This window comes from Elaeis guineensis, chromosome 12, assembly GCF_000442705.2.
Source record: "Elaeis guineensis isolate ETL-2024a chromosome 12, EG11, whole genome shotgun sequence".
Classification (NCBI taxonomy): Eukaryota; Viridiplantae; Streptophyta; class Magnoliopsida; order Arecales; family Arecaceae; genus Elaeis; species Elaeis guineensis.
In genome coordinates this window covers 45664998-45809176 of record NC_026004.2, presented here as the reverse complement: position 1 = coordinate 45809176, position 144179 = coordinate 45664998, and the positions used below count along the sequence as shown (strand labels likewise).

Below are 144179 nucleotides of genomic sequence, written 5' to 3'. Positions count from 1 at the left end.
CTTACTCGGAACCCTATTTAGAAGGTAACAAGCTGATTGGAGTGCATATCACCAGAGAGAGATCGGCAGACCAGCAAACCCCATCATGGATCGAACCATGTCCAACAAGGTCCGATTCCTCCTTTTAGACACACTATTATGCTGTGGTGTTCCAGGAGAAGTCCACTGAGAGAGAATCCCATTCTCCCCAAGATATGTCAGAAACTCATTGGAAAGATATTCACCTCCTCGATCAGATCGAAGAGTTTTAATACACTTTTCAGTTTATTTTTCTACCTCATTTCGAAATAGTTTGAACATTTCAAACGACTCTGACTTATGCTTCATTAAGTAGACATACCCATACCTCGATAGGTCATCTGTGAAGGTTATGAAGTAGAAATATCCACCTCTTGCACTTGAGCTAATGGGTCCACATACATCAGAATGTATCAAACCCAAGAGTTCACTGGCTCGCTCACCTTTTCTAGTAAAAGGTGATTTGGTCATCTTTCCAAGAAGACAGGACTCATAGGTTGGAAGTGATTCACAATCACCAACTTCAAGAATTTCTTCTTGAGCCAACCTGTTTATCCTGTTCTTATTGATATGACCTGGCCTACTGTACCAAAGGTAGACTTCTGACATATTATTCATTGTAGGGCGTTTACCGGAGGTTTGAACCATATTAACAGGTTGGATAGTAAGTAAATTCCATTATTTAGTTGTCCAATAAACATTGTAACACCATTCAAAATGATATTGCAAATATTTTCTTTTATTAAAAATTCATAACTGTACATGACCAAAAGGCCTACAGAAATAATATTTAATAAAAAACTTGGACAATAGTGATATTCACTCAGAATTATATTACGAGAGTTGATTACAAGGTTCATGATTTCTAAAGCTAGAACTGAAACTTTGCTTCCATCTCCAACGTTCAGGAACCTCTTGCCTTCATTAAATCTCCTACTGACCTGCAGACCCTGCATCGAATTACAGATATGATAAGGGCTTCTGATATCCAATACTCAAGCAGTAGTATCACAAATTGAAAAGTTGTAAGGTGTTATCATATAATTACCTTACTTCTTCTTCAGCCTGTTCGGGTCCAGAGAGGCAATGTATAGAGGACAGTTCCTCTTCCAGTGCCCCTGCTTCTTGCAAAAGAAGCACTCCGCCTGGCTCTGGTCAAGCTTGTGCTTCTTGGTCTGACCCTGTGCAAATGTCCCTGCATGCGACTGCACCTTCTTATTCTTCTTCTTTTTGTTCTTCTTCCCTTTCTTAAAGGGTCGACGACCAGAAGAAGACCTTCCCACAATATTCACCGACTCCTTATGGAGCCGGTGGTCCTTCTCAAAGTTCTGCAGCAACCCCAACAAGCCATGGTAGTTCACTGCAGGTTTTGTCATCCAAAAATGAGTAAGGGAAGGAAGGACTTGGGCAAAGAATTAAGGATCGCATCGTTATCGAGCTGCTCGTGTAAGGGAAAGCCTAGTTAGGTGCTTAATCATTTCGATCATGTATAGTACATGATCAGTGACTAAGGCCCCATCCCTCATCCGAGCATTGAAAATGGCACAACTAATTTTGTGCCTTTCAACATCGTCAGGCATGCTAAAGGAGTCATTCAATATTTGAAGCATCTCCTGCGGCTGGGCATTCTCGAACCTGTGGCTGAACTAATCATTCATTGCCGCCAGCATTATGCACCGAACGGTGGTGCGATCGTTGAGCCACTTCTGATAAGTGTCTCGGACCTTTCCTCTAGCGTTCGGGGCTGGCTCCTCAGGTGTCGGATCCGTTACTACATAAAGGATCCGTTCATGCTCAAGGACAATTTTCAATTTTTGATACCAGCTATCGAAATTAGGTCCCATAAGCTTGTCATTATCTAATAATGACCGGAACGACAGGGTAGTGGCCATAGCTACATAAAGAAAAATCAGACCTTTATTAGTACATAAATTATTAATACTAAAGACTTGGACTTTAGTCTAAAGTTTCTCCCAATATTTTTTTGAACTGGTAGTCTCAACCTCCAATTCGAGGAATTACTTTAATTTCTTAGTGGGTACTAGAATCCACATAGACTACACACGAGCCCAACTTTGGCTGGTCAATCCATGTGCATCTATGGGTAGGTTCATAACCAGTTGTTTCTCTAAACAACTTTTAGTAATTGATTTTTACCCCAGAATCTAATCAATAGGCTTTGGCCTCCACTGAAAAGATCTGGTTAGGTCCAACCATTAACATGACTTGATTTGGTGAATCTGACCAATAAATGATCAGGCCCGACTTTGGCCGGCCAACCTGACCACCATCAGAAAGACTCAACCAAATGATCATATTATGAATGATAATTCTATTAGTCAATAAGCACCAGGCCTTTGGGCCTCTAGTGATTATTAAACTAATGGACTCATTATCACTCACTTAATGGGAGGCTATGACTTAGTTATCACTATAACTTAATCATTTTTAGAGACCTAATAATTTTTGAGGATTTTATTAAAGGAAAGAAGAGAAAAAATTAACCAGCCAATTTCAATCCTCCCACTGACTTCACCAAGTCAGATTAAAAAGGATTTAATTAAAGCCGGTATTAGGGGCACCTAAATCAGTCACACTGATTTACCTAATGACATGGGTGAGTCCTAATCACCAAGTGATCTAATCAAAACCTAACTCACCAGGTTGGCCAGGTAAGTGAGATCAGTGGAAGGGATATGCCATTAACTCGTCAGAGATTGAATCAATGCGAGTAGCTCCCAGTTAAAAATCACTTGTCAGACTACCGAACTTACCTTAGACACCAACCAGTTCATTAGTTTTAATTTGATCAACTTAGTAAATAAGGTTCCACAGCATAGCCATGAATTAAGTCCATCTTGGTCTAGTTAAAGACATGGACCCATTCAACTACAACTATTGAAGTTGAGTCTAGAGTGTCTTCGACCTAATCTAATTCAACTTTTGATTAGATTTGACCAATTACTCTAATTTAGTCTATTTCTTTAAGCTAACCTTAGGTCTAACCCAATTATGGACCTAATCCATCTAACCCATTGACCCATAAGTTTATGCAATTATCTTAGGTTTTAATTCATAATTCTAGACCAACTAGACAACACTTAATTCTTTTAATTAAGTATTTGGGCTGATGGGTCAGGGTTTGGTATTTCAAAAATAATTTTCAAATTTGAAAGGTTTTATTTTTTGTTCACCAAATGTGTTGACTTATTTCACAAACTGATTAGTATATTTCATAAACAGCAATCCTATTGCTAATTACATAACAAAAAATAACTGAATCAAAATAAATTATGAATATTCTTTTCGATCTAATCTAACTCATTCATGATAAATTTTATAATTAAACTTTTATAATTAAGTCCTTTCGCTGCTTCATCTGTATGGGATATAATCGTCCGGCACCCCTATCACCATAGGAGAACCCCATCGAATGGGAGGAGAGGGCCTTTAAACCCTACTTTTCTCCTATAACCGGATGACCATGGCAACCAACCTAATTAGACTACTTGCTACTTGGATCAAGTATATCTAAATATACCAATTTCAAAATTTAAATTTCAAATTTTAAATTTCAAATTTCAAATTTTGAATTTCAAATTTCAAACTAATTTTAAATTTTAAATTTTAAATTTTTGAATTTCAAATTTTAAATTTTAAATTTTAAATTTTAAATTTGAAATTTTAAATAAATTTTAAATTTTAAATTTCAAATTTAAACTTTTAGATTACTACTTAATCTATGCATGCAAATATATATCATATTTTAGAACTGGCTCTAATACCATTTGAAGTGAATTTCAGTGCAGGGGTAAAACGATAATTTTAAAACTTTTTTAAAATTATAATTTTATAGAAAAAATTATTAATTAATCTAATTAATTAATATATATTAACCCTACACAAGGATCTAAATATGATATATATAGCATGTATTTAAATTTAAAATTTAAACTTCTACAGTAAATATTTTACTGTTATGTGTTCAGAACACATTACCTTCGTGCAGGTAGTCGATCGCTGCAGTCTGATCACTGTCGGAAAGGTCTGATTGTTACAATGCAGCCACACAGTATGTCTGGCCTCCACGGATCATCCACATGAAGCTTTCGATCTGATCGGCTCCTCACGAATGCTAGTTCATTACAGAACCCTTTCGACGGCCGATGCTGATCGAACTCATTCGATCGATGTCTGCCGACTTCTTGGATGCTTCAGATCATCAACAAAGATACTTGAGAGGTTGATGAAGCTCTCCCTGAAGTCTGGTGGGCTCATGACACTCATAGCTCACCTTCTCACTTTCCGAATCCTAGACAGAAATCCTAGGGTACTCACAAAAGACCCTGCGCCCTTTCTTTCTTCTTTTCTTTTCTTTTCTCACACAGAAGGCCTTTCTCATGCCACCCTTTCTTTCACAGATCAGATATATGCACACCCCCCACCTTCTCTTTCTTTTTAAAACGGTGCAAGACTGCGTCTTAACAGCATTTTCACCGCATGAGAGAATAAAGCTAGGTGGTTGCTCACTTGAACTCAAATCGAATTTGAATTCAAATGCCAACCAACCTATCCTTATCCACTCAAGGCATGAGAAGAGAAGGGGCGTGGGTTCTTTATGCATGGAGAATTTACACGAGAAACTTTTTCTCGTGTAGAGCAAGTGGCGCACAAGTGGATAAGGTGGCGCATGGGATTAGTTGCTCATTTAAATTCAAACATCATTTGAATTTGAATGGCCAACTAATCAATCTTTATCCACTCAAATGGTGCACAAGGGAGGAGCGTGGGAAGGCTTCTGTGTGGGAGAAAATTCATGAGAACTTATTTCTCATGAATTCAAATAGGCGCAGTTGGGTGAGGTGGCGCAGGGAGATAAGTCAAAGGTGGTTTGAAATTTTAAACCAATCTAATTGAACCAACTTTATCAAAATAGGTTAGGCACAATTAGACTAAGTTAAACCCAACACAATTAGGCTTAATTAAGCTCAATAAAATCTTAATCAAATCAGGAATTGACTAAGCCCAACCCTTGATCAGATCAGGGACCAAACCACCTCGACGATTAGGTCAACTCTTAACCTAATCGGGTCAAACCCAACTGAATCCAATTCAATTGGACTTGATCCAAAAATAATTACTCAATCAAATTGAGTTAATTAGCGATCAAATCACTAATTAAACCTCTCATAAATACTGAGTCCAAATTCGATGGACAATCAGGCATCAAAGTCTATCGATATGAAACCCTGATCGAAGAGTCTCAAACCAGTGGGACTCTTGACCCCGGTACCCAAAATGTGTGGAACTCATGATCAGAGAATCTTGATTCTCAATCACAGAGTTTCAGACAAGTAAGACTTAAAGTCCCCAAGCATTAGGACTCTTAGTCGAAGAGTCCCAGTTCAGTGGGACTCTTCACCAGCCATCAGATCAGATAGGAACCTCTAATGTGTGTGACCCCGCAGGTTCGAACCTAAGTCGGTAGCACAGGAACCAATTTCTATACTAATTGAAGTGACCATCTAGCAATGGTACCCGACATCCGGATAGGTCGAATAGTCGCAATCGCAACATTCATAACCTACATGAATATGGTTACTGTATAATTCATCCCTTTTGACCCCTGTGTATAGGACGACTTAGGGTTAAACTATCAACCCTGATCAGATCATCCGAATCATGCTCAACTCAAACAGTCCTGTGACTCCGCACTAGGACTACCCTGGCCAAAGTTTTGTTAAATTGAAACACGACCGTACATAGCTCCTTAAACTGGAGTGGTCAATCCCATCTTGACACACGCACCGATAAGTCAAGTACTTGACTACACCCAGCAGCCTTCCATCACTGAATTAGAAATTCAGATAGTCCAGTGCCTAAGTGCAGTGAGTTGCTTACAAGTCACTGTGGCAGTCTCAGGTCGGAGGGACAGTTATACCCATATCCCATCGGAGCAAATCTTGACAGCAGAAAAAGCTTCGGAGTCGGTCACGTTCAGTGCAGATGTACCCTTACATCTCACCTGTATGCCATACCAGTATCTCCACACTCTTTGGTTAAGAAGACAACCAACCCATATGGCACACAACGATTTATGCTTGATAAACGTTATTGTCCTTGGTAACAACGTATCATTTGGTCGTGAACAGGTTTAAGGACAAAACGACAAATCCTCCTTTGTCGAGTCTAAATAGTTCTAAGGATTTCACCACAACACAGGAGTTCATTAGAAGATGAAACAGTTTGTGATAAAAAATATCAAAATAACTTTTATTAATTTATAATTCATATACTAATACAAGAAAGAGCACAACCATCAACAGGCTGATGATTGGCTTTAGGACACTATTCCCAACAATCTCCCACTTGGCCTAAAGTCAATCATTGCAGTATCTAATACCCATCTTCGACTTGAAGTCATCGAACTCCTTTACCACAATGGCTTTAGTGAATGGGTCAGCCAGGTTCTCCTTCCCATCGATCTTCTGAAGGTCGACGTCACCTCTATCCATGATTTCTCAGATAAGATGGTAGCGGTACAGAATATATTTCGTCCGCTGGTGTGCCTTCGATTTCTTTGCCTGAGCAATGGCTCCAGAGCTGTCACAATAGAGCAGAACTAGACCAACAAGAGAGGGTGCTACTCCGAGCTCGATGATGAATTTCCTTAGCCACACTGCTTCTTTGGCAACATCTGATGCAGCGACATACTCTGCCTCGCAAACTGAATCTGCCACAGCGTGCTGCTTCGAACTCTTCCAGCAGACAGCCCCACCATTAAGGATAAAAATAAATTCCGACACACTCTTGCTGTCATTGTGATCAGACTAAAAACTGGAGTCTGTAAACCTTATAAGTCTCAAGTCCGATTCACCATAAACAAGCCACTGGTCCTTAGTATTTCTTAAATACTTCAGGATGGTTTTAACAACCTTCCAGTGATTTTTCTCTAGATCAGATTGATATCTACTCACTACCCCTAGTGAGTATGCCACATCTGATCGTGTACATGTCATGACGTACATGATAGATTCCACTGTCGAAGCATATGGAATTCTACCCATACGCTCTCTCTTTTGAGGTGTTGTCGGATAATTCCTCTTCGAGAGAGAAATTCCATGGCCTATCGGTAGATAGCCTTTCTTGAAATTCTCCATGCTGAACCTCTTCAACATAGTATCAATGTACATGGACTGGGATAAGCCAAGCAACCTTTTAGATCTATCCCTATAGATCCTCATCCCTAGGATGTAGGAAGCTTCTCCCAGATCCTTCATGGAGAACTGTGACGACAGTCAAATCTTTATTCCTTGTAATGCAGGGACATCATTTTCGATTAAGAGAATATCATCCACATACAATATAAGAAATATCACTACTGGACCATTAGCCCACTTATAAATGCAGGGCTCTTCTCTGTTCTTAACGATGCCATACGTCTTGATCATCCTATCAAAACGTATGTTCTAACTCCGGAATGCCTGCTTAAGTCCATAAATGGACCTCTGTAGCCTACACACCTTAGACTCATCTGTGGATGTGAACCCTTCAGGTTGTATCATATACACCTCTTTGTCCAGCTCTCCATTTAGGAAAGCTATCTTCACATCCATCTGCTAGATTTCATAGTCCAGATGGGCAGCTATCGCAAGCATAATTCGAATGGATTTGAGTATTGCCACAGGAGAAAACGTCTCGTCATAGTCTATACCATAACATTGATGATATCCCTTGACAATCAGATGGGCTTTATAGGTCTCCACCTTTTCGTTTGCGCCCCTCTTCCTCTTGAAGACCCACTTACACCCTATGGGTTTTACTCCTTCAGGTGGGTCAACCAATGTCCACACATCGTTGACTTTCATGGACTCCATTTCAGATTTCATGGCCTCTAGCAATTTCTCAAAGTCTGGTCTCTGCATTGCATCCATGTAGGTGATCGGATCCACATCGTTTTCATCAAGTTCGATAGAATCGCCATCTCGGACCAAGAAACCATAGTATCTGTCCGGTTGACGTGGTACTCTACCAGATCGCCTTAAGGGTGCAGGAACAATGGGCTCCGGATCTGATCTAACTAAATCTGGTTCAGGTTCAGCAACTTATGTTGATTTTTTCACCTGTCGAACTTCCTCAAGTTCAACCTTAGAGACAACAATCCCTTCACCAAGGAACTTCTTTTCCAAAAAGATTTCCTTAAGGCTGACAAACACCTTTTGCTCATCAGCTAGGTAGAAATAATACCCTTTGGTCTCTTTTGGGTATCCTATGAAATAACACTTGTCAAACCTAGGTCCAAGCTTATCCGTAATTAAACGTTTAACATAAGCCAGACACCCCCAAACCCTAAGGTGCGAGAGTACTGGCTTACGTCCTATCCATATCTCATAAGGCATTTTGGTTACAGACTTACTCGGAACCCTATTTAGAAGGTAATAAGTCGATTCGAGCACATATCTCCAGAGGAAGATCGACAGACCAGCAAACCCCATCATGGATCGAACCATATCCAACAAGGTCCGATTCCTCCTTTCAGACACACCATTATGCTGTGGTGTTCCAGGAGGAGTCCACTGAGAGAGAATCTCATTCTCTCTAAGATATGTCAGAAACTCATTGGAAAGATATTCACCTCCTCGATTTGAAGAGTTTTAATATACTTTTCAGTTTGTTTTTCTACCTCATTTCGGAATAGTTTGAACATTTCAAACGACTCTGACTTATACTTCATTAAGTAGACATACCCATACCTTGATAGGTCGTCTGTGAAGATTATGAAGTAGAAATATCCACCTCTTGCACTTGAGCTCATGGGTCCACATACATCAGAATGTATCAGACCCAAGAGTTCACTGGCTCGCTCACTTTTTTTAGTAAAAGGTGATTTGGTCATCTTCCCAAGAAGATAGGACTCACAGGTTAGAAGTGATTCACAATCACCAACTTCAAAAATTTTTTGAGCCAACTTGTTTATCCTATTCTTATTGATATGACCTAGCCTACAGTGCCAAAGGTAGACTTCTGACATATTATCCATTCTAGGATGTTTACCGGAGGTTTGAACCATATTAACAGGCTGTAATAGTAAGTAAATTTTATTATTTAGTTGTCCAACAAACATTGTAACACCATTCAAAATGATATTGCAAATATTTTTATTTATTAAAAATTCATAACTGTACATGGCCAAAAGGCCTACAGAAATAATATTTAATAAAAAACTTGGACAATAGTGACATTCACTCAGAATTACATTATGAGAGTTGATTACAAGGTTCATAATTTCTAAAGCTAGAACTAGAACTTTGCTTCCATCTTCAATATTCAGGAATCTCTCGCCTTCATCAAATCTCCTACTGACCTGCCGACCCTGCATCGAATTACAGATATGATAAGGGCTTTCGGTATCCAATACCCAGGCAGTAGTATCACAAATGAAAAAGTTGTAAAGTGTTATCATATAATTACCTTGCTTCTTCTTCAGCCTGTTCGGATCCAGGGAGGCAATGTATAGAGGATAGTTCCTCTTCCAGTGCCCCTACTTCTTGCAAAAGAAGCACTCCGTCTGGCTCTTGTCAAGCTTGCGCATCTTGGTCTGACCCTATGCAGATGTTCCTGCATGCGGCTGCACCTTCTTATTCTTCTTCTTCTTGTTCTTCTTCCCTTTCTTAAAGGGTCAATGACCAGAAGAAGACCCTCCCACAACATTCACCGACTCCTTATGGAGTTGGTGGTCCTTCTCAAAGTTCTATAGCAACCCCAACAAGTCATGGTAGTTCACTGCAGGTTTTGTCATCCAAAAATGAGTAAGGAAAGGGAGGAAGGACTTGGGCAAAGAATTAAGGATTGCATCCTTACCGAGCTACTCGTGCAAGAAAAAGCCCAGTTTACTTAGGCACTCAATCATTTCGATCATGTACAATACATGATCAGTGACTGAGGCCCCATCCCACATCCGAGCATTGAAAATGGCACAACTAGTTTTGTGCCTTTCAACATCGTCAGGCATGCCAAAGGAGTCATTCAATATTTGAAGCATCTCCTGCGGTTGGGCGTTCTCGAACCTGCGGCTGAACTCATCATTCATTGCCGCCAGCATTATGCACTGAATGGTGGTGCGATCGTTGAGCCACTTCTGATAAGTATCTCGGATCATCCCTCTAGCATTTGGGGCTGGCTCCTCAAGTGTCGGATCTGTTACTACATAAAGGATCCATTCATGCTCAAGGATGATTTTCAATTTTCGATACCAGCTATCGAAATTAGGTCCCATGAGCTTGTCATTATCTAATAATGATCGGAGCGACAGGGTAGTGGCCATAGCTACATAAAAAAAAATCAGACCTTTATTAGTACATAAATTATTAACACTAAAGACTTGGACTTTAGTCTAAAGTTTCTCCCAGTATTTTTACGAACTAGTAGCCTCAACCTCCAATTCGAGGAATTACTTTAATTTCTTAGTGGGTACTAGAATCCACATAGACTACACACGAGCCCAACTTTGGCTGGTAAACCCATGTGCATCTATGGGTAGGTTCATAACCAGTTGTTTCTCTAAACAACTTCTAGTAATTAATTTTTGTCCCAGAACCTAATCATTATTTTTTTTGAATTGATTAAGTTCTTCTTGCATTGCATTTATCCAATTATAATCTTTTTCAGCTTCATCTATGGTTTTAGGTTCAAAATTAGAAACAAATGCAAAATGATAATATGCATCTCTAAGTGCAGAACGAGTTCTTACTCTACGTGCAGGATTACCAATGATTAATTCTTTGGGATGATTGTGATCATACCTCCATTCTTCGGATAGATCATTTGTATCTTGAGGTTATTTTTGTTGTTCTTCACCTTCATCCTCTTGTTTGTTTTCATGTCTTCTTCATTTTGAATTGTTGAGTCTTTAGGGTGAGCTCCTTCATCCCTTCTATAAGAGGATCTGCATCATCAATACTTTCACTCTTCCTTGAAGGAAGATCATTAGTCTCATCAAAAATAACATGTATGGACTCCTCTACTACTAAAGTTCTTTTGTTGAAAACTCTAAAAGCTTTGCTAGAAGAGAAGTAACTAAGAAAAATAGCTTCATCAGATTTTGCATCAAATTTTTCTAATCTCTCTTTACCATTGTTCAAAATAAAATATCGATAACCAAAAACATGAAAGAATGTAATGTTTGAGTTTCTTCCTTTTCAAAGCTCATAGGATGTTTTTTTTAGAATTGGTCTAATTAAAGTATGGTTTGAAATGTAACATGTCATGTTAATTACTTCCGTCCAAAAGTATCTTGGAAGATTGCTTTCACATAGCATGGTACGAACTATTTCTTCAAGGATTCTATTTTTTCTTTCTACTATTCTATTTTGTTGGGGTATCCTAGGTGTTGAAAAATTATGATCAATATCTTTTTCATCATAAAATTTTTTAAAATCTTAATTTTCAAATTCGGTTCCATGATCACTTCGAATATTTTGAATTGAAAAACTTTTTTCATTAGTAACTCTTCGATAAAATTTTGAGAACACATGAAAAGTTCATCCTTATGTACCAAAAAGAAAATCCATGTAAAATGAGAGAAATCATCAATAATTACAAAGCCATATCGTTTTCCACCCAAACTAGTAGTTCTAGTGGGTCCAAATAAATCCATATGCAATAATTCTAATGGCTTAGAAGTTGAAATAATATTTTTAGATTTGAATAAGACTTTTGTTTGTTTACCTAGTTGGCATACATCACAAATTCTATCATTTTCAAAATTTAATTTAGGTAAATCAGTAACCAATACCATTTTAATAAGTTTTGAAAGTGAATGCATGCTAATATGTGCAAGCCTACGGTGCCAAAGTCAACTAGTCCCATTAATTTTGGCATCCAAAACTACTAGACATTGTATGTTTATCTTGGAAAGATCATTCAAATCTACCATATAAATATTATCATGTCTATGCCCAACAAATTTAATGCCTTCATCATTGGGACTAGTTACTATACATAATGAAGATTCAAAAATAATTTTATACCCTTTATCACAGAATTGACTAATGCTTAATAGATTATATTTCAAACTATCTACTAATAAAATATTTTTAATATACTTGAAGAGAGTGATATCAATGTTAGCTATATCGATGATCTTTCCTTTGCTATTATCTTCAAAGATGACCATCCCTCCATCTTTTGCGTCAAGTGTGATGAATTGAGATTCATACCGGTCATGTGTCTTGAGCACCCACTATCAAGATACCATTTTCGATTTGTTACTTAGGATGCAAGACACACCTACATACAAAAATCAAGTTTTGACTTTAGGTACCTAAATTTTCTTGGATCCTTTTTGCTTAGTCACAATGGTTCCTTTTGGAACCCATATTTTTTTCACATTAGAATTTTCAGATTTGTTGGAGAAATATGTATAGGATTTGTATCCTACTTTACCATATTTAAAGTAAATAATTTTTGAAAACTTGTTGCTTAATGAGTTCACATAGATATTTTTTAAAAATTTTTGTTTCTTTAAATGGTTGTAGCCAAGACTAGCTTTATCATAAACGGTCTTTTGATTATGAAGTATCATTTGAAGTTTATTGAAACTTAGAGTAAACTTTTCTACCATAAGTTTTAACTTAGCGATTTTATTTTTCAAGTTCAGATTTTCTTATGTCAAGACCAATTTTTCATTTGAAATAATCTCATTTTCTTTTAGTAAAGATGAATTCTTTGATTTCAATTCTTTGTTCTTTATCCCTAACTTCTTTAGGTCATCAACTAGATCATAAAATGCTTCTTAAAGTTCTTCAAAAAGTAAAGTCATTAGGAGTTTCAGTGTTTACCTCATTTTTATGTGCCATAAGGCACAAGTTGGCTTGTTCATGTGAATCTTCTTCTTCGGAGCTTGACTCATCTCTATCACTCTATGTTGCTACCATAGCCTTTTTCTTATACTTCTTGGGGCCCTTCTTAAGTTGTGGATATTCAGACCTAAAGTGCCCTGGCTTCTTACATTTATAACAAATAAGGGGCTACTCCTTATCCTTCTCCTTGCTATGCTTCCCTTTTGTAGGTGGCCTCTTTCTCATCCCTTATTTTTTTTCTTCAAAAATCTTTTAAACTTTCTAGTGATGAGGGCTATTTCTTCATTTTGCTCTTCATTTTCTATTTCATCGGATTCCTCATCAAGTTGAGCAGTAGATTTGAGGGTGATTGTCCTTTTCTTCTAGACATCTTCTTCTTGATGTTGTTTCATGCTTAGCTCGTGTGTCATTAGCGATCCTAGAAGCTCCTCCAAGAGTAAAATATTCAGATCTTTGGCTTCTTGGATTGCAGTCACTTTGGCCTCCCAAGTCCTTAGTAAAGACCTAAGAATCTTTCTCACAAGATCGCTGTTAGAATAAGACTTACTAAGACTTTTTAGATCATCAATAATATCCATAAAATGAGTAAACATTTCAGTTATTGATTCATCATGCTTCATTTTAAAGATTTCATATTTGTGCACAAGCATGTTAATTTTTATTTTCTTAACTTGATTAGTGCCTTCATGTATTACTTCTAATCTATCTCATATTTTCTTAACCGACATGCATGTTGAAATACGATTAAATTCATTAGCATCTAAAGCATAATATAAAACATTCATGGCTTTAGTATTGAGTTGAGCTATTTTCTTATCAACCTCATCCCATTCTCTTTCGGATTTGGTTGATTCTACACTATCAATTATCTTAGTAGATATGTGTGGTCTATTAACTATGATACTTTACATATCATAGTCAAGTCTTGAATAAAAATTTTTATCTGAGCTTTCCAATAGATGTAGTTTGACTCATTGAAAAGTGGAGGTCGATTTGTGGACTGCTCTTCGACTAGTGAAGCACCAACTTGAATTGCCATAGATCTTTAGCTCTTTGATGGTTAAATCAAAGTAGGACTAGAGCACTGAGCTCTGATACCACTTGTTGCCCAGCTATGCAACCCAAGAGGGAGGATGAATTAGATTTTTAAAATTTTAAAGTTAATTTAGAACCATAAGGATTAAGTAATAAAAGGCAAGTTATATGTAGTAAGTGATTTAAGCAAGGTGTAGAAATGAGATGCAAGAATACAAGAAGATAAAGAAGTTTAGAAAGAGAGTAAGTAAGTACAACATAAACAATCAAGATTTATAGTGGTTCCGTGCCAACCTTGCACCTACATCCACTCTCCAAGCTCCTATTTGAGAATTTAAATCCACTAAAATGTATTCAATAAGAATACAACATCGGTACCCCCGACTCTAGCTGTCCCAAGCTAGAACACTTGTTTCTCGGGTATAAGCCAATCCAATATAATCTGATTCAAGGTTCAGATCAATCTATCTAAGTTTTGGAATCCTTTCAAAACTAAAGATCAAGACAAAAATAGAGTATAAGAGTTAATGACAAAGAAATACAAGTTTAGCTCCTTTAATGAGCAAATAAAATCTTAAATACACTTTACACAATAAGGAAGAAGCTTTTCTGATTTTCCTCAAGGTTGTTGAAGACTTGAATGAGCTCTTGAGAAGTTGGTGAACTTGAAATGAAAGCTTCTTTTGCTTGAAGAGGGTCTTTTGCTTAGAGCTGAAATGAATGCTTGAATCTCTTCCTTTTTTCCTCCTTTAAGTGTCTTTATATCTTCAATGGATGGTGGAGAGAAATCTGAGCAGGTTTGGAGCCATTGGAGAATATTAAATAAATATTAAATACGAATAAAATGAGCTAAAAAATTAGCTATTACGAAGATTTTCTGTCACAAGGATCGACTCATAGGGTCGTCCCCTGCACAGGGGTCGACCCTATGAGTCGACCTCTGTGGCGCAAAACAGAAAGTGACTATTTTGTATCTTTGACTTATACAGACAATAGAGGTCGATTCAAGGATTGTCCCCTTTAGGTGTGCCAGCCAAAAATAGCATGCCGTTCAGCCCCTTTTGACAGGGATCGACCCTAGGGGTCGATCATTTTCTTTAAACTTGATTTTCTCTCAAAATATACATCCAAAAAATATGAAATTACCTTCAATAAGTCACAAATCTTCTGTTCTTGCTCTTGAAGCTTTCGAATCAGAACTTGATAAAATTATGATTTTATCTTTTAAATATAATAAATTTTTTTTCAAGTCAAAATCATTAGTAACTCCCTCAAATATTTTGTAATCATTAAAATTAATTTATGAAGCAACAAGCATGTACATAAATTGAAGGCCAAACAACTCCTAAACTAGTCGCATTACTAATAATTCTATAATAACTATATTTTTTTATTAGTGCATCGTCACACTCTATTAAAATCATAAACAATGCATGCCAAATTTCAAGTCCCGGTGGTACCCCATCTTCAACTGCTATTGGACACCACTAAAAAGAATCTCTTTTGCAATGTTAGGTCTCCTCTTAGGACTTAGTAAATAGACCCTACACCCATGCTATAATTTGAAACTTTTTTGTCATTATATTAAACTCATACAGGATACGACATTTTCAAAGATAAGAAAAAAATTGTATCTCGAGGATTATTTTGTTTTTCTTATTAAGCAGTTTTTTTCTCTACTTGTTCGACTGTTCCTACAAGTTTTTATATTTTATAATTTATAATTTTAATTAAAAATTAAAATTATATTATACAAGAGCTGATTATTTATTTTAATGAGTTAAATTAAATATTAAAAAAATTAGTTATCTGATTGAGTGGAGGCAAGTGGCTGTGTGATAAGATGGTATCTATCATTTAGACAACTCTTTATAAAGGCTAGCAGCATCACCAAGGCTTGAACTACAAAATTTAATAAAAAAATAAATTCTAAGAGCAATTAAACTAGGAAGTAATTATTGTGTTGTATTGTCTTATTCATATTCTCTTCTTTGATCAAGTGCATACATGTCCTAATTCCCTTTTCTTTTTTATAACTTCTAGCCTCGTTGTCAGTTCAGTAATAGGAGAATACAAGGATGCAATTTTCTGGCTTTCGAGGTTTTTTTTTTTCAATGTAGTCAATCATAAGGTACACTCTCTCAAAATTATTATTATCTTTTTTTTGTTAACTACTATGTCAAAATCTTTAAGTGCGGGATCAAATCTCAGTGTACTAAAATGATGCGTCTTATTAATGTTGTGTGCCTGCGATAATCTTGTATGCCTATGATAATTTTATATGCCTGTGATATCTAGTATTTCTTATCTTCGCATGAGAGATATTATGTATCGATGGTGAGTTTGTGCCTGTAGTATACACTCTCAACGGCCTTCTGAGGTCTGATTAATTATCCCTCACAAGTAACATTATGTGCCTGCGGCGATCTTATGCCTGCAGTATCTAGCACTCTCATCTTCGCATGAGAGGCATTATAAACCGACGGTTAGCTTGTGCCTGTGGCATGCACTCTCGATGACCTTCTAAGGGGCTGATAAATTATCCCATATGAGTGGCGTTATATGCCTGTGGTATCTCGCACTTCTCGTCTTCGCACGAGGGGCATTATGTGCTGGCGGTGAGCTTGTGCCTGTGGTATGCACTCTCGACGGTCTTCTAAGGGACTGATAAGTTATCCCTCACATTATTTGACCATCGTTATGTTTCAAGATCTCAAGTAGGAGGAGGAAGCAACCCCTTGAAAAACTCCGGCACCCATCATAAACTGGTGGCCTTGCAAATTTTATTTCCATAGAAAGCGTTATTACATCATTGGTAATACATGTAGAGATTTGTCGAATTTAAATTGGAGTTTCATCGGGCTGCTCTAGCTTCCTCAGCTATAGCCACCTAACGTTCTGGGGTGAGACTCCGCCTCTTCTATTTTTTCGGTCGACAAGTTGGATCTGCCTTTAGGTGATGGGATATCGCTTCAGCATTGATGCCGGACATGTTGATGGCAGTTCAAGCGAAAAGATCTACATTTTTCTGTAAAAGATAAATTAGTCGGTATTTCATTACCTCACATAGATGTGAGTCAAATTTCACCATCCAGCTCAAATTCTCCTTCTCAGTTGATTGGGGGCATCCTTTAATCAGGCCTTCTTTAAAATCTAGGCCCATCAGGGGCACCAGATGATCCCCCAATAATCATGTGGATTTTTTCTTGGATGGGTCGCTCTTCTTCCACCACCTGCTCCCCGACCTGATGCCGCTCTTGCCAAGCTGGCACTTGCTGCGGCTGAGGTAGATGGAGAGGCTGCTGGGGCATAAGGGGTGGTTGCAGAGCTCTTGGAGCTCGACGTTGAGGGGCCGCTCTTCGGACAAAATGATTCAGCTGCCCATCTAATGAGCCTCTCGATCTCATCGCGAAGCTGATGGCAGTTTTCAATATCATGGCCATGGTCATGATGACAAAAGAAATATTTAGTTGGATCCTGACGACATTCCAACCTCATTCTCATCAGCTGAGGTGCAGGTAACTCAAGCTCCACTTGTAAAAATACCTCACTTCGAGGGATAGTGAGGGGTGTGTAGCTATCATACTGCACAGGCGGTGATAGTCGTCGAACCCTTCTCAAGGGACTTTAAGATTGACGATCTCGACCCCCATTATTCCACTTTGACGGCAGAGATCAGTAGTACAGGTGACTTTTCTCTATTCGCCTCAGATGGCGCTCTTTGCTTTGTCTTGCCGTCGCTAAATCGACAGGAGTATCATCGACAAAGGCCTCTTCTATGCAGGCATACTTCTCCGCACGAACAAACATATCCAGGAGATCCCAGAGATAAATTTTTATTAACAACTTTTTCAAGTCATTCTTCAGCAGACCACTTATCATTGCGGCCATCGCGATCAATTGGTCCAAGCTTTGGACCTCTAAAGTCACCAAATTGAATCTATTCATGAAAGAGCGGATTGACTCACCCTCCTTTTGCTTGATGGTGTGGAGGTAGTCGATCGCTTCTACTATCGTCGGCTGTTGATAAAATGGCCAATGAAAGACCGACACAGATCTTCAAAGGAATGGATAGATGTTGGGAATAGTGTCCCAAAACCAATCGTCAGCCTGTTGACGGTTGTGCTCATTTTTGTATATATACATGAATTATGAATTAATAAAAATTATTTTGATATTTTTCATCATAAAATGTTTCATCTTCTAATGAACTCCTATGTTGTGGTGAAGTCCTTAGGACTATTTAGACTCGACAAAGAAAGATTTATCGTTTAGTCCTTAAATCTGCTCGCGACCAAATGATACATTGTTACCAAGGACGACAACGTTTATCAAGCATAGGTCGTTGTATGCCATATAGGTTGGTTGTCCTCTTAACCAATGAGTGTGGAGATACTGGTATGGCATACAGGTGAGATGTAAGCGTACATCTGCACTGAACGTGACCGACTCTCGAGCTATTTCTGCTGTCAAGATTTGCTCCGATGGAATATGGGTATAAATATCCCTCTGACCTGAGACCGCCACGGTGACTTGCAAGCAACTCACTGCACTTAGGAACTGGACTACCTGAATTTCTAATTCAGTGACAGAAGGCTGCTGGGTGTAGTCAAGTACTTGACTTGTCGGTGCGTGTGTCAAGATGAGATTGACCACTCCAGTTTAGGAGCTGTGTACAGTCATGTTTCAATTTAGCAAAACCTTGGCCAGGATAGTCTTTGTGAGGAGTCACAGGACTGTTTGAGTTGAGCACGATTCGGATGATCTAATCAGGGTTGACAGTTTAACACAGAGTCATCCTAAACACAGAGGTCAGAAGGATGAATTATACAGTAACCATATTCACATAGGTTCTGAGTGTTGCGATTGTGACCATTCGACCTATCCGATCGTCGGGTGCCATTGCTAGATGGTCACTTCGATTAGTACAGGAATTGGTTCCTATGCTACCAGCTTAGGTTCGAACCTGCGGGGTCACACACATTAGAGGTTTCTATTTGATCTGATAGCTGGTGAAAAGTCCTTCATGTCTAAGATTCTATGATCGAGAATCAGAATTCTTTTATCATGAATTCCACACATTTTGGGTACCAGGGTCAAGAGTCCCACTGGTTTAGGACTCTTCGATCAGGGTTACATATCGATGAATTCTGATGCCCGATTACCCATCAAATTTGGAATTAATATTTATGAGAGGTTTAATTAGTGATTTGATCGCTAATTAACTCAATTTGATTGAGTAATTAATTTTGGATCAAGTCCAATTGAATTGGATTCAGTTGGGTTTGACCCGATTAGGTTAAGAGTTGACCTAATCGTCGAGATGGTTTGGTCCCTGATATGATCAGGGGTTGGGCTTAATCAATTCCTAATTTGATTAAAATTTTATTGAGCCTAATTAAGCCTAATTAAATTGGATTTAAATTAGTCTAATTGGGCCTAACTTATTTGGTTCAATTAGGTTGGTTTAAATAATGAAACCACCTTGACCCATTCTCCCTGCGCCACCTCACTTCCACTACGCCCATTTGAATTCACGAGAAGGAAGTTCTCATGAATTTTTTCTCATGCAAAGCTCTCCTCACGCCCTACTTTAATGCACCATATGAGTGGATAAGGATGATTGGTTGGCCATTCAAATTCAAAACAAAGTTTGAATTTGAATGAGCAACCAATCATAGCGCCTTGACCTTATCCTCTTTTAACGCCCCATTTATTATACGAGAAAATGTTTCTCATGAAATCACTCACGCACAAATTAAGCCACGCCCTCCTCTTCTGATGTCTTTAGTGGATATAGATAAATTGATTTCCATTTGAATTCAAAATTTGATTTGAATTCAAATGTGCAATTACTCATCTTTATCCTCTCACGTGGATAAGATGTTTGATGTTGTTCTAAAAGGTGGAGAAGAGTGGGGCGTGTGCAAGAAAAATTTTGGAGAGAAAATCTAGGTGTGAGGAATCCTTGTGTACAAGGTGAAGGTCAATATCCTTCTGAGAGAAAAAGAAAGAAAAGAAAGAAAAAGTGTGCGCAGGGTTTCAATGAGTTCTTCAGGGTTTCAGCCTGGAGTTTGGGAAATGAGAAGGTGAGCTACGAGTGTCGTGAGCCCACCAAATTTTAGGAAGATCTTCAACATCCTCTCAAGCACATTTGCTAATGATCTGGAGCATCCAAAAGATCGACAGACATCGATTGAAGGAGTTCGATCAGCATCGACTGTCGAAAGGGCTCTACAACGAGCTAGAACTCGTGAGGAGTCAATCAGATCGAGAGCTTCATATGGACGATCCACAGAGGCTAGACACACTGTGTGGCTGCATCGCGATGATTAGACTCTTCCGACGGTGATTAGATTGCGATGATCTACTACCCACACAAGGGTATTGTGTTTTGAACACATTACAGTAAAGTGTTTACTGTTCGAATTCGAATTTCAAATTTAAATGCATGCATGCTATATATCATATTTAGATCCTAGTGTAGAGTAAATTCTTATTAATTAATTAGATTAATTAATAATTTCTACTGCAAAATAATAATTTTGAAAAGATTTTAAAATTACCATTTTACCCCTGTGCCATATGAGTGGATAAGGATGATTGGTTGGCCATTCAAATTCAAAATAAAGTTTGAATTTGAATGAGCAACCAATCTTAGTGCCTTGACCTTATCCTCTTTTAACGTCCTATTTATTACACAAGAAAATATTTCTCATGAAATCACTCATGCACAAATTAAGCCACGCCCTCCTCTTCTCACGCCCTTAGTGGATAGGGATAAATTGGTTTCCATTTGAATTCAAAATTTGATTTGAATTCAAATGTGCAATTACTCATCTTTATCCTCTCACATGGATAAGACGTTTGACGTTGTTTTAAAAGGCGGAGAAGAGTGGGGCGTGTGCAAGAAAAATTTTGGAGAGAAAATATGGGCGTGAGGAATCCTTGTGTGCAAGGTGAAGGTCAATATCCTTTCGGAAGAAAAAGAAAGGAAAGAAAGAAAAAGTGTGCGCAGGGTTTCAGTGAGTTCTTTAGGGTTTCAGCCTGGAGTTCAAAAAATGAGAAGGTGAGCTACGAGTGTCGTGAGCCCACCAAATTTTAGAGAGATCTTCAACATCCTCTCAAGTATATTTGCTGACAATCTAGAGCATCCAAAAAATCGACAGACATCGATCGAAGGAGTTCGATCAGCATCGACCGTCAAAAGGGCTCTACAATGAGCTAGCACTCGTGAGGAGTCAATCAGATCGGGAGCTTCGTGTGGATGATCTGCAGAGGCCAGACACACTGTGTGACTACATCATGATGATTAGACTCTTCCGACGGTGATCAGATTACGGCGATCTACTACCCGCACAAAGATATTGTGTTCTGAACACATTACAGTAAAGTGTTTACTATTCAAATTTGAATTTTAAATTTAAATGCATGCATGCTATATATCATATTTAGATCCTAGTATATAAATTTTTATTAATTAATTAGATTAATTAATAATTTTTGATACAAAATAATGATTTTGAAAAGTTTTAAAATTATTATTTTACCTCTGCACTATTTTTTTCCACAAATGGTATCAGAGCAGGTTCTTAGATATGATAGATATATTTGCATGCATAGATTAAGTTGTAATCTAAAAATTTATAATTTAAAATTTAAAATTCAAAATTCAAAATTTGAATTTTAAAAGTTGTTCAAAATTCAAAATTCAAAATTTTGAAATTTAAAATTTGAAATTTAAATTTTTTAATTTGAAATTCGAAATTCAAAATTCAAAAATTTAAAATTCAAAATTTGAAATTTAAAATTTGCTTGAAATTTCAAATTTGAAATTCAAAATTTAAAATTCAAAATTCAAAATTCAAAAATTTGAAATTTGAAATTTAAAATTTATTTAAAATTTGAAATTCAAAATTTAAAATTTGAAATTTGAAATTTAAATTTTAAAATTGGTATATTTAGATATACTTGATCCAAGTAGTAAGTAATCGAATTGGGTTGGTTGCCATGGCCGTCCGGTCATAGGAGAAAGGTAGGGTTTAAAGGTCCTCTCCTCCCATTCAATGGGGTCTCCTATGGCGGTAGGGGTACTACTGTAATTATTTTCCATGCAGATGAAGCAACGAAAAGAATTAATTGTAAAGGTTCAATTATAAAATTTATCATGAATATATTAGATTAGATCTAAAGGAATATTCATGATTTTTTTTTTGATTAAGTTATTTTCTGTTATGTAATTAGCAATAGGATTGCTATTTATGAAATATACTGATCTATTTATGAAATGAGTCAACATATTTGGTGAACAAAAAATAAAATCTTTCAAATTTGAAAATTATTTTCAAATTATCAAACCCTGACCTATCAGTCCAAATACTTAATTAAAAGAATTAAGTGTTGTCTAGTAGGTCTAGAATTATAAATTAAGACCTAAGACAATTGCATAAACTTGTGGGTCAATGGGTTAGATGGATTAGGTCCATAATTGGGTTAGACCTAAGGTTAGCTTAAAGAAATGGACTAAATTAGAGTAATTGATCAAATCTAATCAAAAATTAAATTAGATTAGGTCAAGGATACTCTAGATTCAACTCCAATAGTTGTAGTTGAATGGATCCATGTCTTTAACTAGACCAAGATGGACTTAATTCATGGCTATGCGGTGGAACCCTATTTACTAAGTTGATCAAATTAAAACTAATGAACCGATTGGTGTCTAAGGTAAGTTTGGCAGTTTGACCAGTGGTTTTTAAGCGGGAGCTACTCGCAGTGATTCGATCTCTGATGAGTTAATGGCTTATCCCCACCACTGATCTCACTTACCTGGCCAACCTGGTGAATTAGATTTTGATTAGATCACTTGATGATTAGGGCTCATCCACATCATTAGGTAAATCAGTTTGACTGATTTAGGTGCTCCTAATGTCAGCTTTAAGTAAATCCTTTTTAATCTGACTTGGTGAAGTCAGTGGGAGGATTGAAATTGGCTGGATATTTTCTTCTCATCTATTCTTTAATAAAATCCTCAAAAAAAAAAAATATTAGGTCCTAAAAATGATTAAGTTATACTGATAACTAAATCATAGCCTCCGATTAAGTGAGTGATAATGGTCCATTAGTTTAATAATCATTGGAGGCCCAAAGGCCTGGTGCTTATTGACTAATGGAATTATCATTCATAATATGATAATTTGGTTTGAGTCTTTCTGATAGTGGTCAGATTGGCTGGCCAAAGTCGGGCCTAATCATTTATTGGTCCGATTTACCAAATCAAATCATGTTAATGGTTGGACCTAACCAGATCTTTTCAGTGGAGGCCAAAGCCTACTGATTAGGTTCAGGGGCAAAATCAATTATTAGAAGTTGTTTAGAGAAACAACTGGTTATGAACCTACCCATAGATGCACAAGGGTTGACCAACCAAAGTTGGGCTCGTGTGTAGTCTGTGTGGATTCTAGTACCCACTAAGGAATTAAAGTAATTCCTCGAATTGAAGGTTGAGACTACCAATTCATAAAAATACAGAGAGAAACTTTAGACTAAAGTCCAAGTCTTTAGTATTAATAATTTATGTACTAATATAGGTCTGGTTTTCCTTTATGCAGCTATGGCCACTACCCTTTCGCTCCGATCATTATTAGATAATGACAAGCTCATGGGACCTAATTTTGATAGCTGGTATCGAAAATTAAAAATCATCCTTGAGCATGAGCAGATCCTTTATGTAGTAACGGATCTGGCACCTGAGGAGCCAGCCTCGAACGTTAGAGGGGTGGTCTGAGACACTTACCAGAAGTGGCTCAACGACTGCACCATCGTTCGGTGCATTATGCTGGCGGCAATGAATGATGAGTTCAGCCGTAGGTTCGAGAACGCCCAACCACAGGAGATGCTTCAAATGTTGAACGACTCCTTTGGCACGCCTGACGATGTTGAAAGGCACAAAACTAGTTGTGCCATTTTCAATGCTTGGATGAGGGATGGAGCCTCAGTCACTGATCATGTACTGTACATGATCGAAATGATTGAGCGCCTAAGTAAACTGGGCTTTCCCCTGCATGAGCAGCTCGGTAAGGATGCGATCCTTAATTCTCTGCCCAAGTCCTACCTTCCCTTCCTTACTCATTTTCGAATGATAAAGCCTGCAGTGAACTACCACGGCTTGTTGGGGTTGCTGCAGAACTTTGAGAAGGACCACCAGCTCCATAAGGAGTCGGTAAATATTGTGGGAGGGTCTTCTTCTGGTTGTCGACCCTTTAAGAAAGGGAAGAAGAACAAGAAGAAGAAGAATAAGAAGGTGCAGCTGCATGCTGGGATGTCTGTACAGGGTCAGACCAAGAAGTGCAAGCCCGACCAGAACCAGGCGGAGTGCTTCTTTTGCAAGAAGCAGGGGTACTGAAAGAGAAACTGTCCTCTATACATTGCCTCACTAGACCCGAACAGGCCGAAGAAGAAGCAAGGTACTTATATGATAACACCTTGCAACTTTTCCATTTGTGATACTACTGCCTGGATATTGGATACCGAAAGCCCTTATCATATTTGCAATTCGATGCAGGGTCTGCAGGTCAGTAGGATATTTGATGAAGGCGAGAGATTCCTGAATGTTGGAGATGGAAGCAAAGTTTCAGTTCTAGCATTAGGAATCATAAATTTTGTAATCAATTCTCGAAATATAATTCTGAGTGAATGTCACTATTGTCCAAGCTTTTTATTAAATATTATTTCTGTAGGCCTTTTGACCATGAACGATTATCAATTTTTAATAAAAAAAATATTTGCAATATCATTTTGAATGGTGTTACAATGTTTGTTGGACAACTTAATAATAAAATTTACTTTCTATCACAACCTGTTCAAACCTCCGGTAAACTTCCTAGAATAGATAATGTGTCAGAAGTCTATCTTTGGCACTGTAGGCTAGGTCATATCAATAAGAACAGGATAAACAGGTTGGCTCAAGAAGAAATTCTTGAAGTAGGTGATTATGAATCACTTTCAACCTATGAGTCCTGTCTTCTTGGTAAAATGATCAAGTCACCTTTTACTGAAAAAGGTGAGCGAGCCAGTGAACTCTTGGCTCTGGTACATTCTGATGTATGTGGACCCATGAGCTCAAGTGCAAGAGATGGATATTTCTACTTCATAACCTTCACAGATGACCTATCGAGGTATGGGTATGTCTATTTAATGAAGCATAAGTCGGAGTCGTTTGAAATGTTTAAACTATTTCGAAATGAGGTAGAAAAACAAACTGGAAAATGTATTAAAACTCTTCGATCTGATTGAGGAGGTGAATACCTTTCCAATGATTTTCTGACATATCTTGGGGAGAATGAAATTCTCTCTCAGTGGACACCTCCTGGAACACCACAGCATAATAGTGTATCTGAAAGGAGGAATCGGACCTTGTTGGACATGGTTCGATCCATGATGGGGTTTGCTGGTCTGCCGATCTTCCTTTGGGGATATGTGCTCGAATTGGCTTGTTACCTTCTAAATAGAGTTTCGAATAAGTCTGTAACCAAAACACCATATGAAATATGGATAGAACGTAAGCCAGTACTCTCGCACCTTAGGGTTTGGGGGTGCCCGACTTATGTTAAACGTTTAATTACGGACAAGCTTGGACCTAGATCTGACAAGTGTAATTTTATAGGGTACCCAAAAGAAACCAAAGGGTATTACTTCTACCTAGCTGATAGCAAAAAGTGTTTGTCAGCCTTAAGACAATCTTTTTGGAAAGGAAGTTCCTTGGTGAAGGGACTGTTGTCTCTAAGGTCGAACTTGACGAAATTCGACAGGTGAAAAATCTGACGCAAGTTGCTGAACCAGATTTGATTAGATCAGATCCAAAGCCCATTGATCAAGCACCCTTAAGGCGATCTGGTAGAGTACCACATCAACCGAACAGATACTATGGTTTCTTGGTTCGGGATGATGATCCTATCGAACTAGATGAAAACGATGAGGATCCGATCACCTACATGGATGCAATGCAGAGACCCGACTCTGAGAAATGGCTAGAGACTATGAAATCCGAAATGGAGTCCATAAAGGTCAACGATGTGTGGACATTGGTTGACCCACCCGAAGGAGTAAAATCCATAGGGTGTAAGTGGGTCTTCAAGAAGAAGAGGGGCGCAGGCGGAAAGGTGAAAACCTATAAAGCCCATCTGGTTGCCAAGGGATATCGTCAACATTATGGTATAGACTATGACGAGACATTTTCTCCTGTGGCAATGCTCAAATCCATTTGGATTATGCTTGCGATAGCTACCCATCTGGGCTATGAAATCTGGCAGATGGATGTGAAGACAGCTTTCCTAAATGGAGAGCTGGATGAAGAGGTGTATATGATATAACCTGAAGGATTCACATCCACTGATGAGTCTAAGGTGTGCAGACTATAGAGGTCCATTTATGGACTTAAGCAGGCATCCCAGAGTTGGAACATACGTTTTGATAGGATGATCAAGACATATGGCTTCGTTAAGAATGGAGAAGAGCCCAGCATTTATAAGTGGGCTAATAGTCCAGTAGTGGTATTTCTTGTATTGTATGTGGATGATATTCTCTTAATCGGGAATGATGTCCCTGCATTACAGGGAATAAAGATTTGGCTGTCATCATAGTTCTCCATGAAAGATTTGGGAGAAGCTTCCTACATCCTAGGGATGAGGATCTATAGGGATAGATCTAAAAGGTTGCTTGGTTTATCCCAGTCTACATACATAGATACTATGCTGAAGAGGTTCAGCATGGAGAATTCCAAGAAAGGCTATCTACTGATAGGCCATTGAATTTCTCTCTCGAAGAGGAATTATCCGACAACACCTCAAGAGAGAGAGCGTAAGGGTAGGATTTCATATGCTTCGGTAGTGGGATCTATCATGTACGCCATGACATGTACACGATCAGATGTGGCATATGTAGCGAAAATTTTGTGCAGGGGCAAAATGATAATTTTAAAACTTTTTCAAAATTATTATTTTACAGCAGAATTATTAATTAATCTCATTAATTAATACTAATTAACCCTACACTAGGATCTAAATATGATACAACAGCATGCATTTAAATTTGAAATTCAAATTTGAATCAGTAAACCTTTTACAGTACTGTGTTCAGAACACATCACCTTTTGTGGGTAGTCGATCACCGCAATCTGATCACCGTCGGGGGGCTCTGATCGTTACATCACAGCCACAAAAATATCTGGCCTCCGTGGATCGTCCACACGAAGCTCCCGTCTGATCAGCTCCTCATGAATGCTAGTTCGTGATTTCACCCTTTTGATGGCAGATATTGATCGAACTCCTTCGATCAATGTGTGCTGACTCCTCGGATACTCTGGATCATTTGCATGGTTGCTTGAGAGGCTGATGGATCTCTCTCTAAAATTTGGTGGACTCACGACACTCGTGGCACACCAATCTCACTTCTCAAACCATAGGTAGAAACCCTAGGGTACACACTAGAAACCCTGCGTTCAATTTTCTTTCTTTTCTTTCTTTTTTTCTCGGAAGGTTTTGGACCTTCACCTTACACACAAACTTTCCTCACACCCCAAAGTTTCTCTCTTAAAATTTCTACACACGTCCCACCTTTCTCCTCTTTTTAAAACAACATCGAACGTGTCTTATCCGCATGAGAGGATAAAGATAAGTGGTTGCACATTTGAATTCAAATCAAATTTGAATTCAAATGCAAAACCAACTCATCCCTATCCACTTGTGTGTGAGAAGAGAAGGGGCGTGAGTTGATTTGTGCATGGAGAGTTTACACAAGAAACATTTTCTCATGTAAAATATGGGGCGCACAAGATAAGACCATGGCGCATGGATTAGTTGGTTGCTCATTCAAATTCAAACTTTCTTTTGAATTTGAATGACCAACCAACTTATTTTTATCCAGATATTTGGTGCACAAGGGTGGGCATGGGATGGCTTCTGTGTGGAGAAAATTCATGAGAAGTTGCTTCTCGTGAATTTAAATATGCATAGAAGAAGTGAGGTGGCGCAGGGAGAAAAGTCAAGGTGGTTTGAACCTAATTGAGCCAACCTAATCTAAATAGGTTAAGCACAATTAGAATAAATTAAATCCAACTTAATTAGGCTTAATTAGGCTTAATAAAATCCTAATCAAATCAAGAATTAACTAAACCTAACCCCTGATCAAATCAGGGACTAAACCACCTTAGCGATTAGGTCAACATTTAACCTAATCGGGTCAATCCAAACTGAATCCAATTCAATTGGACTTGATCCAAAAATAATTACTCAATCAAATTGAGTTAATTAGCGATCAAATTACTAATTAAACCTCTCATAAATATTGAGTCCAAATCCGATGGGCAATCAGGCATCAGAGACCATCGATATGAAACCCTGATCAAAGAGTTCAAATTTCAAATTCAAAATTTTGACCTCGGTACCCAAAATGTGTGGAACTCATGATCAGAGAATCTTAATTCTCAATCATAGAGTCCCAGACACATAAGACTCATAATCAGCCATCTGATCAGAAAGGAACCACTAATGTGTGTGACCCCGCAGGTTCGAACCTAAGCCGGTAGCACAGGAACCAATTCCTGTACTAATCGAAGTGACCATCTAGCAATGATATCCGATGACCAGATAGGTCAAATAATCACAATCGTAACATTCAGAACCTACGTGAATATGGTTACCGTATAATTCATCCCTTTTGACCCCTGTGTTTAGGACGACTCAGGGTTAAACTGTCAACCCTGATGATATCATCCGAATCGTGCTCACTCAATTAGTCCTGTGACTCCTCACTAGGACTACCCTGGCCAAAGTTTTGCTAAATTAAAACATGACTGTACACAGCTCCTAAACTAGAGTGGTCAATCTCATCTTGACACACGCGCCGACAAGTCAAGTACTTGACTACACCCAGCAGCCTTCCGTCATTGAATTAGAAATTTAGGTAGTCCAGTGCCTAAGTGCAGTGAGTTGCTTGCAAGTCACCGTGGCGGTATCAGGTCGGAGGGATATTTATACCCATATCCCATCGAAGCAAATCTTGACAGCAGAAATAGCTCCGGAGTTGGTCACGTTCAGTGCAGATGTACCATTACATCTCACCTGTATGCCATAGGAGTGTCTCCACACTCTTTGGTTATGAGGACAACCAACCCATATGGCACATAATGACCTATGCTCGATAAACTTTGTCGTCCTTGGCAACAACGTATTATTTGGTCGCGAACATGTTTGAGGACTAAGCGACAAATCCTCCTTTGTCGAGTCTAAATAGTCCTAAGGACTTCACCACAACACAGGAGTTCATTAGAAGATGAAACATTTATGATGAAAAAATACCAAAATAACTTTTATTTATTTATAATTCATATACTAATACAAAAGGAGCACAACCGTCAACAGGCTGACGATTGGCTTTGGGACACTATTCCCAACAATCTCCCACTTGGCCTAAAGCCTATCGGTGCAGAATCTAATACCCATCTTCGACTTGTAGTCATTGAACTCCTTCACTGCAATGGCTTTGTGAATGGATCGGCCAGGTTCTCCTTTCCATCGATCTTCTGAAGGTCGACGTCACCTCGATCTACGATCTCCCGGATGAGATGGTAGCGGTGCATAATATGCTTCGTCCGCTGGTGTGCCTTTGGTTCCTTCACCTGAGCAATGGCTCCAGAGCTGTCGCAGTAGAGCAGAACTGGACCAACAAGGGAGGGTGCTACTCCGAGCTCGATGATAAATTTTCTCAGCCACACCGCTTCTTTGGCAGTATCTGATGCAGCAATATACTCCGCCTCGCATACTGAATCAGCCACAGTGTGCTGCTTGGAACTCTTCCAGCAGACAGCCCCACCATTAAGGGTAAAAATAAATCCTGACACACTCTTGCTATCATCGCGATCAGACTGGAAACTAGAGTCTGTAAACCCTATAAGTCTCAAGTCCGATTCACCATATATAAGCCACTAATCCTTAGTATTTCTTAAATACTTCAGGATGGTTTTAACAACCTTCCAGTGATTCTCTCCTGGATCAGATTGGTATCTACTCACTACCCCTAGTGAGTATGCCACATCTGGTCGTGTACATGTCATGGCGTACATGATAGATCCCACTGCCGAAGCATATGAAATCCTACCCATACGCTCTCTCTCTTGAGGTGTTGTCGGACAATCCCTCTTCGAGAGAGAATTTCCATGGCCTATTGGTAGATAGCCTTTCTTGAAATTTTCCATGCTGAACCTTTTCAGCATAGTATCAATGTACGTGGACTGGGATAAGCCAAGCAACTTTTTGGATCTATCCCTATAGATCCTCATCCCTAGGATGTAGGAAGCTTCTCCCAGATCCTTCATGGAGAACTGTGACGATAGCCAAATCTTTATTCCCTATAATGCAGGGACATCATTCTCGATTAAGAGAATGTCATCCACATACAATACAAGAAATACTACTACTGGACCATTAGCCCACTTATAAATGCAGGGCTCTTCTCCGTTCTTAACGAAGCCATACGTTTTAATCATCCTATCAAAACGTATGTTCCAACTTCGAGATGCCTGCTTAAGTCCATAAATGGACCTCTGTAGCTTGCACACCTTAGACTCATCTGTGGATGTGAACCCTTCAGGTTGTATCATATACACCTCTTTGTCCAAAAAAAATATCAAAATAACTTTTATTTATTTATAATTCATGTACTAATACAAAAGGAGCACAACCGTCAACAGGCTGACGATTGGCTTTGGGACACTATTCCCAACAGCATACTCACTAGGAGTCGTGAGTAGATACCAATCTGATCCAAGGAAGAATCACTGAAAAGTTGTTAAAACCATCCTGAAGTATTTAAGAAATACTAAGGATCAGTGGCTTGTTTATGGTGAATCAGACTTGAGACTTATAGGGTTTACAGACTCTAGTTTTTAGTCTGATCACGATGACAGCAAAAGTGTATCAGAATTTATTTTTACCCTTAATAGTGGGGTTATCTGCTGGAAGAGTTTCAAGCAACACACTGTGGCTGATTCAGTTTGCGAGGCAGAGTATGTCGCTGCATCAGATGTTGCCAAAGAAGCGGTGTGGCTGAGAAAGTTCATCATCGAGCTCGGAGTAGCACCCTCCCTTGTTGGTCCGGTTCTGCTCTACTGTGACAGCTCTGGAGCCATTGCTCAGGCAAAGGAACCGAAGGCACACCAGCGGATGAAGCATATTCTGCACCGCTACCATCTCATCCGAAAAATTATGGATCGAGGTGACGTCGACCTTCAGAAGATCGATGGGAAGGAGAACCTGGCCGACCCATTCACTAAAGCCATTACGGTGAAGGAGTTCGACGACTACAAGTCGAAGATGGATATTAGATACTGCACCGATTGGCTTTAGGCCATGTGGAAGATTGTTGGGAATAGTATCCCAAAGCCAATCATTAGCCTATAGACGGTTGTGCTCATTTTTGTATATGTACATGAATTATGAATTAATAAAAATTATTTTGATATTTTTTATCACAAAATTTTTCATCTTCTAATGAACTCCTATGTTGTGGTGAAGTCCTTAGGACTATTTAGACTCGACAAAGGAGGATTTATCGTTTAATCCTTAAATCTGTTCACGATCAAATGATACGTTGTTACCAAGGACGACAATGTTTATCAAGCATAGGTCGTTGTGTACCATATAGGTTGGTTGTCCTCTTAACCTATGAGTGTGGAGACACTGGTATGGCATACAGGTGAGATATAAGGGTACATCTACACTGAACATGATCGACTCTGGAGCTATTTCTGCTGTCAAGATTTACTCCGATGGAATATGGGTATAAATATCCCTCCGATCTGAGACCGTCATGGTGACTTGCAAGCAACTCACTGCACTTAGGTACTGGACTACCTAAATTTCTAATTCAGTGATGGAAGGCTGCTGGGTGTAGTTAAGTATTTGACTTGTCGGTGCGTGTGCCAAGATGGGATTGACCACTCTAGTTTAGGAGCTGGGTATAGTCGTGTTTCAATTTAGCAAAATCTTAGCCAGGGTAGTCTTTGTGAGGAGTCACAAGACTGTTTGAGTTGAGCACGATTCGGATGATCTAATCAGGGTTGACTGTTTAACCCTGAGTCATCCTAAATACAGAGGTCAAAAAGATAAATTATACAGTAACCATATTCACGTAAGTTTTGAGTGTTGCGATTATGACCATTCGACCTATCCGATCGTTGGGTACCATTGCTAGATGGTCACTTCGATTAGCACAGGAATTGGTTCCTGTGCTACCGGCTTAGGTTCGAACCTGCGGGGTCACACACATTAGAGGTTCCTATCTGATCTGATAGCTGGTGAAGAGTCCTTCATGTCTGAAATTCTGTGATCGAGAATTAGGATTCTCTTATCATGAATTCCACACATTTTGGGTATTGGGGTCAAGAGTCCCACTGGTTTAGGACTCTTCGATCAGGGTTACATATCGATGAATTCTGATGCCCGATTATCCATCGGATTTGGACTCAATATTTATGAGAGGTTTAATTAGTGATTTGATCACTAATTAACTCAATTTGATTGAGTAATTAATTTGGGATCAAGTCCAATTGAATTGGATTCAGTTGGGTTTGACCCGATTAGGTTAAGAGTTGACCTAATCATCGAGATGGTTTGGTCCCTGATATGATCAGGGGTTGGGCTTAATCAATTTCTGATTTGATTAAAATTTTATTGAGCCTAATTAAGTTAGATTTAAATTAGTCTAATTGGGCCTAACTTATTTGGTTCAATTAGGTTGGTTTAAATAATGAAACCACCTTGACCCATTCTCCCTGCGCCACCTCACTTCCACTACGCCCATTTGAATTCACGAGAAGGAAGTTCTCATGAAATTTTCCTCATGCAAAGCTCTCCTCATGCCCTACTTTAATGCGCCATATGAGTGGATAAGGATGATTGGTTGGCCATTCAAATTCAAAACAAAGTTTGAATTTGAATGAGCAACCAATCATAGCGCCTTGACCTTATCCTCTTTTAATGCCCCATTTATTATACGAAAAAATATTTCTCATGAAATCACTCACGCACAAATTAAGCCACGCCCTCCTCTTCTGATGTCTTTAGTGGATATAGATAAATTGACTTCCATTTGAATTCAAAATTTGATTTGAATTCAAATGTGCAATTACTCATCTTTATCCTCTCACGTGGATAAGATGTTTGATGTTGTTTTAAAAGGTGGAGAAGAGTGGGGCGTGTGCAAGAAAAATTTTGGAGAGAAAATCTGGGTGTGAGGAATCCTTGTGTGCAAGGTGAAGGTCAATATCCTTCTGAGAGAAAAAGAAAGAAAAGAAAGAAAAAGTGTGCGCAGGGTTTCAATGAGTTCTTCAGGGTTTCAGCCTAGAGTTCGGAAAATGAGAAGGTGAGCTACGAGTGTCGTGAGCCCACCAAATTTTAGGAAGATCTTCAACATCCTCTCAAGCACGTCTACTGATGATCTGGAGCATCCAAAAAATTGACAGACATCGATCGAAGGAGTTCGATCAGCATCGACCGTCGAAAGGGCTCTACAATGAGCTAGAACTCGTGAGGAGTCAATCAGACCGAGAGCTTCATGTGGACGATCCACAGAGGCTAGACACACTGTGTGGCTGCATCATGATAATTAGACTCTTCCGACAGTGATTAGATTGTGATGATCTACTACCCACACAAGGATATTGTGTTTTGAATACATTACAGTAAAGTGTTTACTGTTCAAATTCGAATTTCAAATTTAAATGCATGCATGCTATATATCATATTTAGATCCTAGTATAGAGTAAATTTTTATTAATTAATTAGATTAATTAATAATTTTTACTGCAAAATAGTGATTTTGAAAAGATTTTAAAATTACCATTTTACCCCTGCACTATTTTTCCCCACAATAGATGTGTTAGATATGTATCCTAGAAGCCAATCTTGGCTGACACATAGCTTTCTCTAAAGCATATTTTATACTTGATGGAAAGTCTTAATAATCAATCATGTCTTTTGTGTCCATAATTTATCTTAAAAATTAATAAAAATAATTTTGTATATTCTTAAGGTATTGAGAATTTGAGACATACATCATTAATGATTATTTTCTAAATACTTTCGATCGAAAGATCATCATGGAAGACAGTGATCAATCTATTTAAGATTGGTGTATGGATCACCTTCCTTTAGAATAGATGAGTCTCGAGTTTGCGGTGTAGAGACATTGGGGTGAGAGTGAAGGTGATTGTTAGAAAATAATTTGTACTGAGCGTGACCAACACGAGAAACCATTAGGATATTTACTCACTCGTCAATGATTTTTTCGATGCTGCAGTGGTGTGATTGGTCCTTTGACCAGTGGTGTGTTGGCTATTCGTAGTGAGGCTACAAAGTTTGACAGCACATTTTCTTGATCTCTAGCCATTCAGATCTTTCCTGTGTATGTTAGCTATTGTAGGTTCAGGTTCGCTGTTTGGAGTAGGATGCACCTAGAGAATCTATCGATCTTGTTAGAAAAGGAGAAGTCCTATGTGATTCGTAAGACTGAGATCAGAAAATCTCTGGTCAGAGTAAGAGTGAATACTGAAAAAGAGTTTTTATGAAATTCACAGATAAAGTCGAGTCGAGCCAATCTAGTGTATGACTGACGATGGAGTTTGATGAGTTCTCTATGACCTTCGTCAAGTCGGGACTCACAATAGAGGGATTGTATCACACGATAACTGCACATAGAGGTTTATCTTTTCTGTTCTGTTGGGTTGTAATTACATATTACTAGATATCACTGGTGGATTGTGAGAATTCACTAAGATTATTTTTGGATCAACGATCTTTATTGAGGTGAGTTGGAATCGTTTCAGTCCATCGAAAAGAATTTCGATGATACAATGATAGAAATCACGGTATGTCTCACTACCAGACAGAATAGAATCTGAGGAGTCACATACAAAAGGAGCATGTTCTGATCAATAGCTTAGATCATATTCAAATTATCAATTGGATTGATAGTTTGAATTTTAGAAACTACTAATTTATAATCATTACAGTTTTGACAGCCGTTAATTGTTAGCGCAGGAACTTAATTACAAATGTTATAATTTTTTTGGAGGCTGATTAAATTATGAATTAAGTTTTAATTAATTTAAATCAAATTTAATTTAATTTAATTTAATTTAATTTAATACTAATTAGGTTCAATTATTCAAATCAGATTTGAATTTCAAGTTTGATTGGATCAGGCTTGACAGCCTTTCGAATTTGACTCGTTTCGGACTCGATTTGAATCTGATTGAGATCAAATTTGAACCAGAAGAACCATAACTTAGAGAGCTCAAGTTTTTTGAAACTCTTTCTTTAGAAATCATGCCAAGAAGAAAAGAGAGGTATTATTCTTCTTGTGCTTCTTTTCTTGTGCGCGTGAAAGGAGAGGGGGTGCCAATAGTTGGCGCCCCACCTTATCTAGAATTTTTTTTCTTTCAAATTTTTTTTTATTTAAATTTGATTCAAAATAGGATAAGAATCTATCTGATTGGGGCATGGAAGAATTTTTTGTGTGACAAAAATAAAAAGAGAGTAGTGAGTTCTTGCATGAATAAGAAGTGCGACTTCTTTAGGACATCACAATCCTTCCTACGCCTCCTTCTTCCTTCTCCCCTTTGTCTCCATGCCAAGATTTGAAGGTGATCAAATATAAGAAGAGAAAAGGGAGAGAAGAAGAAGGGTTCCCACAGCAATCTCCTTCTTCGAGATCTGGAAGAAGAGATCTAGATCCAAGCATGAGGAGCGAGATCTGCAAGGTGCTAGTACACCGATGATCTCGATGCTCTGATTAGACGTCTTCATGTGGATACCAGTAGAGGCTGGGTATGTGTGCAGCTACGATCAGAACTCGAAACATCCGCATGATCCGAGGTATGAAGATCTGATCTTCAATTTGTTTCTTTCTAATTGCTTGTTTTCTTTTTCTAATTTCAGATCATAGTTAAATATTCATATCAAGATCCTAACTATGATTTTTAGATCAGATTTGGTACGTGGTTTAATTAAAAATATTTTAATTGATTTACTTTTGCTGCTTAGATGTTTTAAAAAAATTTTGAATTACACATACGAAACTGTAGTGGTTTTCTAATAAGATGCCGGCCTCAGACTCGAGTACCACTAACGAATGGTCCCCTTGAGGGTTGGAAGGAATGCTTGACAGAGGATTGCATCTGATGCCCCTTGAAAGAGCATTGCTACCTTGAAGGTCTCCACATGATCGACGGGGTCGGTGGTCCCATCGTAGACCTCTAGTTGAGGCAACTTAAAGTGCAGGGGGAGCGGTTCTTGCACAATCCTAGGGACGAAAAGCGGCTGACTGTTATACCCTTTGTAGGGCAGTACCGAAGAGCCATTATTGTTGAGGATTTTTTTTTATTTTTTGGCCTAACCACTGGTCGAGCTCTTGGAATCACCTTTTGAAGTCAGCTTCACGGACAGTACCAGCCTCGGAGAGTAAAGGAGATCGACGTCCGGGGGTTGAGTCATGGTTCGATTGTGGGCTTGGAGATCACTGTCGGACTGGTTGCTGGGCCTTAGGATGACTCTAATGAGTCAATCTCCTCTCCGAACTTCGAGGAGATGCCTACGGCTCTAGTTGAGGTGGTGGTTGTGGAGCCACAATTGAAGCAGGATTCTATGGAGACACCACTGTGGAAGGCACAGGTAGCACCATCAAGGGAACCTGGTGATGCACTATCGTGGGGGGTGTAAGGATAGCCTGTGGAGGCTGTGGCGCTGCTTGGAAGGGCATGAGAAATGTTTGGACCACCTGAATTGCGGTCGTCAGATATTGAACTTACTGAGAGAGCTAACCAAATTGGTCAGCCATGACTAGCGTCGGGAGGATCGATTGAACCAGTGGAGGGACTTTCAGTACCAGTGGTTGAACTTTATTATCGGCTTGACTGGCTGGCTGTCGGGAAGCGACGATATTGGAAAGCTGAGAAGATGTCTGTCTCGGAGCCATGAATGCAAATGTAGACCCTTCCTCTATCTATTGCTGCTTGAATTGGTCAAGATTGAAAGATGGACACATAAAAACTGTGAGCTGGGATGTCGGTGCTGGAGTAACCTACAAAATAAATTTCAAACTAGAGGTTGTGGCTCCGACAAGGACCCTCCGATGCTCAAGTCAGAAAAACAGAGAACAAGGAAGCAGCAATGAGTTCTCTGAGAGAAGTTCAAATTGACTTATCTGGATCCTCGGGGCTCTAGTGGTTTTATATAAAAAGATATCGGACAGCTGGTTGCATAGCTATGTGATCGTGCGATCCCAAGATTGTCGGGCCATTAAAATTGCCATAGTGGGCGAAATAATTCAACCCTTGATTACTCCCGTGAGATTAGGGGAGACTGTTACGTCGAATTATTATCTGTTCGAGATGGACAGCTGTCACACACACATAATGAAGGGATAAGTCGACTGAGACAGCTCATGCATAGATCGGACTTCACGGACGTCTCAGTTCAGCCGAGAAACTAACTCCTCAGCTCATACGATAATCAGCAGTTGTATTGACGACCTGAGAGTCTGAAATGCCTTGTGATGCAATGTCGATCCGAGGTGCTCATGATATCCCCATAACAGTGAACAAAGGGAGGATATGAGTATAATGTGAATCTGGGTGCCTTGACTTTCAAGTACTTCACCACGATCACATCACCTTTCAAAAGAGATGGATTTGGATCGGGATAATGATATATCCTAAGCTATGATAATAGAAATCTAAGTTAACATTGCTCCTAATTTAAAGAGTTACCAGTAAGAAAGATAACATAAAATACATTGATAAGTTGAATTATCGAAAAATTCTTTATAGAGTATAATTTTAATTATTTATACTAAATAGTAATTGCACACTTTTATTATTGCCACCCGATCTAGCTTTCATTTTTGGTGGATCTAATAACTGTTGTCAACTATCCTTCTATTATGTACGTTCATTAGTATAGTTACTATTTAGTAACAACTCCCATTGGCCCTTTCTTTATTCAGCCTAAAGTGTACCATTTTCAACACTTAGGAATATTGTGGAGATCAATTAGATCATCTCACTCTACAAATTCTACTGGATATCCGATTTCATATGCCCTGTATTGTGATTGACCATGAACAAGTGTTAAACTGTTGTCCCACTCCTCGATACCATGGCAGAATTTTCTCTTTTGTATGTACTTCCATAGGTGGGATTTATCACGGCCAAGCCTTATCCAACCCAACAAGGTCACATAATTTCTATTTGCCTTTACTTTATCAAACTTTGTCCATATAGTGCTTACCCATGACCTGCAACTAAGATGTTGAGATGGGATGTAAACAATGCCTCCCACATCTCATTGGCCGATGATCAAGAGGCTGATGGGATGATTGTCATTACCTTTGAATACCAATGGAGTAGAAATCTATGGTTATAGTCTCAATCTACTAACTGATTTATTTTGCTTCTTTTACCTAGGCATCACTTCCATCCTCGATAATTTGCTTATATCTTTTCTATTTTCTCTAAGCGTTATGCTTCTACCATATCTCTCTCCATGGAATACACTTGTATACCGAAATAGCCTGCATATTGCTTAAAGAGTCTTCCACATCCATATGGATCCATCTTTATCTTCTACTTTAATAAGGATTTTGATTTACCTTCTAGCAAGGTATGCTTGTTCGCTATAAATAGGCCCGATATATTTATATTTGGTGCTCATCCCTCTTCTTCCTCATGACCATCTTTATGCCTCCTTATGGTGAATGACACTAAATATTTGCCAAAATAATATATTTATTTTGATCAACTGACTTTTGACTAGATTGCTAAGTTGCAATACCATCATAAACTTGGATATCATAACAAATGGATTGCATTATCGAATTGGAATTCTATTACCACTGGCTTCCTATTTAGTTCAAAGCTTCAAATTTGCTAAGTCGATATCTTCTTGGTTGGTCTTTGACTAATGATGTGCTCTATTTTTCTCTTTCTTTTTTTTTTTTTTTGATTTGGTTCATGCAAACCCTTTGCACATTTTCACTCTTATCAACCATGTCCATACTTAAGTCCTAAGCTTGCCGCACTTATTCTGCTTTTATTTCAATCAATGATAATGTGCAGTGAGCAGAACATTGGATCATCATAAAGCTCCAGCAGGCCAAAGATGGTGAACGATTTATTAGCCTAAATCAAGAGGGATTGGAGCACCTTGAGAGCATTGGTCCAATTGACCTTGTATTCATATTTGGTTAAGGTAGGCCGAATGATCACGGAGAACATAAATGTGCAAGCCAAGCCATGCTAGGACATCGGATCTAAAACCAATCTAGTCCAGCGATGTGTGAGGATCAAACCTTTGGCTGAATGACAGCAGCTATGCAATATGAAGAAGTATGTGAGCGGTTGCTGGAATTGGAAACGTGGGACATCACTATAGGAACAACTGGACATACATCAAGGATAGACATGGATGGTTTTTGATACTAGGAGCTAATGCTTACCTGACTATCTAAAATGTATCATCTAAATATTAAAATATAAATATGAATGAAAGAACCCCTTGGCCAATCAAACACTTGCCATTTCATTTATCTTTAATTATCTTGCTTATTTAACTTGTTTTATCCTAGTTTATCTCTAGTCCATTGCTATTACTGTAGACTCATAGCTACAACTATAAGTCTTTCGAGTAGGTAGTATCTCAGTGATGAAAGTTTTTGACATCAATGGCATATTGTGCACTTGCATGAGCCGACCATGGATGCATGCACTACTCTGCCCAATGGAGAATGCATTGTCAACATCATGACAGGCCAAAGTAGAACCCTATTTCTATTTTGTGGTGCACTTAACCAAACTCCCGATCCGATTTCATTGAATTCATGCTTATTCATCCCCAACATAATTACATAAGAATCAAGCAGACCACATAGGTTGACTTTGATAAGGTTTGCTTTCAGTCCAAAACAAGTTGTAGCTACATCAAACATCATAAATTTCAGAATTTTTACAATTAAATGGGGTCAAGCAAGTTCGGTGTACGAAAACCTGTTAATGGCAAATGGATGAGAGAGCCAGAAGTGCTAGAAATGATCATAAATCCAGAGTTTACTAGAAGGCATGCTATATGCTATATGTTCTTAAAAAACTAAGTGTTTCATAGGTGGATTTGGACTTGGCTAGTAATAGGAAGTCGTTTCCATTTATGCAAGTGAAGCTCAATTGAACGGAAAGACATAACATAATTTTGTTAAAGAACTCCTGCACTGAATGATCAAAAAAGTTTAACTTGTTCATGCATGAGGGTATCCTTTATATAGGTAGAATTTTTTTTTGGTAGAAATCCTTTACATAGTCCCCAAGGACAATTTACATCACTCCATCAAAGTTCCTATAATAGAACTAAATAAACCACATACTTAAATCATCCTTTGTATTCACTTTTGCATATCACCCCATTTCTTTTCTTACATACTTGCAGTGTGAGCTGTGGAAGTAAGAAGGGACAATTAAATCATTACATGAACGCATGAGTTTTAGGGTTTCTTTGACATGGAACTCTCCTCATCGATTCCCATTAGCTGACATATTTGCGTACTTCCTGGACACTGATAGCTATTGCAATCATAGAGGGAAAGAACATACTTTTTAGAGTATTTGGGAGGATAAATGAGTGCTTGCATGTTTTACTCTTATTAATGGACGTCTATTTTAAAATGTGATATTTTGACACAGTATTCTTTTGTACAAGTATAATATTAACTTAATCAAAAGTATTCTCAAGTTTGGATTATCCAATGATTTATCCTTTTGAACTACATTCAAATATTAGGAGATTTTGTTGGATTTTTAGCGTCTCGAATTCGACCCACTGTAGCGAAGCCAAGACACGGAGAAGTCCACGGATGCAGGCTCAAGATGGATAAGGCTGATGGACGTGAAGGCTTGCAGCATGTGGCCCGCGAGCACACAGGCCCGTAAGCCTGGCCTATGGGCGCCCAGGCCCACCGCAGCATGCATGGCCCAACAGGGCCTGTAGCATGCACGGCCTAGGTGCACGGCTTGCAGCATGCGGGGCTTGTTGTGTGTGTGGTCTAGTTGAGGCCTGCTACACGCTGAGCCAGTGCAGGCGTGCAGACGCACACTGCCCAGGATGCGTGCGGGTGTGCACAGCCCAGGATGCGCACAGGCGCATGGTTTAGGCATGCGCCCCTGTGGTTCGTGATGCAGTCCACTGTGGATTGTGGAAGGAGACACGGTCCATGCGCTCCCCATGGACCGCCTCGGTCCAAACATGTTTTCACATGGCTCACATGCGTGCGGACAAGCGCGTGACATGCGGTGCATGCAAGAGGCCATGGTTCATGCAAGGCACAGTCCATGCACAGTCCAGAGGTAGTTTTGCATGATCTGAGGGTCAGGAGAGCTTGTAAGCGTGATCAGATGGCCATAGGAACTTGTAGGGGTTTCTTGAGTCCTAATATAACTCTAATTTCGATCCAGAATAGTTCTGAGGCCCTATAAATAGGGGTACACGGGCAAAGAGAAAGGTGTAGTGGCTGTGGAGCACAGAGAACGACCAGACAGTCCTTCTTGGGGTTTTTTGAGAGCATTGTAAAGTGTGAGTACTTTTTGTTGAAAGAGAGAGGTTTATGAGAGTTAAGAGTATGTGATCTCCTCTTATATTTATTTTCTTTCATTGTTGTTTGATTGTGTCCTTTTTTATATCCTTCTTTCTTTCTGTTGCAGTATCGACATCGTCATCTGGGTTAACGATCTTGGACAAGGGATCTGTATTCTGCACTCATAAGAAATTCTTTCCAATAAATGGTATTAGAGCGAGGTGGTATCAGTGCACGTGGTTGTCCAGGTTGTAGCGGTGTTGATCGAGGTTGAAGAAGATGGAGAAAACAGGCTCAATCAAGATAGAGATCAACCAATATGATGGGAAGAGCAATTTCTTCCTATGGTAAGCGAGGATGAAGGATGTACTCATCCAATAAGGATTGATTGATACTTTTTTGTATGAGAGAAGCTGACTATCATGGAGGAGAAGGATTGGAGGCAGCTACAAATATAGATGGTGAGTACAATCCACTTATACTTGACGGATGATATGGTAATCCATGTGCTTAGTGAAACTTCTCCGATGATGATGTGGATGAAGCTCGAGGAGATATACATGTAAAGTCACTCGCCAATGTTCTCTTCCTCTAGAAGCAGTTCTACCAGCTTCGGATGAGCGAAGGATAGAGCATGTAGGAGTATCTCAGCAACTTTCAGAAGATCTTTATCGATCTCCTCAGTATTGGTGAGAAGGTTGAGAAGAAGACCAAAGTATTGGTCTTGCTATCATTTTTTCCCCCTTCCTTTGGGTTCTTGATGACTACTTTTTTAGTAGAGAAGAGCACCATCAAGATGGACAAGGTTACTTCTACACTTCTCCAAAATAAGGTTCTCAGACGGGAGAACCAACCTTGAGTTCAGGTGGCGACTCAACTTTGGTGATGACTGAAGGTGGTAGTGGTAGAAAATGAAGTGGAAGAGGATTGCAAGGTGGGCGATCCAGGTCCAAGTCGAGGGACTATAGCAAGATCTGGTGCTATATGTGTGATGAGTTGGGGCATCGAGTTAGAGATTATCTACAGCTCAAAGATCGGATCAAGGCTATTGCGGCGATGGTAGTCCGAGATAGCGATACAGAAGAAAGTGATGATATTCTTCAGGTGACTGATAAGGTATCTATTTTTTTTTTATAGTAAATTTTAGATTCTGCATATTTGCATCATGTTTGTTGTAGAAAAGAGCTGTTTGACTTCCTGGAGAGTAGTGAGGGCATTATTCATTTGCTAGATGGATCGAGCTGTGTGATCAAGGGCATTGAGATGGTCAGCTTACAAAGTCATGATAGAATAGTGAAGAAACTGAGCAAGGTCCAATACATACCTAATTTTAGGAGAAATCTAATTTTATTGAGCAGACTGATTCGAGCAACTACAAGTGGAGAGATGAGGATGGGATCTTGAAGGTTCTACACGACAGTAGGATTGTGATGAAGGGGGCAAAGTATGGAGGATATTACCTCTTGGTAGGGACCTCAATGCGACGTGGAGCTTCAAATGCTAGTGAGAGCTCAGAGCAAGATGGAGCTTCAAATACAAGTGGATTGGATACTGTTGAAAATTATGTCTCAAAGTCAATCATCAGTCTATTGACGGTTGAGCTTATTATTATAATTATATATGAATTATTAAATTAATAAATATTATTTAATTTTCTCATCATTATGTACATCTTATTCTAAACTCCTGTTATGTGATGAAGTTCTTAGGACTATTTGATTCGATATAGGAGGATATATCGTTTAGTCCTTAAACCTTAAGTTTATGACCAAATGATATACTATTATTAGGACGATAGCTATATTAAGTATAGGTCATTGTGTGCCATGTACATTGGTTATCCTCTTAACCAAGAAGTGTGGAGACACTGACATGGCATGCAAGTTAGATGTAGGAGTATATCTCACTGAACATGACCAACTGTTGAGTACTCTGCTGTCTAAAGTAGCTCACGAAGGATATGGATATAAGTATCACTCTGACCTGAGATCACCACGATGACTTATAAGCAACTCACTGTGCTTTGGTATCAAACTATCTGAATTTTTAATTCAGTGATAAAAAAATTTTGAGCATAGTCAAGTACTTGAGAAGTCAGTGTGTGAGTCAAGATGGAATTGACCCCTCCAAATAAGTAGGAGTTAATGTATCAGTGTATTTCAATTTAGTAAAATCTCGATCGGAGTAATCCATGTGATGGATTTTAAAAATTAAAATACAATGTGGATGATCATATTAGGGTTGACAGTTAAATCCTAGATCATCTTGAGTATTTGGATCAAAGGGATAAATTATACAGTAACCATATGCCAATAGGTTCTTGAATGATGCTTCACAATCTTTCGACATATCCGGACATCGGGTATCATTGCTAGATGGTCACTTTGATTGGTATAGAAAGATTATCCTATACTATCGACTTAGGTTCGAACCTATGGGGTCATACTTAAAAAAAGTTTCTGACTGATCATATGGTTGATCGATGATTAAGAATCATTTTAGGATAAAACAGTCAATTACATTGATGATTAACCCTATGCAAAAGTTACAATAAATCAATTCACTAATTGTTGGTGAATTATAGGAGGATTGATTAGTAATTAAATTATTAATTAACTTAATTTAATTGAGCATTGAGATTTGGATCAAATCTAATTGAATTAGATTCAATTTAGTTTGATCCGATTAAGTTATGAGATGACCTAATCACTAAGGATGTTCGATTCCTGATTTGATCAGAAGTTGAGCTCGATTAATTTTTGATTTGATTAAAATTTAATCAAGGCTATTTACTATCTAATTAAATTAGGTTTAGTGATCTAATTGGATCTAACCTAATTTGGTTGGGTTAAGAATCCAATTGGATGAAAAAATAATTCGAATTCAAATCTCTTGCGCCTCCTTTCTCTGCGGCCTCTTATTCTTCACACAAAAAAAATTTTTACATAAATTTTTTTCATGCCCAGAAGCTTTTTCACATCTACATCTAATTTTTTTTAAATTAAAAATTGGTTGGTTTAAATTTGAGTTCAAATGGGTTTGAATTTGAATGACAACCTAGAGTCCAAATTGAGTTAGACTCTTCTCTTCACGCCATCACCTTTCTCCACACATAAAGTATTTTTGCATGAGATTTTTTGCACCAATCTGATGTTGGTCAACCCATCTCTAAGCTTATAAGATGAGGATAAAGTTTGGTTCAAAATTTAATTCAAATTTAATTTGAATTGGTGATAAGGATCAACCAACATTTAAAATTAAATTGAAACTACCTTTCTCTTATCTTTATCTTCTATGAGATGCCACCCTTAAGAAAGGATCAGTTTTGTGCGAGATTAGAAGTAATTTTTGGCCCTAAGAGTTGGGGTGTGAAAAGTTAAGAGTGGGTTGGACTTTCGTGCATAAGAAACAAAGAAAGTGTTCTTCTTCTCAGGCATGAGGTGTAAGGTCTAGGGTTTCAACTCTAGATTTTGTGAGAAAAAAAATATAAGAGTAAGTTTTGTTCAATCTCCCACACCACCACCTCCTTGTAAAACTTTATCTTCTAATTTGGAGGAGTTCAAGAGATCCAAAGAAAGGAGCTTGGATCTGCCATCTAGAGCCTTCGACGCGAACTAGCACTCCCGCGAAGGAAGATCTGATCAGGACTTTGAGTGGATGATCTGTAGAGGTTGGATGACCTGTGCAGTTGCTCGACATCAGCAAGAGCTTCATACCACATCTACCAGTAGCAGAGATCATTGACCCATAAAAAGATGATGAGTTTTGAACTCAACCGATATGATCTAATGGTTAGATCATATTCAAGGCATCAATGTGATCGATGTAGTTTTCTATTTTATATCAGATTTTATATATAAATTTTTTATATCATAGATCCTTAATTGATAGTTTAAATCTGATCCAAAGTATGTTTAAAAGATTAAAGTGTTTAATCTTTTATTTTTTACTATAAAATTTTAAAAATACATGCTTTGAATTATTTATTTTTCCTTTAGGTACCAGATAGGAGACTCGAGAAGATGACAAATGATGTCACAGGGTGAAATTTTTATTACTACAGGAGGCTATCCTAAGCAGGTCTTAGATTAGACAAATCACAACATATGATGAAAATAGAATCGAGTGGTCTAGCTCGACTTCCATATTTGCCTATCCATGAGCAGCTAAGAATTTGCCCCAGGACATGGGGGCGAGATCATATAGAATCTCTCAAAATTATGTAGAGGTCGAATGTTGAGTCGAACTAGAGATTGTTGGGTTTCTAGCATCTCAAATTCGACCCACTGTAGTGAAGCCCAGACGCTGAGAAGTCCATGGATGCAAGCCCAAGATGGATAAGGCTGGCAGACATTAAGGCCCACAGCGTGCGGCCCGTGGGTGCACAGGCTCGCAGGCCCAGTCTACAGGCACCTAGTTCCACTACAACGCATGCGGTCCAATAGGACCTGTAGTGCGCAGCCCAGGCAAGGCTTGCTGCGCACTGTGCCAACACGAGCGCACGAACACACGTGGCCCAGGACGTGCGTGAGTGCACATGGCCCAGTCGGGCACATGGTCCAAGATGCACACAGGCATGCGGTCCAAGCGCACGCTCATGTGGTCTTGATGCGGTCCATCATGGACCATAGGAGGAGACATAGTCATGGCGCTCCTCATGGACTGCCGCAGTCCAAACATGTTTTCAAGCAACTCACGTGTGCACGGCATGTGCAAAGAGGCCACGGTTCACGAAGGCATGGTCCACATGCAGTCTAGAGGTGTTTTTATGCGATTTGAGGGTCAGGAGAGCTTGCAAGCATGATTGGATAGACATGAGAGCTTGCAGGGGTTTCTTGAGTCATGATATAACTCTGATTTCGATCCAGAGTAGTTTTGAGGCCTTATAAAAAGGGCTACATGGGTCGAGTAAAAGGTGTAGTGGCTGTGGAGCACAGAGAGCAGTCAGAGAGTCCTTTTTAGGGTTCTTTGAGAGCATTGTAAGGGATGAGTATTTTTTCTTGAAAGAGAGAGATTTATGTGAGTTGAGAGTATGTGATCTTCTCTTGTATTTATTTTCTTTCATAGTGAAGCTTGTATGCCTCAGGAGGTAAGTCTTAGACTGATCTACGTATTTGATTATATCTTTTTTTATATCTCTTCTTTCTTTCTATTACGGTATCGACATCGTCACTTGGGTTAGCAATCTGAAATTAATTATAGATTTGATCATACAAACTGATATAAGGTTATCCTGCTATAAGGTTTACCTCTTACAGTACAAAGGTTATCCTAGTTTGTGTTGATCTTTATAAAATCTGATTTTAATTATTTAAATTAGATCTAAATAATTAATTTAGAATCTAAGTAGTATAGTAATCAGATTGGATAGATCCTCATAGCCATCCAATCATAGGAGAAATTAGTATTTCATAATTCTATTTACCCATTCGATGGAATTTCCTATGGCATGTAGGGGTGATGCACGATCTTTTTCATGATGATAAACAATGAAAAAAATTTTAATTTTTTTTTTAGATCTGAAATGATGTATATTAGATCTAAAATTAGTATTTTAATAATTAGATAATTGATTGTAAAAATATTTTATAAAATTAAAAACTATTTTCAAATATCGAATCCGAACCCATTGCAATCCAAAACTTAATTGAGAATTAAGTGATCTAGATTTGAGAATCAAAGATCTAAGGCATTAATTTCATAATTCATGGATTAGCTCGAGTCAAGTCTATTTAACTGGATTAGACCTAGGATTAGAAATCATTAATAATGGACTATGATAGTAATTGATCAAATCTAATTAAAAGTTAATTCTGTTTGGGTCAATTTTTTCTCTTGATCGATTTCAATAGTTGTAGTTGGTCAAGTCCATATCTTTGATTAGACCAATATGGACTTTGATTGTAGCTTCGTGGTTGAACTCAAGTCTATAAGTTGATCAAATTGAAAATGATTAACCAGTTGGTGTCTAAGGAAAGTATGGCAGCTTTGATCGGTGGTCATTAATTGGGAGCTATTCGCATAGATTGAATCTATATCAAGTTAATGGCATATCCCTCTCACCGATCTCACTTACCTGACTAATATGGTGAATCATACTTTGATTAGATCACTTAATGATTGGGGTTGACCCATGCTAACTAGAAAATCAGTATGATTGATTTAGATGCCCCTAGTTCAACTTATCATGAATCCTCTTTATGACTTGGTGAAGTCGGTGGGAGGATTCATGACTGATTGGCTGAAGCAGCTTATGCCTGATCTTCTTTAATCTGACTTGATGAAGTTAGTGGGAGAATTAAGATTAACTGCTCAAGTCTTCTCTCATCTCTCAATTTAACTAATTAAATCCTCTAAAATTATTAAATCTCTAAAATAAAATAGTTATGGTGATAACTAGATCATAGCCTCCCATTAAGTTGGATGATAATGAGTCCAACAATTTAGTTGATCATTGGAGGCGTCAAATGCCCGATGCTCATCTGACTGTCGGAATTATCATTCATAATATATTGATTTAGTTGTGTCTTTCTGATGATGGTCAGGTTGGCCAAGCCACACTCAGGCTTGGTCACTCATTTATCAGATGCACTAAATTCTGATATGTTAATGGTTGGACCTAATCAGAACTTTCAGTGGATGTGCCACACACCTGCTGAAGAGGTGTCTGGGGTAAAATTGAATGCTAAAAATTATTTGATGAAATAATTGGTTAAGAACCTACCCATGAGTGCACAGGGATTGGTCGAGCCCCACTTGGGCCCATGCGCAGTCTATGTGGATTCTAATATCCACTAAAAAATTAGTATAAATTCTTGAATTGGAGGTAGAGGCTACTAATTCGAATAAAATAGTGGAAGAACTTTTAGACTAAAATCTATGTCTTTAAGCTTAATCAATTTGTATACTAATTAAGTTTTAATTTTTTTTTGCAGTTATGGCCACCACCTTGTCGCTCCGATCACTATTAAATAGTGATAAATTGGTGGGACTAAATTTTGATAGCTGGTATCGAAAGCTCAAAATAGTCCTAGAGCACGAACGGATCTTGTATGTGTTGACAGATCCAACAAGATCCAATACCCGAAGAGCTAGCTCCGAACGTGTGTAGTATGGTCAGAGACACTTATCAGAAGTGGCTCAATGATCGAACTACAGTTCATTGTATTATACTGATGGTAATGAATGATGAGTTCAGCCATCGTTTCAAGAATGCTCAGCCACAGGACATGTTGCAAATGTTGAACGAGTTCTTTGACATACCCGACGATGTTGAGAGGCACAAGACTAATTGTGCCATCTTCAATGCTCGAATGAGGGAAGGAGCGTCAGTCACCAATCATGTACTGTATATGATCGAGATGATTGAGCACTTAAGCAAGCTCGACTTTTTTCTGTATGAGTAGCTGGGGATAGATGCCATTCTGAACTCTTTGCTCAAGTCCTACCTCCCTTTCCTTACTTATTTTTGAATGACAAAGCCTACGGTCAACTACCACGATTTATTAGGATTGCTGTAGAACTTTGAGAAGGATCACCAGCTCCATAAGGAGTCGGTGAATGTTGTGGGAAGGTCTTCTTTTGGATGTCGACCCTTTAAGAAAGAAAAGAAGAACAAGAAAAGAGTGCAAAATGCTAGGGCACCCAAGCCCAGTCAGACTAAAAAATCCAAGTCCGATCAGAGTCAAGCGAAATACTTCTACTGCAAGAAGCAGAGGCACTAGAAGAGAAATTATCCTCGGTACATTGCCTCTTTGAATTCGAACAGGCTGAGAAAAAAGTAAATTATTATTGGATAAGGTAATTATATGATAACATCTTGTAATTTTTTAATTTATGATTCTACTATCTGGGTATTGAATATCGAAAGTCCTTTTAATATTTATAATTCATTGCAGGATCTGCAGGTCAGTAGAAGATTTGAAGAAGATAAAAGGTTTCTTAATGTTGGAGATGAAAAATCAGTTTTGGTTCTAGTATTAGCAATTGTTAAGCTTGTATTCAAATCCAATGTAATTGTTCTTAGTGAATGTCATTTTTGTCCTTCATTTTTATTGAACATTATTTCTGTAGGCCTCTTGGCCATGTACGGTTATAAAATTTTAATAAAAAAAAATTTAATATCATTATGAATGGTGTTAATGTGATGAATGGATAGCTAAACAATAATATTTATATATTATCGTAATCTGTTAGTGTAATGTACACATCCAGCAAATATCCTAGAATTAGTAATGTCTCCGATATCTACCTTTGGCACTATAGGTTAGATCATGTTAACAAGAACAGAATAAATAGGTTGACACAAGAAGAAATCCTCGAAGTCAGTAATTGTGAATCACTTTCAATCTGTGAGTCCTGTCTTTTTGAAAAAGTGATCAAGTCATCTTTTACTGGAAAAGATGAGTGGGCCAGTGAAGTTCTAAGTCTGATATATACTGATATATGTGGATCGATGAATACCAGTGCCAGAGATGGATATTATTATTTCATTACGTTTACAGATGACCTATCAAGGTATGGACACATTTACTTAATGACACATAAGTTAGAATCATTTGAAATATTCAAATAATTTTGTAATGAAGTAAAAAAATAAACTGAAAAGAGTATTAAAACTTTTCGATCTGATCGAGGAGGAGAAACCTCTCTAGTGAGTTTCTGACATACTTAGAAGAGAATAGGATTCTCTCATAATGGACTTCTTCTGGAACATCACAGCATAACAATGCATCAAAAAAGAGGAATCGAACTCTGTTAGACATGGTTCAGTCCATGATGGGTTTGCAAGTCTGCCGATCTTCTTTTGGGGATATGCACTCGAGTCGGCTTGTTATATTTTAAATAAATTTTTGAGTAAGTCCGTAAGTAAAACACCATATGAGATGTGGACAGAACGTAATCCAGCAGTCTCGCATTTTAGGATTTGAGGATGTGTGGCTTATATCAAATATTTGAAAACTGATAAGCTTGAACCTAGATCTGACAAGTGTCTATTTATAGAATATTCAAAAGAGATCAAGGGATATTACTTCTACCTTGCTGATGAATAGAAGGTGTTCGTCAGTAATAAGACAGTTTTCTTAGAAAAAAAGTTCCTTGGGGAAGGAACTAATGCCTCAAAGATTGAACTTGATGAAATTCGATTGGTAGAAGAACCGACATATTCTAGTAAATCCATAAAGTTGGACTTAATTAGATCAAATTCAGAACCTATTGTAGAAACATCTTTAAGGAGATCCGGTAGAGTACCGCATCAACCGGATTAGATACTATAGTTTCTTGATCCGAGATGGTGATCCAGTTGAACTCGATGAGAACAATGAGGATCCGATCATCTATATGGATGCGATGCAGAGATCTGACTCCGATAAGTGGCTGAAAGCCATAAAATCTGAAATAGAGTCTATGAAAGTTATCAATGTACGGATATTGGTTGACCCACCTGAAGGGATAAAACTTATAGGGTATAAGTAGATCTTTAAAAAGAAAAAGGGTGCAGACTGAAAGGTGGAGATCTATAAAGTCCATCTAGTTGCCAAAGATTAGTATCAGCATTATGGTATTAACTATGATGAGATATTTTCTCTTATGGCAATGCTCAAGTCTATTCGGATCATGCTTGCGATAGCAGTACATCTGGACTATGAAATCTAGCAAATGGATATGAAAATACCCTTCTTAAATCGGGAGCTGGAAGAAGAGGTGTATATGATGCAACTTGAAAGTTTCATATCCATAGATGAGTCTAAGGTGTGCAAGCTTTAGAGGTCTATTTATAAACTTAAGCAGGCATCTTGGAGTTGGAATATGCATTTTGATAAAGTGATCAGAATATATGGCTTCATTAAGAATAGAGAGGAATCCTGCATATACAAGTGGGTTAATAACTCAGTGATAGTATTTTTTGTTTTGTATGTGGATGACATTCTCTTAATTAGAAATGACATCCCTGTGTTACAGAGAATAAAAGTTTGGTTGTCATCACAGTTTTCTATGAAGGACTTGGGAGAAGCATCCTTCATTCTTGGGATAAAGATTTATAGAGATAGATCTAAAAAGTTGCTTGGATTATCCCACTAGATGTATATTGATACTGTGCTAAAAAGTTCAGCATAGAGAATTTCAAGAAAGGCTATCTTCCGATAGACCAAAAAAATTTTCTCTCGAAGAGGATTGTCCGACAACTCCTCAAAAGAGAGAGCTTATGAGTAGAATTCTATATGATTCGACAGTATGATCTATTATGTACGCCATGATATGTACACGATCGGACATGGTATACTCACTAGGGTAGTGAGTAGATACCAGTCCGATCCAGGTGAGAACCACTGAAAGGTCATAAAGACCATCCTTAAGTATTTGAGAAATACTAAGAATCAATGACTTATCTATGGAGAATCTGATTTAAAACTTATAAAGTTTACAGACTTCAATTTTTAGTTGGATCATGACGACAGCAAGAGTGTATCGAGATATATTTATATCCTAAATGATAGAGCAATCAGCTGGAAGAGTTTCAAGCAGCACACTGTAGCCGACTCTACTTGCGAAGTAAAATATATCGCGGCATCCAATGCTGCGAAGGAAGCTGTGTGGTTACGAAAATTCATCAACAAACTTGGAGTGGCACCCTCTCTTGATGGCCCCATCTTGTTGTACTGCGACAGCACTGACACCATTGCGCAAGCGAAAGAAACGAAGTCACATCAGCAGATCAAGCACATTCTATGCTACTACCACCTAGTCCGGAAGATCGTAGATTGAGGTGACGTTGAGCTTCAGAAGATCGATAAAAAAGAAAACCTGACCGATCCATTTACTAAAGCCCTCGATGTCAAGAAGTTCGAAGACTATAAATCAAAGATGGGTATACAATACTGTATCGATTGACTTTAGTCCAAGTGAAAGTTATTAGAAATTGTATTCCAAAGTCAATCGTCAGTCTATTATCGGTTGAACTTATTATTATAATTATATATGAATTATTAAATTAATAAATATTAATTAATTTTTTCATCACTGTGTAGATCTTATTTTGAACTCCTGTTATGTGATAAAGTCCTTAGGACTATTTGATTCGATATAGGAGGATATATCGTTTAGTCTTTAAACCTTAAGTTCACGATCAAATAATATACTATTATTAGGACGATAGCTATATCAAATATAAATCATTGTGTGCCATGTACGTTGGTTATCCTCTTAACCAAAGAGTGTGGAGATATTGGCATGGCATACAAGTAAGATGTAGGAGTACATCTCACTGAATATGACCAACTACTAACCACTCTGCTGTCAAGAGTAGCTCATGAAGGATATGGGTATAAGTATCCCTTCGATCTAAAATCACCACGGTGACTTACAAGCAACTCACTGTGCTTTGATGTCGAACTATCTGAATTTCTAATTCAATGATGAAAAATTTTTGGGCACAGTCAAGTACTTGAAAAGTCGGTGCATGAGTCAAGATGGAATTGATCCCTCCGAATAAGTAGGAGTTAATGTATCAGCATATTTCAATTCAGTAAAACCTCAGTCAGGGTAATCCATGTGATGGATTTTAAAAATTGAAATACAATATAGATGACCATATCAAGATTGACAGTTAAATCCTAGGTCACTTTGAGCATTTGAGTTAAAGAGATGAATTATACGGTAACCATATGCCAATAGGTTCTTGAATGATGCTTCACAATCTTTCAACCTATCTGAACGTCGGGTATCATTGCTAGATGGTCACTTTGATTGGTATAGAAAGATTATTTCTATACTACTGACTTAGGTTCTAACCTATAGGGTCATACTCAAAAGAAGTTTCTGACTGATCATATGGCTGATCAATGATTAAGAATCGTTCTAGGATAAAACAGTCAATTCGATGGATGATTAATCTTGTGCAAAAGTTGCAATAAATCAATTCACTAATTGTTGATGAATTGTAGGAGGATTGATTAGTAATTAGATTGATAATTAGCTCAATTTGATTGAGCATTGAGGTTTGGATCAAATCTAATTGAATTGGATTCAATTTGGTTTGACTTATTTAGATTATGAGATGACCAAATCGCTGAAGGTATTCGATTTCTAATTTGATCAGAACTTGAGCTCGATTTAATTTTTGATTTGATTAAGATTTAATCGAAACTATTTACTACCTAATTAGATTAGGTTTAGTGATCTAATTGGATCTAACCTAATTTGGTTGGGTTAAGAATCTAATTGGATGAGAAAATAATTCGAATTCAAATCCCTTGCACCTCCTTTCTCTGCGCCCTCTTATTCTTCACGCGAAAAAAATTTTTATGTGAATTTTCTCATACCCAGAAGCTTTTTTATGTCCACATCTAATTTTTTTGAATTAAAAATTAGTTGTTTTAAATTTGAGTTTAAATAGGTTTGAATTTGAATGAAAACCTAGAGTCCAAATTGAGTTGGACTCTTCTCTTCACGCCATCATCTTTCTCCATGCATAAAGTATTTTTGCATGAGATTTTTTGCACCAATCTGATGTTGGTTGACCCCTCTCTGAGTTCATAAGATGAGAATAAAGTTTGATTCAAAATTTAATTCAAATTGATTTGAATTGGTGATAAGGATCAATCAATGTTTGAAATTGAACCGAAACTATCTTTTTCTTATCCTTATCTTCCATGGGACGCCATCCTTAAGAAGGGATCAGTTTTGTGTGAGATTAAAAGTAATTTTTGATGTAAGAAATCTGAGAGTTGGGGTGTGAAAAGTTGAGAGTGGGTTGGACTTCCGTGTGTGAGAAACAGAGGAAGTGTTCTTCCTCTTGGGCATGAGGTGTATGGTGTAGGTTTCAACTCTAGATTTTGTGAGAAGAAAAATACAAGAGAGTCTTATTCAATCTCTCACACCACCACCTCCTTATAAAGCTTTATCTTCTGATCCAGAGAAGTCTGGGAGATCCGAAGAAAGGAGCTTGGATCAGCCATCTAGAGCCTTCGATGAGAGCTAGCACTCCCGTGAAGGAAGATCCGATCAAGACTCGAGTGGATGATCTATAGAGGCCGGACGATCTATGCGGCTGCTCGACATCAGTGAGAGCTTCATACCATACCTATCAGGAGCAGAGATCATCAACCCATGAAAAGATGATGAGTTCCAAACTCAACCGATGTGATCTAATTGTTAGATCAAATTCAGGGCATCGATGTGATCAATGTAATTTTCTGTTTTATATCAGATTTTATATATAAATTTTTCATATCATAGATCCTTAATTGGTAGTTTAGATATCATCCAAGATATGTTTAGAAGATTAAAGTATTTAATCTTTTATTTTTCACTATAAAATTTTAAAAATACATGCTTTGAACTATCCATTTTTTCTTCAAGTATGAGACAGAAAACTCGAGAAGATGAGAGGCAATATCGCAGGATGAAATTTTTATTACTGCAGGAGGCTATCATAAGGTCAGACAAATCACAATATATGATGGACATGGAATCGAGTGGTCTGTCTCGACTCCCATGTTTGCCTATCCATAAGCAGCCAAAAATTTGCCCCATGACATGGGAGCGAGATCATACAGAATCTCTCAGAGTTATGTGGAGGTTGAATGTCGAGTCGAGCTGGAGATTGTTGGATTTTTAGCATCTCAAATTTGACCCACTACAGCGAAGCCCAGACACTGAGAAGTCCATGGATGCAGGCCCAAGACGAACAAGGCCGGCAGACATGAAGGCCCATAATGTGCGGCCTGTGGGTGCACGGGCTCGCAGGCCCGGTCTGCAGGCACCCAGGCCCACTACAACGCGTGCGGTCCAATAGGGCCTGCAATGCGTAGCCTAGGCAGGGCTTGCTGCGCACTGTGCCAATGCTAGCACGCGAACGCACGTGACCCAAGATGTGCGTGAGTGCACATGGCCCAATCGGGCACATGGTCCAAGACACACGCAGGCGTGCAATCCAGGCACACACCTGTGCGGTCTGTGATGTGATCCATCATGGACCACGGGAGGAGACACGGTCCATGCGCTCCTCATGGACTGTCATGGTCCAAACATGTTTTCAAGTAGCTCACGCGCGCACGGCGTGTGCAAAGAGGCCACGATTCATGCAAGGCACAGTCCATGTGCAGTCTAGAGGTGTTTTTACGTGATTTGAGGGTCAGGAGAGCTTGCAGGGGTTTCTTGAGTCATGATATAACTCTGATTTCGATCCAGAGTAGTTCTGAGGCTCTATAAAAAGAGGTACATGGGCCGAGTAAAAGGTGTAGTGGCTGTGGAGCACAGAGAGCGGTCAGAGAGTCCTTTTGGAGTTCTTTCAGAGCATTGTAAGGAGTGAGTGCTTCTTGTTGAAAGATAGAGGTTTATAAGAGTTAAGAGTGTGTGATCTTTTCTTATATTTATTTTCTTTCATAATAAAGCTTGTATGCCCCATGGAGATAAGTCTTGGGCTGATCTACGTATTTGATTATGTCTTTTTTTACATCTCTTCTTTCTTTCTATTGCGGTATCAACATCGTCACCTGAATTAGCGATCTTAGATGGAGGATTCATATTCCGCACTCGTGAGGGATCCTTGATAACAGATTTCTTTTCTAGAAGCTCAAGTCAGAACCATTCTTACCTAGATCATTCTTCATGTCAAGTGCTAGACTTTTAACAGTATTCAGTTTGATTTAAAATACTAATATTTGTTAGATAAGAGGTGGAAAACTAAGTTCATGATCAAGGTATTGAAGGTTATACTAGTTTAATTTTTGTTTGATTGGGCTAAATTGCTATGTAGCTTGGATGTCACCCCTCTTATTGCAAGTGCTAAGAAAAGGATCCTATGTTTAATCATAAAGAGTGGCATTCATATTGTGTTTTTGAAGGGAAAAAATTGATTTAAGCTTATTCCTAGATCGAAGTTAATAGGATCATAAATACAATGGACATTGTGTTGAGTCAGGTGGGTTCGGATCTGGTGAAATATAACATGTTGACCCATACCAGACCCAACCTAGCATCAGGTGAAGACCTCTTGAATCATACCCACCCACGAATTATTCTTTGGGTCAACCATGTGACTATAAATTCTATGCTAACCTAGGTCAAATCTAATTAAAAATTATTACTAAATTTCTAAAATGATTTAAGCAACTAGTATCAACAAAAACATTAATTACTTTAAAAAAATTCTTATCCAAAATCATAACTCAACCTAACCTAAAATATTGCAAATAGAACACTACCTTCGTGATGCAAATTGGGTCAAAGTTTTGAGATATAAACAATCCATTTAATGTTCAGGCTAGAAAATCTGACCCATACCTAATCCTAAATAAGATATTCTGAACCGAAATAGGGTCAAGATGGGCTGTTTTCTCAGGTTGGATTAATTTTGCCACTTCTGGTAATATGATTGGGTCATGTTGATGTGGAAGAATGGATGTTAATAGCTAGCCCAACATATCCTGCTTATATTATGTTAACATCTAGGGATTTTAAATCTTGGTGGAGTATACATTTTTCATCAAATTTTTAGCATATTGACAATTACTTTAACAATTGTAGCCAAAGAATGGAAGATGTTTTTGAGTTGATCATGGTAAAGCTAAGTCATTTGGATCAAACTATGATTGGTGGGTCACTTTTCCTTTGTGTAACGAGGGTTCAAAGCCCAGTTCTACACTACTCTATGGCAACCTATTTGTTTGTGTTAACTCCTAAAAGGTTGTACATGTGGAGAGGATTTGAGCACAGCCCTCCATCCTTTTTAGAGAACAGGAGGACCTCTATATCTTCAATATTGTCATGGTAAAATTTCGGGTGTAAGTTGGTTAAACAGGTTATGTTTTGATAGGTCAGGTTCTGGTCAGGACAGTACAAACAAGGATGGTTCACATAAGTTCAATAGCCTATTAGCCATGCTGGTTAGCAGAATCAATCAAGGGGCATGTTTGAGTCTAGGAGTCTTAGAATGAAGTTCGGTCGAGCAAGTTATGGATCTTGGTAAATGGAGTACCCCATAAAATTTAAACGAAATATGCATAATTACATGTTCTATGAACCTAGGCATGGAGTGGTGTACCGATGATATATAACTAGTGCATTTCAATTTCTTTTGTCACTTTCTAACTGTAGTTGGAAATTGTTTCAGATGATTGCTTTCTAGGACATGTTAAAATAATCGATCAAGTTTAATGATTAATTGTATTAACATTCTTTTTTTTTTTTTTTTTTGTGATGGATAACATAAGCCATGACTTTTAGGTTGATTCTTTCTAGTTACCTAGTTGAACTGAACATGTAGTTTTTCTCCTTCTGCCGACGACTCCTCTTTTTGCTTTAACTATGTTATACCTCTTAGTCCCCTGCAATTTATGATGCTTATCTATGAGATCTCCATTGTTTGGTATTGAAGTCCAAATTCAATCGATGATGACAAATTTTTTGGCCCAAATATGAAAAAGAGCATACGGTCCTAACTTTTCTTACTAGTTTATCTTTGTAGGTGAATCTTAGCACAATGTTAAGGATGCTCTATTGTAACCCGAATATCGTAACCTCGGAACACAAAAAGAATCTCTTTACATGTAAGATAAGACTACGTATATTTGATCCTTTATGGATCCCATGGTGGCGAGCACCTCGTGCACTAGGCCGCCTATTTCTTATTCCCTTTCAAATTATTCTCTTTGCTTTTCAAGGTTTTGTTTCATTAAATGGACAAGGTTGATTAAATGATATTAATTGATGTTGTAAGGTATGATAATTTAGTATGCTTACATATGAATTACATTTATAGTAGAATCATTGACATGGTAAGAATGATTGGATAATTGGGACAGCAGTGGTACCTCTACACAGGCTTACAAAATTTGAACCCTTTTTAGATTTTCCTTGATGAATTTTTCGTTCCTACCATCGTTGATATATGATTAAACTATCAGGTTACTTTTAAATATGATCAATAGCTTGTTTAAGCTTGAACTGCTTTTTAGATTTTCCTTGATGAATTTTTCGTTCCTACCATCATTGATATATGATTAAACTATCAGGTTACTTTTAAATATTATCAATAGCTTGTTTAAGCTTGCTTCTTTGTTCCCATGAATTTCAATTTTAGTTATCAGACAGCTAATATCTTTTTTTAAATTTTTCCTTCTTTTTTTTTCATGTGCGTGAGCTGTTGTAGAGACAGATATATCACAGCATATTATATGGTTAGAACTTGAAAGACTTTTTTCTTTCTTTTCTTTTTAACATTGAGCTATCATATTGATTACAATGTTTGTACAAAGTTTTTATTTACTTGAAACAAAATAAAATGCAAATAATTAAATATTCACAGATCAAATTGCATTATATGAATTTCCTCGAGATTGCAATAAGAAATCTAGCTCATTTTGAAGGAAATAGCAGATAGAAGCAAGAAAGGGATCAAGATGTATAGATTGAATAAAGGAATGAAAATAATTTGGAAAGTACGTCGCACAAGAAGGGTAAGCTTTGGTTTAAATAGGAAAAAAAAACAGAGGTATCGTTGCAAAAGAAAAGATATTGCAAAATCCAACAAGCAAAGTTAATTGAGAGATTTTTTGCAGTTCCATCATTGATCTTGGTAAAAGAAGTCTCGACAAGCGTAAATCTGTGAAATATATCATAACTGGAGTAAATATACAAATTGTAAATATTCAGGGATAACTACAAGGGTATATATGTAAGAACTGACATTTTACTATGATGGCCATTCGACCAAGTAATTATATAACATGTCTCAACATCCTACAATTATCTAAAGTTGTTCATCTATTTATTCCAAAAGCAGCAAGAGACAGGATACAGAATGTTGGCAATAACATATTGAGTTACAAGAATGGTAATAATACATTTGATACTGTATTATAATGGTGTTATATAGGATACATAAATAGAAAAATGGCCAAGATGACAACCTACACAACAGTAACGCCATCAGGTAGAGTTTGGTCATCAACATGATCTGGGGATAGAAATCTCCTGCATCCATGGAAGACTGCTGAGTGGAATCCTGATGGGTTATCAATGAAAACAAAGTGCCCTCCCTGCAATTAATTAATAAACACTTGGAAGTTACATCTTCATAATCCTCTATCAACAATATCTGGAAGTAAGAGGGTTTGCACACAGAGAGAGAGAGACCCGGGGAACTCTTATGATTTCACAAGGAACTTTCATGTGCTTGCGAGCTTCTTGTGCCCCTTGATAGTTCATCCAATCATCGTAACCATAAATGAAGGTAGTTGACACCTTCCACTCTGAGGCGCTGCATGCAGGCAACAAAGACATCATGTGATGCCAATGCAAGTTTGTGATGATATATTTTCCTGCTACTAAAACAATGAGAAAGGTAACAAAGGACTGATGTACCCAGTTATGTGAATCTAAAGATCTTAATAGCATAAAACCATCAAGGAAAACTTCTGCCCGAATGTGATACAGTTCAACTGCTCAGGTTTGACAGGGCACACTATTTGTTAGGCCAGAGCCCTATTAGAAGCAGGCCAAGAGAGAGAAGCCACATCCTACAGTGGATATAACCACGGAGTCAATGCAGCATTGCCAGACCTTTAACATACCTATATCAATTCTCAAGATTTGATTTCTAGGTCTCTCTTCTCCACAGTTTTCCTCTCATCCAATAGTTTTCATCTCATCGAGTTCCTAGTTTCAATAATTTTATCATGCTGCAATTCATTAGGAGAGGTTTACACTGTTGAGTAAATTTTCTAAATTCACCAATGTGACTAAAGAGTGACATGTCGCATGTGGCACCTCTTATATTCTCATATTATCCATAGTTTTCATTTTCATCAGTATCTCCAATTAGTTGTCTAAAGACACATGTTCTTGAAAGAGGACCATTATTGAACCTTCAAAGATACAGCTGTTCATGCAGCACGTGATTCGAAAGAAACAGAAAAAGGAGTAAACATAAGAAAACAGCCACCTCAGTGGCTAGAGATATTGACTGGGACCACAGGGCAAAGTTCGCAAGGATTCATATGAAGCAATAGCAACTTAATGTGCATAGCAAACTGCAGAAGTTAAACTCTTCCTGCATTAAGTTCCTGATGATCTAAGATGCCGAATGTAGTGCTTTTTTATTTGGCATATATTTGACATAGATATACTTCCTGAATCTTAAAATCCATTAAATATTGACAAATTTGTGCGTGTAAATTTCAAGTATGAATGTATTTGCATGAAAATACATGCATGTGTGAATACACACACATCTGCAGACATTTAAGACATGCAACACATAGTTAAATGTCATTACATAGATGATAAATAGGTGTGGATAATAAATAGGTGTGCTTGAGGGTGTCTTAATGCAATGGTAAGCCTGCTCCACTATGACATGGGCATCACAGGCTTGAAATATGGAAATAGCCTCTCTGCACGAGGGGGTATTGCAGCGTACATCTAATCCTCTTCAAACCCCACAATGGCTGGAGCCTCGTGCACTGGGCTGCCTTTATGAATAGGTGTGCTTGATGGGTAGGTTGCTATGCATCAAGAAGAGGCTAATACATGAAGCTACTTGAGGAAGTCACCTGAATAAAATGGCATCTCTCTATTCTTTCCTGTGATAAGTCAGCTAGCAAGTCTATTGCTAGATATTAGAGAAGATGAAATGATATAATAAAGCTGGAAAAATTAGGATGAAGATGTTTTTATTTATTCTGACAGCATAGAATGCAAATGTTGACACCAGATAAAAGATTTGGCATCCAAAACTCCTAGGGTTTGACAATATATATATGTGGAGAAGCTTACAGGTATTGCATGAACAAAAATGCAATAAAAAGGATAAAAACCATTTTAAGGTCTTTGAGTGTTGCTATTGTTGTTACTGCAAGGAGCTTTAGATAAATAAGAAAGTAATGTAGAGCTTTTATTTTCTTACTGTCTTCTTAGTTTCAACATGATGTCATGAGCTATTACGAGGTCTTCTGGGGCTATTTAATTGTTAATTATACACAATTAATTTTCATAAAACCTGACTTTTGTAAATACAAGAATTAACAATGTTGTACTTATTTAATTTGTTGTTAGTTAGGGAAATGGTTCTTAGGAGGTTTAAGAAGTCAAAGCATAATAATAGGATGGGAGGAGATGATAAAAATGAGGTGGCCATGGAAGGAGATGGTCTAAGAGAGGAACAATGCCCAACAGGGTTCGCTGTATCGGTACCGAATGATATTCCGGTGCTGGACTAGTACGGTACCGTACCAGTATCGTACCGTACCAACATACGATATGCCAAGACGTACCGGTCCGGTATCGGTACATAATTTTTTTTTTTGATTTTCAAATTTTTTTTGGAAAGTTTTTTTAGTTAATAATTGATAAATACAACCTCAAAATGGCATTATATTGCATATTATTGATATATTTGGGTTCAATTTGGAGTTAGGTTGCGGTATAAAGACTCTTGATCCAAAATTTCAAACATATATTTATTTACATTATATTTCAACTATGTCATCTTAAAATTAAAGAAAAATATATAAAATATGCATTAAAATATATCTAAATATTTAAGTACAAAGCACAATAACTGATATACGAACCTTAAGATATACTCTGCATTTAATTTCTTGTCGAGTGTCTGTGACGCTTGTAGATGTCTGGATCATCAACATAGTCTGGAGGGACATCAGTCCAATCCTCTAGCCAAGCTGCACCGTACTCTCGAATATTCATCATCCCATAAGGTATCCTCTCTGGATTGTAAGACATCTCAGACCTCTCATTAAAACTCTGGCTATGAGAAGTATCCTCGGAATGATGATACGATTGTGGAGGAGCCCATCCAAATATGCTAGTAGCAAAATTTGATCCGTAAAATGCTCCAGGCTGCATAGGGTAGTAACCATTAGAAGATGATGCCTCGATGCACCATATGCATATGGATCATAAGGTGGCTGTGGATAATAGGATCCATAATGCGAGGATGATCCAGATACATCCATGGATCCTACTTCACATGCAAGATCATCCGCAACTGCATCATATGCTGCACGACCTCTAGGAGCCCGTCGTCTATATGAAATCGACTCCCCACGGTCTCTACCGACTCGTCCACCATGATCCCTTTCCTGTGTGACATACGTAAACTGAGACTCACCGATGAATCAAATATCATCTTGTGGCTATGTCTCATAAACGATGGTCTCCTGTCCTCCAGTTTCTCTCTGATCATCAGATCCATAGCTACTACTACCAGTATCATCATCTCTCCCTGGTGTCCGTATCTGAACAAGATAGCTCCTATACTCTCGAGAGTGGTGTACGTACAACTGTCTTTTTCTTTTTCCCCTTGTGCCCCTCTGTGACTGAGTTTCCTATGATTGGGAGGATGAATGCCTTCTTACTGGCTGCCGGGAGGATCGTCTATACATCTCTTGCTCGAATCTCTGAGAAGATGTATCGGACAGCGAGTCATATGATGAATGAGTCCCTTGTGTCCCCTCAGACTGTGGCTGATCAGTTGAAACCCTATGTGGAATATTTTTTCTGTCCATTGTCCTGGATCCACCCTGACTCCCTCGCCACCACACTGGCTGGTCATGGAGGGGACCCTAGCTCATCAAGCTCTGGCTCCTGCTGCTGATCTGCAAGCCATCCGATGATCGGATCGTCATCCTCATCGGCATAATCATCCAGCATCGGATCAATGTACTTCAATTGAACTTCCTCTTGAATATATTTAGCCTCAATCTCAGATTATAGTAAACATATACAAGATCGTCGAGACATTTTTATGTCAGACGATTTTTCTGTTTGCTGTGGATAAGGACGAAAGTGGATCAATTACGCTCACAGCCACTAGCAGAGATCGTCTGAGAAAGAATACGAACAGCCATATGTCTCAAATTTTCTGCTGACATTCCAAAATAAATCCACTATTCAGCTACAAAAGCAAAATTACATATCAAATTTGATGATATTATTAAGCAAAATTACATATCAATCTATATTGCTCATTATTGATACGTAATTTATCTGGATTCTCTGCTTTTTGCTTATGACAGCTAATGGAACTCCAAAATTATCTGATCCCTCTCTAAACTATTTCGTCTGAAATAAAATATATTTATTATTTATAAATATATCAGATCGAATTCAATTGAATAATTATATCTATTTTAAACTAACATACCTCTTGCAGACACAACGACGCAATTTCTAGATCGGGCACCATCTTATATATGACATTACGAAGAGCAGCAAGAAGCTCGCTGTCCATATCTATCTTTGAAATAGTATACTGAAATCTCGGATTCAAGTAATAAGGTGCAGAAAAATTTCAAGACTGATTAAGCACACTTTTATTTTCATGCTTCGAAAAAATATTTTAAAATATTCTTGAATCCAAACTTACCAGCTAGATGCAAATCTCTGCCCATCTAATAGTTCCAATGGCGCTCAATGATGTTAATGAATTCTTGAGGATGCTTGGGATCATTCTCACTGATCTGTTTCTTTGCCCTCTCCATCATGTAATATAGGAAGCCCATCTGGGGATATCTCTCGCTGTCCACGGCGCGAAACACCTCATATAAAAGCTTGATAGCCTTCACTATCTTTTCAGCTCGCTGCCAAAATGACTGACTCATCACCAAGTTCTCCACATGACATCCATTAGTGCCGGCCCTCGCATATCTACTCTCCTGCCACTCGGCACTGACAAACATCTGACGTAAGACTGCTTTCTTCTGAAGAAGACTATTAAGTGCTATGTAGTTGGTAGCAAACCATATGATATCCGGTCGTAAGATCTCCCCCTCAGTATACGTCCGCATCAATGAAAGAACACATGTGTGGTTGTAGATGAATCTAGTAATGGTTTGGACAATCTTCACTACCTGCTGCACCTTGCGAATCTTCCCGATATCCATCAATATAAGATCAATGCAATGTGCAGCACATGGGGTCCAGTATATCTGCGGTCGCTGCTCCATCAGCAACTCTCCGGTAGCCTTATATTGTGGTCCGTTATCTGTGATGACCTGCACGACATGCTGCTCATCCACTAAATCAATCACCTCCTTCATCAGACCAAGGATATATGTGGCATCGTGCATCTTATCTGAAGCATCAATTGATTTGTCAAAAAATATTTTTTCATTATAGTATGTCAAAAAATTAATGATGCTCCGCCTAATAGGACTTGTCCAACCATCACACATCACTGTCAGACCATATGTAGGCCATTTATTTTTGTAAGAAGCAATCCATCTCTGCAGATCCTCCTTGTTGCTGTCAAGAAGCTGACCATAGATGTCCTTAGGTCCGGAGGATCTACACTCTGGCCGGCAGCCTCTATGGCTGAAATAACAGATCGGTAGTAAGGATTGACTATTGCATTTACTGGAATATGGCTTAAATGAAACTATGATCCAATAGCTCGCTACATATCCTTCTTATCTTTTTTCAGCATACTATCAATTCTCTGCTGCTTTGAATCCTTGCTGGGCAAAGCATGTGGATCCAAATCCTGAATGCTGACTTCTACTGAAACATCTCTAGAGAACCTCCTCTTACTGCCAAAAGTGCCCAGCAAAGAAGACATACTGCATCTGCTCCCTCTACCATCAGGCTCTCTGACTGAGGTAGTCCTCCTTAACTCGAATTCTTCTCCACCAGTCGCTGATCCAGATCCTAATTCGTAGCATGATGGTCCGAATCGCTCTGTATCGGGCCATCTCCTCCTGCCGGTACTGATCCGCCAAGCTCGTTTGAATGACAGCTTCAATCTGTGCCTCCTCATCATCTGGAGCAGAAGCCTCCTCTGACTCTCTAGAGTGATAAGAAGATGGCTCTGCAGCTCGACGGTCTACTTCGATCTTTTTCTGCTTTGTCCTTTCCTTCGCTGCTTTCGAATCAGAAAAGTACTTTTTCATCAATTATCGGACCTCTTGCGGATATTTTCGACACATGGACATATCAGGATAACCATCAGCCAGATGCTGCTTCAATCTAGTCACCCCTCTTCTCTTGAACTCTGTATTGCATCTCCAATGATGCCGAGCCGAGAGCATCTCGTATCACGCTCTGGATCTTTCTTACTCATTTCTGCAGGTATAACAAAATATTAATTATTTCGAATTAACTGTAATATAACATTAATTATATATATTTTTTGTTTGATAATATTTTTTACTATTTAAATATTTACAAAAAGAATTTCAAAAAAATCACAAGTTAGATTCAAATATTTCAATTATTTTGAATCATTCTAAACATTATTCTCAATTTTAAAACTAACTTTGATTTTTTATTTTTTATTTTTTTAATAATTTTTATATAAATAAATATATACTATAAAATAGCTGATTAATTAAAGTGAACGAACGTCATGTCCTAAATTTTTTTCTTATAAATATATGCAAGTATAACAAAACACGATAGTTTAATGATAATTAAAATAATTATATATAATTTTAAAATAATTTTAATAATTATTTTAAAACTTATAAATTCAAAATAAATATGTTATATGCTTCAAATAATATTTTTAAATTAACTAAAATATAACACTATTTTTATATATTTTTATTTTATAATTAAATTTTTTAATTTAAATAATTAAAAAATAATTTTTTAATTTTAAATATTTGAAAAAAAAAATTGAAATTAGATTTAAGTAGCTTGAATCATTCTAAACATGATTCCCAAACTCTGATTTTTTTCTTAAAATTTAATTTTTATTAATTTTTAAATAAATAAATATATAAAAATATTTAAAAACTATATAATTAGGGATGGCAATGGGTAGAGTTTGGGTCGGGTAGTATACTACCCATCCCCAAACCCGAACTTAATACCCTATACCCAAACCCTACCCGATATCCAATCGGATAAGAAAAGAGATACCCATCCCCATACCCAACGGATTCGGGGATACCCGTGGGTAACCCATTTCTCCATACCCAATCCATACCCGCCCCATACCCAACCCATACCCGTCCATTCTATACCCAAAAAAAAAGTAAAATAATTTTATGCATATTATCAATCAAAAATAGAATTACCAATTATATATATATACATACATACATACGCACATACACACTTCTAACACACACATACATACATACATACATATATATAATTATATATATAGAGAGAGAGAGAGAGAAAGAGAGAGAGATCATATATATGTGTGTGTGTATATGTGTGTGTGTGTATATATGTATATGTATGTATATATATATATCTATATATGTATATGTATATGTATATGTATATGTATATGTATATGTATATATGTATATATATATATATATTCGGATATGGGTTCGGGTATTATCCATACCCATAGGTTCGGGTCGGGTTCGGGTAGAAAATAGCACTACCTATACCCTACCCATACCCGTACTATAGTTTTCGGGTTTTACCCAAACCCGAACCCAAACCCAGTCAAACCCTATTTTTCGGGTTTGACCGGGTTTGGGTAGGGTGTATACCCATCGGGTCGGATTAATTTTGCCATCCCTATATATAATTAACAAAAATTAATAATTTTGGTGTCATCGTGTAGATCTTTCAAAGATCTATCACATATAATTAAATCATGCCAAAATCATAAGATTTTGACATGATTTTCTCTTATTTTCATTCTTTCTCATTCTTATCCTATTTTTAACAACAAAAATAAAAAAAAAATATTTACTAAAAAAATAACACATTATCTTACCTCCGACCAAAGATCAACCCTCCTTGAACCACTCTTGCAATTTGACAGAGTTTTTTTTTTTTTCTAATTTTTCAGAGGTCTCAACTGTTTCGTTGAGACCTTCATACGCTTCGGGAGTTCTCTAAGACTTCTCAGAGAACTCTAACGCCTCTCAGCCATTTAAAAATTTTCCAACCCCATCTCCCTCCTCCCTCCCCACTTTAAACTGTTGAGACCTTCTATGCTTCGGAAGTTCTCTAAGACTTCTCAGAGAACTCTAACGCCTCTCAGCCATTTAAAAACTCTCCGACCCCTCCCCCCTTCCAACTTTTTTCACGTGAAGGATGTCGGCACGGTTCGGTATCGGTTCGATACCGAACCGATCATACCGTCCGATTTTGGGCTGTATGGACGCGAACCGGACCGAACCGAGCGGTTCGGTGCAGTTCGATGGGATTTTTCGAAAAAAAGGTCCGAACCGGACTGGTAAGGTGCCGGTCCGGCTCGGTACGCCATGTATCGGGCAGTTCGGCCCGGTACGGCGAACCATTTGCCCAAGACTGGGGGTGAATGAGAGGGAAAGCAGGCTAGGAGAAGGAAAAAAGCACATTTGTTTGCATAGAACATTTGTTTTCTTACCTCATGTATTGGATCAATAAAACGTAACAAAATGAGGTTTTGTGGAATTTTGTATGTCTAAATCTATAAGAAGTCATAACTTATGCAAATTTTCCCTATCTTTTTTAGATTTCCATTTTCACACCAAAACTTGGTCTTTTTTTTTTAAAAGTACTAGACTAATTTTTCCAACAATTGGAAAGATAGATCACCGGTCTCCAAATGAGCAAATGAAATAAGTTGGGATTAAAAAAATAAGAAAGGTTCTAATAGGATAGCGCTGAATGTACCTCGGCATTTTTTTTTAAATTTCCTCATTTACCCTCTCTTCAGTGCTTAATTTCATTTTCCTTATTTTGATTTGCTTGTAGACTAATGTTTGCATGTGTCTGTGCATCGTATCTCCACACAAGCTGCTTTCTCTCTCTCTATCTCTCTCTCTCTCTCAATGGATTAGAGTTGTATTTAATGTTTCCCTTATTGTGGCATCAACAAAACTACTCAAAAAATGGAGCAGTTTCTGGATAAAGATTATCATTGGGCCATTATTTTATCAGTTGTAGATGTTTTATAACCCAAAAAAAAAAATCTGTTACTTAATATTTGCATCGTCATTGTTGACATAAAATAATGTTTTTAATTTGATACCAACTGGATAAAAAATCTCTGTTCAAATAAAAGGTAAAAAAGGAGAAGTATTGGGCTAATTTTGGACAAATAATAACATCATTTTCCTCCTATTGACCTTTTTGTTGGATATAATAAATATAACTATAATTATAGGCATGTTTAATATGAAATGATCTTAGTGTAGAAAGATTTAATAAACAGTGTTCGTTACAACCATTACAATTATCAACAATGGTTTCTAAAGGTGTGCATTATAATGAGATAATAGCATTGTCCAATCCTTGATATCCACCAAACATGGCTTTAGTTATTTTCCATCACATTTATCTGTTCATTTCAATTCAGAATGGGTTTTTCTAGGAGTAAACTTCTGATGTCGTGATTAGACCTTACACCATATTACAATGCAGAATGGAAAATGATGAATTTTTAATTTTTGTAAACACCGTTCACCAAATAAACAATACTTTAGATCGCCGGTTGCTGATTAGGATAATATGCTCATCCAACCATTGTTTTTTCTTCTTCTCTGCAATATTTAATAGAAGGTCATTACTATAGTCATTCTTCACTTTCATTGTAATGATGAACTAAGCAATATAAATTAATTACAATACCATTTTATATTTTATTCAAATTGGTGGCTTGCTTTAAATTGTTTAATATTGTTTTGGATAACTGATCAATTTTCCATGTTTATTTGCATTATTGCATATGAAATGAAAGATTAGTTTTGAAGTTTGTATCGATAAAAGCATGTTTAGTGCATACGTAGTGCATGTACAAAATAACTAGTTTGATAAGAAAACAGAACTCCATGCTCAGCTTTCTTCTTTCATTCACTTGTTAGTTTTGCTTTCTACATTCTTATCTATAAGGTATTACGTTTACAACTACTTTTAAACAAATATTCATTTGATGTCACAAATAACAGAAATAAAAGGTACCATATAAATAGTTGTTCTCTGAGAACAAACTATAGGACAAAAATGGACCAAGAAGGTTTGGTAACGTTTGCATTTTGTTATGTTAGGTACAGCTGCATATTTAGAATAAATAAGAAAATGTGCAAGTGCTAACCTTTGTAGAAGAGGCTTCCGTGCAAATGCCCCAAAAGAAAAGATATACTTCAAGCACAGTTCTCCACTAGCCTTGGCAGCTAAAGTATGGTATACATAATCTTCATTGAGGATAGGGAGAAAAGTAAAAGAATCATGTCTAAGAATTAGAATATTTGCTCTAATGTTAGACAACAGTAGTGTGTTTAAGTTACCTGTTAGCAATCTGGACTCCTCTTCATTCAATATGTCACCAGATGAATAAGAACCAAATCTAGCACTCGTATATCTGCGGACAAGGTCGGGGCCCCAAGGTCCTAGACCTCTGTTTGACAAAGCAGAAAACAAAGGGAAAATATATCTTATTATCCTTACCTCATAGAAAACATATTTGGATACAATGATTGATTACTTGGTGTGTGTGACTGGTAATGAGAAGGATGATACAACCTAGAATACATCAAGATACTGCAACAAATGCTTCGAAGTTAAAGAAGTTAAATAAAGTGCTGAGTTAAAATAGTCCTGTCCAGCTCCAAGAATCCAGGTCAGATACATACCCAAATCAGACACACTATACCCTTGAACATTTGTAGCACCTTTTGGTTGCAACTCCTTTTAGGTCGATGGTTTGTTGGACTATTCCATTAACGAGTTTTACCTACTATAATAACATCAGAAGTGAGCTTTTGTTCTATGTAGGGATTGGCCAAGGATTTTGCACATTACAATTAATGCTTCAAGTGCTGAGAGTCTGTGCTAACATGTATGCACCATGCCAGGTTACTATCCAGTACCTGGAATGGTTCTGCAAAACACTTATTAAACATTTTTAAAAAATATTCAACATTTTAAAAAAATATTCCTTTTAAAGTGTTATTAATCTTTTTTCTTTTTGTTCAGACACGGTGTCATATGTGTCAGCCTACCCCATGCCACCAGCACTAAATGCATGTTGTTTTTCTTGTATTATCAACCCAACCAGAAAATTTCAATGAAACCCACTTCCTCCCAATACCCACTACTACTTAAGAGCTGAGGATGCATTATATGAGCAAGAAATATCTATATAGATGTAATCAATGGAAATTATGGAATAAGCAATTTAGAAAAAAAAAACTTTTTAGAAGAAACTTAAATTATTATTAAGGTAGAAACATTACCGAATTATTTTTTGAGGAGTAAAGTTGGATTCCCATAGATGATTTGCTATCGTTCCCTTCCAAGTTGCTCTAAATTTTGTCAACCACTCTGACTTATGTTCTGACTCCGATGTAAAGCCAGCAGGACCAACCAAAATCAGGTGTTGGATGTGCTCAGGATGCTGCAAAGAAAGTAAACGACATAACAGACACAAGAAAAGGCACCTGTAGAAACTTTGTAAATAATTCATCTCAATAGTTATTACCTTCAGAGCATACTTTGCTGCAACATATCCTCCAAATGAATGCCCGAGCAAAATAAAATTAGTGAGATTTTTGGCCTTGCGCCATTCTTCGAAAGAATCAATGAACCATGCCTCAGTTTCTGCAATATTGAATTCATAAAAGATGAACAACAAAATTTGTGAATTGTCTACATAAAATATATGCTATCACAATTCTAAAAAAAGTCATATTCCAACATTAGCATCAGAAAGAAATACAAAAAAAGAGAAGAATCATTAGACTACATTATGATGTCAACTCTCATTTTTTTCAGTGGGAAGGGACTCTGGGGGCAGAAATGATCAAAGAACAGTGCTGTAAGCTTTGGAAAGCACGAATTTGTTAGCAGAATCATGCACTGATAGTCCAAACAACCAGCATTTACCAGAAAATAAAAATTATACTTCAAGTAAAACCAAGACCTGTCTGGTAACGTTTTCAATTTTTGTTTTTGTTTTAAAGAAGAAAGAACAAAAATTAGACTGAATGATATAATAGTGACACCCTTTTGTATTTCTATAACTGTTTCCATAGCTTCAGAGCTCTAGCTTAAAAAAGGTAAAACAAAAGAAAAAATAGCGGGATTTTGTGTGAATGGTATCATCAAAATCAATCTAGATGTCATAGTTCATAGGGTAAAACAAAAAGAAGAAAAGAAGAGCCAAACAAGCTCCATGATAATACCAAATTGGTTAAAGTATGATACAAGGCAGAAGTATCTATCAGGGTTGTAGAGAACAGCCCACACTGGAAATGATTTAGATATTCATATAGACATAAATGAAGCAGGTTAATTTCAACATGATAACAGAATATATATCCATTAATTCAAAATCATATATAAAATGAGCAGTAAACATAGTGCATACAGGCAGAAGTACAAAAAAAGTTGCATCAAACGGATGAAAAAAATTCAAAAAGAAAGAGAGAACAGAAAAATTATAGAAGTAGAAAAAGATACTTAAAAGTCAAACAAATGGAGAATAAGATGTTGCCAATGGTTGACACTCAACACCACAGTAACCAAAACCATAAAATCTTCACATATAGTTGGACACAAGCTTCATGTCAGATATCTGGAAGCATTCAGTTGGCATATGGTAACTTACAGGAGAGAATTTGTTTGAATAAAACTAAACATATTCATAATTAGTATGAATTATCATTGAAGCATAACACAAACTGTAACTTATAAAAGTCCATAATGACAAAAGCAGATTTTAAGTTGAATGTTCATGCCTTAAGCAGTAGATTAAAAATAACCAAAACAAATACAGTGAAGTTTTGACAGCATAATCTTTGCATTTATAGATGTTTTATTATTTTAAAATTGCTTTATTTCTTACCTTCAATCATGAAACCCCATACTAGTATCATGTTGGTATACCTAGTATGGGGTTCGATTCGGCATATCGGCACTTGTATGCCCCTTGTATTGAGTAATGGTTAAATATCAATATGGTACGGTTTACTTGGTATGAGGCACTATGCACTAATACTATGAAACCTTGCTCCAAAATCTTATACATGCTACATGCATCTGCATGTTTTTATGACCACGATCATGATTAGCAAGCTCCTCACCAACTCTATCAGGCAACAATGGCACTCCCTTGAGATTAATTTTTAAATAAGGCACATGTTCTCTTTTGTTTAAGCTTTCTCAAATCCTTCGTCACAACTTCCAATGTGTTTCTTCAGCCTTTCCTCCTCATTCACGTGGCTTTGATGCAGGTATATATCCATCACAACAAGCACATTTAGTATAACTCTTACACCTTCCCAAAATGCTTGTTCCTAATGTATCCTTTTCTCATGTTACCAAACACCCACTTAAACATTCTCATCTTTGAGGTATTCATCTTCAATGCATATTTTCTCACTTACCGCAAACTAGAGAAAGATCTTGAGTTCAAGTATTTCAATGGATCTAGCATAGTATACTGAGATAATATATTTCAATTACTAAGGCCGCTGACTTTGTGCTTGTTCGTTTGGTAGGATTATAGTTACAGCTTACCCTTTAAATTTTAGAATATAGATATTTAAAACAAATGTACTTTAGTTTAGACCACATAATGCACCAAAAATGCGATGAATAATGCTGATTGTAGAGATTGCAAGAATTTTTAATGATGAACATGTTTTAGATTTACTATCCATCTTATGTCATACATGAAGTCATATAATTAATTATACATATACAGCAAAGGTTAAATACACTCAAGGCACATTGGCAATTCTTGGCAATAAAACGACCAACATAGTTTTTGCTTTTAATTACATGGAATTGCACTTAAATCATAAGCTTCATCAATTTCCTCAAAGTCAACCAATTAAAATGTTCAATGAACTTAAATCTTTGATATTTTTCTGTTCCATGTGGTATTTCAATCCATGAACCTGATCCAAGCCATTTTTGCAGCTGGTCACAGGTCAACAATTTGACCATGAGTCAAGCACAACCAACCTAGCCCAACATAGGTCCTAATCCCTAGTTTGCCAATCCCTTCTTGCTTCCTGGTTGCCCCTACTCAGCCACCTAAGACCATGTCCAAGCCTTTACCAATCTCAATTTCAAAACCATCCTTCACCTCACCCCCCTCTTTGCCCTCTCGTCCCATATCAAATGTAATTGCCTCAAATCAAAGATAAGGATAAGAACGGACAAAGACAGGTGAAGTTCCTCTCATTTTCAACTCCTTGCTAACTTTAGAGTCCATCCATTGTCATCCAATCCAAAAGTAGTAGTGGAGTAGATCCTCTCCTTAATACATCTTCCCATGAGCCTCCAATCCCACCACTCTTTCCCTTCATAGCCCCAATTAGTCCTCCCATTAATGAACCTTCCCTCATCTACTGCTTTATGATGCTCCTTTTGCTCCTGGCTCTCAAAATCTCGATGGCTGCTCCATGTAGATGCTCTCCTCCAGATGCCCATGGAGGAACACCGTCTTGACATCCATCTGCTCCAGCTCCAGATCCTGAGCTACTACGATGCTCAGCAGCATCCTGATGGAAGTATGTCTGACGACGGAAGAGAAAATATCGCTGAAATCGATGTCTTCTTTTTGAGAGTATCCCTTGGCCACTAGGCTCGCCTTGAACCTGATACCTTCTTGCTCCGAAGGCCCCTCCTTGCGTTGGTAAACCCACTTGCAACCAATGAGTTTCTTTCCTTGTGGCAACTGCACCAATTGCCACGTCTCGTTCTTATGGAGAGACTGCATTTTCTCGGACATTGCTTGGACCCACCTCTCTCTATCCTAGCTCTCCATAGCCTCCTCTAGGTGTAGGGGTCCCCATGCGCTTGTCATCAAGGCATATGACAATGTCTCCTCGAAGCCATATCATTCCAGTTACATGACGTTTCTTTTGGGCTTGTGCAGTGCAACTCCGATGTCCATCCTAAGTCCAGTCTGCTTCTGCTGGACCTCCTGACTTCTTTCATCTGTCCGAGCTCTCTGCACCTATGGAGATATCTTTGGAAAGTGCTGCACCTGAATACCAAGTCCTCCCAATGCACCTGTAAGTGGCAAAATAGAATAGGATGTTAGTTGTCCAACACTGCCCTACTAGACCTCCTGCTGCTCCTCCATGCCATCTCACCTTTGGAGAACTAAATTTTCATCAACATCCCTACTGATGACGACCTTCTTCTCCAAGGGATCCCACAACCGGTATCCCTTAACTCCTTGCAGATATCCCAAGAACACCATCTTCCGTGACCTAGCGTCCAATTTGCTCCGCTCACCAGCATTGATGTGCACATATGCCATGCACCCAAATACCCTTAGATGGCTCAACTCAATCCTCCTTCCAGACCATCTCCTCTGGAACACCACCATCTAACTTTGTGTGAGATGACTAATTCACAAAATAACAGGCTGCATCCACTGTATCAACCCAAAACGTCTTAGGAAGGCCTGCTTGCAGCCTCATGCACCATGCCTTTTTCAGAAGGATTCTGTTGATCCTTTCGACCACTCCATTTTGTTAAAGAGTCCTCACCAAGAAGTGCCTTTTGATGCCGTACTCCTCATAAAAAACTTGAAACTCCCTACTGGTGTATTTTCCACCATTGTCTGATTGCAGACACTTCAAGCTCCAACCTGTCTTCTTCTCCACCTCGACTTTTCACACTTTGAATTTAGTGAAGATTTCTGATTTTTTCTTCATGAAGTAGACCCATACCTTCCTCGAAAAATTATCTATGAAGGTCAAGAAGTATCTCACCCCATTTTTGGCTGAAATCGGAGCCGATCCCCACACATCAGTGTGAACTAGTTCCAGTGGGACTGCACTGCGGGCTGAACTGCTGGCAAACTGTACTCTCCTCTATTTTTCTATCTGACATAGCTCACATACCTCTAAAATATCTCCATCCAGATCTGGAATCAGACATGCTTGCTCAGCTCCATCCCACAATCTTCTATGTAGCCTAGCTAGTAGTACCACAATCGATGAGCCCCATGCTGGTCCTGCGCTGCTACTGCTGCATCCGATTCTTCGATCACCATAGATCCTTCCATCCTGTAGAGGTTGTTCTCCATCCTCTTTTCTCTCGTCACCACCATGGCTCCTTTGGAGATATTTAAAACTCCACTTCTGACATGACTGCAAAAGCTGTAACCGTTTTACTCTAGGTAGCCCAATGACACCAGATTTTTCTTCAATCCTGAGACGTGCTTCACATTTGAGAGTTCGCACCATCCCATCAAACATCCTCATTCAAATGCTCCGAATACCAACGACCTTGCATAGGTGATCATCTCCAAGTGTCACGCTCCCCTCATCATTCTTGGTGTATGTCACGAACCAAGATCGATTTGGGGTGCAGTGACGCGAACAGACTGAATCTAGGGTACATACATCTGTGTATCGCCTGTGATCATTTGATACTACCAAAAGATTGTCCTCCACCTCCTGATCAGCCACCGTACTCAGCACATCAGATCCTTATCTCCCTTTTTGTTCTTCCACTGCAGGCAATCTCGTTTGAAGTATCCAATCACGTTGCACTTGTAGCACCTAGCTTCCTTCCTACTCCTGCTCTTCCGAAATTCGGACCATCCCCTTGAGTTGCCTCTTTTTTTCCTCTTTTTGATCTCTCCCCTACGGCTAAGCCTTCTTGGGGAGTACCTTGGTCAACTTCTCTCGTTATTCATTGGACCGCAACACTGAGACCATGTCTTCATACTCTAGGGTCTCCTTACCGTAGAGCAACGTCATCACCAATGGATCATAGGAAGGGGGCAGCGAGCATAACAGTAGCAACGACTTATCTTCCTCCTCCATCTTCACCCATATGTTGAGCAACTCATTGCACATCCGATCGAATTTCTGAATGTGACCCAAGACATCACTTTCCTGCATCCGAAGGCTGTACAATCTCTTCTTCAACATCAACTTGTTGTACATATTTTTTTTTATAAACATGATATGCAACTTCGACCACAAACCTCTCGGGGTCCTCTCTTCTAACACCGAATAAAACGTCGCATCCACCAAATATCCTCTAATCACGAAACAAGCCTTCTTCTCCAAGGACATCCACTAACTATCCGACGTTCCTTCAGACTTCTCCTCCAACATCAGATCCAAATCTACTTGAACTAGGAGATCTTCTATCCAAACTTTCCACATGAAAAAGTTTTCTTTCCCATCAAACTTCTCGAAATTAACCTTCATGTTGCTTCCCATGGCTGGATCCAAACCAGAACACAATAAAAACTTCAAGAAATTTGAGAAATATCCTAATAGAATCCTTATTGAAATTTCAGTTTTTGAAGATCTTCAACTTCTGGCTTCTCCTTCTCCTTCCATGCAACAAGGGCTCTAATACCAATTGTTATGACACGATCCCAGGCATGTGGAGATCCTCCTACACCAACCAACTGATGAAACATGTTGGAAGAGGCAGGAAACAAATTGGAGAACAAAAGCATGCAGCTGCTGGAACTTGTTGGTGACTAGAAGTCTTCAAACTTCTCCCAACTTCCTAAAACCTTCCTTGCCATCAAATCAAAAACACCACTTGCTGGAACCTTGATGAAGACCTGGAACAAGATTGGGACAGCAACTTAAAGGAGGAAACAAAGGGGGCCGGCAACAAAGGCTTGGCGCTAGGATTCCTATGGGCGCTAGGAATCCTAGGCGCTATCTACTTCCTTCCCCTCTTAGGAGATGGCAGCTAGGTCTTTCGATTTTCCCTGATAGGGAACAACAACCAGAGAGAAAGAGAGAGAGGAAGAGAGAGAATATTTAGGGAGAAAGTGATTTCTATTTCTTGATTCAAAATCAAATCCTAAATACAAAAGTATTTATACAAGATCAATGTGACCCAATCATAAAACTTCCTTGGCTAACTTGATGTGAGATTGTGTTAACCCAAACCCATATATACCCATGATTTGATCCAATCTCACCTACCTAGGATTCAAACCAAGCCCAATACAAGTCAGATCCTTAAGGCTCAAGTCTCCTGAATCTCAAGACCCGAAAAGCAGACAGTTTTTCACCTTAGGGCCCAAACTAGCCCTAAAACCCCGATGACTACCTCATGGACTTTGGACCTTAACCTTAGCCTTGATCTCCTGAGCTTTGGAAGCACCACATGAGGCCCCACATTTGGTTATCTGAATTTCCTAAGAAGTTATTTTACCTTGTTCATGCTGATGCTAGTGGCTGCATGATTGCTCAAATGTGGAAGTTTTCCTCCTACCAGAAAAAGGCTGCACGTCTTGAATACTTTTCCAAGCCATCATTGAATAGATTAAACACTTCGTCTCTTGCTAAAATTTCAATGCTATGCTATTTTCCCTTCTTGATAAAAATCTTAGCTACCATATGGTTGGTCCATCCTTACCAGCTCAAGCACTACACTAACTCTTGGTTGAATTCACCATGAGGGGGAGGTGAGGAAAAGAGGTGTGCTTTTAAGAGTCAGCGGTACCAAGCAATATGTTTATTTGTTCATTGACTTTATTCCCATGCAAAGGCCCTTATATAGATCACAATATGCACAGGCCACATGTAAGTTGTACATAGGCATTCTTCGGCATGGATCTTACTTGTCAATTGTTGTGGTTATATAGATAGTACTCAAGTGAAGTCATATTATTCACCAAACTATATAACAGAGACAATTTTCATGTTCCTCCAACTTGAGATAAATTAATTTTATTGTTAAAGAGAAATATGTTGTTTTTAACATGCATAACCATGGGTAAATCCATAGTGCACCCTTTTTCTATAACTAATTGCAGTTTAAGCTTTAAGAAAAGGTTGCCAAAAGAAAAATCATGACACCTGTTGTTAGCATGAATCCCCACAGCTACAATTCACTATAAGCCCTTTTCAACTAAAGAATAGTAGTTTAACATCTACTGGAAGCTTGTTACTAGTGACATCTCAGTAAAACCAATCAGATTCTTATAGAATTACATTTGGGGGATAATGTTGAAACTAGTTTTGACATTTGATTAACAGAAATAAATAAATTATGAAATTAAATATTATTGGACCACTAATTAGTTTCAAATAACCCAACGGTGCAAATAACATGATTTATTAGTTCAAAAGAAGTGGCCCACAAACCTTCTGTGCTTTTACATGTAAAGTCTGGTCGACTTGACCCACCCCAGCTGCAAAAAAAAAAAAATCATGTGTAAATGGTCACCACGAGAATGTATCCTAAAAGCACAAAATGTCCCAAATATGGTAATAAGTATCAAAACATCAGACTAAGCAAAGATATAACCAAAAAGTTAAGAACTTAAAAAACAATTTAATCAAAATGTCAAAGAAATGGAGAAAAATCTATTGGAGAGGAAAAGCAAATGGAGAGATGATTCAATAAGAAATCCAAAATAACTTCCAGGAGAGCAAGCTAAATGATGACTTGGAATTTCAGAAAAGGCACCCAAAGTCCAAAGATAAATTTGGAGAACTATTTAATAGATACATGTGATGCATTTTGAAATCAGGGTATAGAAAATCATAGAGGAAGGATATGAAGGAAAACATGACAAGGAAGCAAACAAGGATGGATGGATACAAAGGAAGGAAAAAGGAGGAGAGTAATCAGATCCTACTTTGTGATCTGGACTGGATCTGAATATTAAAATATGCAGAATAATACGAGAACAGAGAGAGAGAGAGACAAGGTGAAGAACAATAGAGAGAGAAGTGGGGTGAGAGAGGAAGATAAGTATAATCACACTTTCCTTGATGAAATTCATCAAAATGCAGAGTTGATTCTTGTTCCCTCACTCATTTACCCTAGCTTAGCAAACCTTAAAAAGTAACTCAGATAACCCTGTCTCACCTTTTGCACAATACCTAACAATCATCTAAAACTAAAACATCCTTCTAATCTAAATCCTTGTTAGATAAATGCTTCTCTCGTCTTGTGAGGACCATCATGAGCAGGCCTTGATTGGGGATTGGTCAAGCTGGATGCATCCAGTGACATAGCAAGGAGAAGGGGGGATCATCTCCACCGAGTGAATAGGAATCACCTTATTATGGCATGGTGTCAAGACGGGTGCCCGGTTGCAACACCACGCTATCGAGAGCACCTATCTACAGCCTCATCTCCTTGGGATGCTGTTACCTAACACTAAGGTGACTGGAAGGAGGGCAAGGCTGCCGCCTCCCCCTCTACTTTTTCCTCCTCTCTCCCGTTTGGGCCACTAAAAAGCCTTCTATCCCCTTCCTTCAACATCCTCCTATCGCGACCTTGCCATTGCCATCACCCCCTTCCCTCAGCCAGAGAATGTGATTGGTTGCCACATGCTGGACCCCCCCTCCTATTCTTGCTTCCTTGTCGCTTGGCAGCTTTTGCTACTACCAATACCATCCACCTTACCAATGAGCCTTGCCACCTCCCCTTGTCTCTCTATGACAGTAGCCACCAAGGCTGCCATCACTTCCCCCTTCATTGTTTCTCCAGTATCCTGCATTAGACCCGACGACTAAAAACACTACATGTCATCAAAGACCACAGCCACCCTGCTTGTGAGCTCCATACCCCTTCACCTTCCTCCTCACTTCCTCTCTCTCTCCCTCTCTCCTCTTGGGCATACAAGTTCGAGGCCCCTATTTTCTCTTTCTTTTTCTCATTCTCTCCTCTCCCTTCACTCTTTATCTCTCTCTCTATTCTTTCTATCTTTCTCTTTCTATCTCCTCTCTCTATTCTCTTTCCATGATTTGGATTGAACATAGCCTACACTCTCTCACCTTATGTTCAACAATCAAATGTCATTCTCCACCTTAACCTTAATCCAATCTTCAACCAAAATTCCTAACCCTTAGGACCAGGATCGCCACCCTGGACCCATGACCAAAGTCCCTAATCCTCTCTTTCAACTAGGATTATCCTCCTAATTAGGATGGATTTAATCATGTACAAGTGGATAGTAATCCAAATCCAGAAGGGTCTCTCTTTGACCCACCAGTTAAGGTAACTTCTAGACCTTAATCCAATCTTCAACCAAAATCCCTAACCCTTAGGACCAGGATCGCCACCCTGGACCCATAACCAAAGTCCCTAGTCCTCTCTTTCAACCAGGATTATCCTCCTAATTAGGATGGATTTGATCATGTACAGGTGGATAGTAATCCAAATCCAGAAGGGTCTCTCTTTGACCCACCAGTTAAGGTAACTTCTAGACCTTTATTTCTTTAATTTAACTACTATGATTGGGCTGTACAAACTGTAGGATTAGATTTAGGGTTAAGGTTGAAAAATCAGATTTGAAAAATTAGAAAAATTAAAAAATAATAATTAATTATTTAAATTAGTAAAGTTGATTTCTAAATTTTATTATGTCGGATATTAATTGTAGGTTAACCGAATGCATTAGGTGGATCTACGAACCAAATTATGATATTAAATTGGTTGCACTGCCAATAGAGGTAACAATCCCTAAACATGACCACCTGCATGATTATGGATATTTTGGACATACATATATCATATGCTAATGATAAAGATAAATAATTTGTATGGATCCCTTTCCATCATCACCAGTATGATGGTGGATATGTTATATATATTGGTATGTGTATCATGTGTAGATGATTTTGATGTTGCTTGGATCATGATATAACTTATTTTAACTTTGTATGAGATATATTAATTTACTCCTAATTATAGTAATCATGTTAGGTGTCAATAATTTAAAGAAAATCATAAGTTTGGCATAATTGTACGATGGGATATGGACTGGTCAATCATTCATGAAATCTGGTGTACATGGTGTTAGCCTTGGACTATGGGCCAGTATTGTATCTGGCTTGCCATAGCCTAGAGCATGGTTGTGGCTAGTCGAATGCCGAAAAATCAATTCAAGATAATAAATTATGCTTAACAATAATAGTGACTTACAAGTAAATTAGATTTTGCATAACTATAAGATCAAGTAAGAAAGGGGCATCTGCACTAGCTGACCACACATGAAACATGGTATATAAGGTGTGTGAACTATGGATAAAGGTGCCATATCGTGGATTTCAGTCATGAGAAGTAGGGAGGACAACTGATCGGGTATGGTCGAGTTGGCCCATGCCCATTCCCATCTCGTAAGTGAAAAACCCCATACCCATACCCACCCTGTAACCATCTCTGCTCGGGTCGGGTCAAATAGAGATACGGACCGGATCGAATTGGGTAGACAAGAGGGGTTGGTCAGATCAGGTACATGGAAATAATATAAAATCATTATAATTTTGCAAAGAGGATATATATTAAGTTATATTGGATTGAATTCGGATCAGAACATACCATTATCCGTACCCTATCCGAACTACTTCAGATATTTTTTCTAGAACCCATACCCATCCCAGGTTCCAATCGGATTGGATAAAACCCACCCCATTAGGGTCAGATCAGATCGAGTCAAGTACCTAGCAAGTCGGGTAAAATTGCCACCCCTAATAAGAGAAAGCATGGTGTGTTTTTGGCGTACCACAGACTAGAGCATGGTCATAACTAGTCAAATATTGAAAGGATAACGTTGTTAGATCGATGTGTTAATCAAATAAGGAGATAGAATCTAACTGAAATTACTATTCAATGGAACTGCTGACCTGGTGATATATGGAATGTATAACAAAGCAGCTATTTCAGTGATATGTCATATACATTGGATGCTGCTTTAATCGTAGTATATGATATGCTTATTGGCATTGATTTTGGTTTACATGTGAAATATATAAAACCATCAGTGATCAAATAAATATTTAATTACTAAACTGTTAGCATATGAATTTTATACTTGCCACATTTTAATGTTACCTTAGCAGTTATACATATTTGCTAAAATTATTTTCTCATTCATGGTGGTGTGCATGCGTGGAGGGTTCTTATTGAGTTTTTAGCTCATATTATTATTTGATCTCTTTTCAAAGCCTACAGGATGCCTAGCTTAGCGTGGTCGATTCAAAATTTTAGAGAAAGTATGTATTAGATTTTGTATCTGTATCAGATATATCTAAACCAAACTTTGCCATAGCAATCAGTACTATACCATACTAGGCATATTGGTACTTTAGAGAAAGTGTGTCAGATTTTGTATCTAATATCAGATATATCTAAACCAAACTTTGCCATAGCAGTCAATACTATACCATACTAGGTATATCATATCAATACCAAATTATTACACAGTCTTATACCATACTGACACTCAGTATACCTCACCATATTACACTATATCGCATACTGACACTGTAATAAGATGGTATCAGTATGGAATTTGGTACCGAGATAGCAGATCTTGATCTAGAGCCTATATTTTCGACATTTATTTATGAAATATCAAATTATCTTAATTTTGATATATCATTATTAGATAATAAGTTCAAATCTTTAGACCTTGAATATTCTCTAAGGTTATAGCCTAGGGAATATGCGGCCACATCACATGCCAGGCCCGAGAGGTGGGTTTGGGGCATGACATGCTTCTTTCATGGCTATCTTCTAGTTCGTGCAAGGAAGTGGTCATTACCTATCCAATTTTGTTTTACATGGGGTTATATCCTTGAAAGATAGAAGATACACTCCAATAATAAAATCTCTTCCCAAGGGTTATTATGGCATATCCTTGCATCAAGTTGAAAATTTTGGTGCTTGTGGAATCTAAACGCAATCAATTAGGATGAGTTACATAAAATTGTATACTCTTCCTAGATGCTTTCTTCAGCAATTTTTATGTTTACAAGTAAAAGCACTGGTATGGTGATGAAGCCAGTAGACATCAAGTTCAAGTAGAACATTGATATGCAGAGGTGCCTCCCAAAACAAATTTAGGGGAGAGAATGGCACTGTGCTATTAAAAAGATGAATGGATAAAAGAGATAAAAAAATCCCTAATATATTAGTTTCCTTTGATTATAATGGTCGCAAGATGGAAACAAGTAGAATTTTGTATTCAACAAATTTATACAAAGATAGCCAAGTATATGAAAGCACAGAGAACTTGTTTGTTGCAGCAAAACATCTCATTTGATTTAGTGATATGGTAATGGTATTTAGTGTCAAAGATCTAAACTATTTTCAAAGCCATAAAAAGTTCCAGTACAAAGTTGGCAGACTAAGGATCTGCTTGTTTCAGTTTAACTACAAGAAACAATGGAAGTGAGTTCCTTGGGATGAATCCCTAGGAATGAAGATCCATTTTCAAGGTTTTCAAACAGTAGAAATTTTCTGTTTCAACTTACACTTCAATAATTTGTTTTGCATTTTCTTTATTGGAGAGGTTGCCTGTACTATATAGGAAACTAAGGAAAGCATGATGGTTTTTATGCCATAAAGTGACTTCTGATTGGGAGGTCATTATTTTTTTCTTCCAAATAATATATTATATGGAAGTTATGGAAGTTAGTGAGATACATACGATGGCAGATTAATGGTTTAATGAACTCTTGAAAGTTGCTTCTTTCATGACTTCCCTGATTTTCAATTTCATCTACAAGGAAACAAACAGACCCTGAGGAAAGAAAGAAAGAGTTTCTCTTGAAGATAAAATCCGGGACTTTGTTTCCAGCTCCTAAATTAGAAGATGACTGGGTAAAAGGTTAGTGAAACTAGCATCTCTAAGTATAAACACTTGAGATTTCAAGGTGTCTTGACTAGTTTAAGGAGAAGAAGTACTGAAGTCTAGAAGTGCTCTCAACATCAATGGAAAGCACTGCAATATAGCAATTATAAAATTTAATCTTCCCGAAACAGATAAAGACGACCTTATTTTGTTAAATTTGTTTATCATGAAAGTTGCAACAAGGTGATAAATAGAATCTGTGTTCAAGAAATTTAAACAAGGGAATCCAAGTATATGAACTCAGAGCATTAATGTGTTATAGTAGAATATCCCAATTTCATTGGATGATGTTATGACAAGTTGACAAAAATAATGTTAGGATTTGACGCCTCAAGATTCAGCCCACATTGAGCCCACAGCGAGGTTCGCGGCGAAAAACGGAGTCCAACGAGACCAAGATCACCCGAAACGGAGCTCGGATGGACATACAAGCTTTTGAAGTTGGCACGAGATCCGAGACGGCGAAGGACCACCGGCGGTGGGCAGCAGCGGTGCGGCCGCAAGGGGCGGCCCAGCCGGGCGCGCGGCCTAGGCGGGCGCGCGGCCCAACCGGGCGTGCGGCCCAGCCCCGCACGGGCGCGGGCCGGCCAAGGCCCAGGCGGCCTGCTAGCCCTGTTCTCCGGTCCACCGTGGACCGGGCGGTCCACAGGTGGGTCTGTGGACCGCGTATGCATTTCCCACGCGTTTCACGTGGTCCACGGTACTATTTCATGGACCGGAGCGCGATCGGAGGGCCCAGAGACGTCCCGGTCTTGATCCGACGGTCCAAGAGGTTATCTGGCTTTGTTTAGGATTCCTAATCCATCTCTAATCAAGTTTTAAGCCCTTTAAATAGGGCTGATCGTTAACAGAGAGGGTTGGTGGATCGATTTTTTGCGCCGTACGAGCCGTACGGAACCCGAGAGAAGAGAGAGGCGAAAGCGCTGAGAGATAAGGAGCAGGAGGCTCCTGGACAGCGGTTGTCAGGCACTTCAGGGTTCAGGGGATCTTCCAAGAGAGAGAGAGCTTTTGTGAGAGAAACTTCTAGTGAGAGAGAATTGGGTGTACAAGGGTTGAGGGTGAGGTCTCCTCTTGTAAAATTTCTTTTTCATAGTGAAGTTTGCATGCCCCGTGGAGGCGAGCCCTTTCGTGGCTGATCCACGTATTTTGATTGTTTTTCTTTTTGTTTTGTTTCTTCTTTCTTCCTGCTGCATCGCGTGGTACTGAAAAGGTCTTGGAAGGTGGTGTCCAGGCCAGACATCCACCCAACAAGTGATATCAGAGCAAGACGGTACAAGGACGCAGATTGCAGTGGTGGTGAGCAAGACTGAAGATGGAGAAGACAGAAACAATCAAGATGGAGATCAACAAGTTCGATGGTAAGAGCAATTTCTCCTTGTGGCAGGCAAGGGTGAAGGACGTGCTCATTCAACAGGGATTGATCGATGCTCTCTTGTACGATGAGAAGCCGACCACCATGGAGGTGCGGGATTGAAAACGGCTACAGATGCAGGCGGTGAGTACCATCCGCATGTACCTGGCAGATGAGGTGGTGATCTATGTGCTGAGCGAGACTTTCCCGACGGTGCTGTGGTCGAAGCTCGAGGAGTTGTACATGACGAAGTCTCTCACCAACATACTTTTTCTCTGGAGGCAGTTTTACCAACTGCGGATGACTGAGGGACAGAGCGTGCAGAAGCATCTAAGCCACTTCCAGAAGATCCTCACCGACCTCCTCAGCGTTGACGAGAATGTTGAGGAGAAGACCACGGCACTGGTTTTGCTAGCATCGCTTCCCCCTTCGTACGAGTCCTTGGTGACTGCTCTTCTAGTGGAGAAGAGCACTATCAAGATGGACGAGGTCACCGCGGCGATACTCCAGAACGAGGTTCTCAGGAGGGAGAACCCAGCTTCAAACTCAGGTGGCGGTAGCTCAGCTTTAGTGGCTTCTGGAGGAGCAGGAAGCGGTAGACGGAGCGACAGGAAATCGCAACGAGGGCGGTCCAAGTCCAGGAGGGACTTGAGCAAAATCAGGTGTTACCGGTGTGAGGAGTTGGGACATCTAGCTAGAGATTGCCCTCAACTCAAAAATCGGACGGTGGCTGCTGTAGCGACGGCCGGCAGCGATTCAGATGGAGATGTCCTGAAGATATCTGACGAGGTATCTACTTCTTCCCAGCAGTGGATATTAGATTCTGCATGCCCCTATCATGTATGTTGCAGAGAGGAGCAGTTTGACTCCCTGGAGAACAATGAGGGCACTGTATATCTGCCGGATGGATCGAGCTGTGCGATCAGAGGCATTAGGACGGTCAGCTGGAGGACACATGACGGTGCAGTGAGGTGATTGGGGGAGGTCCGATACATACCCGATTTCAGGTGAAATCTTATCTCACTTAGCAGACTGGATTCAAGAGACTACAAGATGGTAGCTGGTGGAGGAATTCTGAGGGTGTTACGCGGCGATAGGATTGTGCTGGAAGGGAAGAAGGGGAGCAGAGGACATTATTACCTGGCGGGGAGCCCAGTGCGAGGTGGAGCTTCGGGAGCCAGGTGGAGCCCAAAGCGAGGTAGAGCTCTAAGAGGCGGATCGGGCACGAGACAGGAGACTCAGGAGGACGAGAGGCAATGTCGCAAGGTGAGATTCCTATTGCCGCAGGATGATGCCCCGAGCAGGTCTCAGGTCAGGAGAAGCACAGCATACGACGGAGATGGGATCGAGCAGCCTGGCTCGACTCCCATGTTTGCCCATCCATGATCAGCAGGCGATTGCCCCAGGACATGGGGGCGAGGAGATCCAGAAGCTCTCGGAGTTTGGAGGAGGCCGAATATCGAGTCGAGGTGGAGATTGTTAGGATTTGACGTCTGAAGATTCAGCCCACATTGAGCTGACAGCGAGGTTCGCGGCAAAAAATGGAGTCCAACGAGACCAAGATCACCCGAAACGGAGTCGGATGGAGGAGATACGAGCTTTTGAAGTCGGCACGAGACCCGAGATGGCAGAGGACCGTCGGCGACCGGTGGCGGGCAGCAGCGGCGCGGCCGCAGGCGGCGGCGCGCAAGATGCGCGACCCAGGCACGTGGGACGCGCGACCCAGGCGGGCTGGCGGCCCAGCCGAGCACGCGGCCCAAGCGGGCGCACGGCCCAGCCGGGCGCGCGGCCCAGCCCCGTGCAGGCCCGCGCGCAGGCGCGGCCCAGGCCCAGGCGGCCTGCTGGCCCTATTCTCCAGTCCACCGTGGATCGGGCAGTCCACAGGTGGGTCTGTGGACCGCGTATGCGTTTCTCACGCATTTCACATGGTCCACGGCACTATTCCGTGGACCGGAGCGCGATCGGAGGGCCCAGAGACGTCCCGATCTTGATCCAACGGTCCAGGGGGTTATCTGGCTTTGTTTAGGACTCCTAATCCATCTCTAATCAAGTTTTAAGCCCTTTAAATAGGGCTGATCGTTAACAGAGAGGGTTAGTGGATCGATTTTTCATGCCGTACGAGCCATACGGAACCCGAGAGAAGAGAGAGGCGGAAGCGTTGAGAGATAAGGAGCAGGAGGCTCCTGGACAGCAGTCGCCAGGCACTTCAAGGGTTCAGGGGGTTTTCCAAGAGAGAGCTTTTGTGAGGGAAACTTCTAGTGAGAGAGAATTAGGTGTACAAGGATTGAGGGTGAGGTCTCCTCTTATAAAATTTCTTTTTCATAGTGAAGTTTGCATGCCCCGTGGAGGCGAGTCCTTTCGTGGCTGATCCACGTATTTTGATTGTTTTTCTTTTTGTTTTGTTTCTTCTTTCTTCCTGCTGCATCGTGTGGTACTGAAAAGATCTTGGAAGGTGGTGTCTAGGCCAGACATCCACCCAACAAATAAGAAGTGTCAAAGGCCTTAAAAATCCTTTCAAAGCCATAGAAAAGTTATACGAGAAAGTTGGTCAAAATGAGAGAGAAGCTTCCTTTGGAGAAAGGCTAGGACTTAATTTGATCACCTGAGTTCAAAAGACAATCGAGCGAAATCTTGGTTGAAGTCATAGATTAAGATGCCGGTGCCAATACTCATGCTAGTCACTGGCTCACATGGAACACTCAGCATGCCCAGCATGTATTAAGCATAGCTGCAAGCTCATACGTGGCATGCAGCTGTTCATTCTACTGCTTGTGCCTTGTTCTGGTTCAAAAATTGCACTTGAAATTATGGTTAAAGTAGCATCTTTTAAGTATAGAAGATACCTTGGACTAGAACTACAATAATGGAGCCACCGAGGAACCATGTTTTTTGGAAACTATTTAAGGAAAATAAAGATACAAGGTAGCTCGAGAAATGCTAGCAACGATGGTGGCTTTTCAAAGGGTGGCCTACATTTCAAGCTTGAAGATTTTTTTTTCCTTTACTTGGTGTGGTGTCTAGTTATATTCCAAACAAGGTTTGAAAGATGGCAGTTGAAAGACCAAGGTTATTAGATATTTTCAGATGCATCCAATAGGCTATTTATTGTTTGGAACAAGTCTTTTCCTAGCCCTCGATGTACCATGACCACAAAAACCTTATATTGGTTGAACTCTTAATCAAATGAAGAATTAAGAAAAGAGAAAAATAAATATTCATAGAAGTTGCTGCTAAGAGAGGTCATTAAATATTTTTGGATGCATTAGATATGCTGTTTATTATTTGGAATAGATATATTCCAGGCATAGCCATGATCATGATGACAAATATAAATATTTACAGGTTAAAACTCTTAATTAAATGAAGATCAAAGAGGATAAAAATGAATATTCAGAGAATTTGCTGCTAAAAGAGGTCTCAAGTACTGGCCTAGCTTACCCGAGTTGATCAATGGCAATAACTCGAAAACGACTAGCAAGGGCATCAAAGTTCCGAAAGAAGAAACCTTGAGAAGCACCATATCCATGAACCATGACAAGTGTCGGCGAGTTATCCGGGCTGTCAAATGTCACTGTATTGATAAACCTGGGCTTATCACTGGAAGACCTGAACCATCTAACCTTTGACCCAGGTGGCCCAGAACCAATATTTACTTGCTCTTGGACATATCCATTTCTGAAATACAAAAAGAACTCCTAGAAATAATAATTTGAGCTTTGAAATACACAAACAGCACAAGAAATCCATACCCTACATATTAAAATATTTAGTTTTAAACTTATTATTTGAGTAATTAAAACTTGCAAATACATGCTTACCATGACATAATTAAGTATCTAAGAGCATAGAAACCAGAGACCCTAATAGATCTTGCTTATATATTCCAAAAACTACTGTTTAAAATCTCACAGACTGGGTAAGAAACAGAAAAAAAGGTCTCTTTTTCATATAACAAAAGCTTTTAAATACAAGCACAAATTCAAAATTGATCAATTAGCACCCAGACCTAAGAGCAACAAATTAAACCATTAAATACGAATTTAATAGAAATGACATTTGTACAGATGATGATAATCATAATGATGGTAATATGAACCAAAAAGGGCTTATGGTACCCCAGTTTCTTAAGGTATCGGATAGGCAATATTATTGGAGTTTTTGGGGGTCACCGTACAAAATATATCTCTATTTCAATGTACATGCGCATATAGATGCAGAACCCCATACAGACAGACACAAGTCTTTTCCCTTTATACTTTCATGCAAATTAGATATTTCCTAGGCAGATATTTGGAGATATGAGAGGAAAATACTGGTTCTCATTGCAAGGTTTCTTCGTACACAATCTTCAACAATGGAGTTTTAGCATTAACCAATTCTCAACCATCCCCTGCATGCGAAGAATTTGTTGAAGGAATACTTGCTTCTTTAGGCCCCTTATAGTATGAGAATTTTGAAGATGAACTTAAAAGAATTGATAATAACAACCAATTTAGAGTGTCAAACTTTTTTGAGCGGTTGTCCAATTGAGTTTGTGATTATACGAAACAACCCTCGAGAATTTCTTATAAGGAACTTCACTCAAACATGTGCCATGAGGTGATGTATAAACCTCTCCAATTGAGTTTGTGATTATACAAAACAACCCTCGAGAATTTCTCATAAGGAACTTCACTCAAACATGTGCCATGAGGTGATGTATAAACCTCATAAACATATGATCTGTGCAACCATGTCCATTGCTTGATTGTAAGGGAAATAGTATGAAGAGTATGGTTGGCACTTACAGAAGGGGCACAACACATTATAGATAATATGGAGTGTTCAACAAGGACACACTTGACAACCCAGCCTTTAACATGCTTCCTACCTGGCCAAGACAAAAAAAGCTTTGGATATTGTTGCAAAACAGAAGATATAGCTCGCCCTTCATACGAAAAATCAATTGGACATGAATCATGATACAAAACCATCATATATCTGTAGTGTGGCAGCACCTGATAGCTCATAAAGTAAGCGGTCGTAATTGAAAGCTTATGATGTGTACTTGTACTTAACAGCTCAACAATCTCCTCTTCTTCATCAATCAGGCTTGCTTGTCAGTAAAGAAACAGAGATGGATTTTCCATTCAAATTCAATAAGTATTGCATTTCCTTTTCTCTTCATCAATCAGGCTTGCTTTGATGATGGCAGCGTGGAAGAATGCACTTTTTCTCACTTCCCTCACTCAAATGGATGTTGATCAGTTTTCCTTAGGGCCAACATGCCACTCAAAAACTCTCGGAAGGCAATTGGAATAGGACTCACGGGTCATGGACTTAACAAAGACATTATCCACATAATCCTCCATGCAATCATGCATGAGGTCATGGAAGATAGTGACCATTGCCCGTTGATAGGTTGCCCCAGCATTCTTAAAGCTGAAAGGCATAAACTTATAACAGGAAAGTTCCCATTCTATGCAGAACATAGTCTTATGCTGATCCTCCAGTCTGTACAAGGAGCAGAATGGGTGGGAAATGTACCACTATACAGTCTTCCTCTGTATAGCTGTCCTAAGAGGGGAATTTCACTTTGCAGTGAATTTCAACTCTGAGGTTGACACTTGTTCCAGCTGCCAGTAAATCAGAAATTCTTATGTTCGTGATTCTTCATCCACCGATGCAGAAAATGCGAGGATTCTTTCTTTTCACTTGGGGAGGATCTATCTTATTATCAAACGAATGAGAGGAGCTATAGCAGTGAGTGGGGACAAATGAACCCATGTAAAATCCAACTTTCAGAACAAGCTCATTTTGAAGCATAGGGGCGGGGGAAGGGGGGTTGCAGAATGTTAGGAACTCTTATTTTGTGAAGACTGGATTATGATAGAGGGTTTTTCATCTAGCATTTTTGAGTTGTTTTCTTTATCTTTTTGACTTTCTACTAGCTGGGTAAATTAAGGAATCATAGCCATCTTACCTATTTAGGAGTCATGAGTCAAGCATGGGTATGACTCTGGCAAGGAGTCATACAACCTTCCCCTCCCACCTTTGACCTCCAAGGGTTCTTGTCCTCCTACCATCAAGAGTATGGAAGTCAAAGTCATCACAGGACTAGCAGCAACAATCAGGAAGGACTCAGGTGAGAAGGGCAATATGCTTACCTTTGATATCAGCTTACTAGACAAGATACAGACCTTTATGCCATTTGAGGTGATACTTTTCTACAATGACTACGACTTTGGCATGCCGAATCTGATGATTTTGATGACTAGGCATAGATCGGCTTGTTTCCTAACAACTTAAGAACCATCATGCTCAACATTGGTCAAAACCTCGACTCAACAATATGGCAAGGAGATGACTACTTCAAACACATGGATGATTTATTCCCAATCGATCCTATTCCTACAGTCTAAAAATGTTTCAAGAAAGAGGGAGAGTGAAGACGAGTTTTGTCAATGATGTTTCATTGATTAGACACTTATTAGTCAGCCAGTTTTGTAAGGATAGGGAGAGGGGAAGCAACTTTTTAACACTCTTTTGTCTATTAATTTTTCTATACTTATTTTAGTATTTCTCTTGGATATCTTCATCAATTAATGATGATGGAATGGACTCCCATGCTTTTTTTTTATCATTTAAATTTTTATTATTAATGTATAAGAATTGTGTGTACTTAAAAATGAAGATCTTCTTTCTATCCTTTTTAACAAATTGGACACAAAACACTGGACTAAGTAGATACATTGCATGGTTGGTAGCTCGTTATTAGACATGTGGCCACATCTCATGATTCTTGCTGGCATTATCTCAATGCTCTCCCTCTGTATTTCCAATGAGGGGCTATGATTTGCTCTTCCTAGTGTACAACTCCTTTGGGCCCTGCACCTAAAAATAAAAAAAAATAGAAACAAGGATTTGATTTTAAGGCTTAGAGTGTGAAATGCATAATGCGCTATTTGGTCTTTAGGTCCGCTCAAGTGGCAAGCTAAACCAAAGGGGAAAGGTTAAAAGCAGAGGAGTTTTGGGTCATACTCATGGGAGAAAGGAGACGTAATGCTTTTGTTTGCTCTAGTCCAAGAATTGGAGAGAGGAAAAGAGAGGAAGAGAGAAAGAGAGGAAGGAGAGGAGGAAGAGAGAGTGCCAGTGAGGAGTCAATAGTACCATGCCCATTTAAGAGGCTCAAAAAGCCTATTCAAAATGCTAAAGGTATCTTTAAAATTATTAAAATCAACAAAAAATAAATAATTAAAAAATTTAAAAATAGAGGAAAAGAGGTTTGGATGCATCCTAGTATATTATCAAGTACTGGCCTATCTCAAGTGTTGGGATGAAAGAATCCCAATACCATACCAACTTGGAACCAGATAGGGATACATATCCTACTTGTTTTTAGATCCTTGCTTTAGGATAAAAGACAAACCTCACAAAAAAACAAAATCTAAGAAAGAAGATTAAACAAATTATGGATTCAAATCATAAAGTAAAAACATATCACAAGAAGGTTTCATTATCCACATGGGTCCTGTGCTATTTTTCTTACCTCATGAGTTCTTCTAAGAAAACCCAAAAAGAGCTCTCAAAATCAGGGTTCGCTGTACCGGGCCGAACCGCCAGATACGAGGAGTACCGAGCCGGACCGGTAGTTTACCGATTTTCGAAAAATTTTTCAAACCGTCCCGAACCGCTCGGTTCGGTCCGGTTCGCATCCATACCGTCCAAAATCGGACGGTATGGATCGGTTCGATCCAGTTCGGTGTGAACCGAACCATACCGACATGCCCACATGAATAAAGTGGGGAGGGGGGAGGGGTGGAGGGAGGTGGGGTCGGAGACTTAAATCATTGAGTGGCTTAAGAGTTCTCTGAGAACTTCTCAGAGAACTTCCGAGGATCCGAAGTTTATGAAGGTCTCAACGAAACCCTTGAGACCTCCGAAAAATTAGAAAAAAAGGAAAAAACTCCGTCAAATTGTAGGAGTGGTTCGAGGAGAGGCTGATCTTTGGCCGGAGATAAGATAATATGTTATTTTTTTAGTAAATATTTTTTTTATTTTTGTCGTTAAAAATAGGATAAGAATGAGAAAGAATGAAATTAAGAGAAAATCATGTCAAAATCTTGTGATTTTGGTATGATTTAATTATATGTGATAGATTTTTGAAAGATCTACACGATGACACTAAAATTATTAATTTTTATTAATTATATATTTTTTAAATATTTTTAAATATTTATTTATTTATTTAAAAATTAAAAAAATAAATAAATTTTAGAGAAAAAAATCAGAGTTTGAGAATCATGTTTAGAATGATTCAAGCTACTTAAATCTAATTTCAATTTTTTTTTCAAATATTTGAAATAAAAAAATTATTTTTTTAATTATTAAAATTAAAAAATTTAATTATAAAATAAAAAATATATAAAAATAGTGTTATATTTTAGTTAATTTAAAAATATTATTTGAAGTATATAACATATTTATTTTGAATTTATAAGTTTTAAAATAATTATTAAAATTATTTTAAAATTATATATAATTATTTTAATTATCATTAAACTATCGTGTTTTGTTGTACTTGCATATATTTATAAGAAAAGAATTTAGAGCATGACGTTCGTTCACTTTAATTAATCAGCTATTTTATAGTATATATTTATTTATATAAAAATTATTAAAAAATTAAAAAAATAAAAAATCAGTGTTAGTTTTGAAATTGAGAATAATGTTTAGAATGATTCAAAACAATTGAAATATTTGAATCTAACTTGAGATTTTTTTGAAATTCTTTTTATAAATATTTAAATAGTAAAAAATATTATCAAATAAAAAATATATGTAATTAGTGTTATATTATAGATAATTCGAAATAATTAGTATTTTGTTATACTTACAGAAATGAGTAAGAAGAAAGATCCAGAGCGTGACATCGGTTGGGATCATGGCGAGATACTCTCGGCTCGGCATCATTGGAGATGCAAATGGTGCAACACAGAGTTCAAGGGAGGAGGGATGACTAGGTTGAAGCAGCATCTGACTGGTGGTTATCCTGATGTGTCCATGTGTCGGAAATGTCCGCAAAAGGTCCGACAATTGATAAAAAAGCACTTTGCTGATTCGAAAGCAGCGAAGGAAAGGACAAAGCAGAAAAAGATCGAAGTAGACCGTCGAGCTGCAGAGCCACCTTCTTATCACTCTAGAGAGTCAGAGGAGACTTCTGCTTCAGATGAGGAGGTACAGATTGAGACTGCCATTCAGGCGAGCTTGGCGGATCAGTACCAGCAGGAGGAGATGGCCCGGTACAGAGAGCGATTCGGACCATCATACTATGAATTAGGATCTGGATCAGCGACTGGTAGGGGAGAATTCGAGTTAAGGAGGACTACCTCAATCAGAGAGCCTGGTGGTAGAGGGAGCAGACGCAGCATGTCTTCTTTGTTGGAAGCTTTTGGCAGTAGGAGGAGGTCCTCCAGAGATATTCCAGCAGAAGCCAGCATTCAAGATTTGGATCCACATACTTTGCCCAGCAAGGATTCAAAGCAGCAGAGAATTGACAGTATATTGAAAAAAGATAAGAAGAAGGATATGTGGCGAGCTATTGGATAATGGTTTCATTTCAGCCATATTCCAACAAATGCAGCAGCCAATCCTTACTATCGATCTGCTATTTCAGCCATAGAGGCTGCCGGCCAGGGTGTAGATCCTCCAGGATCTAAGGACATCTATGGTTAGCTTCTTGACAGCAATAAGGAGGATCTGCAGAGATGGATTGCTTCTTACAAAAATAAATGACCTACATACGGTCTGATAGTGATGTGTGATGGTTGGATAGATCCTACTAGACGGAGCATCATTAATTTTTTGACATACTGTGATGGAAAAATATTTTTTCATAAATCAATCGATGCTTCAGATAAGATGCACGATGCCACATATATCCTTGGTCTGATGGAGGAGGTGATTGATTCAGTGGGTGAGCAGCATGTCGTGCAGATCATCACAGATAACGGACCACAATATAAGACTGCCGGAGAGTTGCTGATGGAGCAGCGACCGCAGATATACTGGACCCCATGTGCTGCACATTGCATTGATCTTATATTGATGGATATCGGAAAGATTCGTAGGGTGCAGCAGGTAGTGGAGATTGCCCAGACCATTACTAGATTCATCTACAACCACACATGGGTTCTTTCATTGATGCGGACGTATACTGGGGGGAGATCTTATGACCGGGTATCACATGGTTTGCTACCAACTACATAGCACTTGATAATCTTCTTCAGAAGAAAACAGCCCTACGTTAGATGTTTGTTAGTGCCGAGTGACAGGAGAGCAGATATGCGAGGGCCAGCACTGATGGAAGTCATATGGAGAACTTGGTGACGAGTCAGTCATTTTGGCAGCGGACTGAGAAGATAATGAAGGCTATCAAGCTTTTATATGAGGTGCTTCGCGTCGTGGACAGCGAGAGATACCGCCAGATGGGCTTCCTATATTACATGATGGAGAGGACAAAGAAACAGATCAGTGAGAATGATCCCAAGCATGCTCAAGAATTCATTAACATTATTGAGCGCCATTGGGACTATCAGATAGACAGAGATTTGCATCTAGCTGGTAAGTTTGGATTCAAGAATGTTTTAAAATATTTTTTCGAAACATGAAAATAAAATTGTGCTTAATCAGTCTTGAAATTTATCTGCAGCTTATTACTTGAATCCGAGATTTCAGTATACTATTCCAGAGATAGATATGGATAGCGAGCTTCTTGCTGCTCTTTGCAATGTCATATATAAGATGGTGCCCGATCCAAAAATCGCGTCGTTGTGTCTGCAAGAGGTATGCTAGTTTAAAACAGATGTAATTATTCAACTGAATTCGATCTGATATATTTATAAATAATAAATATATTTTATTTCAGATGAAATAGTTTAGAGAGAGATCAGACAGTTTTGGAGTCCCATCAACTGTCGTAAGCAAAAAGCAGATGAATCCAGGTAAATTACATATCAATAATGAGCAATGTAGGTTGATATGTAATTTTGCTTAATAATATCATCAAATTTGATATGTAATTTTGCTTTTGTAGCTGAATGGTGGATTCATTTTGGAACGTCAGTAGAAAATTTGAGACATATGGCTGTCCGTATTCTTTCTCAGACGGTCTCTGCTAGTGGCTGTGAGCGTAATTGGTCTACTTTCACCTTTATCCACAGCAAACAGAAAAATCATCTGACACAAAAATACCTCGACGATCTTGTATACGTTCACTACAATCTGAGGTTGAGGCTAAAATGTATTCAGGAGGAAGTTCAGTTGAAGTACACTGATCTGATGCTGGATGATTATACCGACGAGGATGACGATCCGATCATCGGATGGCTTGCAGGTCAGCAGCAGGAGTCAGAACTTGATGAGCCAGGATCTCCTCCACGACCAGCCAGTGTGGTGGCGAGGGAGATCAGGGTGGACCCAGGGCAATGGGTAGAAAAAAATATTCCACATAGAGTTTCGCTGATCAGCCACAGTTTGAGGGGATACAAGGGACTCATTCATCACATGACTTGCTATCCGATACATCTTCCCAGAGATTCGAGCGAGAGATGTATAGACGATCCTCCCAACAGCCAGCAAGAAGGCATCCATCCTCCCAATCACAGAAAACTCAGTCACAGAGGGGCACAAGGGGGGAAAGAAAAAGACAGTTGTACGTGCACCACTCTCGAGAATACAGGAGCTATCTGGTTCAGATATAGACACCAGGGAGAGTGATGATGATACTGGTAGTAGTAGCCATGAATCTGAAGATCAGGAAGAAACTGGAGGACAGGAGACCATCGTTTATGAGACACAGCCACAGGATGATATTCGATTCACTGGTGAGTCTCAGTTTACGCATGTCACACAGGATAGGGATCATGGTGGACGAGTCAGTAGAGATCGTGGGGAGCCGATTTCATATAGACGACGAGCTCCTAGAGGTCGTCCAGCACATGATGCAGCTGCGGACGATCTTGCACGTGGAGTAGGGTCCATGGATGTATCTGGATCATCCTCGCATTATGGATCCTATTATCCACAGCCACCTTATGATCCATATGCATATGGTGCATCCGAGGCATCATCTTCCAGTGGTTACTACCCTATGCAGCCTGGAGCATCTTACGGATCAGATTTTGCTACTGGCATATTTGGATGGGCTCCTCCACAACTGTACCATCATCTCGAGGATACTTCTCAGAGTCAGAATTTTAGCAAGAGGTCTGAGATGTCTTACAATCCAGAGAGGATACCTTATAGGATGATGAATATTCGAGAATACGGTGCAGCTTGGCTAGAGGGTTGGACTGATGTCCCTTCAGACTATGTTGATGATCCAAACATCTACGAGCGTCACAGACACTCGACAAAAAATTAAATGCAGAGTATATCTTAAGGTTCGTATATCAGTTATTGCGCTTTGTACTTAAATATTTAGATACATTTTAATGCATAATTTATATATTTTTTCTTTAGTTTTAAGATGACATAGTTGAAATATAATATAAATAAATATATGTTCGAAATTTTGGATCAAGAGTCTTTGTACCGCAACCTAACTCCAAATTGAACCCAAATATGTCAATAATATGCAATATAATGCCATATTGAGGTTGTATTTATCAATTATTAATTTTAAAAATCTAAAAAAAAATGAAAATCAAAAAAAATTGTGTACCGGTACCGGACCGGTACGCCTGGGCGTATCGTGTGTCGGTACAGTATGGTACCGGTACTGTACCATACCGGTCCAACACCGGCACGCCGTCCAGTACCGGTACAGCAAACCTTGCTCAAAATACTTCTTAGACCTTATGTTTCAACATCTTGTCATAACCAAGGATTTAAGATTCAAGCCTACTAGCTTGGAATCCAGTGTACTTGTACCATACATATAAATAGGGACTGAAGTCACATAAATACAATTCAAGTCACATTGCCCCAGTATAACTTAATGAAGTTATTCTTTTCTTTAAGAAAAAAAATAGGCTTGTTATAAAACAATGTACATGTATCAACACTATATCATACATCATACCATACTAGTTTGTGTACACTGATATGCAAATCCATGGTTGTAAACTCACCTTGCTCACCACCTAGCATCCCCCATCCCCAAGTCAAAAGAAAAAAAGGGCGAAAAAAATCTGTACATTTGCTGCAGACATCATATTGAGCCTATGAAATGGAAATCCCCCTTAGTTGCACTAGATGCCCCAATCAATTAACCTATATTGCTTCCAAGTGAGTTGGGATCAAAATAATTTTTGTTGAAGCTCACGACAAATCATAAACATTACATTCATTGCACAAGCTAAATCAATAATTTGGTTTTGCCTTAAGTATAACTTCACAATCCATTTTGAGTCCAAAGTGTGCCTTTCAAATCATCCCCTCTATCATAGTATTACCAGGATGAAAGTTAATGCACATTAGAAAGAAATGGCTAACAGGTTCAAAAATTCATTACAATGGTATTGTTGAAATGATACATGCTTATTTAATTTTCTACAAATGATTCACCCAACCTGCATATTAACTTTTAATTTTCTGATCCATTGTTTCCTTTCCCTTCTTGCAAGAAGATTGCAAGATCTACATAACAATGGACAAGACTAGGATCACCAAATGGATTCACCAACAAGAATAAGACTTCAATTAGTGATTGTTTTTTATACAAAAGAATGTATTGCACACTCCTAAGCATGGTTTGCCGAACTGACCAAAACCAGCTGGTTCAGCCTATCTGAACCAACACCATGTTAAAACAGTTCATAGGTTCACTTGGTTCGATTATAAAACCCTATAAAATCACCCTAGTTTAATTACAAAGATGACTTGAATTGTTAAAACGGCTTGGTTATAAGATTCTCATGATGGTTCATCACCTCCAACCTCGCAAAAGTTCAAGAGCTCCACATCCCCACCCTCGGGACTTCTTGCATAACCATCGCCCCCCTTCTCTCTCACACATTCATCAGATCACGAAGATAGCGACCCAAACCTCTATCAAGATCCCTTGATTTTGTGTATTTATTGGAGGTTTTTGGATTTGTTGATGGATGTGGAGGGGGCAGATCTAGGGTTTGGTGGATCGAAGCCAGGAGTTGGCGAAGGAACAGACCTTGTTTCCAGGCCATGGTTTGAGAGCCATCACTATCACACTACTGGCTCCTCCCCTAAGCCATCACTGATAAGCCTTGCCCCCCTCTCTCTCCCACCCCTTCCTCCCTCCTCCCCCCCTCTCTCCCTCTCTTCCTCTCTCTTCTTCTCCCTCTCCCCTTCTTCTCCATGTTTTCGGTTACCACATAATGGCAAAATACGGATCCATATCATGCCGAACTGATCGTTGGTGTTAGATGTATGCCCTAAAAGCCAATCTTGACTAACGCATGTCATATTTTTAGGATATGATTTTGTACTTAACAGACAGATTTAATAACCATTTATATTGTATATGTCCATGAATCGTCTAAGGTATTAATAAGATGATGAATATATTCTCAAAAAGTTGAGAATTTGAGGTATATGTCATTGATGGTTAATTCCTAAATTACTCTTGATCATAGAATCATCATGAGGACGGTAGTTGATCCAGATAGACTGATGCACGGATCGCTTCTTTCGGATAGATGAACCTCGAGTCTGCAGTGCATGGACACTGGAGTAAGAGTACAGGTAGTTGTTAAAGAACAACTAGCACTGAGCATGACTAACATGAGAAGTCACATGGATGTCTGCTCATTCGTTAGTGACTTTCTCGAAGCTGCAGTAGTGTGACTGATCTTTTGACCTACGGTGCCACAGTTGCTCACAATGAGGCTGCTGGAGTTTAACTACACAAAAACATGACCTCAATAAGTCCTTGTAGTGGATGTTGGCGATAGTTGGTCTACTATAGGAGCAGGATATACATCTAGATGAAATCTATTGACCTTAACTAAAAGTAGTCCTATATAATTTATGAAATTGAGTTCAAAAATCCTTAGCCAAGGCAGTGTGATTGATGAAAAAGAGTTTCCATGGATATTCACAGTATAAATTCCAGTCAAATAAATCTTACATATGACTGACGATGGAATTTGACAAGTTATCTATGACCTCTGTCAAGTCGGGACTCACGATAGAGGGACTGTATCATATAATAACTACACCTAGAGATTTATTATTTTTTATTCTGCTGGATTGCCACTACATACTGCTAGGTGTCACTAATAGATTGTGGGGCCCATGAACATCATCTTGATGATCAATGATACTTGATGGGTAGAGTTGAAATGGTTCCAACCCATTGAAAAGAGTTTCGATGATATTGTAATAGAAATTACAATATACCTCACTACCAGACAAAATAAAATCTATAGGATCACATATAAAAAAGACTTTTGACTAATCAGATGTCATTTTTTATTCTACTGGATTACCACTACATACTGCTAGGTGTCACTAATGGATTGTGGGGCCCATGAACATCATCTTGATGATCAATGATACTTGATGGATAGAGTTGGAATGGTTCCAACCCATTGAAAAAAATTTCGATGATATTGTAATAGAGATTACAATATACCTCACTATCAGAAAGAATAAAATCTATAGGATCACATACAAAAAAGATTTTTAATTGACCAGATGGTTGAGTTGCGATTATAAATCACAGTAAAGATTTAATTATCAATTTAATTATCAAACAGAATAAAACCTATGGGATCACATACAAAAGAGACTTTTGATTGATCAGATGGTTGAGTTACGATTATGAATTGCAGTAAGAATTTAATTATCAATTTGATTGATAATTAATGCAAAAATTATAATGTTCAATTCGTCAAGGGTTAGTGAATTGTTGGAGGATTTAATTTGCAATTAGATGGTAATAGGGCTCAATATGATTGAGCTATGAGACTCAAATCAGATTTAATTGAATTTGATTCAATTTAATTTAGTTTGATTTGATTGGATCAAGTCCTATTGGATAACAGGCTTGATTGAATCAAACCCTATTGGTTATAAGATGACCTTATATCCAAGAAATCAATCCCTAGTTTGATGGGATTTAACCTAACTAATTTTCTAATCGGATTGAGGCCTAATTGGTTTCCTAATTGAGTTAGAACTTGATTAGTTATTTGGTTATATTTAATTTCTTAGTTAGGATTGGTCCAAGAGTTAGTTAGGGAGTTGCCAAGAATCAAGATTTCCTAGTTTGACTAGGAATCCACATGATCTTGGTCGCCTACCCTATCCCATGCCATACTTGGATTTGCGCCCAACATATCTCCATGCTATTTTTCTTTGGCATGAAGACATTCACGCTGAAAAAAATCTATGCGTCCCATCTTTATTACACGCCATATTTGTATGAAGTGGAGGCCGCCCCAAAGTCTATCCAAATCATGCACACACGCCCCTCTCCTATACGCCATAAAATTAGGAGCTTGACTCCTATTCAAAACCTGCTTCCACGCTATAAAAGAGGGCTCTTGGGCATGAGTTTCTTATGGCTTTTCAACAGTGAAAAATAGCTGGTTGGCTGCTGATTTTTAGTGCAGAAATCTAGGGTCCTTAGCATGAGAAAAAGAGAGGAAGAAGGTCTTCCTCTTGGGCTGAAAAAAAGGAGAATGTTCCTCCTTTTTGGCGTGAGAAAAAGTGAGGAAGAGGGTCTTCCTCATGGACTGAAGAAAGAAAAAGAGTCTTCCTTCTTATGTGTTGATTTTTGGAGAGGAAAAGTTCTTCTTAGAGGCATGAAAAAAGATGAGAGAAAAGATTCTCTCATGTGTGGAAAAAAAGAGAAGAAAGGATTCTTCTCTAGATCTCTAGCGGAGGGATCTTATGCGTAGGTTTTAGGAAGAAAAGAAGAAAATCTTCTTGTTCTTCATCCTCCTATTCTTCTTCTCTAAGAGTCTTAAGAGAAAAGAAGAGTTCTCGTCAAGATGCGATTTCTGTAAGGGAGCTAGCACCCCAGTGAGATCAAAAACTTCTGATCAGATCAAAATCTTGTATGGATATCCGTAGAAGCCGGACGCTTGTGCGGCTTCAAAGGGACCTGGAAGACATCCAAGATCACCGCTTCATAGGTGAAGATCGACTCACGATGAAGATTTAAATTTGAAGATGGAAAAGCAAAACAGATATACAATCTAATCGCATGTTTTATTTTTCAGATTAAAAATCAGATTACGTAATTTTCTGCATATGAACTAGATCTTTATGTGTCTACATATAATGTATGCATGTTTATGATTAAAAATATTTTAATAAAATATTCCGATGCATTTTGATTTTGAAAAAATTTTGAAATCCATATATACAAGCACCTTATAAAATTCCAACAATGATATCAGAGCCACGGGTTCATATGTATAAAAATAACATGCATGATTTGAAAAAAATTTTCAAAATCTGATTTTTAATCATACATGAGATATATACCTGTTTAATTTAGATCTGAAAAAGATTTTGAGATCTGATTTTGATTATAATATATGATATATGAAAGCATGCTTAGATCTGAAATTAGTTTGTATGATCTGAATTTTGTTCATGTATGTGATATATGATTGTATATTTATATTTGAAATTAGTTTCTATGATCTGAATTTATTCATATATATGATATATGATAGCATGAAGGATTAGAAAATTATTTTGAGATCAACAACTTACTTTACCTGCAAAGAATTTAGATCTAAAAATTTAGATTTAAGATCTAAAATTTGTATTTGTGCATGAGGGATTAGACATGGGTAGATCAAATTAGGTCATATAATTGGATTACACTTAGAATTTTTTATTAGATCATAATGGGTCTAAATCGATTTAGTGATTGATCTAACCGAGCCAAGTGTTGATTAGGATTAGGTCATTGAGCTTAAAATCATACAATTATTGTTGATCGAATCGAATGACACCCATATATAGAATCGATCAACCTAAGGACCTAATTCGGCTAAATGGCTTGAGCCTGACTCGCTTCAGCTAACCTATTTGGATCAATTGACCAATTGATGTCTAAGATAAGTAATTGAGAGGTGATTATTTAATTAGAATTCTTGATCCAATCAAGGGGGAGCCTCCCATCAATCTCCGCTTATCTAGTCAATTTGGAAGATCAAGTCTTGAATATGATTGCTTGGTGATTTGGTTTAGCCTATGTCAATTAAATCAGTCATGTGATAACTGATTAGATGAGGTTTAAACCAAATCTCCCCATAAATATTAAGCCTAGAGGTCTTCCACCATTGTAAATATGCAGGCATGCTACTGGTGTTGATTTTTCGTGACTGATCATAGTGGTTCAGTTGCACCAGAAACACAACCACTCTATTAGCAAAGAGTTGCTCTAGGGCAAAGATGGGATTAGGCCCAATATCTATCAGGTGAGGGACTCAATGACGACTTTGCACCTATTTATGAACGGTGGATCAGGCTTAACTAAAGAGTGTGATCAATATCTGTTAGATGAGCTTACATGACTTAGAGACCAAGTCGCTGCAACATGCTTAGAGAAGCATCTGAACAACAAGTTATCCACGCATCGGTGCGTGTTATCAATATCTGTCAAGTAAGGTGCACGGCATCGGTGGGACAGCAGCACCCACTAGAAATCTAATTGTCACGTTAGAGTTTTTATTTCTCCATTCAGAGAGTGTGAGAAATCTGATAAAATAGTGGGTCTATTTATTTCTTAAAATTTCTAGAATAAATCATAAAACAAATACAAACATCTAATTAGAATCTTTACTCTCTACGGTTTATTGTGCCAACTTCTAACCCTCTAGCTCGAATCCTAAATATCAACCGTTTAATCGAGACCAATTACATAGACTCGCTCAGTAACCTAAGAATCATTCTTAGTTTTAGAAAATTAAGCCATGTTCTCAATCAGGTTATCCCTATGTTATTAGTCTGCCTAATCCATAGTCAACGAGCTATACTTGACAAGTAGATTGACAATGACAATAGAGATAGGTGCTATAAATTGGAGTCCATGCATGATGAACTGCAATACGTGCATAAAAACATGTACACTACCAACGACATGCTGATTTATTTGCAAAAGTTGTGAGATGATCAGAGTTGCGCAGCGCATAAGATGTGCAATGGACGGTCAGTCCATGATCACTGTTTGACAATGATCAAGGACATTAAGGAGCTTGAGAAGTTCGACATAGCCATGCATAAGGAATTGCTAATATATTTGATCATGCAATCCCTTCCTATTTTGTATGGATAGTTTATGATAAACTACCATATGAATAACCCTAATAGCATCTTATTTGGATTGGTCAAAATGTTGGTAATTAAGGAATATTGAAAAGTTCAGAGGAACATACCTAGAGAGCTTAAAGAAAGGACACATCTTGGGAAGGCATGTCGAAATTGCTCAAAATCGTCCTTATGGTTTCCTCTTCTCCCAATTGAGTATTAGACTAGTGCCTGTTTATGCACTTTAGTATAGGGTCTAAGAGAATGCAAAGGACTAAAGGAAGGTGAAGTAATCTTTCGAGTCGGCAATAAGGCAAGTGTTGCACTGTGGCCGTAGGCATCTAATCCCTACGACTATCGTTTGGATTTAGTTCTTAGAGAGTCTCTATCATTTGCATGGTGATGTATCTACGAACTTATTTGAGCAAACAGTGAGTGCCATTGATCTGAGAGATCCATAGTTGAGATAAACTTGAAGTATATATGGTACCTTAGACTAGATCATATAGAAGAAGAAATGATTAACAGATTGGAGAAATATGGACTTTTGGGCTCATTGACGATCGAGTCATATCTAGTTTGTGTATCATCTCTTTGAGGATAGATGATCAAGCTGCCTTTTATGAGACAAGGGGATAGGACCATTGAGATACTTGCCCTAGTGCACATTTGATGTGTATGGCCCATTTGATAAGCCAGATAAGGAAGGTTATCTCTACTTCATTACCTTTACCGATGATCAGTTATGGTATGGGTATGTGTATGAGATACAAATATAATGTCTTTGAAAAGTTCAAAGAGTTCAGATATGAAGTAGAGAAGTAAACCAGAAAAATCCTAAAGGTACCTCGATCAGATTGAGGAGGCAATACCTAAATAGGAAATTTCTCGATTATCTTAAGGAAAATGGCATAGTTTCACTATGGACCCCTCCTAGTAAATCTCAGCTCAACGGGGTATTTAAGAGGAGGAATAGAGCTATATGAGATATGGTCCAGTCCATGATGAACTTCCCTGATTATCTTTGTTTCTTTAGAGACATGCTCTAACTTTACTTGTTGAATAAGATGTCCTCTAAATCCATTCATACCATACTGTATGAGATATGACAAGATAAGAAATCAAACCTTGATCATTTTAAGATTTGGGGATGTTCAGCCCACGTCAATGACAGCAAGCAGGACAAGTTAGAGGTCAGGTCTATGAGAACTCATTTCATTGGGTATCCTAAAGAGTTTGGGCATACTACTTTTTTCCAAAGGATCACAATGTGATTATAACCCATCATATTATCTTCTTAAAAAATAGTTTATCCAAGATAGAGATAGTGGGAGGACAAGCTCAAAAAGAGTCTCTGACAGCAACGAGTCATAGGACGTGTAGAACCTATTCATGATGAGCAAGAACTTGAAGTACCTCCACCTCGTAGATTTAGTAGGATCTTCCATCCTTATGAAAGATACTTGATATGCTTACAGAGGATGTACAGAAAATATTTCTCATGAGAGATAGAGAACATAGAGATGATCCTAAAACCTACAATGAGGCGATACTTGACATCGATCCGAGAAATGAATATGTAGATAGCCTTCCTAAATGGATATCTTGAGAAGATATCTATATGAAACGGCCTATAGATTTTACTTCCAGTAATGGAGGTCACAAACTGCTAAGGTTCATATATGGACTTAAGCAAATATCTCGAAGATGGAGCATTCGTTTTAATGGTGTGATCAAATTGTTTGAATTCATCAATAAGAAAGAATCATGTGATTACATGAAGATCAGTGGGAGTGTCCCATGCTAACATCGATTAAAATATAGTTGTATATAGAATTCTCCATAAAAGACCTAGGGCAAGCATTCCATATTCTGAGAATATAAAGGTCTATAGAGATAGATCTAAAAAGATGCTTGGATTTTCATAGAAAAGTACGTAGGGAAGATGCTGAAAAGGTTCAGCATAGCAACCTTCAAGAAGGGTCTGCTATCCTCTTGGGTATAGGAGTATATCATGCTATGCACTCGACTTGATATAACCCTTGCTGTGAGTGTCACGAGCAAATATCAATCGAATCCAAGCAAAGAACACTGGATTGCTGTGAAAACATCCCTAAGTACTTGAGAAGCACTAAAGATTTGTTCTTGATCTTTGAAAAACAATCAGAACTAAGAGTGGGAGGATACACTGATTCAGAGACTTTAAGCTTAATACTGATAATAGAATGTCACATCAAGATGTGTTCTTGTGTAATGTTGGTTCGATATGTTGGAAGGATTCCAAGCAACCGATCAATGAAAATTAAATACGTTGTAGATGTATAAGATGCATTTCGATTCTTATGATAGTTATGAAACTGGATGTCATGCCATCAAATGCCATGACATCGTACTGCAAAGACAATAGCCCATAGCCCTCGTTAAGGAGCCAAGATCTCACCAAATATCCAAGCACATAGAGTAGCGGTATACACGACTACCTCAAATAGAAATACATAGAGGTGCAGAGAGTAAACTTCACATGGAATGTAGTAGACCCACTGGTTAAGTCATTTTGTCAGCCAAATACCGAAGCCTGTCTTGAAAAGATAGGGCTTAAGTGACAGATTGACTTTAGTACAAGTGGAAGATTGTTAGATGTATGTCCTAGAAGCCAATTTGGGCTAACGCATATCATATTTCTAGGACATGATTTTATACTTAACTAGCAGTTCTAATAACCAGTCATGTTATATATGTCCATAAATCGTTTGAGGTATTAACAAGATGATGACATATTCTCAAAAAATTGATAATTTGAGACATGTGCCATTGATGATTAATTCTTAAATTACTTCTGATCATAGAATCATCATGAAAATGGTGGTTGATCTAAATAGACTAGTGCACGGATCGCTTCCTTCGAACAGATGAGTCTCGAGTCTGCAGTGTAGGGATACTGGAGCGAAAGTACAGGTGGTTGTTAGAGAATAACTAGCACTGAACATGACCAACACAAAAAATCACATGCATATCTGCTCACTCGTTAGTGACTTTCTCGATACTGTAGTAGTATGACTGATCTTTAGACCTGCGATGCCATGGTTGCTCACAATGAGGCTGCTGGAGTTTGACTACACATAAACATGACCTCAATGAGTCCTTGTAGTGGATGTTTGCGATAATTGATCCACTGTAGGAGCAGGATGTACATCTAGATGAAATCTATTGATCTTAGCAAAAAGAAAGTCCTATATAATTTATGAGACCGAGTTCAGAAGTCTTTGGCCAAGACAGTGTAATTGATGGAAAAGAGTTTCCATGGATATTCACCGTATGAACTCGAACCGAATAAATCTTATATATGACTGACAATAAGATTTGACGAGTTATCCATGACCTCCATCAAGTCAGGACTCATGATAGAGGGACTGTATCATACAGTAACTGCACCTAGAGGTTCATTTTTTATTCTGCTAAGTTGCCACTACATACTGCTAGGTGTCACTGATGAATTATGGGGTCCATAAGCATCATCTTGATGATCGATGATCCTTAATGGATAGAGTTGGAATGGTTCCAATCCATTGAAAAGAATTTCGATGATATTGTGATAGGGATTATAATATACCTCACTATCAGACAAACAGAACCTATGGAATCACCTACAAAAAAATTTTTTGACTGATCAGATGGTTGAATTGCGATTATGAATCACAGTAAGGATTTAATTATCAATTTGATTGATAATTAATGCAAAAGTTGTAATGTTTAATTTGCTAAGGGTTAGTGAATTATTGAAGGATTTAATTTGCAATTAGATTGCAATAGGACTTAATATGATTGAGCTATAGGGTTCAAATCAGATTTAATTGAATTTGATTCAATTTAATTTGATTTGATTGGATCAAATTCTATTGGATAACAGGCTTGATTGGATCAAGCTCTATTAGTTATGAGATGACCTTATATCCAAGAAATCAATCTCTAGTTTGATGAGGTTTAACCTAACTAATTTCCTAATTGGATTAGGCCTAATTGGATTTCTAATTAGGCTGGAAACTGATTAGTTATTTGGTTATAACTAATTCTTAAGTTAGTTAGGATTGGTCCAAAAGTTAGAAATTTGACTAAGAATCAAGATTTCCTAGTTTGACTAGGAATCCACATGATCTTGGTCGCCTACCCTACCCCACGCCATACTTGGATTTGCACCCAACATATCTCCACACTGTTTTTCTTTGGCATGAAGACGTTCATGCTGAAAAAAATCTGTGCGTCCCATCTTTATTACACGCCATATTTGTATGAAGTGGAGGCCGCCCCAAAGTGTATCCAAATCATGCACGCACACCCCTCTCCTACACGCCATAAAATTAGGAGTTTGACTCCTATTCAAAACCTGATTCCACGCTATAAAAGAGGGCTCTTAGGCGTGAGTTTCTTATGGCTTTTCAACGGTGAAAAATAGCTGGTTGGCTGCTGATTTTTAGTGCAGAAATCTAGGGTCCTTAGCATGAGAAAAAGAGAGGAAGAGGGTCTTCCTCATGGGATGAAGAAAGGAAGAAGAGTCTTCCTTCTTATGTGCTAATTTTTAGAAAAAAAGGTTCTTCTTGGAGGCGTGAAAAAGAATGAGAGAAAGGGTTCTCTCATGTATGGAAGAAAAGAGAAGAAATAGTTCTTCTCTAGATCTCTAGCATAAGGATCCCATGCGCAGGTTTTAGGAAGAAAAGAAGAAAGTCTTTTTGTTCTTCATCCTCTTATTCTTCTTTTTCTCTAAGAGATTCTTGAGAGAAAAGATGAGTTATCATCAAGATGCGATCTTTGCAAGAGAGCTAGCACCTCGATGAGATCAAAGGCTTCTGATCAAATCAAGACTGTGTGGATATCCGTAGAGGCCGAATGCTTGTGCGGCTTCAAAAGGATCTGAAAAACATCCAAGATCATCACTTCACAGGTGAAGATCGGCTCATGATGAAGATTCAGATTTAAAGATGGAAAAGCGAAATAGGTACGTGATCTAATCGCATGTTTTATTTTTCAAATTAAAAATTAGATTATGTAATTTTCTGCATATGAACTAGATCTTTAGGTGTCTACATATGATGTATACATATTTATGATTAAAAGTGTTTTAATCAAATATTCCGCTACATTTTGATTTTAAAAAAAATTTGTAATCCACATGCACGAGCACCTTATAAAATCCCAACAGTTGGCTGGTATGCCCTTCGATATTGGTTTAGCAAACCTTGCTTCCTAGGTTCTTCAGCTATTATACATCTAAAGTCTGTGAACTTGTACCTTTATTTACAGGTGCCAATAGATTGACTTGGTTAAGTCCCTTAGATCGATATAAGATGCCTAGGTTCGATTCCTACCCTCAAAACCTTATTATGTGGCACTTTTTTACTATCCTAGAAGAATAAAAATTTGGTTTCAACAACATGAGGGTTCCAAATATGCCTCACTTGTGAAGGATGGTCCAGCATTTTTAGGGGTTTTTTGTTGGGTCATTGATATTAGATTCTGCTGCATGGTATACAAGCATAAATATGTACATAAATATATATATAGTAAATTGACAAGCACAAACCCAAAGAAGCCGGTCTCAAATAGTCAGCTCACTTATACTATATCATTGCAATGACGAATCTCCAACTTAAGTGCTTGTTGGTGTGTTTTAACTATATCCTTCACAATTCTAGCACTCACCACAATCTCAACATCCTTATCTATCATATGGACATATTTTGCTTTTGTTTCATTTTTCGAGCCCAAAAATTAGATCCATATTATTAACCCAAATCACGAAATTCCTATAACATTTGTTGAGAATTCCAACTTGGTTCAGATTAGTTTATGGTGGTGGGTCTCCTGTTTAGCATTTTCACATTGTTCTTTAGTGATGTAGCCTAAGGCCACGTTTGGATGGAAAAAGAAAAAAGACACGAGAAATAAGAAAACAGCAAAGAAAGAAGACACTCTTCTCTAGAGTTTTTGATTCAATATCATGAAAATAAACTAAACTGATTACAATATCGGCCAAAGGCACCATATTTATAAGGAAAAAGTCCTAATCTAACAGCAAAAGGAATCTGAAATAAAGTAGGAAAAGGACTAACAAGGCTAAAACTAGGATTAAGACTTCCAGCTCAACTAGACTTCTTCTCGGGCTCCAATTGACCTATCAAACAATAGAATTAAGCTCCGAAATCAAACATAGCAGTGAAGCATTCAGACTCATAGAGCATGAAAAAAGCTTTCTGAATTGAGGTCATAACAGTGATTCTGACACCGAATAAGGTAGTTATGGCTGTTCTAGCACGATAGTTTCAAAATCGATAGGATCAGATGCAATCAGCCCAGTTTCTTGACCTTTCAGATCCAATTCTTCAAATCACAGTTGTATCAATTAAGATGTCTACATCATACTCCCCAAGTTGAAAAAACTCATCCTCGAGTTAGGAGTCTCCATTGTTTCCTCCAAGTATGAAAAATTCGTCAGAAGGTTGATGCTGATCTTTGGATTCGGTTGAGGTAGATCCTCTTTCATCGGCACCAAAGTAATCTTCTGACGGTCCTTCCAAAATAAGTGCTTCGGCAACCATCATTAATGACGCTGTGATCATACTGCCATGGCCCCCCAAAGCAGATGATAAGCATCTATGGCAATGACGTCACACCAAATCTTATCGAAGTATTTCGGCCCGATTGAAAAAGACACAAGATAGTGATTATCGACAACCACCTCGCTCCCTTTTTAGAACCATGATAACTTGTAAGCCTGAGGATGCTTTTTCGTGGTCAGGTTCAACTTCGTAATGGCCTTTTGAGAGATAATATTTTTGCAACTACCTCTATCAATGAGGATCTTGCAGACCTTTTTTTTAATAATACAGCAGATTTGAAAGATGTTGGTCCGCCTCAATCCTAGATTTCCTATGGTCAGGCTACTCATTCCTCTTAAGCTTTTGGTTTTGGTTTATGTTCTTCCTATAGTACTAGGCCTATAAAGCTTTTAAGCTTGGAAGTTTGAACCATTGTGATCCCTAGATCCTTGGTTCTCCACCAGGTCAATCTTATCCTTTAAATCATTTTTAAGTTTGGATTTAAGCCTACACTGCTCTTCAATCCTAAGTTAATTAAAGGCTTCAGTAAGGGTTAGGACCTAAGACTCCCTGTCTATGTGTAAGTTCATTAGCATAATCAGACCATGAAACTAAGAGTCTATCCATGAGGTCTGATACCCGCTATTCCTCAGCAAACACTGTCCACCAACTCGGTTAAGAAGTTCTTGATACTCATGAATTTGTTCACTAACAGGTTTACCATCTATAATTACATAACCATTGAAACAATGAACACTATATCTATCTATGCCTATAACATCTAGGCCATACTCAATCTCCATAGCATTCTACAGTTCTGTGTCACTTTTTATCGAGTAATAAAGATCAACCAAATAATCAAACAGTGCACTAAATATCCAGTTCTTGCAATGGAAATGTTTTTTCGTGATGATTCCTCACGACAGACTGATGGTCTCGAATAGGTCCCAACTCCCAAGGTTGGAGGTGAATGGTGATGGATCAGAACTAGTAGGTGGGTTTGACTCTCTAGTAGACTCATTACTAGGTTTCATCACGACAGACTGATGGTCTCGAATAGGTCCCAACTCCCAAGGTTGGAGGTGAATGGTGATGGATCAGAACTAGTAGGTGGGTTTGACTCTCTAGTAGACTCATTACTAGGTGAAGGGTCCAAGATGGCTTAGACCAAGCTTGGAGGGGTGAGCTAGTACTTCACCTAGTTCTGCCACCTCCTACATGATGACCAATCAAATTTCTTTGGTTTGGCACTGAGTCTTCTAAGGAGGCCATAAATTTAAATAGGAGAAGAGTATAAACTTGAACAATCATAAACTTAGCTTGTAGAAAGGACTAATTTAGTTTCCAAACTAGATTATGAAAGGTTTCAAACAAATGGTGCATTCTACAAGATGTCTCTAGTGAGTCAGTACAAGGACAAAATCAATCTTTCTAGCTAAGATAACACCCTAAGTTCCAATAATGAGAAATATAGACTAATGGGTTTTGGTTTTCAAGTTCTGTTTGACGATAAAAGTTTTAGTATTACAACAATTGTAAGTTCAAATTTTAATAATAAGTTATCTTAGTTTATGGTTTTGCAGGATTATGATAACAGAGACTAATCTAACTCTAATGCTATATCATGGAAATTTCGATGCAACAAATATTTGTGCTATAAGAAATAAAAAGTGCAACTTAAGAAAAAAATATCAAATTTTGAATTTCAACACTAGGAGTATTAACTCTAACAATTCTGTAATAATTTCAGCCAACAAAAGTGGGAAACAACAAACAAACAAATTGAAAACAGCTACTATTACCAGAAACAGAAACAGAAACAGTAGCTAGAAAATAGATTTCAGAAATCAGGATTTCGTTTCATAACTTTAGAAACAAGAAGACTGAAAAAGATTTAAATTTCAGAAAAGTGAACCAGTTTTCTGTTTTCAACAACAGATTTCACAAAGAGTAAACAGAAACAAGTTTAGCTTCAGCAAATTATAACAAGGATGGAACGGATTTTCTCCTACGCGTTTTCACTTAATTTCAACAGCAAAGTTTCGATCACTGACGATCATAAAGCAGCAGTAACATACAAACCTAGAGCACAGAAACCTAAGTTTTTCAAATTTTTTTTTTAAACAGCAGAAAATAACTTTTATCTCTATATCTATATCTGTAGCTATATCATGTACCCAATATCCGCGATCTTGGTACTAGGTACACGTCAGTACATTGCCAGTTCAATACAGTATAGTATGGTATGCATCCTATATCGAGACAACTCCTAGCCCCTTTCTTCTCACTTTTTATCATAGTACCATTCAAAGTTGGGCGATACAGGTCAGGATGGTGTGATACACAACACAATTTCAAGCAATATCAGATGGTATAGGATGATTCCACTCAGTTCGGACCAATACAGACTGGTTTGACTCATATATATAATGAAAACCTCGATACAGTATGGTACAGCTCGATACTACAGACCTTGTTTATATCTATATATACATATGTATGCATATATATGTAGAGTTATTGTATGGCTGCCCAAATAATAGCACTTTTGAAGTCAGTCCAGACCATGAAGGGGGACCTAGCACCAATAATCTGAACTGTTGGATGTGATCTACTATCTCTAAAATGCTTACTATCAAAAACTTATGGGATTTACAAATTCCTAGCCTACACATTTGGTGATCATAAATGAAGAGTTTAAATAACATGAAACAAAGCATGTTTTTGACCACTAGATGCATAGTCTAGGAATCACAAGTTCATATAATTTTTTGATAATAAGCAGTTTAAAAATAGTAGATGACATCCAATTTACTAGATCATTGGTGGTAGGCCTCCAATCTTCCATTCAGGACTAACAGTGTCATTGTGTGGATGCGCAGATGATAGCTCTATTTACAGGTGTATATATTTGTATATGTATGTGTATATATATAGATATACACAGTACACATATATATCAATATATATACATATATATAGGATAAATGCATATAATCTATACCTACATCTATATATGCATCTCTCTGTGTGTGTGTGTGTGTGTATGTATGTATATATGCATATATGCATAGTGTGTGTGTGTGTGTGTGTGTGTGATATGGGGAGGAAATCAGTCCATTGATCGTGAATGGACATGTGGCAAGAAAAGATTTAAATTCAAAATTTGAATTCTTAGTAGGATCCAAACAAGGAAGGAGATTGCAGCAAATTTGAAACCAGATAAAGAAAAAGGTTATGGGAATCTCTCGATTTCTATCTCCAAATCATGACGGATCTGTGCTTCCTCGTCTATATAAATAGGATGAAGAAGATCCCATGAGGATAGGCTCTAAAAGGAAGAATCCCCAATAGCCCAAGATCTCATAGTAAGAGGCTCTCAAGCCCTCATCCATCATTCTTCTCCTTTTTCGCAAGTTAGCAAGTTCATGAGGTGTCGAGATCGAGGTGATGCCAGAGATCGAGCTACCAAGCCTGAGGTCAAAACCAAGATGATGCCCGAGGCTAATCTACCAAGCTCAAGGTCGAGCCACCAAGCCCAAGATAGAGGTGAAGGTCGAGCTCCCAAAGATAGAACACCTACGGGCCAAGCTCCCATAGGCCGAGATCTAAAAAGTTGACCCCTAAAGGTCAAGCTCCTAAAGACTAGATCTAGGCCAACCATCTCCAGATTGGCCAAACATCAATCAAATCCGACCATCTTCGGATCGGCTGGACACTGACCAGATCCAGCCATCTCTTGATCGACTAGACAACGGTCAGATCTAGCCACCTCTAGATCGGCTTAGATATCAATTAGAACAGGATTCACAGCCCTCCAAGGAAGATCAGTGCTCCATCTTCTACCACCACGAGTCGAGTGGATCGATAAACGCCCTCCTCGCTATCCTAATTGGATCGAAAGTGGCCCACCTTTGATCCGGACTAATCCGAGGTACTTTTCCAACCGACCCAAGTGACGTGCTTGGTAACATTTACTTTTGAACTGCTACCTAAATGGTGCAGATTGGAAAAATCCTGAAATCCATGATAGCAGCTTGCCGCGGATAGGTAAGGTAAAAAATAATAGACATATCTTGTCCGACAAGACAAGAGGAACAACCCCATTCTCCTTCCTCCTTACAGCACCTCTACCCCTGCCTATACATAAAGGGCTAAAAGGGACCCCCCAGGATATGCTCTCACCTCTTTCTACTCACTTCTTCCCTCCTGTTCTCTAGTTTTCTGAGTTGAGCGTCGGAGGATCCCCACTGGAGCCCACTTCGGCCAGAAACTTATTTTGTAGGTCAAGCAGTCGCCGCCCAGCACCAGCCACATTCTTTCTTCAATTGAGCCGACCTTGACCAAAAGACCAGCAGCAACAGACTGGTGCTAGAGGAAGGGTTTGTCTCATAGTCCATATCGGAAAGGAGCAAGCAACCAATCATCATGGCCCTGTGCAAAAGAACCTCGTTGCGTTGTTCTAACGCCATTGCCTCGAGGCTAGTCGAGATGCACCGTCTGACCGTCGAGGTCCATGCTAACACCGATGTGCCGATTCAATAATCCGAAGTGCCACCTCCCTCACAGTCGGTCATAGGGATGACCCCCAACCAATTTGACCTACTCGTTCAGCAGGTGCAAACTCTCGTTGCAGCAGTTCAAGCAATACAGCACACTAACGCAGCACCTCAAGAGGTGCCTCAACCAGCACCACCTCAACCTCCTCCGTGTAGCCTAGAATGGGAGAGGCAAAGTCGGCTTAGCCAACGCAGAAGCCCTAACCAAGAAAGAAGATGATCTCCTACTCCATAGTCCAAGAAGGACTCCACCCCAGCACTTGAAGCCTACACTGCTCGAGATGCCAACGTGGACCAAAAACTACAAAAGATGAACCGACGATTCGATGCATTGCACAACCAAACCTCGATTCAAGATGGTGTGCTCAGCTTCAATGCCGACCCACCCTAAAGCACAAAGATCATGCAAGAGCTAATCCCCAACCACTTCAAGATACCACAGTTGGAGGCCTATGATGGCTCAACCGACCTTATAGACCACCTCGAGAGCTTCAAAACCTTGATGCCCTTTCATGGTGCCACTGATGGGATCCTATGCCGAGCTTTCCCTTCCAACTTGCGAAAAGTAGCTGGGCATTGGTACTCTAGCCTGAAGTTGAACTCTATGCATTCTTTCGAGTAGCTCAGTCGATCATTCACAGCGCACTTTATTTGCAGCCGAAGGCAGTGCTGTGGATTAGACCCTTTGGTGAACATCAAACAGAGGGAAGAGAGCTTATATGAGCCACCTCAACGGGGCCACTCTTGAGGTATGCGATCTTGACCAGTTAGTCGCAATGTCTTCCCTAAAAGGACTCCAAAAGTGTCAGTTTCTCTTCTTGTTAGAAAAGATGTATCCAAAAGATTTCGTCGAGATGCTAGCTCGGATAGAGAAGTATGCCAATGTTGATGAATCCTATAAGCAACATGGTACCTCATCTGAGGCAAGAGCCAAGGAAAGGAGGGAGAATGTAGACAAGGGGCTCACCGAGGCAAGAAGATTGCTGAACAAATTTGCAATGATCTAGGACTTTGCCTCGAAACTGAGATCCAAAAACCCACATCGAAACCAACAACAAAGGACTCCTTCCAAAGGTCGGTGAAACATGTCACCACCAAGAAGTTTCACTAATTATACCCCCCCTAAGGCACAGATACTGATAGAAATGAAAAAGTAGCTGCCAAAAGCAAAGAGGATGCAGGCCCCGTCGATCCGATGTGATCTAAAGAAATACTATCTATATTATCATGACCACGACCATAACACCGAGGAATACATCTGATTGCAAGAAGAGATCGAGGAGTTCATTCGACATAGGCAACTAGATAGATTCCTCAAGTGTCGGAGGGAGCAGTGTGAAGCTTTCCCTGAATTATCTCGTCTAACTAAACTCAAAGCTCTCATGGTGAGAGGCTCTAAAGCCCTCATCCCTCATTCTATTTTCTTCTCTTCTTACGATTCACAAGTCTATGAGCACTGGAGGCCGAGGCGAAGATCGAGTCCACGGCCAAATTGAAGCCCAAGCCCAATGTCGAGATAACCCAAGACTGAGATGAAGCCTAGATGAGCCCAAGGTCAAGATTGGGGTAAACAATAAGCCCAAGGCCGTGGTAAAGACCAAGACTCATCATCTCGGTACCAGACCCCATATCGATAAAATCCTGCTAAAATGTTGGAACGTAGTTCGATGCAGTTCGATAGTGTTGATACTCTCCGAAACAATGTATCGGTACGAGATCGATATGATATGATATGCCCCGTACCGTCACAAGATTCCATGATAAAGACTCAGACCAAGATCATCAGAAGGCTGAAGTAGAAAGCCAACCTAAGGAAGCTACCTAACAAAGCCGATCTGAGAAGGCCGAGGTGGAAAGCCGACCTGAGGAGGCCAACCTGACAAAGCTGACCTAATAAAACCGAGGTGGAAAGTCGATCTGAGGAGGCAAACCTAAAAAAGCCGACCTGAGAAGGTCGAGATGGAAAATTGACCTACAATCGAGATGATAAACACTATCACCACAAGGGCAGATCCCTGGCCCACAAGATACTTCCATCGAGGTATTACTGACCGACCTTGCAATAGGATGCAGTTGAGCTAATAAGGAGATGCGAGCAATGTCAACAGAATGCCGATATTAAATAATGACCTAGGTCGAAGACCTCGGACAACCAAGAAATGAGAGGTAATCCCATAAGAGGACCCTCGGAGAGCCCATCATGCCTGTTGGTGCAAAAATCCGCTTGCGCTGGAGAAGCTGGAGTCGAGGGAGTCACGGTCGCCGCCGGGACCTGCAAAAGAAGTCTAAACCGGAGGTGGGGTTGCTCCGGCAAGACCCTCCGACGCTCAAGTCAGTTCTCTGCCTCAACAAGAATAGAGTGCTCGAACGAAAATTTTAGCAGAGTTTTGAGATAGAAAATGGGGCTTATAAAATAACGTATCTGGGGTTCCCCTTTTATAGACGGAGGGGGCAACAGATTGACAGTGACGCCTGTAACTGTCTGGTCGAGGGCCGCCCAGAGTCAGGAGGAATTTATTGCGGAGGGTAGTGGAGCGGGATCGTGGCTATCGCCGTGGCTCGCCACGTGGAATTAGTTACGGGGAGTGGAGCGGCGTCCGCTGTCGTGACTCGTCAAGGAGTGGTGGATCGCACAGAATCCACCGCAGGGAGTGGAGCAGAATCGTGGCCGTTAATACGGCCTGTCAGGGAGTAATGGAGCTACGCAGGGTCCGCCGCAGGGAGTGGAGCAGAGTCGTGGCCGTTAATACGGCCTGTCAGGGAGTAATGGAGCTACGCAGGGTCCGCCACAGGGAGTGGAGCAGAGTCGTGGCCGTTAATACGGCCTGTCAGGGAGTCCAGATTTGTCGGTCGAAGTTCGGTTGGAGTTGGTAGCGAGGTCTGGTACCCGCAGGAGTTTGGGCGAGGTCTTCCCGCAGCCGGGATAGAAGACGGAGTCCGACTCTCGTAGAGGTCCGGACGCAGTCTACTTGCAGTTGGGGTTGTAGGCGGAGCCCGGCTCCCGTAGGAGTCCGGACAAGGCTTACCAGCAGTTGGAGTCGGTGACGGAGCCCAGCTCCCGTAGGAGTCCGGGCAGAGCCTTCCTGCAATTGAAATCAAAGACGAAGTTCGGCTCCCGTAGGAGTCCGGACAAGGCTTACCAGCAGTTGGAGTCGGTGACGGAGCCCGGCTCCCGTAGGAGTCCGGGCGGAGCCTTCCTGCAATTAAAATCAAAGACGAAGTTCAGCTCCCGTAGGAGTCCGGACAAGGCTTACCAGCAGTTGGAGTCGGTGACGGAGCCCGGCTCCCGTAGGAGTCCGGGCGGAGCCTTCCTGCAATTGAAATCAAAGACGAAGTTCGGCTCCCGTAGGAGTCCGGACAAGGCTTACCAGCAGTTGGAGTCGGTGACGGAGCCCGGCTCCCGTAGGAGTCGGGACGGAGCCTTCCTGCAATTGAAATCAAAGACGAAGTTCGGCTCCCGTAGGAGTCCGGACAAGGCTTACCAGCAGTTGAAGTTGGTGACGGGGTCCGGCTCCCGTAGGGGTCCGGGCGGAGTCTTCCTTGCAGTAGAAGTTATGGACGGAGCCCGACCCCCGTGGGAGTTCGGGCGAAGTCTTCCTTGCAGTAGAAGTTGTGGACGGAGCCCGGCTCCCGTGGGAGTCCGAGTGGAGTCTTCCTTGCGGTAGAAGTTGTGGACGGAGCCCGGCTCCCGTAGGAGTCCGGGCGGAGTCTTCTTTGCAGTAGAAGTCAGGTGCGAAGTCCGGCTCCCGTAGGAGTCCGGGCGGAGTCTTCCTTGCAGTAGAAGTCAGGTGCGAAGTCCGGCTCCCGTAGGAGTCCGGACAGAGCTTATCAGCACTTGAAGTTGGTGACGGAGCCTGGCTCCTGTAGGAGTCCGGGCGAAGCCTTCCTGCAATTAAAATCAAAGGCGAGGTTCGACTCCCGTAGGAGTCCGGACAAGGCTTACCAGCAGTAGAAGTTGACGACAGGGCCCGGCTCCCGTAGGAGTCCGGACGGAGCCTTCCTTGTAGTAAAAGTTGTGGACGGAGCCCGGCTCCCGTAGGAGTCCGGACGGAGTCTTCCTTGCGGTAGAAGTTGTGGACGGAGCCCGGCTCCCGTAGGAGTCCGGGCGGAGTCTTCCTTGCAGTAGAAGTCAGGTGCGAAGTCCGACTCCCGTAGGAGTCCGGGCGGAGTCTTCCTTGCAGTAGAAGTCAGGTGCGAAGTCCGGCTCCCGTAGGAGTCCGGACAGAGCTTATCAGCACTTGAAGTTGGTGATGGAGCCCGGCTCCCGTAGGAGTCCGGACAGAGCTTATCAGCACTTGAAGTTGGTGATGGAGCCCGGCTCCCGTAGGAGTCCGGGCGGAGCCTTCCTGCAATTAAAATCAAAGGCGAGGTTCGGCTCCCGTAGGAGTCCGGACAAGGCTTACCAGCAGTAGAAGTTGGCGACGGGGCCCGGCTCCCGTAGGAGTCCGGACGGAGCCTTCCTTGCAGTAGAAGTTGTGGATGGAGCCCGGCTCCCGTAGGAGTCCGGGCGGAGTCTTCCTTGCAGTAGAAGTCATGTGCGAAGTTCGGCTCCCATAGGAGTCCGGGCGGAGTCTTCCTTGCAGTAGAAGTCAGGTGCGAAGTCCGGCAGCAGTAGAAGTTGGCGACGGGGCCCGGCTCCCGTAGGAGTCCGGACGGAGCCTTCCTTGCAGTAGAAGTTATGGACGGAGCCCGGCTCCCGTAGGAGTCCGGGCGGAGTCTTCCTTGCGGCAGAAGTTGTGGACGGAGCCCGACTCCCGTAGGAGTCCGGGCGGAGTGACGGGAGTTCACCAACAGTAGTCGAAATTCAGAAGAGACTTGCGAGGGTCGATCCCGCCGAGAACTTCGGCCGAGGGTATTTTATACCCAACACCAGTCCCCCCACTTCCGACTTTGAATTTCGAATGAAGGAAGTACAGTGAGGTTGTCGCAGCCGAAGTTCTCCCCCTGACGTCCGCGCGCAACCGTCCTCGAATATGTCGGCATTTAATGCGCGCATGCCGGAACCCTTTTTCCGATTAGGGCGACCCGAAGAGTCTTTTCGGAACTCCCACTGGGACGTGATCCCAAGCGTCGCGCCATGAAAATTTGTGAACAGTCAGCCCTCGATAGCGGCGAGTGGGACACGCGGGACACGTGGCGAGCACCGGTGGGTCTAGGGACACTCGCCACCATAATTGCGCTAAGATCCGCTGCCTATTTAAACCCCCCACCCTTCGCCTGAAGGACGACATCTTTCTTTCGTCTAAGAGCTTTGCCACTCAGCCACTCCATCGGTGCACCTGCCAACTCCGAGCGTCCTCCATGCCGGCCTCCGCCGTCTCTCTGCCGTCTCCAGCCCCCCAACTCCTCTCTAAGGGGTTCCCCCGCCAGGGGCCTCCGCCCCAGAGGCCATCCTCACGAGGATGCCACGGGCTTGGAGGAGGGCAAGGAGGGGAACAGCAGCTTGTGAGTTCTCCGATCATAGAGCAGCCGCTGAAGGTTCCCGTCGCTTCAAAGGGGGCTCGAGGGAGAATTCCATCAACAACAGGGGTTTAATAACGGGGACAGCCGGTGAAGGTGTTCTGCCTGAGAATTTCGGAGCAGCAGGACGGGGTGACACCGGTCAAGAGGGCAGAGCTGTCGTCACAAGCTGTGGCGGGGTCCTTGATGTCATCGGGGCCGAGGGACCAGAAGCGGTCGGCGCCGACGGTGGGGCAGTAAAACTTGTTGCAGGGACGGTGGAAGTAGCGCATGCCGACCTTGCCGAAACACTTGGGACGGTGGTTGCCATGGAGCATCCGGTGATGGCGTATATCTCTGGCGCCACTGCTGCCTCCGGGGTAACCCCGGTTCTTCTTGAAACAGGTCTTCGTCGCTGATGCCGTTGCCCTTATTGCCCCCTGGAGTCTATCCCATCCTTTTCCCCCCAGGGTTGGGATTTCATAGGTGGAGCGGAACAAGATGGGGGCGAGAGCCGACAAGCCTGTCACACGTAATGGAAAATGCGGCTGGAAAGGACAGAAACGGAAAGAGAAGTTTGCGGCTTGAAGTGGCCTCCGGTGTATCCCTTCCAAGCCGTGCGCTCGAGCCTTGTAATAATGTATTCTTTTCCGGCCCTCCGGGTCTTGTAACGTACATCTTGTTAGTCGAAAAATGAGGAGGTGATTTTGTTACCTTGTCCGTACTTTGCGTCGAACCGTTGTCTGCCGAGCTTTTTCCTTTGCCGTTGCTATTGTTGCATTCCCTTCCCCTCCTCTCTCTTTTTCTTCTTACCTTGGGTTTGTGTTGAAAGCTTCCTTGAAAGCTGAGGTTCTTGATGAGAGTCCCAGTCCTTGCCGAGACAGGATTTTCTGTATCTTGGACGCTGCTTATTTTTCATTTGTCGTTGACGTGACCCATCGCCTTCCTTTTTTCTTTTTCGCTTGGAATTTTTCCTCCGCTCTTGGGGAGGCTACGGGAGTTCGGCTTCCATAGGTGAAGTCGGGGCGTGGTTCAGCTCCCGTGGGAGTCCGGACGGAGTCTTCCAGCAGTCGAAGTTGGTGACGGAGCCCGGCTCCCGTGGGAGTCCGGACGGAGTTTTATTGCGAGGGGGCCGCTGGGGGAAGTCCCCCCCTTCTCTCTTTTTTTTTTTTCTCTCTGGTCTTTGAACGATCGGACTTTTAATTGACGCCGGGACGAGGTTCTTCTCTTATTCCTGTAGTAACAGGTTCCGGCTCTGGTTAGAACGAGGTCCTCCTCTTGTCTCTAGCGCGGCCGTGGCCGTACATATGGGCGTTGTTGGGCCCTTCCCATCTTCCGACCTAAAGAGAGCCGGGCCTTCGACTTTGCTCGAATTAGGGCGAGGTTCTCCTTCTGTCCCTAACAGGGCTGTGGGGGCGCATATGGGCGTTGTAGGGCCTCTCCCCCCATCTGGTCTAAAAGGAACCGGGCCTTCGACTTTGCTCAAGTTAGGGCGAGGTTCTCCTCCTGTCCCTAACAGGGCTGTGGGGGCGCGTATGGGCGTTGTAGGGCCTCTCCCCCCATCTGATCTAAAAGGAACCGGGCCTTCGACTTTGCTCAAGTTAGGGCGAGGTTCTCCTCCTGTCCCTAACAGGGCTGTGGGGGCGCGTATGGGCGTTGTAGGGCCTCTTCCCCCATCCGGTCTAAAAGGAACCGGGCCTTCGACTTTGCTCAAGTTAGGGCGAGGTTCTCCTCCTGTCCCTAACAGGGCTGTGGGGGCGCGTATGGGCGTTGTAGGGCCTCTCCCCCCATCCGGTCTAAAAAGAACCGGACCTTCGACTTTGTCGAGATGAGGTTTCCTTCTCGCTTCCGAGACAATTTGTTTGGATTGTCCTGTGGATGTAGGATAGTACCAAAGACATGCAGATATACAACTTTTAGTTAAAATGAAGTTATTGGTAGTACATTCGTAAGTTCTCTGAGCTCCATGATCGCGGGAGGTCGGCTCCTCCGAGCTCCTTAAGATAATAAGTTCCGGGCCGAACTACTTCTTTGACCTCGTACGGGCCTTCCCAGTTTGGGGCGAGCTTTCCTCGATCCTGAGGCAGTGAGACGGCGGCTCGTCGAAGTACTAGATCTCCTGCTCTAAAGACTTTGTTCTTGACCCGGGCGTTGTAGTATCGAGCGACTTTCTGACATATTCGATCGAATCATGATGCATTGTCGGCCAGTAATACCCTTGGCGGAGCAACTTGTGGGATAAAGATCTAGCCCCCAAATGGTTTCCGTAGATTCCTTCATGCACTTCCCACAAGGCGTAGTCAGCCTCCGAAGGCCGGAGGCATTTTAAGAGGGGCAGGGAGTATGATCTCTTGTACAATTTGCCCTCATAAAGGATGTACCGGGAGGCTTGGTTCCAGAGTTTCCGAGCTTCTTTCGCATCCTGGGGGAGAACTCCATCTCTGAGATAGATTATCAGGGGGTCGACCCAGCTGGGCTCGTAGTCAATCTCCATCACGGGCCGCGACTCTTCTGTACTCGGGCGCTTTAGAACTTCAAAGAGAACGCCCTTGGGCAGTTCGGCCGGAGCCAGCGTTGCCAGCTTGGAGAGAAGGTCAGCCCTGGTATTTTCCAACCTTGGGATCTGTTTGATGTTGAAGCTGCTAAAGGCGGGGACGAGCTCCTTTACCCCTTCAAGGTATTTGGCCATACTGTCCTCCCGCACTTCGTAACTTCTGCTGACTTGTCCCACTACTAGTTGAGAGTCGCTGTGGACCCGGAGCTGGTCTATTCCCAGCTCTTTGGCGACTCTCAGTCCTGCAATCAGAGCTTCATATTTCGCTCCATTGTTTGTTGCGGGGAACTCAAAACGCAGAGCGTACTCCGCGACGATTCCCTCTGGACTGACCAAGATTAGGTCTGCACCCGTGCCTGACATGTTGGAAGACCCGTCCACATAGAGGGCCCAAAAGCGATCAGAGGGATCCGCTTCTTCTTTGGGGGAGTTCGGTCGGGACTTCAGGTCGTCAATTTCGCTTTGTTCAGGTTCAGCCTCCTCTGGGATAGTACACTCCACTATGAAATCTGCCAGTATTTGGGCCTTCACTGCTGGCCTGGGTCGATAGTTGATGTCGAATTCTGTGAGCTCGATCGCCCACTTTGCCATCCTTCCAGAGGCGTCCGTCCGGTGCAAACTCGCTTTGATCGGTTGATCAGTGAGCAGCGTCACGGTGTGCCCTTGAAAGTAGGGCCGGAGCCTCCGGGCTGCGATCAACAAGGCGTAAGTCAGTTTTTCTAATTTGGTGTACCTGATCTCGACGTCCCTCAAAGCGCGGCTGACGTAGTAGATCAGCCGCTGGACCTTCGCCTCTTCTTTGACAAGGACGGCCGCGAGAGCCATGGGAGAGACCGCCAGGTATAAAAATAGTTCCTCCCCAGGCTCTGGCTTTGCCAACAGCGGGGGTGAGACGAGGTAGCTCCTTAGCTCCTCGAACGCCTGTTGGCACTCAGAGGTCCAACAAAAGTTCTTGGGCTGCTTGAGGGTTTGAAAGAAGGGTAAGCACCGCTCGGCCGACCTTGCGACGAAGCAATTCAGGGCCGCTATTCTCCCCGTGAGGCGCTGAACCTCTTTTATCGACTTTGGGGCGGCCATCTCCTGGATGGCGCGAATTTTCTCTGGATTGGCCTCGATCCCGCGCTCCGACACCATGAAGCCCAGAAACTTTCCCGAGGTTACCCCGAAAGCACATTTAGTTGGGTTCAGCTTCATTCTATATTTCCGGAGAGCGTCGAAAGTCTCCTCGAGGTCGGTGACGTGATCTCTGGAAGATCTGCTTTTTACAAGCATATCGTCCACGTAGACCTCCATGTTACGGCCGATCTGCTCCTTGAAGATTTTGTTCACCAATCGTTGGTAGGTTGCGTCCGCATTTTTGAGACCGAAAGGCATGACCCTGTAACAGTAAAGGCCACGATTAGTGATGAAAGCGGTCTTTTCTTCGTCTTCCGGTGCCATTCTGATTTGATTGTAGCCGGAGAACGCATCCATGAAGGTGAGGAGCTCATGGCCCGAGGTCGCGTCCACCAGTTGATCGATTATGGGAAGGGGGTAGCTGTCCTTTGGACAGGCCTTATTCAGCTTTTTGAAGTCTATGCACATCCTCCACTTGCCGTTTGCTTTTTTGACTAGGACAACGTTGGAAATCCAGTCAGGATAATTGACTTCCTTAATGAATCCGGCCTTAAGGAGCTTGTCCACTTCTTCGGCTATCGCCTTCTGCCTCTCCGGTGCATGACTTCGGATTTTTTCTTTCGTCGGTCGATGCTTTGGATCGACGGCCAGGCGATGCTCCATGACTTCCGTGTCAATCCCTGGCATATCTGCTGGAACCCAAGCAAAAACGTCCGCATTCCTTCGTAGAAAATCAATGAGACGCGTTCGCACCTCCACCTCCAGGTTGGAGCCGATCATCGCCACATGCTCCGCGTTCCCGTCGTTCAAAGGGATTGGTACCAGGTCTTCAATTGGGGTGCCCCTCTCTTCGGTGAGGTCATCGCGTGCATCCAATCCATCGACGGGACAGGGGTCAGATTGGTCGCTTCCTTGCAAGGCTATGCTGTAGCAGTGCCTGGCCAAGGCTTGGTCTCCCCGGACCTCTCCGATCCCCTGGCTGGTGGAGAATTTCAACTTCAAGTGGTAGGTTGACACGACGGCTCAGAGAGCATTGAGGCCAGGTCGGCCGAGGATTGCATTGTAGGCTGACGACGCCTTCACCACCAAGAAATTCACCAGAGCCCTGGATCGCCTTGGATGTCGACCTGCGACCACAGTCAAAGTTATCATTCCTTCCGTCGGAACAGCGTCGCCGATAAACCCTACCAGAGGGGAGCTAATCGGTCTCAAATGGCCGTCAAGGATGGACATTCTTGAAAAGGCGTCGTAGAACAAGATGTCGGCCGAGCTTCCATTGTCGACGAGAATGCGACGGACGTCGTAATTTGCTATATTCATGGAAACTACGACCACGTCGTTATGAGGGAATTGGACTCCCTGGGCGTCTTCTTCAGTGAAGGTTATGGGCTCTTCAGTCTTTTGCCGCTTAGGGGGTACGGGTGGTACGTTGGTTGCTTTCTGCCGGGATCCCCCCGAGACGGTGTTGGCGAAATCCATCGGAGGCCGATTGTCCGACCACTCCATGCCGGCGACCATTGCCGGAGGATGCAGGGCCCGGGAAACCAGAGGCGGGACTGGGGCCCGAGATATGGCTGCGGAGACCGTGGGTAGCTGTGCGGATGCTTCGCGAGAAGAAACCAGGCGAGGACCCAGTGGGGGGAAAGGAGGAGCGGGTGTCAGAGAAGATGGCCGGAGGCGGCCCCGTTGAGCACTCCTTTAAGAACAAAGGTACCGCGAAGACACAGGGCCCTTCTTCTAGCGCCAATCCTGTTGGTGCAAAAATCCGCTTGCGCCGGAGAAGCTGGAGTCGAGGGAGTCACGGTCGCCGTCGGGACCTGCAAAAGAAGTCTAAACCGGAGGTGGGGTTGCTCCGGCAAGACCCTCCGACGCTCAAGTCAGTTCTCTGCCTCAACAAGAATGGAGTGCTTGAACGAAAATTTTAGCAGAGTTTTGAGATAGAAAATGGGGCTTATAGAATAACGTATCTGGGGTTCCCCTTTTATAGACGGAGGGGGCAACAGATTGACAGTGACGCCTGTAACTGTCTGGTCGAGGGCTGCCCAGAATCAGGAGGAATTTATTGCGGAGGGTAGTGGAGCGGGATCGTGGCTATCGCCGTGGCTCGCCACGTGGAATCAGTTACGGGGAGTGGAGCGGCGTCCGCTGTCGTGACTCGTCAGGGAGTGGTGGAATCGCACAGAATCCACCGCAGGGAGTGGAGCAGAATCGTGGCCGTTAATACGGCCTGTCAGAGAGTAATGGAGCTACGCAGGGTCCGTCGCAGGGAGTGGAGCAGAGTCGTGGCCGTTAATACGGCCTGTCAGGGAGTAATGGAGCTACGCAGGGTCCGCCGCAGGGAGTGGAGCAGAGTCGTGGCCGTTAATACGGCCTGTCAGGGAGTAATGGAGCTACGCAGGGTCCGCCGCAGGGAGTGGAGCAGAGTCGTGGCCGTTAATACGGCCTGTCAGGGAGTCCAGATTTGTCGGTCGAAGTTCGGTTGGAGTTGGTAGCGAGGTCTGGTACCCGCAGGAGTTTGGGCGAGGTCTTCCCGCAGCCAGGATAGAAGACGGAGTCCGACTCTCGTAGAGGTCCGGACGCAGTCTACTTGCAGTTGGGGTTGTAGGCGGAGCCCGGCTCCCGTAGGAGTCCGGGTGGAGCCTTCCTGCAATTGAAATCAAAGATGAAGTTCGGCTCCCGTAGGAGTCCGGACAAGGCTTACCAGCAGTTGGAGTCGGTGACGGAGCCCGGCTCCCGTAGGAGTCCGGGCAGAGCCTTCCTGTAATTGAAATCAAAGACGAAGTTCGGCTCCCGTAGGAGTCCGGACAAGGCTTACCAGCAGTTGGAGTCGGTGACGGAGCCCGGCTCCCGTAGGAGTCCGGGCGGAGCCTTCCTGCAATTAAAATCAAAGACAAAGTTCGGCTCCCGTAGGAGTCCGGACAAGGCTTACCAGCAGTTGGAGTCGGTGACGGAGCCCGACTCCCGTAGGAGTCCGGGCGGAGCCTTCCTGCAATTGAAATCAAAGACGAAGTTCGACTCCCATAGGAGTCCAGACAAGGTTTACCAGCAGTTGGAGTCGGTGACGGAGCCCGGCTCCCGTAGGAGTCCGGGCAGAGCCTTCCTGCAATTGAAATCAAAGACGAAGTTCGGCTTCCGTAGGAGTCCGGACAAGACTTACCAGCAGCTGAAGTTGGTGACGGGGCCCGGCTCCCGTAAGGGTCCGGGCGGAGTCTTCCTTGCAGTAGAAGTTGTGGACGGAGCCCAGCTTCCGTGGGAGTCCGGACGGAGTCTTCCTTGCGGTAGAAGTTGTGGACGGAGCCCGGCTCCCGTGGGAGTCCGGGTGGAGTCTTCCTTGCGGTAGAAATTGTGGACGGTGCCCGGCTCCCGTAAGAGTCCGGGCGGAGTCTTCCTTGCAGTAGAAGTCAGGTGCGAAGTCCGGCTCCCGTAGGAGTCCGGGCGGAGTCTTCCTTGCAGTAGAAGTCAGGTGCGAAGTCCGGCTCCCGTAGGAGTCCGGACAGAGCTTATCAGCACTTGAAGTTGGTGACGGAGCCCGGCTCCCGTAGGAGTCCGGACGGAGCCTTCCTGCAATTAAAATCAAAGGTGAGGTTCGGCTCCCGTAGGAGTCCGGACAAGGCTTACCAGCAGTAGAAGTTGGCGACGGGGCCCGGCTCCCGTAGGAGTCCGGACGGAGCCTTCCTTGCAGTAGAAGTTGTGGACGGAGCCCTGCTCCCATAGGAGTCCGGGCGGAGTCTTCCTTGCGGTAGAAGTTGTGGACGGAGTCCGGCTCCCGTAGGAGTCCGGGCGGAGTCTTCCTTGCAGTAGAAGTCAGGTGCGAAGTCTGGCTCCCGTAGGAGTCCGGACGGAGTCTTTCTTGCAGTAGAAGTCAGGTGCGAAGTCCAGCTCCCATAGGAGTCCGGACAGAGCTTATCAGCACTTGAAGTTGGTGACGGAGCCCGGCTCCCGTAGGAGTCCGGGCGGAGCCTTCCTGCAATTAAAATCAAAGGCGATGTTCGGCTCCCGTAGGAGTCCGGACAAGGCTTACCAGCAGTAGAAGTTGGCGACGGGGCCCGGCTCCCGTAGGAGTCCGGACGGAGCCTTCCTTGCAGTAGAAGTTGTGGACGGAGCCCGGCTCCCGTAGGAGTCCGGGCGGAGTCTTCCTTGCAGTAGAAGTCAGGTGCGAAGTCCGGCTCCCGTAGGAATCCGGGCGGAGTCTTCCTTGCAGTAGAAGTCAGGTGCGATGTTCGGCTCCCGTAGGAGTCCGGACAAGGCTTACCAGCAGTAGAAGTTGGCGACGAGGCCCGGCTCCCATAGGAGTCCGGACGGAGCCTTCCTTGCAGTAGAAGTTGTGGACGGAGCCCGGCTCCCATAGGAGTCCGGGCGGAGTCTTCCTTGCGGCAGAAGTTGTGGACGAAGCCCGGCTCCCGTAGGAGTCCGGGCGGAGTGATGGGAGTTCACCAACAGTAGTCGAAATTCGGAAGAGACTTGCGAGGGTCGATCCCGCCGAGAACTTCGGCCGAGGGTATTTTATACCCAACAATGCCCAAGATAAGCTGAGCTGAAAATCTCAATCATTCCAAAAGCGAGGGCTAATCCCATAAGAGAACCTTCAGAAGTCCCAAAATCTTATCCACAACGATCAGGACCAAAGATCTTGAGCAATCAAGAAGCAAGGGATAATCCTATAAGAAGGCTCTCGGATAGCCCCTCATCCCTAAGACGAGCTGAGCTGAAAATCTTGGTTGTTTGAGAAGCGAGGGATAACCTCACAAGGAGACACTCAGAAATATCAAAATCTTATCCACGACGATCTAGATCGAAGATCTCAAATGACCAAGAAGCAAGAGATAACCCCATAAAAAAACCCTCAGATAGCCCCTCGTTCCTAAGATGAACTAAGCTGAAATCCATGACCATTCAAGAAGCAAGGGACAACCCCATAAGAGAATCCTCCAAAGCCCCAAAATCTTATCCGCGACGATCCAAGCCGAAGACCTTGGATGACATAGAAGCAAGAGATAACCCCATAAGAGAATCCTCGAATAGCCTTTCATCCCTGAGACGAGTTAAGCTAAAAATCTTGATCGTTCAAGAATTGAAAGATAACCCCTTAAGGGGATCCTCAGAAGCTCCAAACTCGACAAAGCTGACTCAATCCACGGGCTTAAGACAAGCCCAGCAAAATACTTAACCGTCCAATGAATGAGGATAAACCACAAAATACGAACCTCGAAAGTCCTAACTCCTAAGCATCCGCAATGCCGACTTGACCTAAAGCTATCCTTCATCTTGACGATCCGAGCTAAATGCCTTGGAAAGAACCTTCAATAAGCTCGAAGCTATGACCCAAGTCGAGCCAAGCTGAAGGCCTTAAATTTTGCTAACAATGGTCGACCCCAAAAGGGGAAGTTCGGACGATTCAACTCTAACAACCTGACTTTCAAGCTTTAGGTCAATTCATTATACAAAAAGTTTTGAGATAAAAGTAAACTAATCTACTCTCTTCATCCAACTTAATTTTATCTCAGACTCGAGAGCGGGAAGCATTTATATGGGGAGCGAATCAGCCCATTGATCGTGAATGGACATGTGGCAAGCAAAGATTTAAATTCAAAATTTGAATTCTTGACAAAATCCAAACAAAGAAGAAGATCGCAGCAAATTTGAATCTAGATAAGGAGGTTACGGGAATTCCTCGATTTCTATCTCCAAATCAATCCATGCTTCCTCATCTATATAAACAAGACAAAGGAGATCCCATAAGGAGAAGCTTTGAAAGAGAGGAACTCCAATGGCCCAAGATCTCATGGGAGAGGTTCTCAAGCCCTCATCCATCATTCTGCTCCTTTTTTGTAGGTTAACAGGTTCATGAGGTATCGAGATCGAGGTAATACAGACGTTGAGCTACCAAGTCTGAGGTCAAAATCGAGATGATGCCCGAGGCCAAGCTACCAAGCTTGAGGCCGAGCCATAAAGCCCGAGACTAAGGTAAAGGCCGAGCTCCCAAAGGTAGAACACTCAAAGGCCAAGCTCCCATAGGTCAAGATCCAAAAATTTGAGCCCCAAAAGACCAAGCTCCTAAAGACCATATCCAGATCGACCATCTCCAAATTGGCCAAATGTCGATCAGATCCGACTATCTCCAAATTGATCAGACATCGATCAAATCCGACCATCTCCAAATCAGCCAAAACTGACTAAATCCGACCATCTCCAGATCGGCTAGACGTCAGTTAGATCTAATCACCTCCAGATCGGTGCAAATGCCAATTAGAACAAAATCCACAGCCCTCCAAGGAAGATCAATGCTCCATCTTCCATCACCATGAGTCGAGGGGATCAATAAACACCCTCTTAGCTATTCTAGTTGGGCCAGACGTGACCGACCTTCGATCCTGACTGATCCAAGGTACTTTTTCAACCGACCCGAACCGGCATTCCTAGTAAGATTTACTTTTGAACTACTATATAAATTGTGTGCGGATTGAAAAAATCCCAAAATCTGTGATAACAACTTGCCGCGGACAGATAAGACAAAAAATAACGGACATATCTCATTTGATAAGACAGCAGTAATAATCTGATTCTCCTTCCTCCTTACAGCACCTCCACCTCCGCTTATAAATAGAGGGCCAAAGGGGATCTCAGGATATGCTCTCACCTCTCTCTACTCACTCCTTTCACTCCTTCCCTCATGTTTTCTAGTTTTCTGACTTAAGCATCGGAGGGTCTCTGTTGGAGCCAACCAGACCAGATACTTGTTTTGTAGGTTAGGCCATCACCGCTCAATGCCAGCCACATCCTCTCTCCAACCAAGCCGACCTCAGCCAAAAGACGAGTGGCAACAATATATACATATATACACTATACATATATACATATATGCATATATACATACATACATATATATATATATATATATATATATATATATATGTACATATGTGTGTATGTATGTATGTATATACACAATACAAATATATATTGATATATATACATATATATATCTATATAAATACACAATATATATCTACGTGTATATATGTATATATATGTATGTATATATTGTATATACATGTGTTGTGTATTTATATATATATACACACACATATATATGTGTGTGTGTATCCGAACCAGTTGTTTTGGGACATTCTAAATTGGACTAGTCAATTACCAGCATGATTTACCCTTGCAAAATGATATAAACGAGTCGAGAGAGACATCGAGCCATTGTCCCAACAAGCCCCCATCCCCATCGATCTTCCCTCCCCCCCTAACTCTCTCCCCCTCTCTTGGGGTCCCATTGGGAGCTCTAGAGCTTCAGAAGCTCCCCATCGATGGATCTGATCTATCTCCTCTCTCCCTCTCTCTCTCTCCCCCCCTTCTTTCCCTACCTTTGCTTTTTCAACTCCCCTCTCTCCCTCTTCCACTCTCTTCCTCCCCTCTCTTTATGCCTCCCTCTCCTTCCCGTCACCCTTCTCCCTCTCCTTCCCTTTCTCTCATGTTTCAATACACTCTAGGACAGTATAATATGGACATATACTATCTATAACCAGTTATAAGATGGTACAGCACCAGATACCAGTCCAACGAATCTTGCATATATATATATATATATATACATGTATATAAATTTATAACATCTACATGTATACATGTGTATATATATGTACATATATATGTGTGTGTGTGCATACATATATGTGTGTGTGTGTGTGTATGTATCTATGTATGTATATACATGTATGTATGTATGCATCTATGTGTGTGCATGCATGTGTTGTGTGTGTGTGTGTATGTGTATGTATGTACGTACGTATGTATGTATATGTATCTATGTATGTATATACATGTATGTATGTATGCATCTATGTGTGTGTATGTATATGTGTGCATGCATGTGTTGTATGTATGTGTATGTATATGCATGCATGCATGCATGCATATACATATATATATGTGTGTGTGTGTGTGCGTAATTAAGATACTATAATAAGAAATTCCAACAGTTCACAAAACCATGAAATAATTAGGCTACTAATTTCACAAAAAAGGTTTTAATCTAGGCAATATTTTCTAGACAGAATAGAAACTTATGGCAAGCTACAAAATCATAGAAATTATAAATTAAAGGTTTTAGACTATTGGAAGCATGGAATGATGTATTGAGCCAAACCGTTCGGTACACTCCATACCGTACAATACCATACTGGTCTCATATTGGTACCATATCTCTACCGTATTGACATTTCATTTACCATCTCGTACCATACCGAACTGCATACCAACACTGCAATAGGATGGTACCGATATAGGACCTCATGCCAAGATGGGGAACCTTGACCGGAAGCATTCATATATAAAAGTTAAAGGAAAACAGAGAATATGGCCTAGAATAGGCATGAGTAGTACAGCCTAAAACCTATGATGACTCCACTACATGTAGGTCTAGGCAATAATAGGGGCTCCAAGGTACAACCCTAGGCTCTCAATAACCCTTGTCTATAACATGATGAAAGGAGGCAATGGAACTGACCCTTTCTCTCTCAATTGCCTAGAGAAATATGAAACAAGTTGGGAACAAGAGATCTTACGTGGAAAGTGAAGCACATAAGATAATAAATTTTTAGAGACTCCAAATCTTTCTACATTGATATTCCACTCACAAGACTCATATAGACCAATGTATTATAACTTTGTGCCTCAATGGCATGGAGAAAGATTTTTCTCCAACCAACTCAGGACTTCCAGCAAGCCCACAAATCTCTCAACAATCCACCAAGGTTAAAAAAACAGTGACCCATCAAATAAAGAAAAGAATAAGAGAATGGAAAGTTTTGAAGCTTTAAAAATTTGAAAAAAAAATTGCTTAAAAATTTTGAAATACATAATTAATTAAAAAAGATCAAATTCCAACAGTTTTAGATCTGAATTAAGATCTAGATCAGTTTCTACTGCTATAATTCTCTAGACAGCATATCAGTGATCCTTTTTGATGCTGATTGCTTTTTACACTGATCTAACATGCTCTTGAATAGATATTGAAAAAAAGCAAATATGATCTAAGCCAAAAGTTGCTGCAGATATACCTTGAGTAGCCTTTAATTCTTAACAAGGCTAGATCAACAAGTAATGAACAATAAGCCGGAACAACACGTTTATGCAAACGATGCTGTTGAAAGTTTTCCTTACACAAAAAGCAAGGTAGTGATTTATTATGATGGAGAACAAGCAAAACATTCTTGTGATTCCCATCATATTAATGATGATTCAAAGATCAAGATTGCCTACACCAATCCGTCCAATGATACAATCCAATTTGAGTTATTCCATGGGTTGCCTAGATAGAAAGAATTTGTCGATGGAATACTTTCTCCTTTATGCTGCTTAAAACATAAGAATGTTGATGGTGAACTTACAAAAACTTGCTAGATTAAAATTATTTGGAGTATCAGACTTGTGTAAGCAGCTCTTCAGTTAAGTTTGTGATAGTATAAAGCAACAACCCTCAAGAACTTCTAATGAGAAACTTCAACCATACATCTGCCATGAGGTGGAGATGTAAAAATATCAAACAATGTGGGCAATCATCTTTTATTACTAGCTTATAGAGGAAAACATTTGATGAATATGGTTTGTGCTCAAAGAAGGGAGCATGACACATGATATGTGATATAAAGTGTTCCAAGATGAATTGCCTGACACCTTGCCCTTAACGTGCCTATTATGGAGACTACACAAAAAGAGCTTTGTAAATGAACAATTAAAGGCATCTTTTCACATTCGGATGGAAAGTGATCCTAGAGATTGTTGCACAGAGGAGATATTACTGTCTGCATGACAAAAGTTAGCCCTTCACAAAAGATGCCAACCGAAGATGATAAAAATAATCACCATAGACTGCGAAAAAAAAAACAACTTCAAGAGAAAGTCATTTTGAAGGGAGGAATGTTAGAAGTTATTATTTTGTTAGGATTGGATTATGATAGCTGATTTCTTTTAGCTTTTGGATTTGCTACTACTAGGATAAATTAAGGAGTCATCGCTATACTGCATTTCCTTACTTTTGAAACACTAGTAATTATGTGGCATATAAATATGTACAAACCTAAGGGCCGTTTACTCAAATCAAATAACTGTCCTCTTCTCCCTCTTCCTCTCCATTTTTTTCTTTTTATATTTTTTGTTTCTGTTGATAGAGATATCAAGTGCTATAAACACCAATTAAGGATACGGTGCCATTACTGGAGCTTTTGGAGTATAAAGAAAACTGAGACATCCCTTGGAACTTGAACCAAATGGAGACAGGACCAGAACAAAGGTCATAGTCAACGTATCAATGCAGACACATACTCATAAAAATTACTTTCAAGCATGAAGCTACAGAACAGCACAATATCTTCATAACCATACGGCAGGTCCTCCATGGGGAATCTAGAATTTTAGGCCCCAACTCATAATCCTTATGTCTTCCAACTAATCTAAAACATATATCCAATTTAAAAAACCCAGCTTGCATGACCATTAAGACTTCTCAGTTGGATCGTTATGCCAAAAATTTAAATTTGAGATAGTGAAATTCTTACATGAACCAATAATTTGCTATCGAAGATTATAAATTCAGAATCTATACTCGACCTCGAACAAAAGGCACGGTTTTGGATCAACAGAACTCCACAGAAGCAACATATTTGCATTCCGGAACAAATTAATGCTTTCTTTCGCGAAAAATCGATAGAGTAAGGGAGATTGGTTTCGGACAAAAAAAAAAAAAAAAGAGATAATACGGGAGATTGGATTGGTGCGTGAGGACTTACTTGACGAGGGAAAGGAGGCGCTTCTCGGCGGCGATGATGCGGTCGGTGGACGTGGGGATCCATCGGAGCACCGACGGCCACGCCCACCTCGACGTCGCTGTTGTCGCCGACAAAGATGCCGCTGGCGACTCCATGCTCGCCCTTCCGATATCCTTGGCCATTCTCTCCGCTGCCGCTCGGCTCATCCCCCGCTTGCCGACGCGTTACAAGCTTGAATAGAAGGCCCTCTTCCTACCGACCATCGCCAATAAATTAAATAATCTCAAGAGACCGAATTGTTGGACCCGCCCGAGCACCCACGTTGCGATAATGGCTATGCTTTCTTTTAATTAGGATTCTATTTAATGGACTTTGTTATGTCAGTTTAATTTACAGAGTAAAATTTCTGCGAATTATTGATTTAAAAAAACAATTTTAAAAAGAAATAAATTTTATTATCTGCTTGATGGAAAAATAACTCAAAAATAACAATGAAAAATTTTATTAGAGGTAACCTTATATAAAAATATTAATAAATTTTTAATAATATTATTGAGTAAATAATTTAAATAATAACATTTTTTGTCCAATCCATTTGGTGGTCATTTATGATCCATTCACATAAATATTATTAATATTAACTATTTCAAATATTAAAATATATTTATATAAGTTAAAAATATTTTTAAATTAATTATATATATTAAAATATATTTTTATTATACATATATTTAAGTAGCCTTGGTAAATAAATAAATATATTGATAATTAGTAAATCCTATGTTACATTTACTGATAATTAATAAATATTTATTAATTATTTCTTAATAAATCTATTACTATATTAAATATTTATGATTTATAAATATATGGATTAATAAATTTATAATATATTAATATAATTCATATTAATTATATAATATAATTAATATAATATTAATATAATATAAACAATGATATTTCTATCAAGTAGCATTTTTAGATTACATTGGTTCAGTAATCTGGTATGAGTTTTAGTGGTATTTGTTTCATCTATTTTTCAAAAATATAGCCATAGGATCTATTATTTATTTTATTATCTCCCTCACCTATATTTCTAACCAAAAGTTGAATATAAAATTTATTTTACCTGGGCCCTTTATATAAAAAACGCACGCATAACTTTGCCCGAGACTGCGCCCGGGCGGCGCGAGAGAGCGCGTTTCTGAGCATCCGTTGAAGTCCAAGAAAAGGGCCGTCGAGATCCAGCTGAAGGGTCTGAACTTTGAACAGCTTTTGTGGAGGTCTTTGGTTTAAATGTCAAAGCGAACACGGTAGTAACGTCACCAACGACATGTCATTGTATAATACTCACGAGAGACGGTCAGGCATATTGAAACCCAAATTTGACTATTAGTTGTACCTCCCGAGTTTGTTGATGTATGGGATCATGCGGGATGCTATCTTCACTTCTGTCATTCTCTTCGAACTATTTTATTTAAATAATATTAATTTTAAAAAATAAAAAAAATATATTTTTTTAAATATTTATCAAAATATTATCCAATATATGCTAACTCATCATAATTAACGTTACATGGAAGATGGAGTCAGCAACTAATAAGTCATCTTAAAATAGAACGATTTTATACTTTGTCCATCCACAAGCCTCCATGATCGGACCATCCCCATTGCTTTCCCACTCCTCTACTCCCCTCCTCTCGTCCTTCTCCTCTCGCCCTCCCTATCTCGATCAAAGAGGCCTCAGTAGCTTCCTTCAATGATCCAAAGGTGTGGAGACTCCTCCATGGGATAAGAAGAAGAATAGTATTAATTGTTAACGCCAGCAGTGATAAAAAAGGAGGAAGGAAGGAGAGAATGAGAATCATTGCTGATAGCGTTAACAATCAATGCTACTCTTCTTCTTCTCCACACCTTCGGACCATTGAGGGAAGCCGTCGAGACCTCCTTGATCGAGGTAGGAAGGACAAGAGGAGGGGGAGCAGGGAAGTGAGGAAAGCGACAGAGATGGTTGGATCGCGGGAGCTTGTAGATGAGAAAAGTATAAAGTCGCTCTATCATAGGATGACTCTATAAGTCACTCTACGGTAGGACGACTTATAAAGTCGTTCTATTTTAGAGTGACTTACTAATTGCTGACTCAACCTTCTACATGACGTGAATTGTAATGAGTCAGTACATAAAGTCGTCTTATCATAGGATGACTTTATTTTAAATAGTATTTTGATAAATATTTTTTAAAAAAATTATTATTATAATTTTTTTAAATAATATTATTTAGATAAAATAATTTTCCCCCCTGCTTTGCCTCTCACATGAGCGTGTGCAGGCGGCTGTGATGTGTGGTGAGAGAGGGAGGGATTCCAACCCTTAGTTTTAATGTATTGGTCTTCTCTTTCCATTTTAATTCCAAAACATTCTCATTTTTCTTAAAAAAATAATATATAGCGGCTGATCTTCGGTAGATGGAACAAAACAGCCCATGTCATCCAACAAATGATTTGCTTCTTTGATCGCTTCTAATTTGATTACATATAATCATAAACCTTTTTATTATAACTTAAACTCTTTGGATAGGTAGTCAACTCTCCATCTCTTTCCTTTTTAAGCCAAATTGATTAAACTAATCTAGTTAAATATAGTCATGGAAATCAAAAGATAAAATATCTAAAAATTTAGAAGAAATATTTGTCAAAGTCATCTATAAAGTAGATTCAGTATAATTAGCAATATATATTACCATCCAATTTGCCGTACTATTAGTCTCTATATAAACATGTGTCATTCTAAAAGATTGTAGGCTTATCCCTATCTTCCAACAATCTTATATAGTGGATGGGTACTGAACTCTAAAGATGCTGATCTAAATAGCCAACTGACAACTTTCAAAGTATCTTCTTTCGAGGATAATATGAGTTTTTTTTTAATTCGTATTTCATATGACACCTTTCCACACAGCTCGAAATTCTACTATAGGAACCGTCATATTAACTGTTGTAACTCTACTTGCTACAACTAAAACACTATTTGCACTTCTAATAATAAAACTAGCTCCACCCCTAGTCATCTCTATTTAAATGACTACCATCCAAATTAATCTTGAGGAAATGAGAAGAAGGTGGCTCCCAAGAGAAGTAGATCCTCTAGAAGGATGTAAAATCTGCAAAAGAAGAGCTACAATGTCATACCTTAACCTGATGGCTCAAATTGAGTACATGATAGATGACTACACCCCATAGAGGTTAATCCTATAGAATATACGAGGCCTATCTTTTCATTCATATATATGCACATCATTCCGAACTCAGACAGTGCTAAATGAACAATAATCAATATAGCATAATTTTTTCAAAAGAGTTCATAATCTCAAGAGATCACAAGAAAACTCATATAAACATCCAAATTACTCAAAGAAAGCTAATCAAATATCTTCTTATCACACTACTAATCCAAGATTGTAAGTTTAAGGGTCGCGTTAACCACTGCATACTTATGAAGAATTCTCTCCACAAACATACAAGGCATTTCAAAAACTCGATATCAATGCATCATAGTAACGTTTATAATAAATTAAATCCAAAATTTAACTAACAAAAATCAAATTTAATCTCTCATAAAATTTTAACAATATTTAAAAATCTTATATCAATTACATCTCAGATAATAATTCTGTAAAAATATCATAATAAATCTATATTATCGACTCTCGCTCTGACTTTCTTCCAAAGCAGTACCCATGTCCTTAATATAGAATCTAAATTTGAAATGAAAAGAGAAAAAATGAGCTCGATAGCCTAGTAAGTAATGAATATCGTACCTAAATATTCTAATTATATCTATAAAATATGATGTTCAAAAATAAATATCAAAAATAAATATAAGAATATATTCTATACTAATTCAATACAAATCAAATCATTTTAAATATTTATATATACACATAATCATAAATCCAATTCGAAATAAAATATATATATAACTCAACAGTCTTAACTATGACCACACTTATCTCTATAGTAAGGTCAGAATAGAAATAATGAGCTCACTTAGAGTGCCAACATATAAACTCTATTAGTAGGGTCAAAAATTAATGCACCATCCTTATTGGTAGGGTCAAAAACTAATACATAAACCCCATTGGTAAGGTCAAAAACCAACGTATAATCTTCTTTGGTAGGATCAAAAACCAACGTATAACCCTCATTAGTAGGATCAGAACACAGTTAGGATGAGAGCACAAAATTCAATTCATATCAAAGTACTTTTGTAATATAACATATAGATATCATAATTCTACGAATATATGTATATTCTATAATAAATCAATAACCATAATATTTTATAAATCTTAAATTTACAAATCACTTTTCATACAAAATATATTTCATAAATCATGCATAAATTTAAAGAATAATTCTTAGCTTTCAAAATAAATTATAAAATATCTCAAGAAGATGATTCATTAATTATCTTTGCAGAATACTGAACATATTACCTAAAAAGATAGCAGCCCAAGAAGAGGGGTGAATTGGATTGTTTAAAAATTTTAACTAAATTCTAAAATTTAAGCAATAATATGTTTCAAATTAAACTAATTTGAGTGATTGTGATGTGAATAATATATACAGCAATAGAGTCGAGATATAGAAGAGGCTAGAATTAACACAATGCTCAGCAAGAATTAAAGATAAGTAAAGCAAATAAGAAAGGACACAACATAAACATAAAAAAATTTATAGCAGTTCGGTACAATCCTACACCTACATCCACTTTCCAAGCTTTTTTTTAAAAATTTCACTATAATTATCCGATTGCAGCGTGTTTGTTTTAGTTAGGCTCACAAACAAATCCAATTGATTTTTCGGGATCCACAATCAAAATTATACATCAATTATTTTTCGAATTTACAATCAATCCAGTTGGTTTTACAAGTTCATCAATCAAACTTTATAATATCAAATTTCAGATATGGATGGACTTAATCTCAAGTTTCTTTTCTCTAAAGAAATTAGAAAAGAAAACCAGAATACAAGGTGTATAAATTTCAGCGCATAGAAAAATAGCAAATAAAACTCTTTTGAAGCACGAAAGAAGTTAATGATAAGTTGCTCTTTTGATAATTTAACTTCTCTTTTTGATACTTGAAAGAATGTGGAAGATGCTGGAGATGATCACTCTTGAAAATCCTCTGATTTTTGTGCTTAAATCCCTCTCTTTTCTCTCTTTTCAAGGATATTTAATAATCCCTCACATAAATGATATGTTTTCCTCTTTTATCCCTTTTTTCTTGCTTTTCAATTGATTCTTTAGCTTTCAATAGGCTTGAAAGAGGTTAGAGAACAAGTTTTTATCGTTGGAAGAATTGGAATAGCCATTGGAACCAAAAAACTAGCTATTGAAGTAGTATAGACCATTAATACAGTCCCAGGCCACGAGTCGGCTCATAGTCTAAATGAGTCGACTCTAATTATCAAACAAGTCGACTCACAGAATTGAATCGGCTCTTGTAGGGATCCCAAAAATGTAATCTTCTAAATTCTCTAAGAGAGTCAACTCTTACTATTCATGAGTTGACTCACCAACTGTGCCAATGCATTCTAATGTACCAGAATCAACTCTTCACTTCCAAGAGTCGACTCCTCTTGGCCAAACATGTGATAACTTGATCTTTGAAGTGCTTTGGCTTGGTATCTTGAAAAAAATTTTTCATCAATGATTTCTTCATTATGAACACTTGAAAAATTCTACGTTCATCTTTGAAATACATGATTAGTACCATAATTACTCAATATTTTATGATCATCAAAATTAATCATAGAATCAACAGAATGGACAGATTCAATCGATCCTGAAAGCATCCTTCAGAAACTATTATTCAAAATATATTTTTTTATTAGTCTTAATATATTGCTAATAAAAATTTTAAGTTTTGACATCCTCACAAGGCTTACAATAGCAATGGCCTCCAATATCCCGATCGGTCAAATCATGATAATTTTATCTAATTATGATTAGAAAGAAAATAAATAATTTAACAAAAATCAATGGTGATAAGATTAATTAGTGTCCGACAAAAGTCACAGTGGAGGTCGATACATTGATTGACAGTCAAAAATCAATTTGATCAAGTAGCTTCATTTAATCAGGGACTAAAATATAATAATTTGATAGAGATCCATAAGGATCAAATCTTATGATACCGGATAAAGACTCGGATGGTACGGCATGTTGTCCGACTGATAGAGTGATTCAAAATCTCTTATTGAAATCAACTTAGACTCAAAGCAACAGATAGACCTCACTAGATTCATAAATCATATAGAGAGAGAATATCAGAGGAGAAATAAAACTGATAAGATGGAACACGATCGATCAACAATATTGTCTGACATTCTAATCAATCCGATCAAGATGATTTAATCAAATCATAATTGAATTAATATATAGATAATTTAGTAAAAATTATAGTTAATCAAATCTAATAATATTCGGATCTAGTCAAGATGGGTGCCAGCACGTTGTCCAACAATCATGGATCCAGACTCTTTTTGCTAAGATCAAATCTGAACCATTGAAAGAAGGCTCTTAACTTGATCAATCTTAAAGAGATAATTTCATAAAGAAAAATAATTTTAGAGAGAAAAAATATTATAGAGAGAGAAAATTCATAGAGAGAGAAAATAAAACTTTTAGAGAGAGAAAGTAGTGGGGTTGCACATGAAGAGAGAGAAGAGAGAAACTCTCTCTTCTTTTTTTCTTTTTTTTTCTTTTTCCTTTTTCTTTCTTTCTTCTCCCTCTTTTCTTCCTATGGGTTTTTCCTTTAACGAAATAGGGGAACCTTCTAGCCCTTGTTCCTGACATACAGAAGGCTCTCCTCCTAGCTGACAGTGCCCATGGCTAGAAGAGAAGATCATGATGATACAACCAGCCTGGTTCGATGACCGACGATGGCCAAAGGTGACAAGAAAATTGAGAAGAAAACATGGAACAATAGGAGAACTAGAAATTAGTTTTCTCAAAGAATTTTCAGCAGTAATTTGGCCAAAATTCAAACTTTAAAGACTATAAAAGATTGAGAAGAAGATGTAGAAGGGATTTACTTGATCTTCGACTAAGACTAATCTAGTTCTTGATAGCCAAAGCAAGGGTAAACCACTGGTAAATAGGAAGAAATCAAAGAAAACGACAGCCAAATGATGGTGATTTTTGTAAGGAAAAGTCTAAAAGATTGAGACCTTTAAATAGACTTCTCATGGAGAGGAATTAGAGTTTGATTTAAACAAATTTTTGAGTGGTTTTGGGACTTTTAATCAGAGAAGAACTTCTTTAGGAGTTTTCTCATGGAAGCCTTATTTCCCATCGTAATTCCAGTTTCCTAGCATGTTTTGCACATGCTGGCTTATCCCTTCCCTCTTGTTTTTTTCTTTTTTTTTTCTAATGCTTTAAACTTTAGGTTGGGTATTACATTCTCCCTCCTAAAAAAAAATTTTATCCTCAAAATTTTTTCTCACTCAAGTCCTTAAAATTTCTTACTTAGAATTTATAGTTCTAATCTCATCCTCAAATTTTTTTGTTGTTTTAATTCTTAATGCAATTTTATCACTAAATCATTTCACAAGAAAAAGATCAATACCTTAACAATTGATCTGAATCATGAGAACCATTCATTTCTTATAATCAAAATCAGTATCTCAATTCTAGATAAGGATATCAAGTTTCTCACCATAATTATTATCTGCTCTTAACTTAATCGATCTATCATAAGATCATAAACAAACTTTACTATACTTTCAATAGATGAGCATTCGGATACAATATATAAGGTCAATAAACAATCTCAAATTTTTTCTAATAGATAGAAAAGTACAAGCTTCAAATATTCCAAATCCAAGATCAAGAATCGATAGTCCACTCATCCTAGACTCAAGATGCCAAAAAATTTTCTTAGCATGGTAATAGAAGACCTATTTGTGAAAATCATACAATGATACCCGAAATAATTCAGAATCAAAAATATTATTTTTTTATTATCAATGAATTTTTTCTATAAGGAATATCAAATCATATCATTTATCATAAATTCTTAACTCAAAGAATTAATATTATTGATTAGCTCAAAGTAATCTAGATCACTATGCTTCTACTATGCACTTTAATCTAAACCATCAAAATTTCTCTAGATACAATAAATAACTTTCGATCAAAATATTACTTTATATTGAAAAGATCCAAAATTTAACTTCCAAGTAGGTCAAAAGAAATTTTTAAATCTTATTCTCAATATGCATCAAGCAATCCATCTAAATCAATCTTTAAGTCAATTGACATATTCAAATCCATCATATAAGTTTACTATAATACAGTATGAATGAAATCTTAATTTTTATATCAATTTAATTAGATAATTCTAAATCAAACTCTTATGAATAAAAGCAATGTAAAAAGTTTCTCAAT

At 39.5% G+C, this 144179-nt stretch overlaps 1 protein-coding gene and 1 pseudogene across 4 annotated transcripts; one reads left to right on the top strand and one right to left on the bottom strand.

Annotated features, from left to right (window-relative positions):
- Positions 1–59154: 59154 nt before the first annotated feature.
- LOC105035332 (probable 1-acylglycerol-3-phosphate O-acyltransferase) lies at positions 59155–135995 on the bottom strand. Of its 4 annotated transcripts, none has more exons than XM_010910869.3 (9): positions 135747–135994; positions 88901–89137; positions 78605–78651; positions 70987–71105; positions 70742–70902; positions 69794–69903; positions 69601–69700; positions 59724–59847; positions 59155–59626 (listed from the first exon to the last, which is right to left on the bottom strand). In XM_010910869.3, exons 1-9 carry the CDS (start codon positions 135929–135931, stop codon positions 59498–59500), a joined length of 1212 nt encoding a protein of 403 aa, XP_010909171.1. In that variant the 5' UTR covers positions 135932–135994; the 3' UTR covers positions 59155–59497. The 4 variants fall into 4 exon arrangements, with proteins under 4 accessions (XP_010909171.1, XP_010909172.1, XP_019702863.1 ...); XM_010910870.3 differs by having other exon boundaries at positions 69601–69679; XM_019847304.3 differs by lacking the exon at positions 88901–89137 and having other exon boundaries at positions 135747–135995.
- Positions 94491–97074, top strand: LOC140852888 (uncharacterized; annotated as a pseudogene).
- Positions 135996–144179: the final 8184 nt, after the last annotated feature.

Excerpts from the sequence above, each read along its gene's own strand:
- LOC105035332 (XM_010910869.3), bottom strand. The coding sequence starts at position 135,931 with ATGAGCCGAGCGGCAGCGGAGAGAATGGCCAAGGATATCGGAAGGGCG. Across the intron at positions 69,904-70,741 it reads ACTCCTCAAAAAATAATTCG|AGGTCTAGGACCTTGGGGCC; the intron begins GTAATGTTTCTA and ends TTTGTCAAACAG. Across the intron at positions 69,701-69,793 it reads GGAGTCCAGATTGCTAACAG|ATTATGTATACCATACTTTA; the intron begins GTAACTTAAACA and ends TCCTCAATGAAG.